This window comes from Dendrobates tinctorius, unplaced genomic scaffold (genome assembly GCF_039654945.1).
Source record: "Dendrobates tinctorius isolate UK_male_01 unplaced genomic scaffold, ASM3965494v1 ptg000022l, whole genome shotgun sequence".
Classification (NCBI taxonomy): domain Eukaryota; kingdom Metazoa; phylum Chordata; class Amphibia; order Anura; family Dendrobatidae; genus Dendrobates; species Dendrobates tinctorius.
This window is the reverse complement of record NW_027361690.1, coordinates 47,733,925-47,867,500: the sequence shown is the minus strand read 5'-3', so window position 1 is coordinate 47,867,500 and position 133,576 is coordinate 47,733,925. Positions and strand designations below refer to the sequence as shown.

General features: G+C 41.0%; 1 long non-coding RNA gene across 1 annotated transcript; it reads right to left on the bottom strand.

Moving 5' to 3' along the window:
* Positions 1-12,940: 12,940 nt before the first annotated feature.
* On the bottom strand, positions 12,941-77,107 carry LOC141084182 (uncharacterized). The gene is made up of 6 exons (XR_012230943.1): positions 76,487-77,107; positions 71,633-71,698; positions 68,876-68,969; positions 67,020-67,301; positions 62,061-62,162; positions 12,941-13,406 (listed from the first exon to the last, which is right to left on the bottom strand). It is a non-coding gene; the product is annotated as an uncharacterized lncRNA (long non-coding RNA).
* Positions 77,108-133,576: the final 56,469 nt, after the last annotated feature.

Genomic DNA, 133,576 nt, shown 5'->3' with positions numbered 1-133,576 from the left:
GGCTCTGGCTGACGGGATGATATGGGATATTAGGGGGAGTAGTCTGGCGTCTGTGATGGGATGATGTGGGATATTAGTGGTAGTTGTCTGGTGGCCCTGGCTGATAGGATGATGTGGGATATTAGTGGTAGTAGTCCGGTGGTTTTGACAGGATGATGTGGGATATTAAGGGTAGTAGTCCGGTGGCTCTGGCTGACGGGATGATGTGGGATATTAGGGGTAGTAGTCCGGTGGCTCTGACAGGATGATGTGGGATATTAGGGGTAGTAGTCCGGTGGCTATGGCTGATGGGATGATGTGGGATATTAGGGGTAGTAGTCCGGTGGCTCTGGCTGACGGGATGATGTGGGATATTATAGTGAATATGGCCATGCGGAGTGGGCCGGGCTCTACACTCAGCATTATATATATAGATATAATCATTAAAATTTGCTATAACTAACCGTAGTTAGTTACTATGCCCGGGCAGCGCCGGGCTCTTCAGCTAGTTTTATCATAAACCCCAAAATGGTAACAGAAAAGCAGCCTTTTTGGCTCAAAAGAAATAAAAAGTTCATAAGCAGTCCTTTCCAGCACTTCTGGGCCAACACATATGGCAGCTCTCACAGGAGCCTCAGCCTAAGGCTAGGACATTTATTTCCCCAGCCACACCCTTGAGGTGGAGTTAAGGTGAGTAAGCGTCCCACCTATCACTTACCCACTGACCTAGAAACCCACCTATAACAAGGCCGCTTAACTCCTTCAGCACATATCATGTTGAAAAGAAACTTATGGGTCTCTAGATCACGGAGGAAAGCAGTCTCTGTACGACATATCTCCCCTCACACACCATGCCAGTGACCCTGTCACATATCCCCCCCCACTCCTCCCCAAAGCTGGGGGCTTTGGCACCTTCAAACACCAGACAGGGCATTCAGGAGAGGGCATCTGTGTTCCCGTGTGACTTCCCGGGCCTGTGTTCTACATGGGATTTGAAATCCTGGAGGCCTAAGAACGACCTAGTCACCCAGGCATTCTTACCATTTTTCTCCCTTAACCATCTCAGAGGGGCATGATCGGACACAAGTTTGAACTTCTGGCCTAGTAGAGGAGTACCTCAATATATCCACGGCCCATTTTATGGCTAGACACTCCTTCTCGACGATGGAGTAGTTCTTCTCACATGACGAGAGCTACCGGCTCAAATACAGGATGGGATGTTCTACTCCATTTATTATTTGTGACAGCATGGCTCACAAGCCAACCTCTGAAGCATCCATCTGGACCACGAACTCTTTGCTTAAGTCTGGTGCGACCAGAACCGGATGATTGCACAAAGCTCTCTTCAGTCCTTAGAACGCCATCTCCTTGTCATCAGTCCATTTAAACATCATCGATTTGGTGCCTTTAAGAAGATCTGTCAATGGTGCGGCGATCGTAGCAAAATTCGGAATGAATCACCGATAGTACCCCACATTTCCAAGAAATGCCCTCACTTGCTTCTTGGAAAGTGGTTGCGGCCACTCTTGAATTCATTTTCATTTTGCCCCTTCAGATGACATAGTCTAGGTACTTGGCCTCTTCCTTCCCTATGGCACATTTTTTTCGGATTTATTGTGAGCCCCGCATTTCTTAAAGCATCCAGAACTGCCTGTATCTTTGGCAGATGAATAGCCTAGCCAGGGCTAAAGACCACTATGTCATCAAGGTAAGCTGTGGCATACTTCTTGTACAGAGCCATGACCCGATCCATCGCCCTCTGGAAGGTGGCCGGGGCCCCCTGCAGACCGAAGGGCATCCTGGTGTATTGAAAACACCCATAAGGTGTCTTGAAGGCTGTCTTCTCCTTGGCACTCTGGGACATGTGGATCTGCCAATAGCCCTTTGTCAGGTCCAGGGTTGTAATATACCTTGTGGGTCCAAGTCTCTCAATGAGTTTGTCCACACAAGGCATTGGGTAAGCATTAAAACTAGAGACTTCATTCAGCTTGCGGTAGTCATTGCAGAACCACCACTGGTACGAGGACGATGGGAGTCGACCATCCACTTTTTGACTCCTCTATCACCCCGAGGTCCAGCATCCTCTTCACCTCATTGGATATCACCTCTCTCCATGCTCTCGTAATTACATAGGGCTTGAGGTTCACCCTTACGTGCGGTTCTGTCAACACGTCATGCTTGACCACCTGCGTATGCCCCAGCAACTCTGAAAATATATCCCAGTTCCGCTGCAACAGCTCCCGACACTGGTGCCTCAGGGCCGGCGTCAGAGTCTCTGCAATGGTGACATCGTCCACGGTGACTTTGGGACTGGCTCCCAGTCAAGGGGTGTCCAGCAATTCTCAGTCTCTCCAGAGTTTTAGCAAGTTCACATTATAGACCTGGTGCGGGTTCCTTCGCCCCAGCTGGTGTACCGTGTAATTAACTTCGCCCAGTTTTTGCACCACCTCATATGGGTCTTGCCACTTGGCAAGGAACTTGCTCTCCACCGTGGGGATAAGCACTAGCATGTGGTCCCCTGGCTGGAACTGCCTGAGCCTCGCTGATAGATTATACACCCTTGCCTGTGCCTGGAAAAGATGCTCCTTCACAATAGGCATCACTTTCACCATTCTCTCCTGCAGCTGGGTGACATGCTCTATGATGCTTCGGGGTGGCATGACCTCAGCTTCCCAAATTTCCTTGGCAATGTCCAGGAGCCCTCGTGAATGTCGACCATACAGGAGCTGTGAAGAGCCAGTAGAGGCCTGGCGAACTTCCCTAACGGAGAAGAGCAGAAACGGAAGCAAGAAGTCCTGGTCTCGACCATCCTTCTCAATTACATTTTTGAGCATGGCTTTCAGGGTTTTATTTGAAGTGCTCTACTAGGCAATCGGTCTGTGGATGATACACTGTGGTTCACAGCTGTGCAATCTGGAGGATCCTACAAAGTTCTTTCATAACTTTGCTCATGAAGGGGGGTTCCCTGGTCTGTCAGAATCTCCTTTGGCAGGCCCGTCCTAGCAAAAATATGGGCAAGTTCCCGGACGATACTCTTAGCTGAAGAGTTCCTTATTGGTACTGCTTCAGGGTACTGAGTTGCATAGTCCAAAACAACTTAGATATATTGGTGCCTTCATGCCGACTTAACTAACAGATCTGCTAGGCATGGCAGTTCGCTCAAACAGGATCTCAATTATAGATGAGACTAGAGGACTTCAGAAGTGCGCAGAGCGAGCAGTTATCTGACAGGTGGGGCAATAATTCAGGATCTCCCAAAGAAATCCCGGCCAATAGAACCTCTGCAGTATTCTCTCCCGTGTTTTCTCCACCCCCAGATGTACTCCCAAAACATGCAAAAATGCCATGTCTAGAACCCTCCACTGGTATGGCCCTGGAACCAACAACAGCTCCACTATTTCACCTCCCCTCAGTGTAGTCACTCTATACAGCAATTCGCTATTGACTGCAAAGTGTGGGTACCTGGTGTCAGCCTCCAGCTCTTGAGCAACCCCATCAATCACAGACAAATTTTTGAAGGCCCCTTTTAGGGTAAGAACCCGCATTTGAGCAGTCCCCAAATTTTCCCCAGAAACTCCCAGCTCAGGAACCTCAGCCTCCCTTGTCACCGATTCGTCCTCATCACCACCTAGGATACACAAGGGGAATTCCTCCACCTCTTAAAGCCCTGTCACACTAAGCGAGATTGCTAGCGAGATCGCTGCTGAGTCACTAGTATTGTGACGTTATAGCGATCTCACCAGCGAGATCGCTGTATTTGACAGTGACCAGCGACCGGCCCCCCTGCAGGGTATCGCTGATCGTGCCCGAAATGTCAGGACTTTTTTTGGTCGCTCATGTCCCGCAGCGTCGCTTGTATCGTCACGTTTGACACCTAGCCCAACGACCTCGTTAGCGACTCACAAGCAAGACAAAGGTGGGGATTTGCGTTCCCGTTTCCATGCCTCCCTCTGCTCCGATTGATGGTCACTACAGCGTCCTGATTGGCGAGCTTTCTTTTAAAAGAAGCTAACATAGCAGCGCTTCAGTTCTTTGTTCCTGACCCGGTGTGTCCTAGTTCAGATCCTGATTGCGTCCAACGGCTGCAACTCCACATTGTCTCATCTGCTTTACCATCAGCATTGCTTCTATAGCCAGTTTATAGTAGGTATATTTTGGGGTCTCAACAGCGTTTCCACATATATATAATTTTTTTTTTTTGTTTTATTTTTTTTAAACTCTTTTTAAATTTGTGCTCCAGTTGATGGGAGGGTGTTTTTTTTTTTCTTTTCTTTGTGAGAACAAAGGGTCATGCATGGGCAGCCATTTTAGGCTGTATGAAGTGAACACACCCAACACTCTGTATTTTTCTGTAATTATTTTTTTTTGTGTGGTATACTTTAAACAAAGTTCCATTCATGTTTGTAGTTTGTTAACTTTTTTTTTCTTTACAGATGTCTTACAATAGTGAGGAGTTCGTTCGGGAGTTGATTGAGCTGTATCGGTCTCTTCCATGTCTTTGGAAAATAAAGTCCACCGAGTACAGTAATAGGATCAAAAAAAAGGGAGGCGTATGAGAAGATGATTTGCCTCTTTAAGCGTCATAACCCTAGCGAGAAGGTGGACGAAACTCTTGTTAGGAAAAAAATCCAGTCTCTCCGCACCGTTTATAAAAAGGAGCTGAACAAGGTGGAGAAGTCGAGGAAGTCGGGTGCCAGCACAGACGAGGTTTATGTGCCCTCGCTGTGGCACTACGACCTACTCGGCTTCACCCGCAACCAGCAACTTCCGAGGAAGACAGTGTCTTCCATGCGGCCAAATGTGCAACCTGACACAGAGATCGAGAAAGTTCCAGACTCCCCTGTTTGAGATGTAAGTACCTTCTTTTTTCCAAAAAAAAGTGAATTATTATTTTGCATGTACATGCCGTATTTATTGTGAAAAATATTTAATCTAAAACATTAGCATATGGACCAGCAGTCATTGAAATTTGCGACATATTTGCCATTCTTTGCTTAACGTATTTTTTGTGGTTTCTTTGTTCCCACATCAGCAGCGTCAACAAGAACAGGCCACGCAAGGGAGTGACAGCATCACCGAGTGTGAACGGAGTATGGAGGACGCATTAGAGGGGTCGAGTCAAGAACCTGCTCCCCTTACTGTATGGCGACGACAAAATAATGCTTGCAAAAGAAAGGGAACTTTGCCCCCGTCCCCTGACCTGATGTGTTTGTCCAACCAAATAATGGCAAGCGTCCACATGCGACGTTTTTTTTCGGAACGCCTCTTCAGGGTCTGGACTTCATCACGACGGCGAGCTTCCTCAGTCAATGAGGCAGCCACCACAACTGAACACTGTGCCTTGTTCATGATGGAGCAAACTGCAAAAAATAAAGTTGAAATATTATAAAAAGTTAGAAAATAAAAAAATCACAACAAGGTACGTGTGATGCTAAATTGCATACCATACTATTAACCGGGCATGGCTGTAATGTTCTTTCTCAAACTAAAATGGCTGACCATACAATTGCATACCATTGTATTACCAGGCATGGCAGTAACGTGCTTTGACCAAGATGACTGACCATACAATTGCATATGGGCGTGCCAGTTATGTGTCCACCAACTAAAATGGCTGACCATACCAAATTCGAATAAACCAAAGCCCTCCCTCAAGTAGACCAAAATAGACCCCAAAGATACATACCGTCAACAATGAGTAGGCGTCTGGGTAAATCAATCTGGAATCACAGCCCGTGAACGCTATTTGGACAGCCGGTGAACGCTACTAAGGCAGCCGTTGAACGCAAATAGGACACCGGTAATCGCTACTAGATTCTGCTAGCCAAAAGACTCAGGAACAATGAAATGAAGAGCTAGTATGTCACCTTCTTTTAAATGCAAGGCCAAACCAGGCGCAGTAGTGACCACCAATCAGAGCTGAGAGGGCGTGAAAAAGGGAACGCAATCCCCGCCTATGTAAATGCAGCATCACACAGTACATCCCTCATCGAGGTGTAAATCGTCAAGGGAACATGCTATGTGACAGGGTCCCAACGACCACCGACATCGCTACAAAGGTTGATATGGCACGCCAGATCATTGCGCCGTCGTTGGGTAGATTGGACTGTTTGACATCCCAATAGTGACCACATAGCGATGCGGTAACGATCCCTGTCATGTCGTATCGTTGTCGGGATCGTTGTAGCGTCGCTATGTGTGACAGGACCTTTACTGCAATGGGGATTCATCAGAGTTGTGCTGGCTCCTGCCTCAGACAATGGGCACCATTGCTTTTCCCCACAAGTCCCAGAACAGGTTGAAGTCTCACCCCACTATCACATGTTGCAGCAAATCTCTGACTACCCTGCCCATCTCTTACCTACTCACCTAAAAACCCACACATAACATGACCACTTAACTCCTTCAGCACATATCATGCTGAAAACAAACTTATGGGTTCTTGAGCAGTCTCCGTGACACATATCTCCCCTCACACACAATGCCAGTGACCTTCTCACAATAGATAGATAGATAAATAGATAGATAGATAGATAGATAGATAGATAGATAGATAGATAGATAGATAGAAGAAAAGCCAGCAATTCATCTGCCGTGTTCTGTAAAATCACTGCAGGAGCCGACAGGATAGAAGAGATGGATTACATACAGTAAATACAAATCGAATAGGTAGATATTCAGATGTCTGTAACAAATACAATTAGTACAGTGTGTGCAGCTTACCGTACATGTATTTATTTAAAAAAAGATTTTTTGAAAAAAAACTGGCGTGGGCTCCCTTTCAATTTTAGCAACCAGCAGAGGAAAGCCGATGGCTGGGGAAGATGATTATTGCCTGGGAAGGGGGTAATGCCCATGGAGCTTCCCAGCCTATTAATATCAGCTCACAAATATATACTTAGCCTTAACTGGCTATTAAAATGGGGGACCCTAAAAAACTGATGTGGGGTCACTCTATAATTAATAACCAGCAAGCGCTATGCAGACAGCTGTGGGGTGATATTAACAGCCTAGGAAGGGGCCATGGATGCTGGACCCCCCCGGTTAAAAACATCAGCTCTCAGCCGCCCCAGAAAAGGTGCATCTGTAATAACTCTGTGATTATACTGTACACGGCTGATGAATTGCCAGCTTTTAATCTATCTATCTAATATATATATATATATATATATATATATATATACAGTGTGGGCCATTTATATTGATACACCTAAATAAAATGGGAATGTTTGGTGATATCAACTTCCTGTTTGTGGCACATTAGTATATGGGAGGGGGAAAACTTTTCAAGATGGGTGGTGACCATGGTGGCCATTTTGAAATTGGCCATTTTGGATCCAACTTTATTTTTTCCAATGGGAAGAGCGTCATGTGACACATCAAACTTATTGAAAATTTCACAAGAAAAATAATGGTGTGCTCGGTTTTAACGTAACTTTATTCTTTCATGAGTTATTTACAAGCTTATGACCACTTATAAAATGTGTTCAAAGTGCTGCCCATTGTGTTGGATTGTCAATGCAACCCTGTTCTTCTACTCTTGACACACTGATAGCAACACCACAGAAGAAATTCTAGTCTAATGGGGTCAGATTGCTTGTAGGAATGCTCGGACCAGACAACATTCTTATCTAACGAAGGAAAGTATAAAAAAACCTCTGAAAACTATGTGTAAATGACAGAGAATTGCTGTATGTAAAAGCTTATGTTAAAATCGCATTGTAATCAGATAGCAATCGCACTGCATTCGGATGTAAATCGGATGTTAAGTGTGAGAAAATGGATTGTACTTGTTTAACAAGGTGGCACAGGGTGTAGTCATGACCGAGTACATTAATGCAACAGTCCATAAGCACCTCAGCCCCTTGTGCATGAAAAAAGACAGGTGCGGGCCCCAGTCCTACAGCAGTCAGTTACCTTCTTTTCACACTCACTGCAGCCGCTGGGGATGAAGATCCAAGAAAACACCACAGGCACAGTTCTGATCCAACAGGGAAAACTTTACTGTACATGAAACAATGCTTCCTGCTCTCTCCATGCAACTTCTTGAGCCTGTCCAGCAACATTAGCTCCCATCCAAGTCTGGAAGCCACAAAAGTCTTCCTAGGGATGGTCCCATAACATCAGGACCCATCCACGCTGCCTTACAGTCCTTGGCAGTTTATATCCCCCTGGCTGGGGTACCCTCTGCTCCGGTCTGAGCAGAGCGCCGTCCTGCCCTGGGCAAACCTAGCCGGGATCTGCACAGAAGCAGGAAATTTCCACTTTCTATCCTTAAACTAACTTAATACAATGATATGGGATGTACAAAGCATTACACATTACATATGACATAAGACACATTAATACATGACAAGACAATATGCAACATTAATAAACAGCAGAACAGTGTAAACATGAGGGAACCATTGGGGTTCTGCATGGGCCCAGTGTATAAAAGAGAGGAGGCAAATTAGGGTCCCCGCCACCTCCTTAAACTCTCATGACACTCGCATTACACTCCAGTAACTCTCAGCAGGAAGACTCAAACCAATTTTCCATACATTAAGTGTGAAGCCAGCTTTAGATGGAAACCCTGATGCAAGTGCTCAGTGTAGAGAACAGGATAAACATGATTCAAAATAAAAGCTTCCACTTTACCCACAAAAAAATCAAGCTTCTGGTAGTACAAAGGCTCTGGACAAGTGCTATGGCTCCTCACCGCCCAAAAGAAATTCAGCTAATTTTGTGTTCCCAAATCCAAATGCCCCATTCCCTTCTGAGCTCCTGTGTGCCTAAACCACATTTAATGTCCCTCCCTATGTTTGGCATTTCTGCACCGATGAAAGCCTGCTTAATTTACCGGTGCATGTTTTCAGAATCACAAGCTGGACATAATGTACTGGGCGCTGGGCACTACAATGTACTTGGCACTACAACATACTGGGTACTGCAATGTATGAGTACCACAATGGCAGATTTGCAATTTTCAAATAGCAACATCAATTGCTGCTTGATTCTGGAAAACACTCAAGCAGTCAACATCATAACTACACCTGTAAATAAATTCCCAGATGTGTGTAATTTCCAGAATGGGGTCACTTGAGAGGGGATTCTGCTCTTCTAGCACTTAGGGGCTCTGTATATGGAGTCGTCAAACTATTCTAAGAAAATTTGTGCTCCAAGAGTCAAATAGCACCCAGATCCTTGTGATTGGTCAGTCAATCTGGCAAGCCACCATACAGCACCATCAATGGAAAAATAAGTTATAGCTCTCAGAATAAAGCAATGCAAAAATAATTATTTTTTTCTATATAAAAATTTTTGGTGTAAAAGTGTAAAAATATTTTTAAAAAATATATAAATGTGGTATTGCTGTAATCCTACTGACCCAAAGAATAAAGCCTTATCAATTTTACCACACGGTGAACGACATAAAAAAAACGATTCCTGAAATGCTGGTTTTAGTTCATTCTGCCTCCAAAATTGGAATAGAAAGTGAAACTTTTTGCAATAAAAGCATCTTTTAGTGTGTGACAGCAGCCAAACATAAAATCTCAATATAAATCTGGTATCGCTGTAATCTCACCAACCTAAAGAATAAAGTTGCCTAATCAATTATACCACACGAGGAATGGTGTAAAAAAATAAATAAAACCAATTCTTGACCTGCTGTTGATTTGTTCATTCTGCCTCCCAAAGATCGCAGTAAGGCTCAGCTTATATTTTTCCTGCGCTCTAAGCTGAGCTCTTACACCGAGATTTCAGTGTAAATCTTTGAAATACGTGATTCAGAAGGAATCCACAATGGAAGATTCCCTATAATAAGGCAAATGGAGGCACTATAGATGCCGTTTGGCATATGATCCTGTGGTGTTTGTCTTTTTAGGCATGCATAAAAGTGTGGTCTGTCCCAGTTTTGTGCACCTTTAAAAATAAGGACCCCTCTGAACAGAGGCCAGAAAGAGTCCAGAGTAACTTGGATGCCTTTTTGTAGTGAGTGACTCCCTTGGGGATTTCATCTGAATCACGTCACTCAGAGATTTAGATGGAAACCCCAAAGTAAGGGTTCAGCCTAGACCACAGGATAAATGTGATCCCAAACGTTATGTAAAATGTTCCCATTAAAAGCTTCACCCAGCTGTGAACATGGTTCCTCCTCCAAAACTGTCTTCTGGCTTCTGTTGTGTACCTGGCCACTGTTTGTACAGGAACTCACACCATGTGGACGACATGCCTGATAGCAGTGAGAATGATCCCTGTACCTCCTGCTTCTCTTGCTCCTCTGCCACTTCCTCTTCCATCATCACCAGAAGTGTTTCTTTCAGCAAGCATAGATGTGGTATAGTACAGGTCATGTTCTCATCATCAGCGCTGGCCATGTTGGTGGAGTATTCAAAACAGCACAACACAGCACACTCATTGGTGATGAAGTGGTGTTGTTCCACAGAACGACTTACCCTTAACCGTGCGTACCAAAACTGAAACTCCACAATTGCCTGCTGGTGATCACACAGTCTTTCCAGCAAATGCAAGTTGGAGTTCCACCTTGTTGGTACATTGTATATGAGGTAGTGAGCGGGAAGTAAGAAGGGATGCTGCAGCGCAGAGAGGCGAGCAGCAGCAGGGTGAGAAAGCTGACAGTGTGCACACACTGCCGGCACTTTCTGCAGCAGCTCTGACGTCTCAGGGTAATTTTTTAGGACGCTATGCACCACCAAATTTAGCACATGCACCACACAAGGGATGTTCATCAAACTGGCTAGCCCCAGAGCTGTTACGAGATTTTGCCCATTATTGCACCCCACCAGGCCAGGCTTGAGGTTCACCGACACTCAATTGTATGCTGTTTGATCCCCGTCCACATTTGCTGTGCAGTGTCTGATTTGTCCTTCAAACAGATGAGTTTCAGAACAGTTTGCTGTCATTTCCCCCTGGCTGTGCTGAAGTTGGTGGTGCAGGTCTTAAGGGCCTGTCACACTAAGCGATATCGCTAGCAATATCGCTATAACGTCACTGGTTTTTGAGACGTTATAGTGATATTGCTAGCGATATCGCTATGTCTGATACTTAACACCGACGGCTCCCCCTCTGATTATCGCTGATCGCGCGAGAACGTCCTGGACCATTTCTCGTCATCAGCTTCCTGCTGGGCTTCCTGCTGTGGAGATGAGCGACGCGTGAACACGGGCGGGAGGACGTCAGGATCGCCTCGTCTGACAGGTAAGTAGCGACCCCCGACCCCTGCTATGTCGCTGGTGAGATCTGCCTGTGTGGCAGCTCACTAGCAACCACTTAGCAATGCACCAGCGATCCTGACCGCGTCATATCGCTGGTCGGGATCGCTGGTGCATTGCTAAGTGTGACAGTACCTTTACTGTCACCGGATGAAGAGGCAGTGGAGGAAATAAAGTAGGAGGAGGAGGCAACCTGGACAGAAAAGCGTCCAGTAATCCTTGGTTGTGGTAGGACATGTGCTAGAACGCCTTCCGCCTCTGTCCCAGCCACCACTATATTTACCCAGTGGGCAGTCAGGGAGATGTAACATCCCTGACCATGCTTACCGGTCCACATTTCGGTTGTTATGTGGATCTTTCCACTGATGGCATTGCGCAGTGCAGACCTGATTTGGTCCACATCATGTGTGTACAGGGCAAGAAAGGCCCGCCTGGAAAAGTAGTGGCATCTGAGAACAACGTACTGCGGGACAGACATCACTATTATTTTTTAAAACTGTCTCCACCAGCTGGAATGGCAGCATTTCAAAGGCCAGGAATTTGGAAATGCTGTCATTCAGAACCATGGCTCGTGGGTGGGTAGAGCCACAATTAATAAAAGGTTTTGGGCAGAATTCTGGTATAAAAAGCTTTGAAAAGTCAAAAAAAAATTTGCACAAAAATGTTGCAGCTTTTGTCATTGTTGCTCAATTCCGACAAAGTGGCAAGAGCTATAACAGTGCAGGGGTTGTGACAGGGTATGAAAACCCCCACTCAACAAATTCATGATGATCAGTGGCGTTCACTACACATCAAATCTTACTCCAGTCCCAAACTGAAGTAAGAGCGTGGTTTGGCACACATGAAGGCATGCGCACCTTCGCCTGATATATTCTTAATGGATCAGGAGCCTCACATTTGTGAAAAATGCCAGTCTTGATGAATCAGGGGCATAGTGTTTAATATCAGACCAAAATTTAAAGGGGATACCCAAGATTAGAAAAAAAGTCTCCTCTGTTTCTGTTCGCAGTATACAACCATATGATAGGTTAGACATGTAAATATACGACTGAGGTTACATGACTGCTATCTGCGCAGCAAGAGACAGTCGGAGAGATAATCTTTACATATCTGCAATATGTTCTTTTTGCTTATTTTTTCTCAGAATGAAAGTTCAATTCAATTCAATACAGAAGTTCAGTACAATTTAACTTTCTTGAGGCAACCCAGACAATGATTAATGAGAACCTCTTGGGTGAACAGTTTATTAAAATGGCTATGTCAACCTTTTCCTTTCTGGGTCATTGATTGTAGATGTTACTTAGAAATAGACTGAATGAATGTCTTGATTTGACATCTTGTATGTTATTTTTATCCATTTTATTTTCATACAAAATGTTAACAATCCACAAATATTTTTTTCTTTTGTGACACTGATCTTAACTTCTTGACAATGTTACATGTGATATTTTTTTATTTGGGTGGGGAGAGGGGATTTTATTTGGAAGGAAAAAAAACAATCCACATGCAAACGTTTACATATTTAACACATATATTTATTTTTTTAAGTAAGAAAACATAAAAAAATAAGTTTAGTGTCAATGTAGCCTTAATGTAACATCTTTTTTTCAGAAACAAAAATAATAAAATTGTATGTTTCTTATCCTGTAACGCCATAGGAACATACTGTAATAATCTATACTTTAGGAATGAAATAATAATTTAAAAATGCTTTATTTTATGTTACAAAAAAAAAACTAATAATGTTCTCAGAAAAATTATTTATTAAGTTTTGCATTGTTGCATACATTAACCAGAATTCCTTTCATCCTCTATCATTACCAAATAGATAAATAAATGCAATTAAATAAAAAAGTTGAATCTTCTTTGAGAAGACCACCCTTCTTCTGCACAAGACCCATTTTCAATGCTATTTTGGTTGGTTATTTGCCCAATTTTTAGTCACTGTAAAATAATAATAGTCACTGATTGCAAAATGTTAATAATAATAATAATAATAATAATAATAATAATAATAATAATAATAATTCAAGTAATATAATTAAGTATTTAAAAAATATATTTGTATATAGTATAAGTGACATTTTTAAAAAAGTAGACATATGGAGAAACTGATAATTTTCTTCTAGAATATTTCATGCTTGATCCATTGATGAAACTGACTTGGAGGTTATTAATATTTGCATATACTTCATGGTTCTTCTTGGATACCTGGAAGACAAGATAAAGATTCAGTCACTTTAGTGCCAAGAGATCCACATAGAAGCAATAAAGACCCCAGCCTCATAGCCCGGCCCCACGATTTATTCAATTACACAAATGTTGTCTGTAGCCTGCTATTATCTAGGGTGGGGGATTTCATGGACATCACTTCCTCATATCCATTATTCCCTGATAAATCCTCTCCCCCTGAGAATTTTATCATGTCTCCAAAGTCCAAGATTGTCTTGTGGACAGAGAGTGTGTATGTGGGAAGTGGAGACCCCAGGACACCAGGATTACCCTGCATGTCAAACTGCCTATACAAACCACTCTGTGATGTTTTAATCTTCATGTTAACTTTGCCTGGATTTATCCATCAGCGCTGGCCCCCTACAGCCAATATTGACCAGACATCACTAGACCTTTCTGTTTTATTACTACTCACTTACTGCCTGTGGGAAGTTGATGTCCTCCCAACCATTAATGTGATTTTATTCCTCGTAATATAATTATCTACTGCAAAAACCTGATAAAGAACCTAAAAATGTACCAAGTACATCTCATACCTCAAATACACACATTCTTCAGATCACTGCAGATCGTGTCCTCATACAAATGTCACTGTTTCCAAATTTAGTTAGGTCTAGAGTTGTCTCAGGTAAAAAATAATAAAATACTAGACATAAGTGGTCATGAATATACCTGGAAATGTTTGAGTCTAAGGGGAATAGGGGCACGAGCCAGAAGTGTCATTTGCAAGTTGAATTAGAGAGGAGGTTGAAAGTCAAGTCTAGCCAAAGGGCATAGCTAGAAGGTCCTGGGGCCTGAGAGGGCTGACAGAATGCTTTACCACAAGGATGACACCAGTATTCTCAACCTCACAAAGTAGTTAGAAGGTCCTGAATCTGCATGGGACCACAAGACATTTAGGAGAAACCTTATTGTTGAGGTTGACATCACTACTGTAGGATCATGAATTGGCAGTGCATTAATTCACTTCTGAGGTAATTTCTAACCTATTTCTGCAATTTTAATCCTTCTGCCATGATTTCCCAATCCCCACATACTAGTGTAAGTATTCATATGCAAAAGTACATAATAAGACATTATTCTTATAAAAAAAGGAGATACATAAAGGCGAACATTAACTCTTATATGTGTGTATGCAGTGGTGTTTTGATGTGTTTTGTTGGGATACATGGTTAATAATCTTGTCTTTGAAAGGGTTATCTTGTTTTGAAAAGTCTTTGACATATACCCTATTATACTGTAGAATTAGGACATAATATAGAGGGGTCCCCTGTTCCTCATACTCATCTATTGGCCTGAGTAGAGAGTAGTTTTAAGGGCATCTATCACTATGGAGGACCTGTGTCCTGTCATACACTTTATAATGCTTAAAGGAGTATTCCCATCTCCAAGATCCTATCCCGATATATAGTTGGTATAATAATAATTATATTAGCAAACACCTCCAATTAAATAGCATAGTTGTTCTGATTTGCTATGTTGCTTACCCCATATGCAGGGCATTGAAGTAGTATATGTATCCATAGATATGACCATGGATACCTAAGCTACTGCAAAGCCCTGCACATGCGGTAAACAACATAGTGAATCAGAAAAACTATACTAATTTCTAATAGGAAATAAATGCTAATATTATTATTATTATTACACCTACTACAGTGGGGCAAAAAAGTATTTAGTCAGTCAGCAATAGTGCAAGTTCCACCACTTAAAAAGATGAGAGGCGTCTGTAATTTACATCATAGGTAGACCTCAACTATGGGAGACAAACTGAGAAAAAAAAATCCAGAAAATCACATTGTCTGTTTTTTTTTCATTTTATTTGCATATTATGGTGGAAAATAAGTATTTGGTCAGAAACAAAATTTCATCTCAATACTTTGTGATATATCCTTTGTTGGCAATGACAGAGGTCAAACGTTTTCTGTAAGTCTTCACAAGGTTGCCACACACTGTTGTTGGTATGTTGGCCCATTCCTCCATGCAGATCTCCTCTAGAGCAGTGATGTTTTTGGCTTTTCGCTTGGCAACACGGACTTTCAACTCCCTCCAAAGGTTTTCTATAGGGTTGAGATCTGGAGACTGGCTAGGCCACTCCAGGACCTTGAAATGCTTCTTACGAAGCCACTCCTTCATTGCCCTGGCGGTGTGCTTTGGATCATTGTCATGTTGAAAGACCCAGCCACGTTTCATCTTCAATGCCCTTGCTGATGGAAGGAGGTTTGCACTCAAAATCTCACGATACATGGCCCCATTCATTCTTTCATGTACCCGGATCAGTCGTCCTGGCCCCTTTGCAGAGAAACAGCCCCAAAGCATGATGTTTCCACCACCATGCTTTACAGTAGGTATGGTGTTTGATGGATGCAACTCAGTATTCTTTTTCCTCCAAACACGACAAGTTGTGTTTCTACCAAACAGTTCCAGTTTGGTTTCATCAGACCATAGGACATTCTCCCAAAACTCCTCTGGATCATCCAAATGCTCTCTAGCAAACTTCAGACGGGCCCGGACATGTACAGGCTTAAGCAGTGGGACACGTCTGGCACTGCAGGATCTGAGTCCATGGTGGCGTAGTGTGTTACTTATGGTAGGCCTTGTTACATTGGTCCCAGCTCCCTGCAGTTCATTCACTAGGTCCCCCCGCGTGGTTCTGGGATTTTTGCTCACCGTTCTTGTGATCATTCTGACCCCACGGGGTGGGATTTTGCGTGGAGCACCAGATCGAGGGAGATTATCAGTGGTCTTGTATGTCTTCCATTTTCTAATTATTGCTCCCACAGTTGATTTCTTCACTCCAAGCTGGTTGGCTATTGAAGATTCAGTCTTCCCAGCCTGGTGCAGGGCTACAATTTTGTTTCTGGTGTCCTTTGACAGCTCTTTGGTCTTCACCATAGTGGAGTTTGGAGTCAGACTGTTTGAGGGTGTGCACAGGTGTCTTTTTATACTGATAACAAGTTTAAACAGGTGCCATTACTACAGGTAATGAGTGGAGGAAAGAGGAGACTCTTAAAGAAGAAGTTACAGGTCTGTGAGAGCCAGAAATCTTGATTGCTTGTTTCTGACCAAATACTTATTTTCCACCATAATATGCAAATAAAATGAAAAAAAAACAGACAATGTGATTTTCTGGATTTTTTTTTCTCAGTTTGTCTCCCATAGTTGAGGTCTACCTATGATGTAAATTACAGACGCCTCTCATCTTTTTAAGTGGTGGAACTTGCACTATTGCTGACTGACTAAATACTTTTTTTCCCCACTGTATATATTGGGATATGATCTTGGAGATGGGAATACTCCTTTAACTGATCCTGCACTGCAGGTAAATTGAATACTTCCTGCCAGGGGTACATGTTCTTATCATTTTTAGTTAAAATGTCTTTCAGACAAGCAGGTATTGTCAAAGAAGAGAAACCCTTTTATTATTTAAAATGGTTGACCACTAATTTGTCATTGATGACCTATCTCTTGGAAAGGTCATCAATGTAAGATCGGTCGGGGTCCGACACCTGGCACCTCCGCCAATCAGCTGTTATCGGTGTCGGTAGAGGTGGAGCTTGCCTCTTCTGCAGGTAGCTGAGGCTTGGTACTACACATCGCCTCCTATTCAAACCAATAGAAGATGGATGTGTAGTAACCTTCAGCTGCCACTATCAGAAAATGGAGCAGCTCTGCATGCAAATGTGGCGCCCCCTTTGAGTATGGTCATCACAGTGGCTTTGCCTTCCTCCAGGGAGGGTAATGCCAGGCTTGGAGGCAATGACGGGTCTCTCTCGCAGTCAATCTATGCATGCAACACAGTTCCACTCCAGGCCAGCAGGGGGAAATCTCAACCGGAATTAAGGGGAGGAGTGCTCTCTGAGGGCCAAGAGGAAGGAGTGGGTAGTTAGTCTGCGGAGGGAGAAGTGTGCAGACGTGTGGAAGGAGTGCTGAGAAAGAGCTGAGAGGAAGAGCTCATCTCCCATAAGAGCGCATGAACTGGAGCCTGGTCTCCACGGCTGTATGGACACTGATGGTCCTACAGCAGACACCAGAGGAGTAGAAGGCTGTAAATGCAATACTCCCATCTAAGACTTGAGAGCACAACAGCAACACGGATAGTGAGCCGGGACTTAGGAGTGAGGAGTCCCTGGAACAGGCTACAGTTGTCTGCCGTACAAGTAGAGTTCTTGGGAACATCTGACAGGAGGAACTTCAGTGTAACTCAGCACTGGCGATCCCTTAAGTAAGCGCTAGGGAAGGAGACTGCACAGCCCATCTGCTGAGAGAGAATTCCTGAGTTGCTTCCAGGCTAGCCTGCTACGGTACCATCTGTAACCAGGACCCTGGACTGCATTTATCAAGTAAAGGTACAGAAATTGCACCCCGCTGTGTCTTGTCTGCTTCCTACCTTTCCGGTACCGCTACATCCCCGTGCCAACCACATCTACACTGCCCTGGGACTACAGCTTCACCTGTTGGGAGCTTTTACATCTTTGCTGCACCATACCATCAGTCCCAGCGGATCTGCATGCAGCGTCGGCTTAACACCTCCCTTGCCGAGCACCACAGGTGGCGTCACGAACTATTCATCTAACTACATTCCACCATTCACATTTTCCTATTACTTGGGCGCCCAGGGCCATGGTCCTGGTCACTGCTGCTGTGACACATTCCACTGATACCGGCCGGTACCGAGTATCCCACAGCCCTGGGAGGGCGAGCCACAAGTAATTTTGGCCAGCAGCTGCCATCACTGATAACAGCTGATCAGTGGGGATGTCGGGTGTCGGACACAGACCGATCAGACATTGATGACCTATCCTAAGGATTGGCCATCAATGAAAAAGTAGTGGACAGCCTATTTAAATCTATTTCTCTTTTGGCAAGTGCATGATAAGTAAGGCAAAGAAATTATCGCTATATGCAACAACACATTAAAAAAAGACCTACATAACAACTAAGCAACTGAAAAAGTCTATCCTTGTTATCTATAAACTATACTGATAGATACTGACCCCCATTTTAATTTTACTTTTTCATTTTGCAAAATGCATCTACTATTTTCCCCACCGCTACGTCCATCGCCAAGTAATCTGATACAAGCATGTATGGTACAGGCTGGCACCAGTATCTTGGAGAGTGTTGCCAGTTAGACCTGTTCTTGCTGCAGTTGGGGGACATGTATCTGTAACGCGCGGGTTATTCAGCACTTGCTCTACATTCGCACTGCGCCAAGACACAGGTATCACATTTTCTTCCCGCTGGCATAATACAGTCACAACCTGCTTTATTCCTCCTCTTACTTTAAATCATTTGCATTGTTATGTAAAATTTCCAGCCTTTAATTCTGACATTACCTTCGCCCTCAGGCATTGCCATACAAAATATTGTGAACATGATTTTAATTTCCTAAGCACTGGAACATTTTCCTCTTTCTAACTAATAAAGATCTCTTTCTTTGCCTATTTCCCATTCATGCACTTAGGGAGGTGTTGCCACCCCACCCCCTCTGTACACCCCATTGCCCATTTCGCAAAATCATGGGGAGAAACTTTCTGGACAATTTAATCTCTCCAGGGTGTTACTTAGCTAAAACCCTTTCACTATTAGGTTTTCTTCACCCCTCCTCTCCCTCTGTCCCTTATTTTCCTTCAAGTCTAGATTAAATTTTGCAGCCCCTGATATCTTTCTTTCTCTTGCAGACACATGCTGCTTATGTAAATGAAGTTCTTTATACTCCCTCCCCATCTAAGGACCTCAGACTTAAATGTGTGCAAAAGCTGCTCTCCCCTGCTAACTCTTTAGCACAATTACACCTCTATTCTGTTACGGAGGCCTGGTGAGGGGAAAAATCATTTTAAACTAATAACACGTGCTGGCTGGCTTGGATAATTACTGGGAAGTCGGCTTATAAGAACGGTTAAATATTCGGTACAAGTGAATAAAGGACAAACTGGACATTCTAAGGTTATGTTTCACACTACATTATCTCCCTGCTGCATGCTGCCTTTGGGGTTTTTATACATACAGTGTGGCCATGGGAAAAAATGCAAAAAAAAATGTAAAGCCTGAAATGTTTTCATTAATAATGGTCTACAGGTGCATAATAATCATAATTATTCCTCAATATGAATAGATAGATCAATAATACGTAGATAGATAGATAGATAGATAGATAGATTAAAGATAGAAAGATAGATAGATAGATAGATAGATATTAGATAGATAGATGATAGATAGAGAGATAGATAGATAGATAGATAGAAAAAAATGGAACAGCGCCAATACCTTGTAAATAAAATGGGATGCAGAGCCCCTCAAGTAAATATCCAATGACAAACCACATAAAAAAATGGAAAAAAAGACAACCTTCCAAAATAAGCAAAAAGAAAAAAGGATCTTTAATAGCCCAATGTGGTGTGGTGCTGTTTCGGTTACACAGAACCTTGAGAACTGAAATTATTTTTGGAATGCTGACACTTTTACCATTTTTAGATAGATACAGATCTGGCAAAAATTAAGAGACCACCTCATCAAAACCCTGTCATGGGCAGCCCATTCTCCAGACCAGAACCCCATTGAAAACCTCTGGAATGTAATCAAGAGGATGATGGATAGTCACAAGCCATCAAACAAAGAAGAACTGCTTACATTTTTGCACCAGAAGCAGTATGAAAGACTGGTGGAAAGCATGCCAAGATGCATGAAAGCTGGGATTAAAAATCAGGGTTATTCCGCAAAATATTGATTTCCGAACTCTTCCTGAGTTAAAGCATTAGCATTGTTGTTTCTAAATGATTATGAACTTGTTTTCTTTGCATTATTTGAGGTCTGAAAGCACTGGGGGGGGGTTCATTTTGACCATTTCTCCTTTTCAGAAAAAGAAACAAAATTTAGTGCTTGGAAATTCAGAGACATGTTGTCAGAAGTTTGTAGACTAAAAGAGCAATTTACATTTTACTCAAAAGCATACCTGTAAAGAGAAAAATCAGACAAACTGAATATTTGGAAATGGTCTCTTAATTTTTGCCAGAGCTGTAGATAATAGATAGAACGCCAGATAGATAACTACAGATAGATATAGATATAGATAATAGATACTTTTTTGTTCCTTTTGTTGCTTTATTTGCTTTTATCTTAGATAGTCAATAGATAAATATATGGATATAGACAGATCAATAAATAGAAGGAAAGAAAGATCTTTAGACATGGGTCAGTTAGAATTTGTACTTTTTTTGCTCTTATTTTAGATAGATCGTTAATGGAGAGATAGATCACTATATATCAGAGAGACACATAGAGCCATTTTGCTTCTGCATCATACAATTACCATCATACATGGCGGTGTACATACGAATTATGTATTATTACATTTATGGCTACTGTCTGACTGCTGCATAAAGATTAATCATCACAGAGCTATGGGGGTTGGGGCGTCATTTGTAGATTATGTTGCGAGTCTGCCTGTTGTATACAGATAAAATAATATACTGTGAACGAGGTGAGTATTTCACGGTTAAGGTAAAAAGGCCATTTTGTCAAAGTTTGTGTGTACGGATTGTCAGGGAGCAGATAGGCTTGCAACACCACGGCTTCTTTCTTTCAGTGTCTTTCGGCAGACATTGTCCTCCTCGCCTCCTTGTTTCATACTACAGTTTATGCATGGTCTTGTGTAAAGACAAATAGACAAAGCAGGAGGGGGGAAAGCTCTTATTCTCCCAAAGACACAGTGGAATGTGTCAAAGATGGAGAAAAAAAAGGACGGAGGAGAAGAGTGGGAACATCAAGGCCCCTGACTAATGAATATCAAGTTTGCCCTTGAACCTCACTGGGCTTTGCCATTCCCAGGCCCCAGACAAGGGCTGAGGCATGTCTGAGACCAGCTGCAGGGGGACTGGGCTATGGCTCATCTCAGACACTTTGACAGGCCAGGCCTTGGCGGTGCATATTTCGGGCCTGCCTAGCATCTCCCCTGGCAACCAGGCAGAGCAGGAGACCGGACAGAATCCCGTCTGTGGTCTGCAGAACAGGCAGCAAGGGGAGAGACTGTCTGCCAGCCTTAGAGAACGCCGCTTTCCATGCTGGTTTCATCTGTCACAATGACAAGAACTTCTCATACATTTCATGTGGGCGAATGCTTCAAATAAAAAAAACCTACAGTTTTCTGCACACTCCCTTTTCATATGCATTGAACAAACCATTCACATAAACTCGGCTTTGAATGTCTCTAATGCTTTTTGCTGCAGTAACGTGAAGCTTTTAGGCGCATAATTTGGCCAAACCATGTCAAAACTCTTTACTAGTCATTAAACAGAGATCCAACTTACGCCGGTGCTTAACTGGCTTTTAGAGAGGTGGGAATGTAAATGTAGTAAATTCGTAAAGGCTCCTTTTATTATATGGAAACAGGAAGAGAACGCACACAAATATGTATATTGTAGGTAACATATATAACATGTAGTTTCTCCATACGGGATTGCGGAATAGGAGAAAGTTATAATCACATAGGGATATGGTTACATTTTCCTGACTGTTATGACCCATAGGTGAGATATCATTACAGTCATGGGACTAATTCAAATGAATCAGACATATATAGTTGTGTCCGTCTGCCATAGACAAATATTTCTCTTAAAACCAAAGAAACGAGTCGGAGCATAAGTTGCTATATGTGCAAGGTGTAGGAGCACATTCACACTGTGGCTATTTCATAGACAAAATCCAAGGAAAAAGAGCATATACTCACCAGTAATCAAAGTAAATAGTAATAATATGTGTAAATAACATAGGATACTTGGTTAACACTACTTTGATCAAAAAACTTAAAAGCCATCCCACCACGACAAGGTGTACCCAACCAGGACGGTCCTATCCTGTCTCTGGTACTAAAACCACACCTTGTGTCAGTCAACCTCAATGTGAATAGGGGCGAGACATATTTTTCTCAGTGTGCAGTAGTATTTTTTATGGTTGTGCTGAAAAATACATTTATGACATATTTGAATACGGTTTAATATTCTTTTGCAAATTGTTATTAGTCTATGAGCACATCAGGGCGGCACGGTGGCTCAGTGGTTAGCGCTGCAGCCTTGCAGCGCTGGGGTCCTGGGTTCAAATCCCACCAAGGACATCATCTGCAAGGAGTTTGTATGTTCTCCCCGTGTTTGCGTGGGTTTCCTCCGGGTACTCCGGTTTCCTCCCACATTCCAAAGACATACTGATAGGGAATTTAGATTGTGAGCCCCATTGGGGACAGTGATGATAATGTGTGAAAACTGTAAAGCGCTGCGGAATTTGTTAGCGCTATATAAAAATAAAGATTATTATTATTATTATCAACTTCTATGTTACACCACATTGAGCCTAGAAACCACACAAAACACCCTGGATTAAAATTGGCCCAACCCATCATCTGTACGGAGGACTACTGACCAACAGGGGAGATAAGGATAGAGCAGCTTGAATTGAAACACCAGATCCTTTTAGTCTCCAGATAAATAAGTCACTGCCAAAGGTGCCTGGCAGCAGCTTGCTACATTCTCACCATAGAGAACATTCGGCCAAACTCACGGAACTCATAAGATATTGAGAGTCGTCTGACAGCTCTCTAAGAACTATGGGCACCTTTTCCATGTTTTTCAGTGTCTTTTATAACAGATCTTTGTGTCTCCAAGTAAATAAATGCTATACAACATATCTTTATGCCGACAAAATGTACTGTAAACCAGTCTGCCTTAATATGATAATCAACATGTCATAATATTTTGAAGGCATGCGCACTCTTTGACGAGTTGGAGAGGAGCCTAAGTCTAGGGTCACACAATGGTATTTTCTCTCATCTGAAACAATCGGTCCAATTATGCTGATCACACTGATCAGAGTTTGATCAGAGTTTGATAAGAGTTTGATCAAAGTGTGATCCAATTTTCTCAGGTCTGGAGAAGATGGAAAAAAATCATTTCTCCACCTTCTCCATTCTGTCAAACTGTGAAAATCGGACCACACTTGAATGTCACCTGAGTGCGATCCGACTTTCTGACGGCTCCATTGACTTGCATGGCCAAGTGCGATCCAAATAATGGATGCAAATTATCCATGCTGCAATTTTTTCACTTGGCAAAGGAAAACATAGAACATGTGCACGGCCTCATAGAATAACATTAGTGTGCATACGATCTGATGATTTTTCTGATTGCACTTGGACCAAAAATACTGCCGTCTGCATGAACCCTAAAGTTGAGTTCCTACAGCAGCATGAAAAAAATCATCCATTTTTCCTTCAGAAAAAAAAAACAGTGTCACCTGGGTGGCATTCACGTCTGTGTTTGACATTCATATGACATCCCTTCTTATATATCAATAGTGAAAAAATGTGTACAAGGCCAAAAAAAAAATGTTATGCTAATAATTGCAATTAGTCTGTAAAAAACTCCATGCCATGTGGATGATTCTCTTTTAATGCACCCATTGAGTTTAATGAGCAAATCTGACCGAAAAAATGGATCAGAGTAATTTGTGCTGTAATTTTTTTTATGGTATATTTACACAACGCTTTTTTGAAGCTTTTTTGGCAGGAAAAACACTGCAAGCATTACGCGCGTTTCCCATGCGGTTTTCATGCATTCAATTAAATCAACCAAAAAAGGCTGAAAGAATTGATTCACATTCCGCACATGAAGCTCACAACATGCAAGCTGAAAAAAGTGCACCGTGTGAACGAGATTTTAGAAATCTCATTTATTTTGTTGCTGCTGCGGTAAAAAGACAAAAAATGCTGAACAAGCTTGTAGACATGGAGCCCCCATGCAAAAAATGTCCCTCAGAACTATCCTGCATTGGTCCCTTGCTGTCTGAACAAGCCCTTACCATAAAAAAAGGGAAAAGTGATGATTTCAGAATTTTTAAATGTGAATTTTATTCTTATTTTGATTAATTGAATTTTTTTTTTAGAAAAGATTAATTAAAATGGACTGCGCCGATCGTCCACCCTTGCCTTGAACTTTATCTTCAAATAATGACTCTTTGACCATTTATGCAGAGCAGGAATTATGTGATATCATTATTGCCATTTTGTTTGCAATAAAGACAAGGCGAGAAGAATCTTTTGCTGACTGACTTCACATTCAGGCAACACTCCCCCTTTTATCTGTTCACAGTGGTCTGATCCACAGCACACAGGGTGTCTCTCCTCAACTGACTGCACCATCGAGGAACAAACCACTGCACCCACATAATAGAGGGTGCAGACCCCCCGTAAGAAATAATAATTAGCCAAGTGAATTACCGAACGATTTTTACTTAATTTATTTACCATGATATGCAAAGTGGGGCAACAACAAAAAATAATACCGCACCTTATAATATATTATGCAAGAATGCTTTAGACTAGTGAAAACATTTCTGCTCAATGCTACGGGACATACGGACGTTATAGAAATTAATGACGATAGTATATATTTTTTGCTTGTGTGAGGCATGTGCTCTGTTCTAGCTCTTTCTTGTCCCTTTCAGGATAAAATCCTAATAAAATCCATAAGCACACGAGTCAATTCCACGCACTGTGCTCACACCGGCAAGAAATGCAAAGCCACGCATCGGTCTCATCCCCGGCTTTACACGCCACTCTGCCTCGAATACTCTGCTGTTACTGGCACAAAGCCCCAAACAGCCCATCCGTGGATTATCACCCTTTTCTGCAGATTAGGACGGACAGGGCCACAGCTGAGCTTGGAGGCATGCACAGGAACGCCCCCTCTTTTCTTCTGCACAGGCCCATTTAACATACTGAAGTGTTTCTTGCGGAAGCCTTGGGAAAAGCTTAGCCATCATATCTTCCTTCCTCCCTGATCCCGACCTACAGTATAGAATATACCGGCAAAAACTCACGTTCATCAATTAGAATTGTACAATCTCCGATCACAGAAACGGCTCTCCATAAGCGAGAACACTTTGGATCTAAGATGTTGATCTTCCCTGTGGATCCTCTTGTAATCCTTCTGGCTTCTGGTTGTGCCATTGGGCACAATGATTAAATATCGCTAAGGCTTCGTTTAGAGAGAAAACGGAAATATAAACTAATTCCAACCAAATGAAGCGGTGTAAGTCTATGTCTACATGTTCAGGTATAGGAGCGAAAAGCCATAGTGCCAGGCCTCATCATTACTGTCATCACATTATGGAAATGCACAGTTAGCCCTATAATGACATAATTAATGAAGCGCCAGAGATATTATCGGCCTATGTCTCGCTACAGCAAAACAACCCTGATAGAGGACAAAAATGGCAAGTACCAGAATGAGTTGTTTCATGTTACTCAATGTCTCCATGCTGTGGAAGGGTTAATCTTCCCCTTCTGACATAGGTAAGGCACAGACTGATTTCGTGACTTTAACTGGGCCAACCAGGCTTTCCGGAGAAAACGCATTATCCCCATATTCATTAAGAAGCTTTCCTCATATGGAAATTTTTTTTTATCCCTGCAGGCATATCTTTCTCAGATCAACATGCTAAAGACGTTACAAAGCAATTTGCTCCACGTAATGAAGACTATGTAAGTAAAGAAACTGCTTACTTATACCAAAAGGTAAATATACAAAAAGGTAAATAAAAGGTATATATACCAAATGGATACATAGAAGGTAAATAAAGTGTATATACTGTATACCAAAAGGTAAAAAGGTATTTATTCAAGAAGATAAACAAAAAGGTATATATACCAAAAAGTACATAAAAGGCGTATACTGTATATGTACCAAAAGGTAAATAAAAGGTATATGAACAAAAAGTGTATATACAAATAGTTAAATAAAAGGTATATATATATATATATATATATATACACACACATACTGTATATATATATATATCAACAAATACATAAAATGTAAAATATATATACCAAAAGGTAAATGAAAGGAATATATAAAAAATGGTACATAAAATGGATACATAGAAAAGGTAAATAAAATGTGTATGTATACCAAAAGGTAAAAAAAGGTGTATGTATATGTACCAAAAGGTAAGTAAAATGTATATTAACAAATAGATATACAAAAGGTATATATACAAAAAGGTAAATAAAAGCTATATATACATATATATCAAAAAAGTACATAAAAGGTATATGTATACCAAAAGGTACACAAAAGGTAAATGGTAAACTAAAGGTATATACACCAAAAGGTACATGAAATGCATACATATAAGAAGATGTATAAAATGTATATATTAAAAAAAGGTAAATAAAAGTTATATAAACAAGAAGGTAAATAAAAGGTATATATACACAATGATAAATAAAAGGTATAAAGAAAAGGTATATATACAAAAATATTAATAAAATTAAATGTTTTCAGTGACTGATAAATCATGCACATGGATGCGTGTGTAGCATATGAAGAAATGCATGGGAATCAGTCATATTAACCAGTCGGACTGCTATGATTATTTTCCCACTTGAGAGCTGCAATCTGATTGGATGCTTTGTATAATTTTCACAAATTATCATTATTTTATATTGTTTGACCCTATCATCCAATAAAAGACCAGCCTGCCACTGACCTTGTACCTTCCTTGCTGTTAGACAACCACAAATGCCTAAACAGGGGTAGGCTGTCCCACCAGATCATATGTTCTTCTGGTAAAAAGCAAAAAAAGACCCTGGGAGGACCAACAGAATAGAACATCCTTCCTATCTGAATCCAACAAATGACTTTGGTTTTACAGGCATCCTCCTGTTAGTGGTTATTGGTATGGTCTGTGCACACAGTGGTAACATGATTTACATCACAAGCATAAAAATTCACTTTTTTTCTGCCTAATATGGCCACACAAGTTCAATACCTGCTGGATGAATATTAATTTAACTGAAACCCCCAAACATGCATTATTGGTTTTTCCAAAATTTCATGTGTTCTAAATGTTGAGATGGCGTAAACTTATGCCAAATTCCACTGGAAATGGGTTATTTCCTGTAAGAACAAGCTCAACATTGGCCAAATAAATATGGGTCAAACATCGACTACACATAGGAGGCTCAGGTTAATTTACTGTATTGAGAGTAGCTACCTCTGATTGAAAGTTGGACTTTCTGAGTATGGTAATTTATTACGATAGGCTGAAATTATCCCATTTTGACAATGTGTTCAAATAACTAAAAGAACACAAGTAAAATAATTCCTGTAAAAGAAGAATACCTCATATTTAAAAAATGTCATGCAAATTATAAGTCAATTGTGTCCCAAGGTCCCCCCAAAATAATGAAAATAATAAACTCCATCTTAGTTTAGGAAGAAAAAAAATGTTTTTTAGGACAAATTCCAGAAAAGGGGTCAAGTGCACAATCCCCTAGCAACTTTTTGGTAAGGATAGTACACAACACAGATAACATTGTTAGCTTTAAAAAGGTTTCCTCATCATTTTCTCATCTAAAGGGCATGTCACACTAAGAGATATCGCTAGCAATATCGCTATAACTAGTGACGTTATAGCGATATTGCTAGCGATATCGCTGTGTGTGATACTTACCTACGACCGGCTCCCCCGCTGGTTATCGCTGATCGCGCGAGAACGTTCAGGACTGTTTCTCGTCGTCAGCTTCCTGCGGCGCTTCCTGCTGTGATGACGAGCAACGCGTGGAGCCGGGCGGGAGGAAGCAGGATCGCCTGGTGTGACAGGTAAGTAGCGATCCCCGTCCCCAGCGATGTCGCTAGTGAGATCTGCCTGTGTGGCAGCTCACTAGCGACTACTTAGCGATGTACCAGCGATCCTGACCGCGTCATATCGCTGGTCGGGATCGCTGGTACATCGCTAAGTGTGACAGTACCTTTATATATAAAGCTCAAGTGTGTGTATGTATGTACTGTATGTATGTATGTGTGTGTGTATGTCCGGGATTGGCATCTGCACCGTCGCAGCTACAGCCACAAAATTTGGCACAGTCACACGTCTGGACCCCGAGAGTGTCCTAAGCTATGTTATGAGGTGAAATTTTAACCCCGCGCGTTCCAATTCACCAAACAATTTTGCCCCTATCTACATAATGGGGAAAAAGTGTGTGTGCATCAAGCCCCGCCCCTCATTATGATGTCATAATGGTTGCCATGGCGACGCTGACATCATCATAGGTTGCAAGACCCGCCGCTCATTATGATGTCATAATGGTTGACTATGGGATGGAGGATGTGTGATGGGTATATGGGCACTGGACTATGGGATGGAGGATATGTATGACGGGTATATGGGCACAGGATTATGGGATGGAGGATGTGTGATGGGTATATGGGCATGGGACAATGGGATGGAGGATGTGTGATGGGTATATGAGCACTCGACTATGGGATGGAGGATATGTATGAAGGGTATATGGGCACGGGCCTATGTGATCGTAGATATGTATGATGGGTATATGGGCACGGGACTATGGGATGGAGGATAATTATAATTTGCTATAACTAACCACAGTTAGTTACTAGGCCCAGGCAGCGCCGGGCTCTTCAGCTAGTAAATAAATAAAATTTCAAAGTGTTTGTAAAAACAAGGAGCGCTTTACAATTTACCTCTTAATCCTCTCTGTTCTCAAGATCAGAGTGATTTTTAGTTCCATTTTTTACTGCTCAGTGACTAGGTTATTGGCCACTTCTGCAGTCTCAGAGGAGGCTGGTTTCCTCGTCAAAGTGCGCACACTTGTAAGCCTTGCACTGAAGCTGTTGGCTGGAGCGTTTGCTGCGGAATAAAAGCCGCCTCTGTAGAAGCATTGGAGAACGTGCAGTTTGGACCAGCTCAATTAATGCCACTGGTCCAAATTGTCAATCTTCAGGAGCATGCCACACCTGGAAAGCAGGAAGGCAGTAGGCAGGGCAGCGGTGTGCTCGTGTAGAAAGAAGATGAGAATAACCCTTAAACCATCTGTTCTACATTTTTCTAATTTCTCCATTCATTGAGTTGTCCTTACCGCTTCATAGACGTGTCCTCACAGGCAGCCACTGAGATTAAAGATCAAAATGGGACCCATATTATAATCCTGTATCTCCCTGCTGAGGCAGAAGTGACAGGCACTTGTTTCCCTACCCATGCTCTTTCTATGACCAAGGAGCTAATTCCCCCACCTTTGTTTGCTAATCAAATACTTCTGCTGTAAATGGCCTTAGCTTTTGCTACCCAGTAACAAAAGGGATAGGATCAGGCAGAGCTGACCCCTTTTTCTAAGCACCCTGTTACGGCCGTATAACCTGCTTTGTTTAACTTAGTAGCATCTTTGGCCTGTTTCACACTTCAGTTGTTTGACGTCAGTTGCAAACCGCCAAAGTGTGAAAAAACGGAACCGTTTGTTGGAAGGATCCACTGCAGCCGCTAAGTGTATGAAATTTAAAGGAACCAATGTCTGGAAAAGGAGAGAGAGAAAGAGAGAGAGACTTTTTTCCAGAATGCCGTTTAGCGCTAAACTGCATGACAGGGAAAATCTTCTGGCCATGCGCAATTTACAATAGCGGTCCGTCGCAGGAAATAACATTACATTGTCTGTCTACTCCAGCTGGCGGATGTAAAATTCTAACGGATCCATCAAAAAACGGATGCAACGGCAACCATCAGTCAAAATCCTCCGCTAATGCAAGTCTATGGGGAAAAAAACGGATCCGTCAGAAAAATAGCGGATCCGTTTTTTCCTAAAAAAACGGCAGATTTTGACTGACGTCAAATAGCGGAAGTGTGAAACAGGCCTAAGTTAGAATATAGCCAGAATGAGAGTAACCATCATTTTATTTTTTCAAAGAAACTGTACAAAATACATCTAAGAAAGTTGCACCCCATCCCAAAACACTGCCACTGCTATAACAACACACTCAATGCGCCGCACGTTCATTTACCAAATGACAAGAGCTGTAAAAGATTTGATTGCTCATTTGAATGAGAAATCTGGAAAGGGCTTGTGTTTAATGGTAACATAAAGATTTCCAACAATTTCTAGGTCACACAAATAAATATATGGAGAGAAAAAACAAGTAATCGGGGAAGCAAGTCTAGTAGAAGTTGAATTGGAGAGTCAATGGAGGAAGGTGCCCACTGCTGATGGTGGACGATGCCTCGTTAATTAGGGTACGTGTTTTCTGGCAGCTAGTTACAGAAGAATGAGAAGGAAAGCTGAGAATCTGATTATCACGTATGCCATGCAAGACTGATTTTCTCTTTATTATTCTGCGTTATTGATATTAAACTTGACAATATTTTCATTTTTTGCTACAATTTTCCAAAATCATACATACAGCAAGAAATATTGAACCGAATGTTACAAACAAACCTATAAAACGTGAAGTGCGGTATAAAATGCTCTGTGGTGTAAATAGTGGTGAGAGAAGAGAATAGAAATGCAAATAATGTAAGGGATATGTTCGCAACTGAATTAAAGGGATACTCAACCCTGCAGCATTTATTACCTATCCACTGAATAAATACTACATCTATGGGGGGCCACTAATGCCCCCCCCATTGACAAAATGGGGAGTCCAGTCCACTAATCTCTCCAGTCACAGGACCACATCTTGGGTGATTTTGACTGGAGAGGCACTAATGTATACAAAGATTGGTATTAATTATGTCAACCACAGCTGAAGTTGGTAAACAGGGAAACCTCCCCCCACCCAGCACCATTTTGGTATTTAACATTTGTGTGCTTCAGGCTGAAATACCTCTGAAAATTTCAGAATCACCCCAAAAGCATGGGCCCTGATTCATCAATGCCTTTGTGCGTATATTGTTTTCTTGCACCCAATTCATGATTCTATTTGGGCCTTTTTTGAAGTCTGTTTTCTATGTCCTCGCTGACTGCTGTTTTTCCCTTTTGCTATCCACTCTCCGAGTGCAGTTTAGGGGTTCCAAATGTTTTAGATTCATCAATTGTGACTTGTTTTAAAGTTTCAAAATTTGGCACAATTTCACTCCAGTTTCTAACCCCCACCCCTCCACAGTGTATTTTTGAGTACGTCAGTATTTTTGTTGTAATTTTTGCACTATTTTGCAAAATGTGTGTGTTTTTGCGCCAAAAAGTCGCAACAACAGTTCAAGATAGAAAAAGACCATTTTTTACTTTGCGCCAAATACTTTAATAACGTGTGCCATTTTAAAGAATTTGACACCAAAAACATCACTTAATACTACAAGACAATAAAGGAAGTGATATAAAAAAATTGCAAGTGATGGTCCTTTTTCGTCTTATTAACTGTCCTGTCAAGCACATACTGAAGGCCACGCACACAGATATGGTGTAGTTGGAGGGTAACAGAACATAAGACTACATTTTGATGTGCTATTAGGGTAGATTGTATGTTGTAAAAGCTGAGGGCACTTTTATGTTATGGAAGAAATCGGAGTAATGCAATTCGACAAAGATGTGCAGTATAAGAGATATTATGGAAGTGGAAGTGAGAGGTCATTACAATGCAGGATGAGAGGCTTAGTTCTCTTGACAGATAGGAGATCTCTGAAGGTATAAAGAAACTATCTTGAAGGCCGGTTTCACACAAGTGTAATGCAGGTGCAGTTTTGCACTTGTATTATGGTCACGAATCCCAATCTGACTACATGCTAAATGATATCATAAGGATCTAGGCAGTTTCGGACTAGGATGCCAAGGGCCAACCAGTAACCAACTCCAGGGCCCCACTTTTCAGGCACGTGCATATCTGACATTATCCTCAATCACAAATATACATTACACTGAACTGGATAGATTGTTAAATGAATAAGATGCTGTCTTTGTCTGTACATAGTGATCCAAGTATATTCAGCCAAGTACTGCACATATAAGAGGGTGGCGGTCCACTCTTGCACAGGGGACCACCGGAGGATTCTCCTGTTTTCCTGTGAGCCAGTCCAAGCCTGACTCGAGGTATATATGGTTTATAGGGAAATAGGGTATGACAATATGCTAGTGTCTTCATATCACAAATTTGGGTTGGAGAAAATAAGAGACTGGTGGAAAGAGTTTCTTTGTACTTTTAATACGAGTTGTATTATATGTCGCGTTTCGCTTTCCTCCTTGAGAACTGCTAGCCAAACAATTTGAAGTAGATTGAAATCATGTGTCAAAGCGAGCCAGCAAGCCCCGCTTGTCATTTGATATGCTTTTAAAACATTGCTAGCATGAAAAATTGTTATGTACTAATAACAGGTATGTCACAAAGCCGCAATCATTGTTGCATCCTGCAAACTCTTGATGTGTAAATAAAGGCACAACAGCCCTCATCATTGGGCCAGAGTATTATTCATCATTAAGTTTCATTATTACTTGGTATACCTTTCATTTACATGTCAGGACTAGGTACAAGGCTATACTTTACGTCTAATGGCAGGTCCACTCATTCATTGCCTACCTTTCTTTTCAATCATCAGATTCTCGATGTATATGCAGTGAAATTTTAGATGACTTGCATGCATTTATTTCACAATTTAGATTGGTGGATGTCAATTTATTTTTCATCATTTACCGTAGTTGCTTATTCAACAAGACAAAATGATACAATATCCAGCATTTATAAATGCCACATTGACCTACCCTGTGTTCTGCAATCTCATTGTAAATGACTAATATGAGTTAGCATGAAATTACACAAAATCTACATATAGACTAATGGTTAGTATAATAGTCCGGAGATTGGCTTTGTTGTTGTTTTTAATATGTTTTTATTGATCCCATTTTTTTTTTGTTTTTTTACCATTTTTTAGACGTTCCTTAATTTTGCCGAAAAAATTGCTGGCTTGTTTGATAGGTGCACCCTTTAACCATCCATACGCTACCATACGCCAGGATTGTAGGTTGGCTTTTAACTTCAGATTCCAGTGATCCACACAACTCTATCATTGTACTGATTTCAAATAGTTTTAAACTTCAAATGAGGGGCACATTTAATATATTTTAGTGCACTGTGAAGCGGGGTCTACTCTATGTGCTCCCCTTTTGTATTTTAGTTATGTAGTTGCTTTTTTTAGCAGAATTAGTAGCAATGTCGGTAAAGCACTATGGGCCCGATTTAACAAGTCTGGCATTGTTCACGCCGGTCTTGATGAGTAGAGTTGAGCGAATTTGTTCGGATTCAGTTGCCGAATCCAAATTTGCGATATTCGTGCCATAATGGTACCCTATTTATGCCAAATTTTTGTTTCATGATCGGTTCCGAACATATTCTGTAATTTCTCCTCCCATTGACTCTAATGATGTTCGGCTGTGTTCGACAAATATTTCAATAACAATATTCGCTGACGATAGTGTTCGGAACCGACTCCGAACAAATTCACTCAACTCTATTGATGAGGGTTTCGTGCTCAAGTCAGATGCTCCTGGTTCATGAAGAGGTTCAAGCCTCTCTGGAACGTCTGATGAGTCACGTACATCCGATCAATCAGGTACTGGAGTGAGATTTCTGGTGTAGGGAACGCCACAAGTCATCATGAGTTAGCTAGGCTATGTCTTCACACCCCCGTCACACCCCTGTTCTGCCCCAGCTGTGCCCATTTTGGCAGAACTGAGAGAAGCTAGTGTCACAATGCCAAAATTCGCAATATATTTAGTTGCACCTAAATTTTACTACTTTTCAAAGGATTTACGCCAGAATTCTGGTGTGAAAGCCATGATGATTTGGGCCCTATGTGTATGTATCCCTAGTATTCATTTATATATTGGCTTATTAATAGCACTGACACCTGATGGTAAGTACTTCAGAGGACCATTAGATACACACAGCAATCAATGGTATGCAGTTCCCTGCTGTCATTTTTTACATTATCATAAATATGGCATTTAAAGGGAACCTGTCACCTTACTCATGATGTCCAAACCACATGCAGCATAAGTCGCAACCTGGCTGCATGATTGCAGCCAGGCATACCACTCTCTGACAGGCACCAGCATTTCAGAAGAAAGTTATTTTAAAGATCTGGCCCAGCGCTACTAGAAGTGACTGACAGGTCTCTCTCTATGGGCAGCAAAGACTGTTTATTAGACAGTTTTGACAAATGAGGCCAATTATCTTTTACATGATCTTTTTTTTGTTATATATGATGACAATTTTAACAGATGGTCTGTTTGGTGACTGTTCATTGTCCTCATTTTTATTTTATTACAATAAAAAAATTAAAAAAGTAGAATACATTCACAAACAATGGGTTTTGACATAGATTAAATTTTTAACACTGTGTTAGATGCAAATTGTCCCAAATTTATAAAAATCGCACATGGGTTTGATGAACTTGGCACGATGAATGTAAGACACATATGTGTTCCTAAGAATATTTCTACATGATGTCTTTAAGACGTCGGCAGAGCCGCCAAGGTTTTCCTGAGCAAAGTCACTTTAAGAAAAAGTTGATTTCACTGGTGGTCTTCATTACACTTTTCACACAGTTCCACCTCCAGAATCTTTTTTCACACTGCATTATGTTTATTTTTTGCACTGTTTTTTTATGTTGTGTGCACATACCCTTACACTGGTGTCAGACAAGCTTTATATCAATATTTTGCGAATTCGGATGATGCAAATTACTAAATAAATTTGGTGAATTTTAGGACTCTTAATTTTCATTTGATGGCACGTTACATGCTCAGGCTTTTGGAATTGTGAATATACACGATTTCCCCCTGAACAATTCTAACCATTTACAATATTCAGCACTATAGTCAGGCGACTATTCTAGTATTTGAACTTGGCAGCCACATAATCATTAATACCTGGCATGCAACTACTTAAGCCACTATGTTTGCGTAATACCATCTTCTGGCTATAGAAGCCTACAAAGACATTTGGCTAGGCAACAGAATGGCAGGATTAGTTTCATGCAGCATGTCAGCAGCTAAAAACAATGTGGCTCTACAATTTCCAGCTCTGACATGTACTGCTAGTCCTTAAGTCAATGAATCAGTTAACTCTAGTCTTATATGTTAGCAGTTCAAAATGTCTGACTTAATCCAATGAGGTGAGAGGGGTGTGAGTATGGCAATGAGACCAGGCTTCCAGCAAGTCCTTTTGCGCTGGCCTACTGAATCCACACACGGCATGAATACAATGAGGATCTAGCCGCGGTAAGGAGAGAATCTGTTCTTTCCTCCACAACCCCCATTGGTATACATGCTTCAGTCACCTCCACCAAGACACCCCCCACTTTCCCATCGCTCGCCAGAATAAATTAAAGCTGGGCATCTGTACAATAGCAGCAGACATAAATTAAGAAGTGCTCTGCCAATCTCCCCACAATGTGATGGTTACAGTAGCTCTTCAAATATAGTGACAGCTTGGAGTCCTTTAATCTTCCTGTTCATGTCATATTCCCTCCCCGCCTGCGCCTTTCCTTCCTTTATTTTATCATTTCATATTTCTGCGGCATAGAACCAAGATATTTTGCTTTCGTTCACCTAAATCTGATTCTGGTTCATGACGTTTGCAGTTATAATAACCCAGCTTTACCACGGAGTAGTACATTTTCCATTTATAAATGTGTAAAACGAGTCTCTAGTAAAAACAACACTAATTTACAATATGAAATAAGGGATTTTTATTTTTCCTAAAGTCGCATATTGGTAAACTCAATATTTGCATTGTTCCAGGCACGTTTACCAATCCTTTTCATTGCGCCGTGCTTTTCATATATTTTTGAATAATAGCCCCATAATATAACCAATGCACAAGCTAAGCTATGACAAAAAATCTTTCTACAGGTCAGTTATTCTGCGCTCATGAGGGTCATTGCTATAAAGTATGCAGGACTCTGGGAACACTATGTGGATGAAAACATGGCCCAGGAATTCCTTAGACATTGCATTCACCAATTATATATGGATGATGAAGCTCTGAAGCCCCCATTTAATGAGCTATAGCTGGCTTTTCAAGACGAACAAGTGGATCTAACTGGTGAAGATACAGGGTCAACATCTGTTAATGAATGAAGGCCAGTGTATGGATGAAAGTGGGGCATGCTCAGGCATTCTGCTGCCTGAGAGGGCGTTAGAAATAGGGGCTTTCTTAGATTTAACTTAAGGTGACATAGATGTGCATTCAGTAATGTGAGTCTACAAACCAATTATAAATTCCAATACATGCAATATAAATGAAAAAAATGACTAATAAAATTAATTACTTCTCTTTCAATGTCTATTTGATGTCTTTGTGGCCTGCACATATACACATAACATTTTGACCTTCAGTAAAAAAAAAAAAAAAAAAGGAAATCAATGATATAAGCAAATAAAAGGAAAGATGTGTATCTTTGTACTGTGTTAGCCAGTAGATAGGAGCATACTTAGAATTGAGAGTCCTCAGTGGTTGATACCTTTTAATGGCTAACTGAAAAGATGGTAACACATTGCAAGCTTTCGAGACTACTCAGGTCTCTTCATCAGGCATTGACTAATACAATTCTTCAGATGTTGTATTAGTCCAGCCTGATGAAGAGACCTGAGTAGTCTCGAAAGCTTGCAATGTGTTACCATCTTTTCAGTTAGCCATTAAAATGTATCAACCACTGAGGACTCTCAATTCTGAATATTTTTTTATGAGCAAATAAAAGAATGAATTTTATTTAGAGAAATTGCCACCTTCGCCACTCTAAAGGCTCCGTTACACATAACGATGTCCCAGCGATCCCACCAACGATCCAACATGGATGGGATCGCTGGGACATCGTTAGACAGCCCCTCCAGCGATCAGGACCAGCGAGCAAGATGGTTTCCAATGTAAACAGCGGGTATCTAAGAGCCACGCGGCTCCTAGATACCCGCCATTTACATTGGAAACAAGCGTGCTGTGTCGCTGATCGTTGCTCTCCCGCTGCCACACGCAGCGATGCGTGCTGGCCAGCAGAAGACCAACGATCAAAAACGGCCCAGGATGATCCTGCACGATCAGCGATACCCGGCAGGGGGGCCGGTCACTGATCCATGTCACACACAGCGAGATCGCTGTGGCGTCACAAAATCAGCAATCTCGCTGGCGAGATCGCTGTGTGTGACAGGGCCTTAAGGATCCATGTACACACCGACTGCCTGCATGATCGGCGGTTGTTTGAATTCCTGTTTACCCAGGCATACCAAAGTCAACAATGCCCACTGAGTGATCTAGTGTAGATTGTATAGGCTGCCATGGTTCTCGGCAGTGCAAGCCCTGATTACTCGGGACAATGCTCCATTGTGAACGCTGATCTTGATTCAACATAAGAAATCATTTCACCCGATGAACAAGCATCTTGCTCGTTCATTGGGTGATCAGTAGCCTGTACACACAACAAGATAATCAAGAAACCTCATGTATACACATGACAACTTGTTCAAAAAAATCACTCGAAGCAACAAGTATACTTTAAGCTATAATGGCCTCAAGTTACAATATTTTCAATAGGTAATGGCCTTTCCTGGGCCACTTAGTCAATACTGCGGACAATGGTAATTTACAACCCATGCGATTGACTCCAAGATAAAGCCAATTAACACGAGCAGTTCATTGATAAAACACCCGTCTTATGGAAGTGCGAGTACTGTTCTTTCCATGGTGAGGGCAGCGCCATTGTCTTTTTCTGGTACACCATACTGTACAAGATCCTGGAGAAGGACTGACCGTTTATATAGAAATTGGTAAACAGTTTTTAGCAGCTTTTTTTTTACTTTTGTATGGAAAGCCGTGCAAAAAAAATTAGTCTAAATTTCATCAAAACACCCAGTTTTAACAAAAACTATTCATTGGGTAAATTTAATGAGGAAAGATCATTTTTATCCAAATGATTACACATTCTAATCTTCTAAAAAATCTATATCATCTGAAAAAATTTCTACCACTTGTTGAAAGTCCACAAAAGATCTTCTCTGCAAAAACATTCTCAGAACAATCCTAGAAAAATCAATTGTCCACCTACATCACTGAACACATATGTGTTATCAAGTGTATTGTCTGTGTCGGTTTAAGATTATTGGCCAGGTTTATAACTTAATTATACAGTTGTTCAATCTACTTCTGTCTGTGTATGGTCATCCTTAAGATTTGATTCCTTTGTATTAATTATCTGATACTTTTTCAATCCAGAGTTTTTTCTTATGTTGAGTTAATATTGTGGTGGCTGTTGAACCAATTAATAGGTTTTATAGAGTTATGGTCCCAACTTACAATATTTGTAACTGTATAACGTTTGTTGGTTTCTTCTAATTTGCTACATATGGCACCAAAAACAGATTATAAAACATACAATGAAGTCCAATATATAACATTGGGTTTTTTTAGCTACTTACTTATTTGGACACCCTATTCTTGGGTGATTGTGATGCTGCCCTTATGGGCTATCTCAGAGCGATACATTTTGTTAGCACGACAAAAGAGCCAAAGCTAACCTGTGCCATAGCTATAAGGGTCTTTAAGCTCTGTATGTCATAAGACTGTCCTAGCATACAGTTACATTCACATTTCTTAAGAAATAAAAAAATAATAATAATATACGGCAACTGGATGCCGCAAATGTAGTGAGAACAGTATAGTTAGGTTTCTTCTACACGGCAACATTTTCAATCACAACACGTTGACACGCAAGCCACGCGCCACGTTTGGTTCGGATTTCATGAGCCTTGAGTGTTGCACTTGTCGTAACGTTAACGTTACAATATGATCACATTCACTTTAATTGTATTGCGATGTAGCATTGGAATACTGTAATCCATGCCCATGTGGCGCATTTGAACGACCACACGTAGTCCCAGCGTAAAGTAATTGACACCAAACTAAATTAATTCCTTGATTAATCCTATCTTCAGTTACTGTAAGCACATGTGGCAGATTGTTGCAGAAATGCCTGTAAAATCAGGAGAGCAGGAAGCAAACAAAATTTACATAGGGTCCTACAAAAATTAAATAGCAAGTAAAAAAAATTGCAAAAATAATAAATATGAATGACACAACGCCAAAAGTTATTTAATACATTCTAAAATGCGTGTCTTCAGTATTCAGCGCCATCGACTATCCCCTTCCCCCACTCAAACACATAAGCTTTTCTTAGTGCAGGGACAAAATATTCATTGGCACCCTATCAGACATGCATGCAAGAAACTAATTAACATGGGCAGACATGCAACCAGCGATAAAGCTTGCCCTGCACTCTCACACATACATAGACACACATACGTACACACAAACAAGCTAGCCTTGTCTGGGGGGCACATTGAAAAAGGCTTTGTTGCTAATTTAGGCATCTGTCTGAGTCTGGTCTGGTTCTCCTGGCTGGACCATTTTCCCACCCCCATTGACAATGCTGGGAACTTGCCCAGAGACCCTCATTCAAATCCTCCGATAACAATGCTGTCATTGTGCTATGATAGAGAAAAGGGGAAGGGGAGGAGGAGATCTGAATAAAATTGTTAACCCACGAAAGTGTTTACTAACAGACTCTGCAGCTGTCTGACAACCCAACAGTCATGGGGACCCAAGAGCTAAAGAGGTGGGGGGCTTGTAAAAAAAAACATTTACTCAGATCTGGTCTTGTGGTTTCTCTATAAAACACACCACACAAGCAGCTTTTGTGCGCATTAGGAAAACCAACAACAGCGGCACAGAGTAGCCATTATTGTGTGTTTAGACTAATTATGTGGTTACACAACATGGTGTCTACTGGGACAATTCTATTTATTTGTATATTTACAGCAACAATAAATTAGCAAGACTTGTCTGCAGGAAAGGGAACACAGGGCACATTCAGTCACATATATGTACATAAAATATCATATATATATAGCATGTATTTTTGCAGGTTATTAGATAAGTTAAAAATTGATAGGTGTCATTTATTTAATATTTCTTTTCTTGCATTGTACTATAGCACAGTGTCTAACATACCAGTTAAAGGGTTATTCCCACAATAATATTATTTTTCACAAAGCAGAGTAAATGCATACTCATTATTAATACACAGAATTAGCTGAACATAACATTTCTTTCTTGTACCCTTGTGAATTTTTTCATCTCTATTTGCCCTTATGTGTATCCAGCTCCATTTCACTGAATGGGTGGTCCTGTATTCTTAAATTGGTAAAACTACATTTCCCAGCAGCACTTGCTCTCCTGTGCGCTCCTGACTAGGCCCACCTCTTTGAGTTATCATCAAGCTAATATAAGCGTAAAATTCACCTTATGCTTCTGTGCACTCTCTGCTCCTGTACAGTATGGTTGTCCTACCAATTTTATCTTCTTCCATATCTACCAGTATAGCAGACAATGTGTTTTTACAACACCTTTAGCTAGTTTCTAGTGGAGCTCATCTCTCCTGCACGCCTCCACAATGCAGCTTGTAATCACTAGGCAGTGCAGAGTTGAGATGTGTTTGGTGCCTGTTGTTGATATATTAGTGATTTGAAACTGTATTGATGCATACAGCAAAGGATTAACTTCTATATGCATCAACAGAGCAGCATTTACAGTTTCACATCGCTGAAATGTTAGCAGCTGCAAGCAACAAACAGTTCAACTAGTGTTATTACAAGCTCTGCTGTTGAGGACAGCAGGAGAGTTGAGCACTACTATCAACCATCTAACAATGATATAAAAACACACAGGCAGTTATACTGATGAAGATGGCAGAAGATAAAATTGAGCAGTCTTCAGAAGCATACAAAGTACAGGAGTGCAGTTTTTTTTTCTAAAAGTACAAAGCACTCTACATCAGAGATGGAGGTAAATCAAAACTATGCTGCCAGGAAGTCATCTAGGAGAAACAGCACTTCTCATTTCTATAGGCTGAACTGGATGTATAGGCTGAACTGAATGGACAAATGTCTTTTTTCGGTCTTGCTAACTATGTAATTATCAATGAAGAGCACAGGAACTACTGATGGTTGGATCCAATGGCATCAGGGGGGTAAATAGAACCCAGAAGAACATTTTTTCTGGAGTTGGGGTGGAGGGAATGTGCAAATGGGGCAGATTTTAAAGTGAGCTATATTGGCACATATTAACAAATGCATTATTATAAGACCACATTGTAATTTGGAGAACAGTTTTTGAAGTATTTAAGTCATAAGTTGTCCACTGTAAGTAGAGTTATATACATGTCTGCAGACAAAACCTCTTCCATGCCTTTTCACAACTCTGTTTCCTACGCATAATACTGTTATGTAAGTAATAGTAAACCTCAAATATATACTGTACATCTCATATACATTTTCCCTGTTTCAAAATAGATATAGGTTGAAGGGTAGGCAAGAAAGGCAGCTGCTTAAGGAGTTCCCACACTTGACTACATAACACTATGGTCTGGGATAACAAACCAGTAATCACAATTGACTGACTGTGGCACCATGCCAATGGAAATTAGGAATGGATTGAGGCATCCAACAATTGCACGTGAAGCACTGTCTGGGCAATAAATTAAAGCACAACACAAACTGTCTGGAGCACTAAATCTTTTGACACCAGAGAATAGTTGGGTGCACAAGGGTCTAGGCACAAAAGGGAAATGGTATGAAGTCATTGTCCATGCATGCCGCTGTCTAATACAAAAATGTGTTTGCAATGGTTAGGTTGGTGCTTAGGGTAAGGCATGGCATTGTAAAGGAGTTGCCTGGCAACTCTAATGAGTATTCCTCATAGAAAAAGTTGTAGATTTCTTTCTTGGACCATGTTGCTACTTTATATCTGAGGCAAGACTTACGCTGGCCTTACTGTATATATTTCATTAATATCAGGAAAACCTGCTGTGTTTGGTAGAACTGTGAAGCCACTGAATATATAGTTGAAACCAGAAGTTGAAATCAGAAGTCCCAAATGTTTGACCCAAGTCTTTCAGTTTAAGGGCAATGGTACCAAATACTAATGAAATGTATGTAAACTTTTGACTTTTGCAGAAAGTAATAAAAATGCCTTAAAGCATTCTCTCTCTCATTATTATGGCATTTGACAAATATTAATAATTATGGTAATCCTAATTGACCTAAAACAGGAAAGGTTTATTATGATTTCATGTCAAATACTGAGAAAAACATGTAGATGTGACTGGTTTCAACTGTATGTGGTGGCCTTTCATATGTCCCTAATGGAAAATATCAATGGGCGGAAAGATGATGCAGTTGTATATAAATCATCAAGCCAACTTTTTGAATTAAGAGGTAAGAGAGATATTGTAGTGAAATATACAAAGTATTTTATTATTTTTTTCCCACAACTACACTCCTTCTGCAGGCAAAACCTCTTCCATGCCTGTTTCACATGCTGTTTCCTGTGCCTCCATTTGAACAACTGAATTATGTCTGATGAGAGACCCTTTTTGGCCCCACAAATAGGAAGCCTCCAAGGAGTGCTTGCATATCTGGAGACTTCAAGGAGCCCAGTTATTCTCCACTTTTACCACTCAGCCTCTCTGATGAGCCAGAACGAGTTTTCAAGTAAAATTTTACCATAACCCATCCTTTTATTTTCACTCGGCTAAGAATGCTTTTGCATGCTGAGGTATGAAGTAATAGCTTTAAACTAAACAAGCATTTAGTCAATAGATATCTAAATATATATATATTGTTAGCAGACCTTATAAGACTACAAATCTGGGCATGTCCCACTATCTACTACACCTATGGTATATCCCTCTTCTTCCACCAATGGGTTGCCTGAAGCCAACGCTGGTGGATAGAAATATCAACAAGCATGTAACCGCATAATCGCAAGGGCCTGCAATCTTTCTCTAATTAAAGGTACTGTCACACTAAGCGATATCGCTAGCAATATCGCTATAACTTGTGACGTTATAGCGATATTGCTAGCGACATCGCTGTGTCTGATACTTACCTACGACCCGCTCCCCCGCTGGTTATTGCTGATCGCACAAGAACGTCCAGGACTGTTTCTTGTCGTCAGCTTCCTGCGGCGCTTCCTGGGGAGTGACGAGTGACGAGCGTTGAGCTGGGAGGGAGGACGTCAGGATCACCTAGTGTGACAGATAAGTAATGACCCCCGTCCCCTACGATGTCGCTGGTGAGATCTGCCTGTGTGGCAGCTCACTAGCGACCACTTAGCGATGTACCAGCGATCCTGACCGCGTCATATCACTGGTCGGGATCGCTGGTACATCGCTAAGTGTGACAGTACCTTAAAGGGCATGTCACACTAAGAGATATCGCTAGCAATATCGCTATAACTAGTGACGTTATAGCGATATTGCTAGCGATATCTCTGTGTCTGATACTTACCTACGACCGGCTCCCCCGCTGGTTATCGCTGATCGCGCGAGAACGTTCAGGACTGTTTCTCGTCGGTCACTTCCTGCGGCGCTTCCTGCTGTGAGGACGAGCGACGCGTGGAGCCGGGCGGGAGGACGCAGGATCGTCTGGTGTGACAGGTAAGTAGCGACCCCCGTCCCCAGCGATGTCGCTAGTGAGATCTGCCTGTGTGGCAGCACACTAGCGACCACTTAGCGATGTACCAGCGATCCTGACCGCGTCATATCGCTGGTCGGGATCGCTGGTACATCGCTAAGTGTGACAGTACCTTAAGACCCTTCCACTAATGTAATTAGTGAGAACCTGACATGAACAGAGTCATGGAGTGTTGGGTTGATATGTCACAATCCTGAAAGAAACCTTAGAATTTCCAGTGCCATATAAAAAGAAGAGGGGGATTGGTGCATCTTTGACACCAGGAATTTATTATTATTATTATTATTATTATTATTATTATTATTATTATTATTATTTATATAGCACCATTGATTCCATGGTGCTGTACATTATTAAGTGGCTAAATTTCCAGTAATAAAATCCATTGTAAATATTTTTTTGCTTTAAGTGCTCAAAACTCTAGGCATGTATTGCAAACTTATGGAAATTTAGAAACTGCAAATGGTGATCCATTGATGCATATGGTAAAGAATTATCTTTTACCATATGCATCAACAAAGAAGTATTTTCAGTTTCACATGACTGAACTGTCATCAGCAGGAGCATTAAAGACAAATGTAATGAAAACAATTACATCGATTTACTTTTACATAAATATGTGATTTTTTTACTTCTAATATTCTCAGATTACAATATGTACAGTCATGAAACTGAAATTTTCAATAGAAAAAAATTGAAATCCATTTTATAAAAAATGTGCAATCAACAAGTTGAGTATTTGTCCATAGCAACTGGACAGATCATAGCTCTTATTTTCCAACATACACTGAAAAATAGAGAAATGATTGTCTGCTACAGGATTGCTTCATTGTTGCAACTTTATACACTCTAGGCCCAGATGTAAATGCAAGCTTTATACTGTATCATTAGTATAGGCCCTGAATCATAGCACTTTACACACTTTATACAAACATTTAAATAGGTTTTTTTTTCTATTTATTTTTCTTGTCCTGAGGTATAAATTGAAGAGTCCAACTAAATATATTTATATTTTAAATGTGCTGCCTAATGCCATCCTATATTTTTGAAGCCATAAAATAGATGTCAGTAGACAATGTAAAATGACTTGATAATGCATTTGTGGAGGTCATATTGTTGATGTTGCCAAGCAACATTTCTGCTCTTCCATTGTCCCCAGGCTGTTCAACTGTCTAGAAGTTTCTTCACATTTTCCCATACAAAAGACAAAATGAACTATAGGTTTGGATTCCAAACTTGAAATATATTGAGCAATTAATTACCGTGTTGTATATCTAAAAAGTCTAAAAAGCTTCTTGCAAAGTAACCTTCGCTTTGAATATTATATTAAATAATGGACATTTCAGTATATTATTTCCTTAAGAAACATCCGTAAACATAAAGGACATGTATTTGTGTATGTACCCCTGCAGCCTGCCATCAAGTCCCTGTACACAATAGATAGCGGTAGGCCGAACGCTGGTTAGGCTGAAAACTCCCACACACACAGGAATGAGAGAGCAGCTACCAGCGGCATCTCATAAGAGTACAAAAGGAAATTCAACAGGCTGGATCCCTCTCTCCCCACGACATCATCTGTCGGAAGAGAGACAGGAGACCCACATACAAATTAGACTGTCATCAGATCCCGTTGATAAAGGCAGGTTTGGCCAACTTTAGGCTTCAAGAATAAAAAATAAGGGAAGAACTCATGTTCTAAACATTGGAAATTGGCTGTAGGGCAATGCCGTCTTTCTCCTGAAATTGTGGAAGTGGTAGGCAAAGAAGCCCTCTTGTGCCAGGATATAAGAAGAGATGGGAAGATATAAGTACATATGCTTTGGGCACATTCCCCTTTATAATGCTTCTGATGTATGATATTGTAATATTGTAAGAGTAACCACATTTATATGACCAAAATGCAACATTGGTTAGTAAATATATATAGATATTCCATATATAGAGGAGATAGAGAGAGGGTATAAAAATACACGTCTCAAAATGTTGAAAATCATGCAATTATACGCCTTAGCTTGACTGAGATGTGCTCAATGCGAGACAAGTCCGGAGATGCTGCAAGCCGTGGTACAGTAGCACGAGCAACATTAAGCCTGCTGGTGTGATCACATCATTAAAAAATGGCATATCTCATCACGCACATCTGGGATGTCATTGGTTGGCAATTGCAAAGAGAGCTGCCAGCAGTGGATCTTGATGGTTTGCGTGTATAATTGTATTCAGAGTGGCAGAACATTGCTCAGACAACCATTATTAATCTCACTAAGAGCATATCAAAGCATGTGTGTGTATTTTTGCACATGGCGCTTGTACTTGATATTGAATAAATTTAGACGTTTTGAAGCCATGTGATTTCCATAATTCCATGACTTTTCCTACTTGGTGTTGTAATTTCAATGTTGAGAAGTGATATATTGCACATCTAGAAGTAGTGCAAAGGCTTAGGCAAGTCCACAAGGTAATATAGACATCAATTTATAAGACAATTAATCTCAATTTTAAGGGACAAGCTTTGTACTGAGCCAAAAATACACAGTTTGGCGATTCAATACAGATTTGCAAAATAGGTAGGTTCCTTCAAGCACTCTTATCAAAGTATTTATCCTCTTAATATATTGCAATCATCTTACCATATAGCACTGTGCACTTACAATTGCTCATTTTGCCTTTCTAAATCTTCTCTTTTTGTCTGCTCTATGTAGAAACAGGAAGTCTCTTCTCCCTGTAATTATCATTCCCCTCTTCAACTCCTGACACACCAGCTCCCTTCTCCCCCCTGCCATTGACTTTTTCAGAGACTCATGACTCGTACAGAGAAAAATGACCTCCTGTTTCTATATAGAGGTTAGCAGGATTCAGCTAGCCAGTTTTTAATCATGTGATGTCATAGACCTAATGGAAACAGAAGAATTAGCTGAGTAGAAAGGAAAAAGGAGCAACTGTAAGTACACAATGCCATATAATATGATGACTGCAATATATTAAGAGGATAAAAACTTTGATGGGAGGAGTGCGTCTTCAAAAAAAATATTAAAATAAATCCTTCCTTTACTATTGCTACATCCCTATTGAGAAATGCTATTCTGCAGCGTCACAATAACAATACACAGAACTAGTTATGGAACGACATACTGTATATTATTTATATGTTGTTATGTCCAATAGATTTGGCTATTTTGCACCTTTAAAAGTATAGATGGCACACAGTAATTTAGCATGATTTTATTTTACTGCCTATAGTTTCACTTTGCACCATAAGTATTCTCAATTATTAAAAGGGTTTTACCATGATAATAAATTAATTCTTGGAAAAAGAATTGAGGATAAAAAACAAACTTTTCAAATGCAGTTGATTTAAAAAAAATGCATTATTTTCCATTCCAGGCCTATCTATGTAGCCTGTTCATTTGTTTTTATTGCTGCTAATGATATAGTTTGTCCGGTAGCAGGCTTCTACTGCTCTGGTCAAACGTGCCAATGTTTTCTGTAGCAAATAAGTCGTGCGCCTTCTCGGCCATAGTGCAGACAGACAGCTGCATATAACAATGGTCTCAGAATGGGTTATGTGTCTCCCCACATGCTGGACTGCTACTAGACGAACAATAACACTAGCAGCAATAAGAAGACAAGGGATCGGGCTACATACGGTAGGTCAGCCTGCAGTAGCAAAATGATACATTTTTTTAAAATCAAGTGCACTTGAAAACTTTATTATTTTTTCAAAATCTTTTACACAGAATGAATTTATTATCATGCTAAAATCCCTTTAAGTCTTCCAAGCCAATTTGCCTTAACAAATAAACGTATTCAAGGTTCCAAATGCACATGGTCTTGATACACCTCAAGGACACTTGTTATCACTATGTTTTATGTTAAGCCATAAGTGGAAACATCCATTAGAAATTAAAAGCAGGGCCACAAATATCCACATAGTAGCCAGCTCTAAATGCAAGGACATGATATATTTTATACCGTTAGAGCAAAGGAAGAAATCCAACTGACAAATTCTGGCTAAGCCATGGAAAATAGGTGCAGTGAGACAGACTGACAGTACCTCGCCTAGTGCACCTCAATGTGATGTGCGGAGGTAGCGCACAAGCCCATCACTACTCTCCCACTGGACATGCAAGATTGAGGAGAAGAGGTTCACACACTTTATCCTGGTGCTGAGGCTGTCATCTTGTGTGACTTCATCAAATAGAAGATTCTTAAGGGAATGTTTATAGGGGGATTGGTCATCAAATGTAACATATCTGGAGAACTGCAAGGTTTATTTATGTGAAGATGTGTGTTCATAAAAGTAACGTATTGTTTACAATACATCTCATATATTGTAAAAAAATAGAAACTTTGCATCAAGAATAAATCATTTTAAATGTTCCTAACATCATATAGTAAATAGTAAATTCTAGCAACTGAAGCATGGCCTTACCAGTTACAGTTCAGTATATCAAGTTCTTAGAAGGCCTCATTCAGTAGCATATGTCTGATCAGTGAGGGTTTGACCACTGTGACTTGCGCCAATCCCTAAATCTACATGTCGTAACATTGGGAAAGAAATGTACCACTATATCTACATTTATCTCCTATCATCTTTTTCTAGAAACAAAATGGTAGGCACAACAAGCGGGGCCAACAGAAGCTAAAGTGGAATAATACTATTCTAATATAGCAATATAGCTGCCACTTTGTTTTAGCATTTGGTGAGGATTATTGTGGCGGACACCCTACAATATTCTATTGAAGGGAATCTGTCACCTATTTTTTGCCCTATGAGCTGCGGCCACCACCATCAGGGGCTTATCTACAGCATTCTGTAATGCTGTAGATAAGCCCCTGATGTAACCTGAAAGATTAAAAAAACGAGCTAGATTTTACTCACTCGGAGGTCCGGTCCGATGTGTGTCGAGGTCCGGTCCGGAGCCTTCCATCTTCTAGCGATGACATCCTCCTCCTTACTTCTGCTGAGGCTCCTGCGCAGGCATACTATATCTGCCCTATTGAGGGCAGAGTAAAGTACTGCAGTGCACAGGCGCCAGACCTCTCTGACCTTTCCTGGCACCTGCGCACTGCAGTACTCTGCTATGCCCTCAATAGAGCAGATATAGTACTCCTGTGCAGGAGCCGCATCAGAAGTAAGGAGGAGGACGTCATCGCTAGAAGATGGGAGGCATCGGACCGCAACACCCATCAGACCGGACCCCCGGGTGAGTATGTCATCGCTAGAAGATGGAAGGCGCTGGACCGGACCTCGACACCCATCGCCCATCGGACCGGACCTCCGAGTGAGTATAATCTAGCTCGTTTTTCTTATCTTTCAGGTTACATCGGGGGCTTATCTACAGCATTACAGAATGCTGTTGATAAGCCTCTGATGGCGGTGGCCACAGCTCATAGGGCAAAAAATAGGTGACAGATTCCCTTTAATGCATTTCCAAATGATATGCCATTACCAATGCTGAAAGAAGCAAAAACTGCAACCCCCAACTGAATGTCTATCATAGGCTGCAATTCTTTTATTCATGTTGTACTTACTTTACTTTAGTTCAGTCCTCTTTGCTATTCATCAAACTCTATCTTACTCCTGAGATTTTACACTGCATTTAATTCCTCTATATTCTATTAAAAATCCCACGATACATCAGGGCAGCATCACATAAGAGGTGTCATGGTATAGGACATGGTTAATGTTCTGCTCTCTCAGGGTTAACTTTTGCTGGCCTCCCTTTGGATCTGGGTGGGGTATTAATACTCACTCCAGACTAGGATTCCCTGCCAGTTATACTGTTGTTCTGACTGTGTCTGACCCCCTGGTGTGCATGTATACTGCATTGCTTGATTGCCTACTGTGTATGACCTGGTCTGTCCGCTCACTCTGTTCTCTGTCTCACGTTTTGGTACTATTGTCTTCTCCGGTTCTGACCTCCTGGCTTGGCTATTGTTACTCCGTTACAGTTTGTCCCTATTGTACGGCACTGCTCATTCTGTCTTTTGACCTCTGGCTTCCCTTCTGATAATCCCCTGGCTCATCCCATTGGTACCTCGTGTTCTCCTGGTTCTGATCTTAGCTTGTTTTGATTATTCTCCTGTGTTTATCGTATCCTCTGCATCCCAGCATCTGGTTCCGCCCCTGACCACCTCCTACTCTGTCACATGGTTCAGGTCCTATTCTTTAGCTGGTTAGTTACCCGGCACTTTGCTCAACTCCCTTACTGCTCTCCACACAGCAGTAATACCTGGGTGTCGTGACAGGAGGCTAGAGCACTACTATTTTTTATCCTTAATTCTATATTTCCATAAATAAGCTAATATATTAAATTGGAAAGGCTAGACTGCCATTGTCTACATTATAGCTGTGTGACAAGAGCTGTCTAGTCATCATAAGTAACTATGATTTTAGTTTTTGTCACCAAACCAGTGAAAAACTTCAGTGGTGCAGTCCGTGCAATTTCCTCATGAAGGCAGTTCTGTTGACTGAGATGATGACCCATTTCAGAGAAAATAAAGCTGTGTATTTCTCTGGGATCATCATGAGATCACATGATGTAACTGAAGAGAAGGAAGCCATGAGATGCAAAAGAACAACATCATTAGTAATACTAGCAGAGTTATATGTATTGGCCTGATGAATTAAAAAAAATCACTGGAGTTCTACTGTTTCTGTATATATATTTTGTTGCCAATAAAGTAACTACAACTTATTGGTTATGATAATGAGAAATCTACTGAAAACACAAGAAGTGCTAGCTTATTGTGTTGAAAGTAAGGCTGGTTTCACACTTGCATTTTTTTTTGTGCTGCGTTTTTGCGCATAAATGCGCATGCATTTTTTTTCCTATACTTAACATGGGTGCACATTGTCATGCGTTTGTACTCGTTTGTATGAGCATGCATTTTTTTGTAGTGTGCGCCCGGGCGCAAAAAATGCATCCTGTTGCATTTTTTGTTCATCCGACCGGTCTCAAAAAAACGCATGCGCACGCAATGCGCACAAAATTCACCCAAAAACACATTAAAGTCTATGGGAGCGCTGACGTGCGCATGGTCATGCGTACGTCAGCGCAAAAAAAGCATGCTTTTTTTTTCAAAAAACAAGAAAAAACATGCAGCGCAGCGCAAAAAAACGCAAGTGTGAAAGTAGCCTAAGACCTGCAGGATTTCAGAAACTTTCTTAAAATAGATAGTATTATGTAAAATTTTGAAAACATAACATATTTGACATAAAAATAATTTTCCTTAAACATGTTTAACAAATACATTAATTAATTCTAATGACAAAGGTGGAATGAAATTGTGCTCTCCTCATGATTGACGCCTTTGCTGCGACAATCTTTTTCTCTCTATTGAAACATGTACCTGTGTTAAGGTCACCTAGACCATACACAAATGCTGTGTTCAGTGTGATAAAAGTGTAATGTCACTGAGAGAATTTAAGCAAAGCAAAAGGAATATGGGCCATACATAGGTCAAACCTGCCAATCGTGACCACAAATCACTAGACCAAATACACCGTCAGAGACAGGATGTGCACATTAGGCCGGTTTTACATTAGCGCTTTTTAAGCGCACGCACGGCCGGGGGTAGCTCCGCCCCCGAGCCGGCTCTCTGCCCGGCGTGCCCGCCCCTTGCTTGTAGCGCCGCCTACTAGCGGACAGCGGCGCCTGCGATCGGCGCACCCTATCTTTAGCATAGGGTGCGCAGATCGTGCGCAGGCCGTGCGCTAGTTGCGCTTTGACCTGCGCTGCGCACTTTTGACGGTGCGCCGTGCGCGCCAAAATCAAACTTTTCGGATTTTGGCGCGCACGGCGCACCGTCAAAAGTGCGCAGCGCAGGTCAAAGCGCAACTAGCGCACGGCCTGCGCACGATCTGCGCACCCTATGCTAAAGATAGGGTGCGCCGATCGCAGGCGCCGCTGTCCGCTAGTAGGCGGCGCTACAAGCAAGGGGCGGGCACGCCAGGCAGAGAGCCGGCTCGGGGGCGGAGCTACCCCCGGCCGTGCGTGCGCTTAAAAAGCGCTAATGTGAATCCGGCCTTACACATACATATAACAATTCCACACATAATCCTCATTTTAAGAGTGCTTTATTAGAAATGAAGGGTTATTTGAGCCCTCACATGATACAAGGTTGGAAATCTGTTATGTATACACCCGTCAACATTAAAATTGCAACACCAAGAAAGATAAGGAGTTATCAAAATCACTAGATAACAAAATGGATAGAAATTTTCAAAACATCTCGATTTACTTACTATCAGGTGTAAGGACTGCATACAGAAATACACATACTTAAATGTCTTTGTGTGATATCAATGAGGTTATTAATGGTTATCTGAGGAATGTTCTGCCATGATGAAAGCACTTGAGCACTCAAATTATCAAGATCCGCTGCTGGCAGCTCCTTTTGCAGTCGCTGACTAATGATGTCTCAAACATGCTTAATGGGAGAGAAGTGCAGAGATGCTGTAAGCCATAGTGGCAGGTTTAGTTTGCACAGGCTGCCCACAGAAGCACCAGCAACATGCTGCTTGGAATTGTTGTGTTGATAAAACAGTTCCTGGGCCACTTTGGTAAAATGGCTATACTACTGGTTTTAGCACCAAATCAATGTAAAACTGAGCAGTTAATGTACCTGGAAAGAAGACTAGAGAGGTTTGGCTACTGTAGAACCAACGCAATGATCCTAGGAATACCTCTAAATGAACGATAAAGTACATTGCTCTCCTAATCATATAAAAAAACCTACGAAGAATAGGAGTACTCCAAACATAAAATAATTAATCTTTATTGATACATAAATCATTACACAATAAAATAATTAAAAAAAACAGAGAACTTCGGACAAAAAAAGAGGAACCACGAAGAGACCCCTAGAGCATATAGCAATTTTTAATCTCTAGGACACGAGTATTAGATAAATATATACCCTAATGTATCCAATTCATATATAGTAGTAGGATATGTATAGCCTAGACAGATTACCGTATATACTCGGATATAAGTCAAGATTTTCTGCCCAAAAAATTGGGCTGAAAGTCCCCCTCTCGTCTTATATTCGAGTCATATACAAAGGGGGTCAGAGGGGGAGGCGGGGCGGGGGGTGTCAGGTCATACTTACCCGTCCTGACGCTGTGTCTTGAGCCCCCAGCTTCTCCCCGTGCTCTCTCTTCCTGCCTTCAGCGGTCACGTGGTGCCGCTCATTAAAACTCATGAATATGCGCATATTCATAAGTTTTAATGAGCGGTACCACGTGACCGCTGAAGGCAGGAAGAGAGAGCGCGGAGAAGCTGGGGGCTCAAGACACAGTGTCAGGATGGGTAAGTATAGCGATACTCACCTGTCCTGCGTCCATGGCTGCTTGCTGCTGTCTGTGTCTGTCATCGGTCAGTGACTTCAAACAGCAGAGGGCGCAGTGACGTGGTTAGTGCGCGCCGCGCCCCCTGCAGTCGAACGTCACTGACTGATGACGTGGCAGATAGCGGTGAGCAGCCATGGACGCAGGACAGGTGAGAATCTGACACCCAGCGACGGAGAGGTGAGTATGTCATTTTTTTATTTTTACATGCAGCAGCAGCGGCAGCACATGGGGGAATAATCTTAAGGAGCTTCTAATGGGGGCAGCATATGGGGGAATAATCTATGGAGCTGCTTATGGGGGCATTATATGGGGGAACAATATGGAGCTTCTAATGGGGGCAGTATATGGGGGAACAATCTATGGAGCTGCTTATGGGGGCAGTATATGGGGGAACAATATGGAGCTTCTAATGGGGGCAGCATATGGGGGAATAATCTATGGAGCTTCTTCTGGGGACACCATATGGGGGAATAATCTATGGAGCATTTCCCACCCTAGACTTATACTCGAGTCAATAAGTTCTCCCAGGTTTTTGTGGCAAAATTGGGGGGGTCGACTTATACTCGGATCGACTTATACTCGAGTATATACGGTATGTAAATCTGTGAATATATATAAGCGTTTTCACTTTTACCCAGAATACATGACAATATTCAGAATTGTAGAGATTGACAATAATTAATACCAAGCCCAGAACATATAACCATATAATGGTGGACAAACAAGTCCTTCCAGATAGTATTTACCTATTAATGGGTGCTAGTATTGGAGCATATGGCTAATAGTGCTGATTCAGTCAATAGTGCTACATAGCACATGTATAATGGTGGACATAGTCCTACGTAGAATGCCTTTGCAGAATCTCTAGAGCACACTATTGCTAAAGTCATAGACATCTGGGCAACATTAATCATATGATTAATCAGTTAAACAGTGAAACAGTGCAAAAGGGAACAAAAGCATACATTACAAGACAGGATGTCAGGACCTACATGGACCCACAAGGAAGCAGCCCTAACACACGTTATGCCTCTTACGGTCTCTGCGTGGTCCCTCCTTTTTTGTCTAATGTTCTCTGTTTTTTAAATAATTTTATAGTGTAATTATTTATGTATGAATAAAGATTAAATATTTTATTGGCGTAGTACTCCTATTTTTTGTAGGTTATACTATAATCCTAGGAGTAGTACCAGTATGATGTTTCCTCATGAAGACCTCTTCATGGTGTTGTCTATTTGATTTTCAGAGCAATCTTCAGCTATCATTGCATCCAAGACAAAAGTGTGTCTCATCATGGAGAGGCCTTTGCAAGGCAATGTCACACTAGTCCTACTCCCAGGATTATGGTATGGGTTGGCCCAATGTATGTTAGCCGGACTCCTCTAGTCTCCATTCCAAGCACACTAATAGCTTGGCGATATGGTACAGCCATTTCTCCATAGAGTCCCAGGAACCATTTTTCAACATGACAATGCCAGGGCACATCTTGCTCTTGTTACTAAGAGAAGCCTGCATGACCTAAACATGCTACCATGGCCTGTAGAGTCTCCGGACTTGTCTCCCAATGAGCACATCTGGGACATCATTAGGTGGCAATTGCAACAAGAGCTGCCAGTAGCAAATCTTGATGCTTTGTATGTCCAAGTGAATTCATCATGGCAGACCATTCCTCAGACAGCCCATATTAACCTCATCGATATCATGCCAAGGTGTGCAAATGTGTGTATTTCTGCACATGCCACTCAGACTTGATACTGAATAAATCGAGATGGTTTGAAAATTTTGCTTCCAGTTTCCCGCCATTTGAATAACATTAATATGTGATGTCTATAATTCCACAACTCTTACTCCTTGGTGTGGCAATCCCAATGCTTAGTATATGTATATATATTTATATTGTAGATAGATAGACAGACAGATAGATAGATAGATAGATAGATAGATAGATAGATAGATAGATAGATAGATAGATAGATAATAGATGGATACAGCCCTGGCAAAAATTAAGAAACCACTGCAGTTTTATAGAAATCAGCTTCTCTACATGTCTGACAGCCAATCCATTCCACTGGAGTTGAATTCCAACCAGAGCACACCTCATTCTACTTAATGTGCTTCTGACTAGGTGATCACCTGAACCTAAGCCAAATCTTATTTAGCGAAGGAGAGTATAAAAAACCCTTCTGTAGTGTTCACAATGCTCTTGCAATAGGACAAGCTGGATGACAAAACAAGTGCTAGAAAAATCCCAAAAGTAATAGGAATGAAAAAATAACTTTTAACCATGCCAAAGGAGTTGAAAAGAAAAGTCTTGAGTGAGGAAAATAAAGGCTCAATTCTGGCTTTACTAGCAGAGGGATACAGTGAGCGTCATGTTGCCTCCATCCTTAAAATTTCTAAGACGGCAGTCCATTACAACAAGGTTACAGACCGGCAGAGGGCAAAAACAACCCTCCACTGACCGGGTTGACAATCATCTTATTCGAGAGTCACAAAGCAACTGTAGGATGACATCAAGTGACCTTCAAAAGGAATGGCAAATGGCAGCTGGGGTGAAGTGCACAGCAAGAACAGTTTGTAAGAGGCTCCTAGAGGCAGGGCTCAAGTCATGTAAAGCTAGAAAAAAGCCTTTCATCAATGAGAAGCAAAGGAGAGCCAGGCTGAAGTTTGCCAAAGGCCATAAGTATTGGACCACAGAGAACTGGAGTAAGGAAATCTTCTCTGATGAGTCTAATTTTCAGCTTTGCCCAACACCTGGTCGTCTAATATTTAGACGGAGACCTGGAGAGGCGTACAAGCCACAGTGTCTTGCACCCACTGTGAAATTTGGTGAAGGATCGGTGATGATCTGGGGATGCTTCAGCAAGGCTGGAATTGGGCAGATTAATCTTTGCGAAGGACGTAGGAATCAAGCTGCATACAAGGTTATCTTGGAAAAACAGTTGATTTCTTCTGCTCAGGCAATGTTCTCCAACTCTTAGGACTGTTTTTTCCGGCAGGACAATGTGCCATGTCACAAAGCTAGGTCAATCAATGTGTGGATGAAGGACCACCACATCAAATCCCTGTCATGGCCAGCCCAATCTCCAGACCTGAACCCCACTGAAAACCTCTGGAATGTAATCAAGAGGAAGATGGATAGTCACAAGCCATCATACAAACAACTGCTTAAATTTTTGTACCAGTAGTGTCATAAGGTCACCCAAAAGCAGTGTGAAAGACTGGTGGAAAGCATGCCAAGACACATGAAAGCTGTGATTAAAAATCATGGTTATTCCACAAAACATTGATTTCTGAACTCTTCCTGAGTTAAAACATTAGTATTATTGTTTGTAAATGATTATGAACTTGTTTTCTTAGCATTATTTGAGGTCTGCAAGCACTGCATTTTTTTATATTTTGAACATTTCTCATTTTCTGAAAATAATTACAAAATTTAGTGCTTGGAAATTCGAAGACATGTTGTCACTAGTTTATAGAATAAAAGAGCAATTTACATTTTACTCCAAAATATACCTATAAAGAGAAAAATCAGACAAATTGAAAATTTTGCAGTGGTCTCTTAATTTTTGCCAGAGCTGTATATAGATAGACAGATAGATAATAGATAGATAGATAGATAGATAGATAGATAGATAGATAGATAGATAGATAGACAGATAGCTAATGGATAGATAGATAATAGATAGATAGACAGATAGATCATACATTTGTGATTTTTGAACTGTGTCCAAAAACGCGAGTTAATAAATTAGTGCGTTTTCTATATTTGATATTTATTTATCTTTACCAAATTATAACCCAGTTAAGTTTAAGATCACAGAAGAGAAGACCCTAACTGGTGTCACTCACACAGCACCTATGAATAGTTTGGGGTAAAATACATCTCACTATAGGTTTTATTTTTAAAGAGCAAGAAGCAGAGTGAGAGACCTAGAATAAAAGGAGGATGGTCTGTCTGATAACCAAGAGAAGCATGAATGAAGAATCTGGGTGGGGGTTATTCTATGGAGTGCAGATACAAAATGAATCCAGTCTAATCATTATGGCAGCGGCTCAATCACAAATCTACTTTGCAGAAAAGCTTAAACAATATGTGTGCCACAAAATCAGATAGCATCTGAATGGGGTCTAGGCATCTCTGTCAGCAAAGCAGACTCTATTCAGGGTTTATTTGCTGAAATCTCCAATCCGTCTGCCTGTATACAGAAATGCTGACATATTCCACACGCAAACATTCTGCCTTCTGGTACAAAAGTAAGGGAATTCTATGTAATCTACATTGTGAATAAACCTTCTATATGCATCTCTTTTTAAAATATACTGTATAGAACATTTCTTTTAATGCAATTTTGTAAATATATGGTCAATATATGGTCATTGTCATATTTCTTTAGGCAAAGTATAATATTATACTGACCATGGGAAAGCAATCAAAGTTAGTATATCATTACCATGTAGGGAAATTATTACACCCAGTGCAACTTGTTAAATCCTGTTGAATGACATATGTAACACTTGCTCTTAGTTTAGCTAGTTTATCATTTGGGGTTCATTGTATAACTTAATGAGAAGACAACCATTTTGCAATAACAGGTTACTGTAGAGGAGCACACTGCTCCCCTGCCTCCTATCTTAGGGGTAAAGGGGTAGCAATGCACTCATTGTGATTGACAGTCTGGACCAGTAGACCAGCAGCATGGCTGGGCCTGTGGCCCAAACTGTGAGCTATCCCACGCTTTGTCTCTTCAGCATATGAAGATTACCAGGACATTGAATCTGGCTGGAACAAGTTATTTGACCAGTATTAGAGCAGCTCTTACAAGTCTATAGCAAAGAGCTTGCACGCACTGTCCTCCGTGCCTAGGAAACTGACCCTCCTCTGATAGTCTGCAGGGGTGTACAGTAATCTAGTTCACAACTGGTGAAGAATACGCTTAAAAATCTCTCCATTCTTACGGGTGGAGAAGATTTTATTAAGAGGTCATTTGCAAAGTTGCTTGTTCTACCAAACACTTTGGCCTCATTTCATCATTTGCCTTATTTTTAAGTCATTTTTCTTTTTCATCTTGTGGTCTGTGTTTTTTTGTGTGAAAAATTCTTCAAAATGATCCTTACTTTTGTCTTTCTGTCATACAATGAAATCACTCCAGGTGGAAACTAGAGAACATTTGCTCCAAAAATAAAAGTGACTTTTTAAAAAGTCGCACTTGATGAATCAGTTTAAAACATCTGGAAAAGCCATATTGACTTAAAAATTTGAAAATTAACAAAAAAAGACAACTTTAAAAAGGATGAATTTGTCAAAAATCAACAAGTCACTCACTAAGGGTCCCGTCACATTTAGCGATGCACCAGCGATCCCGACCACGATACGACCCGGTCAGGATCACTGGTGCATCGCTAAATGGTCGCAAGTGAGCTGCCAAACAGGCAGATCTCACCAGCGATGCAGCAGCGGTTGGCAGTCGTTATTTACCTGTCAGACGCGGCAATGAAGACGTCCTCTCACCCGCGTCCACGCGTCGCTCGTCGGCGCAGCAGGAAGCCCAGCAGGAAGCGGCCGACAAGAAACGGCCCAGGACGTTCTTGTGCAATCAGCGATAGACAGCGGGGGAGCCGGTCGGGGTAAGTGTCACATATAGCGATATCGCTAGCAATATCGTTGCTGCATCACAAAATCAGTGACACTTAAGCGAGATCGCTAACAATCTCGCTTAGTGTGACTGGGCCTTTACTGAGAGCTATTCATGCCGAAAAAACTTCAAAAATGCAATGATGAACCAGGTCCTCTGTAATTTTACTCATGTAACTCATGTACTTATGATTATTAGAAAACGCTTTAAAGATGATTGCAATAGCTGATGGCTGGGCCGTAGGATTGGCTTAAAAATAACCCAACTACCTGCCATTGCTGCAGGAAGCAGTAACCAGCCAGGTATTGGCAACTGCTAAAAATGTGGTATTATAGGGCAGCTGCTCTTTGTAAATGCCTTAGGGTACCGTTACACTTAGCGATGCACCAGTGATCCCGACAACGATATGGATCGCTGGTGCATCGCTAAGTGGTCGCTAGTGAGCTGCCACACGGGCAGATCTCACCAGCAACATAGCAGCGGTCGGCGGTCGCTACTTACCTGTCAGACGCGGCGATCCTGACGTCCTCCCGTCCGCCTCCACGTCTCGCTCATCGGCGCCACAGGAAGCGCAGCAGGAAGTGGCCGACGATGAATGGACCAGGGAGTTCTCGCGTGACCAACAATGAGCAGCAGGGGAGCCGGTCGGAGGTAAGTATCACATGCAGTGATATCGCTAGCAATATCGCTGCTACGTCACAAAATCGGTGACTTTACAGCAATATTGCTAGCGATATCGCAGTGTGTAACGGGGGCTTTACTGTGACTCTATAATGTTTTAGGACATAATCTCTTTAATTCACAAGTTACCTATTAATCAGATCTAGTATGTGCAAATAGCATTACCAGGCTTTGCAAGTTAAACCTATCTGAGTTTGCTTCACAATGTCTTCCCTAATTCATCCCAGTATATAGATTTCACAAAACTTACAGTTTGCTCAGTATTTGCTTTTTCTTCTCGTAGTGCCGGTTTCGCATGCCCACATGGAGTTCTGATATTATTTTTTTTCTACATTTGGGGGGATTTCCACTACTACTCTCAGTAAATCTGTACTGCCCAACTAATATATTTAGTGGTTTTGCATGCCTATGAAACACAATGTGTGTCCAAATTGGAAAACCCGAGCGCCAAGTTTCGTGACCTGCTGTAATTGTTCCATAGCACATTTGTGGGAGTTAGCTCAGATGAAGCAGTTGGCCTGGCTACTCCGCTCCGAGTATGGACCTTGTTTCACGGACGAGTGAAACTGTCCTAAAGCTACAAGGTTTTGTTTGCATATTTTATCATGTCCTTGCTGCTTTATACAGGGGGTCCAAAGGAAAACCTGCATATCATACATAGGTAGGACCTGGGTAAGCAGGTAAGACTTCATGTGATCCCATCAATACATGTACAGTGGGTACGGAAAGTATTCAGACCCATTTAAATTTTTCACTCTTTGTTTCATTGCAGCCATTTGGTAAATTCAAAAAAGTTAATTTTTTTCCTCCATTAATGTACACTCTGCACCCTATCTTGACTGAAAAAAACAGAAATGTAGGAATTTTTGCAAAGTTATTAAAAAAGAAAAACTAAAATATCACATGGTCATAAGTATTTAGACCCTTTGCTCAGACACTCATATTTAAGTAACATGCTGTCCATTTCCTTGTGATACTCCTTGAGATGGTTCTACTCCTTCATTGGAGTCCTTCTGAGTTTAATTAAACTGATTGGACTTGATTTATAAAGGCACATATCTGTCTATATAAGATCTCACAGCTCACAGTACATGTCAGACCAACTAAGAATCATGAGGTCAAAGGAACTGGCCAAGGAGCTTAGAGACAAAATTGTGGCAAGGCACAGATCTGGTCATGATTACAAAAGAATCTCTGCAGTACTAAAGGTTCCCAAGAGCACAGTGGCCTCCATAATCCTTAAATGGAAGAAGTTTAGGACCACCAGAAGTCTTCCTAGACCTGGCCATCCAGCCAAACTGAGCAATCATGGGAAAAAAGCCTTGGTGAGAGAGGTAAAGAAGAACGCCAAGATCACTGTGGCTGAGCTCCACAGATGCAGTAGGGAGATGGGAGAAAGTTCCACAAAGTCAACTATCACTGCAGCCCTCCACCAGTCGGGCCTTTACGGCAGAGTGGCCCGACAGAAGCCTCTCCTCAATGCCAGACATATGAAAGCCTGCATAGAGTTTGCTAAAAAACACATGAAGGACTCACAGACTATGAAAAATAATATTCTCTGGTCTGATAAGACAAAGATAGAACTTTTTGGTGATAATTCTAAGCGGTATGTGTGGAGAAAACCAGGCACTGCTCATTACCTGCCCAATACAATCCCAACAGTGAAACATGGTAGTGGCAGCATCATGCTATGGGGTGTTTTTCAGCTGCAGGGATAGGATGACTGGTTGCAATTGAAGGAAACATGAATGCGGCCAAGTACAGAGATATCTTGGATGAAAACCTCTTCCAGAGTGCTCTGGACCTCAGACTTGGCCGAAGGTTCACCTTCCAACAAGGCAATGACCCTAAGCACACAGCTAAAATAACAAAGGAGTGGCTTCAGAACAACTCTGTGACCATTCTTGACTGGCCCAGCCAGAGCCCTGACCTAAATCCAATTGAGCATTTCTGCAGAGACCTGATGAAAATGGCTGTCCACCAACGTTCTCCATCCAACCTGACAGAACTAGAGAGGATCTGCAAGGAAGAATGGCACAGGATCCCCAAATCCAGAGGTGAAAAACTTGTTGCATCATTCCCAAGAAGACTCATGGCCGTACTAGCTCAAAAGGGTGTTTATACTCAATACTGAGCAAAATGTCTGAATACTTATGACCATGTGATATTTCAGTTTTTCTTTTTTAATAAATTTGCAAAAATTCTGCATTTCTGTTTTTTTTCAGTCAAGATGGGGTGCAGAGTGTACATTAATGAGAAAAAAAGAAAATTTTTGAATTTACCAAATGGTTTTAATGAAACAAAAAGTAAAAAATTTAAAGTGGTCTGAGTACTTGCCATGCCCACTGTAAGTACAGAAATTATCAAGTTTTGTAGTTACATTCCTGCTACATAATCCATACTATTCTTGTCTGCAGATTCTATTAAGGTTGGAAAAACAGATTCCCTACAGATGTGTAACTAATTCCATTACGTGCATCCAGTTGAGTTGGATGGTAACTTTTATGATTTCTATCTGTCTTGATACCACGAGTGAACACAAGCTACATAGTATTTGCTGTATTATTTATTTAAAAAAAAGCAATAAACATAAAGGAGGTACATACCTTGTGTTGTCACCTCCAAAAGCAGAAGATATTCACTTTATATCTGGATATGCCATATTATGGCTATTAGGTAGTTCTCTCCATGGATTTCTGTTCACCTGCCTAAAGAAAATTCACAGTCAGACATGTAGACTACTGTTTTCCCTAAATGTCCATTATAAAATGTATACGATATATGTTCTGGTTAGTGAAGTTCACTAGAAGGAATCTAAACTGCTTTTGGCGCACTGGAACATCCAGTATTTTGTTCCTCACTCTTTCCATATGTGCTATGCATTCTTCCTTGTGGATCAATGTGCACACAATGGATAGTGAATCTCAACTATGTACAACGATTAGCCAAAATCAAGATCATCACCCAGTTTTCATTTAGAAATGATTAAAGGGGTTTTCCAGTGAAAACAAGTTATAACCTATTCAAAGGCAAGGTAATAACTCGCTGATTGATGGGTGTCCAACCACTGGGACCCAACTGGCATAATTTTTAGACCTGATGATACCTTTTAATGGCTAACTGAAAAGATGGTAACACACTGCAAGCTTTCAAGACTACTATACACAACACAGCACAGAAAAAGTGCAATAGATAAGACAAGTGACGCAAAGTTGCTTTTCAATACCAGTAACTTCATATCCATGGTGTTATGATCAGGCATACAAAAATGTTTTGCCACAGGTAGATGTGGCAAAACAAAGAAAGGATCTACCTGTGGCAAATCATTTTTGTATGCCTGATCATAACACCATGGATATGAAGTTACTGGTATTGAAAAGTAACTTCACATCCCAGAGAGAGAGAAGAGTCTGGGAGTTCAAGCTCATGATGACCTTTGACACTTTCAATGCTGGAATGAATGTATCGCATGGATTTATATCTTTTTACATCAATTAAGGAATTTGCTCCTAAGACCTTGTGGGGGCATCACAACACATTAGGAGACCCCAATCAGAGGACAATAAAACATCCAGACTCCTTATCTATGAACTGCTTTGCGTACCTTGTCTTATCTATTGCATTTTTTACTGTACTGTGTTGTGTATAAATATGTGATTCTTCAGATTTTGTATTAGTCAATGCCTGATGAAGAGACCTGAGTAGTCTCGAAAGCTTACAATGTGTTACCATCTTTTCAGTTAGCCATTAAAAGGTATCAACCACTGAGGACTCTCAATTCCGAATATTTTTCTATCTACTGGCTAACACGGTACAAAGATATACATCTTTCCTAGACCTGATGAGACACTTTTATCCCTGTTACAAAATGGAGTGGCTAGTCGGCCGCCTAACTGCCACTAAAGTAATTCTTTATGATGCTGCCAAAAGCCACAAACAGCACTCAGCAGGACCATAGAGAATGAATGGAGCAACAGTAGAGTTTGTGCACTGCAACTTTATTCTAAGGCTGGGCTCACACAATATAAAAAAATCGGTACGATTTTCGTCCAGAAAAGGGCGACAATTTTTTTCTCACGTCATCTCTGTGCAGTCTGTATGCAATCATTTTTTTTACAGCAGCAGCTATTAATCATTTACAGCTTCCTATGTTACAGAATAGCAATGTATCTGTAAAAATCATACTGTGTGTTACGGAGTGTTACGGGTGGCAGAAAACAAGGAGAGTAACACGGAGTGGACCCTCTGGGTCACGGCCCCAGAGCCCCTGCAGGCGAGCTAGACCAGGTAGAGCCACCCCCTATACAGGGAGTGTTAGGGGCAGGCCCACAAGGGATGGAACCGTGACAGCCGGAGCCAAAGGGGCGACTGGGTGAGCACCAGAGGAACTAGGGTGGAGAGTCAGCGGAGCAGCGGCACGGGAGGTCAGTGGTAGGAGACAGAAGGACGCAGACACTTGGAGGGTTCGAAGCAGGTAGTGGCTGGAGGCTGCAAGAGAGAGAGAGCGGGTGAGAGAGGGCACGGACAAGGAGTCCACAGGGCGCTAGCACACCGGGAAGGAGACAGGGAAACGGAACCGCCAGAGGAGCGAACCGAGAGAGAACAGTCAAGGAAACCTAACAGAGCGGGGGTAGGAGGAGAAGTGTAGCAGGACCTGAGAGCGTGCAGGGCGCTGGCCAAAAGGACAGCAGTCCGAGAACGATTCACAGGCGTCTTACCTGGGGAGACGCCTGACAGAAATAGCTGATGGGCGCCGCCATGTTGGGGGCGGAGCCACCGCGTCACATGACGCGGCGCTGCCATGTTGGGGGCGGAGCCACCGCGTCACATGACGCCGTCAGAGCTCCGGCCAGAGGAGCGTGGGAGCGACGTCGGGGAGGCCGGAGGTCAGCAGCGGGGACGCGCCGAGGAGCGGGTGCGCGCCGGGAGGTGCGCACAGGACACGGCAGGTGAGTATCAGCGGCGGCCGTGACAGTGTGGCATCTGATTTTTTTCTCACTCCCATAGACTTGAATGGGTGAGCCTCATCCCAGACAAATTCTGTCAGTAAAAAAAACTGGTTATCTGCATGGCCTCATTGAATAACGTACACGAACCCATACAGGTATAAAAGTTACTTCTGCCGATCAGTCGGACCCACAATTGCTTTTCCCCAGACAACGCCTTTATGCTGCTTTCCATATGGCAGCTATCAAGAGAGCGAAAATGTAGCGTAACATGTCCCAAAGCTATAATGTAAAATGGTGCTAAATATATAATGGACCTTAACCACCTGAAAATGCTTCATTTTTGCGCTTTCATTTTTTCCTACTTTTGTTCAAAGAGCCATAACTTTTTATTTTTCCACTGACACAGTAAAAAATTCCAAGTGCGACAAAATTGCAAAAAATAGCAAAAAAAATTGCAATTTACGACACTGTTTTGGGTATTATTTTTATGGTGTTCCTTTTGAGATAAAAAAAAGAGCTGCAACATTACTCCCCAGGTCAGTAATATTATGGTGATACCAAACCTGTCCAGTTTTGTGTTATTTTAGTGGTGATAAAAAATCCTGAAATTTGAAAACAAGTATTTTGTCACAAAATTTCTGACCCGTGATGCCATTTGTGACCTGTAACTTTAATTAATCTGTTATGCTAAAAACTGCAATGCCACAGTATAGCAGAATATTGAGAATTTACTGTTTTCCTAGGGAGATTGACAGGAGGACCAAAATAGCAGTTATGGGGGGCCTTCAGCAGGCTTTTTACAGGGGCATTCCAATGGCTAAACTGTAGTGATCTGAGCAAACTCTGGTCCCTGCAGTTACAGGCAGTAACACAGCCCGCATCTGCCTGGTATGAAGTTTACTCAGCTCCTGAATTGGCTTTATTCATTCCTTATCGATCTTTGTCAAAAATGTACATCATAGGCCATTGAACAGGCTGTCCCTTTCCGGAAATCTTGATTCTCTGCTCACAGTTTTTGGCATTGGCTGCACTGATATCATCTCATAGTACAGCAGACAATCAGTGAACTCAGCGACTCTACCATTGTAGATGGAAAACCTCGCTCACAGCCATTGAGCGCACTGATTGGCTGCCGCTACATTATACCAGCGCCTCTCAGCCAATGCCAGATACCAGGAGACTCTGGGGAGACCAGGGGATGGTGAGTAAAGTCCAGTTTGTTTTTTTATAGCAACCTGCACCCGGGGACCAAGATTTCCTGAAAACAGACAGTTCCTTTAAGGATTTAAAAAGTCTGTTTGGTTAATAACTTTGGATTGTAGTTCTAGACTTTACATTTTAGTTCATGTTCAACCACATTTTCCAGATACACCTGTGTGTTATAATCTGGAGACAGACTGATGTTCAAATCATGGACCTTCCATAACCTTTTGGCCTCCTTCATACACACTTTTTTACTGCATTTTTAAAACAATTAAAAAAGGCCAACATTTTAGTGGAATTTTAGCTTTTCACATGTACATGACTTTTCCTCCGCTTCTGAAATTCGAAGAGAAACCTATAGCCAAAAATGATACTATACTTAGTGCATGCTGTGTTTTGAAAAAAAAATAGCAATAGTCCCCAAAATAGCTGTAAAACAATGCCAATAAACAAAATACTACTGGGGGTGGGGGAGTTATGGGAACAATCAGAGTGTAGCTTTCATTTTTCAAAAGCACTATAAAAAATGAAAGCTTCACTGTGATTGGTTGCTATGGGCAACAAAGACAGATTTTCTTTTAGACGCTGTTCCTGAATCTCTCCCACTCTGTGTGGAGACTATTCAATATTTCTTTCATTTGTGAGGCAGAACACTTATAATTTTGAAAAAAATATCACCATTAAAGATGAGAAAATAATTAAAATGATCCTTTCTATTAATTCTATAAACCTCAAGCCAGACATTAAGACAACAAGAGCGGAAAGGCCAGTTTTTTGGCTGCGTAAACAATATCTGTATCATTGTGTGCCATAGGGGGCTGTGAAATTAATTACAGATATGTACTAGCCATAACAATACGTATGGTTTAAATATATATATATATATAGAGTATACATATATATATACACACGTATTAATAAAATATTATTTTGATTTTTTCATTACATAATTACTGCATATATTATACACACACATATATATGTATATATAGGACAAATATACTGTATATATATAGATATATATTCATACATTATATTACTTTCAGATATAAGGCTGTTGCAATAAAAGATGTAGGTCACATTTCTCACAAAATAATACAAATAATAAAAAAAATTAAAATATTTTAATGAATACATGTATAATGGCATTACTAAGCCAGCGAAACACATCAAGATTGTATTTTACAGCAACGGCCATTCTAAGAAGGCCGCTTGCACACATAAGAACGGCAAATTAGAAAGTATGTTAATTCAATTAATATCAAGGGAAGATTTTCCGCTTGAGGAGGATGGTGGCAGACGAAAGTGGGTCATGCCAGCTTCATTTATTGTCCCGCTTTCGCTGCTAATTAGCACGATGAGAAAATGATCAACGGGCAGGGAAGGGAGGAGGGCAGAGGACAGATGACATACCTTGCACCAACGCGGCCATCTTATACTCTTCCTCAATTCTATCAAAATGGCCTCCATCGGTAAATATGTGGAGGGAAATCATAAGCAAGATGATGCTGCTGTCCATGTGAAAAAATTTGCTTTCCTCTTGACCTTTTGTCTTAGAAATGGAGACTCCTTGGAAGATAGAAGCTTTTTAGATGCATATTCAAATGAAGAGGCTTTGATTGTCATAACTCCTATGCTTGGCAGTCGGAGATGTTGGTAATACTCCACAGACGGCAGCAGATGTTGATTATCTCACTGTGCAGGAGAAATAGAAACAATATATATATATATATATTTTTAGATCCGTTTGCATGTAAATAGTCAATCATCTTACATGTTCTGTGCTTGGATACATAAATAACTGATGGCCAATAATGGTAAATGGCAGAAGAAGGAGTTTGTGATGAGGATATTCTACATACATACTGGATATGATTCACTAAATGCATCTGATGAGAGATAATTTTAGAAGAAATCCAATGTACTGCATTATCTTTACCAAGCTGCAGTATGTATATATATCGGGCTGAATGTTTTTTGTTACTAGTCAGAAAAATGATTAATGAAATTTAGAAAATCCTCCCCAAACTAACAGCAGGAAGATGGCTCATCTTTATGCATGTCATTTATATCACAATTGTCAGATGCTCGGAAATAAATGAAGGACATTTGTCAAAATGCTGTGGACATATATTAACCGGGTTGATAATAAAGGCCAATTTGCACCACCTGAAAAATATTATAAATTACTAAACCATAGTTTTCGCATAGAGGTGAAAAATATTTTATAGGGATAGGGGGTTTATAGCTAAGTGAATATCTCAGCAATATATTTTAAAAAATATGAAAGGAGAAACACAATAGATATTTGGGTAAGTGTATCAGCTTATGGCTTGGCTCTTTATCTTACAGGAATGATAAAAATTGAATATTCAGGCAATTCTACATTTACTGGCGGAGGGGTCTGCAATATATTTCAATATGATATGGCAAGGTAGAGGTTAAAACCTCAAACACAGATATAAAGCAGTCAAAAAATATAACAAAGAAATTCTGATTACTGCCACGACCGAGCGTGGACTGATTGTGGGAACGCCCCACATGCAAATTGATGCAATTGTTATTAAGATGAGTCTAAACACATGCAGATTTGTGCCATGCATATTCATTTGCCAGCTTCTGAAGACTTGGCCAATTGCTGCTTCTCATTAGCCAGACGACGAAGCTCCTTATAAATCACTATCATGCTCGGCAAGCCGTGTGGGAAAAAGGGTTTGTTCCATTGTGGGTAGTGTATGGCATAATGCACCGACTATATAGCTGTGAATTTAATTTAGAACGGATGGCCTTCCCATTACAACACAAAGCTATTTCCCTTGGTGGCTCGGTAAAAAAAAAAAAAATTGGCACATGCTCTACTTCAATCAAATGGCTCACGACTATTTTTGCATTAAAAATATATATTAATTAGGATAAAATGTAATAACAAGATTTTTAATATTACCCGAAAGTATTTCAGCATTTTTTAAATAAAATTATTACAAAAGCAAAATTTATATATTTATTTCTGTGGGCGCATTGGTTGTGTACATGAGTAAATTAATAAATTTATTTTCATTTATTTTATTTTACACATTAATTTCCACAGACAACCTAAATAAAGCTTTAGCGAGTTATGTTGGCGCCATTCAATTCCAAAAATAAAGCACACCAACGAAAAAATATCAACACAAAGCTGAACCTTTGGAAAAGTCTAAGAATTCGACCTTTACTTCCTTTGTGCTATCACTGAATCGTAAAGAGAAGATTGAAACCACAACGAGTCTTACCTACATACTGGAAGCCATTTTGAATTTTAGGCCAGCTTCTTCATTGGCTGCGTGCGGTGAAATTTTAATTTTTTTTTCTGTGTCCTTGTGGAGCCTGCAAAGGTTAAAGAGAAAATGTTGTTTATGATGCATTCAGGTTCCATTTTGATATAACATGAATTCGTACAGCGGAAAGATAATACATCTGTCTTGGGATTTGCATAGCATTACATTTTTTATAGACTGAATGGGGCAAAACAAACGTGAATTTAACGGTTATTCTAACAATTTCAACAGTTAAATGGGAAAATAAAAAGGGTTATGGGGAAACAAAGCCCAGAGATCCAAATTATATATGCTCAAAAATTATTTGAAAGAAATGACTTGAAAAAGAAAATCCCAGTGGATGTCTGTGGATCTTAATGTAAGAAACATGAGGGAATTAGATTTTTCTATTCCATTCAAATGATGCTGGCAAGATGTGACCCCCTCATGACTGATAAAAGTGGTTATTTCAGGTTAATCACACATCAACTGGAAAGCAAGACTGCTTAAATCTTTATATAAGCAGCAATATGCACTCTCACAGTCATCCATAAAGCCAGAAGTATATATCATTTCCACCATACACATTTACTTTAGGTTTCATAAGTGATCTATGTATCTAAAACATTATTCTCTGATATGATTGAAGCCCATATTGCATAGATGTATGTGAACATGGTTCTAATTCAACTTTGCATTATTGTGTTTCTCCAACTCCAAAATAAAAAAGTCAATTATAGATACTTTCTATCACGTGTAAGAATAACATTTGTGAAACTTCCTATTGCCTTCTGCCTTGAAATGACAAGTCAAGAGCAATTTTATCAACCTTTCTATATCAGTTTATTAACTTCACTTGGCAAACTAGAAACACAATTGTCAGGAAATGGGGAAACAATCCTACAAATGGATCAATTATAAAATATTTGGGAATTCTTCTTACCAACCATCTTTGCACAAATGTGTGATTTGTGGTGCCAATAGACTAGTGTGGTATCTTCACTCATGATTAGTGATGAGTGAGTATACTCGTTGCTTGGGTTTTCCCGAGCATGCTCGGGTGCCCTCCAAGTATTTTGGCGTACTCGGAGATTTAGTTTTCGTCGCATCAGTTGCATGATTTGTGGCTGCTAGCCAGCCTGAATACATGTGGAGATTCCCTAACAAACAGGCAATCCCCACATGTATTCAGGCTGTCTAGCAGCCGCAAATCACGCAGCTGCGTCGACAGAAACTAAATCTCCGAGCACACCAAAATATTCAGAGGTCACCCGAGTATGCTCGGAAAAACCCGAGCAACGAGTATACTCACTCATCACTACTCATGATGATGCTTAGGCTGGGTACATATATATCAGTTGAGTCAGATAGTTTTTTGAGTCTGGTGTGACTCAATGGATCACAATTGATGATAAAATTGATCTCATCAAACCTGGTGAGTCAGTGCACCCCTGATAAGCTGGGCAAGTGGGAATGATCCCTTTGCAAATAATATGACCATTTCGTGTTTCACTTAAATACCGCATTGAAACAATTTAGCACAGCAAATATACGAATCGACCCGGCAAATTAAAAATGAAATCCCTTTCGCTGTGTTCAAAATCAGACATGTAGATTTTTGACTGCAGAGGCAGCACGTACTCACAAGCCCCGATGTTTAAAGGGGGACCCAAGGGTTTCTCGGCCACATTAGAAGACACCAGTATCATCAATGGCACATGGCAGACGGAGGAAACATTAAAGATTTTGCTTTAGGGCCCCAAAGCTTTAAATGATGCCTCTACTTAAAAAAAGAAAATATATGGATCCTGAAAAGGCAATTAGTACAGCTCTTAGGCCTAATTCCTTGTTATATGGATGCTACCCTTCCCAGAAGGCCTCTTTCACACTTCCGTTTTTGACCATCAGTCAAAATCTGCCAGGTTTTGAAAAACACGGATCCACCATTTTTTTTTGCGGATCCATTTTTTTCCCCATTGAGTTGCATTACTGGCGGATCTTGACAGATGGCCCACCCGTTGGATCCGTTTTTTTGCGGATCCGCCAAATTTTTTACGTCCGCCGGCATGCCTGGACGGACCCTGCAACGCTTTTTTTGTTGTTGGATCCGCATTCTCCAGTGTGCATGCCCAGAGAAAGGAAGTCAGGGGGAAAATTAACCCTGAAATCCTTTCTGGCGGACGAAAAAAATTTTCTCTCTCTCTCTCTCTCCTGGCCAGCGGTTCCTTTAAAATTCTTCATTCTGCGGATCCGTCAAAAAACTGATCCTGTAGCATCCGTTCACATCAGTTAGGAACGGATCCGCTTTTCCACCTTTTTGGCGGATTTTAACTGACACAAAAGACTGAAGTGTGAAAGAGGCCTAACATGTCAGAGAACATGATTGTGTAAATTAAAAAAATGCAGAATCTCGTATGAGTAGTGGTAAGGCCTAATTCACACATCTGTTTTTATGTCAAATCTGTTTCTACAACGGACAGCACGCGGACATACTATAGTCCATGTTATTTATATATGCTTCCAAAAGCAAATAATCGGAGGCATGTCCTACTTTGTTCTGATTTGTGGATCAAAAGTCACCCATTCCAAAAATAGGGCCACGTTTCTAACAGACCACACATTGATGTCATCCATGTTGCATCAATGCTCTAAAAGATGCGGACATAGAAGTGTGATTAAGGCCTTTCAAACAAAATAATCTTACATATAATAGTTATATGATTTTTTACATACCTGCACTTCTTCAAAATGAAGTAGAATCAGATTAATGTTACTAATGAAGGTCCTGATAATAATGACCTAAAAGAGTAAATATAAATGATTAGACCATTAATTAATACATGCGCACCAACAAATTGGTGAAACACTTGTAAAACTCAAATTTTACACCACTTCCAACCCAAATTTTCTCTGTCTGTTTTAATACTTGGAAAAATCAACATCCTTCATTTTAAGGATTTTTAAAAGCCTTTTCTGGTGGCATTTTTTATTTTGTTACATGTCTAAATATTTTTCAAGTTCTATGTGAAGGAAAAAAAAACATCCAAACCATTAAATTGATAAAAACCCTCAAAAATCACAAACCAAAACCCTATGTACATAGTTGATTCATTTTTTACTGTGCGCTTTACTAGAAACTTGACAAAGCAAAAGGCCAACAAACAAACATAAAAATGCCTAAAAAAAGCATGAAATTGTTTAGCCAAATGCAATAGTAAAAATGGATATATGGATAAATCTGCTGCTCCGCTGGTCAAGAAGATATCCAATGGTGATGATGGTGTTGATCAAAGAGCAATTTTATTAATCTACACGTTTTAGAGTTTAAAAAACTCCTTCATCAGGAAAAAAAAAAATTGTTTAACCAAATACATAAATATAGATATCTTCTTATTTTAACCTTGACAAAAAAGCTAAATGATTGTCAGTTGGTAATAGATGTGTTATTTGGATAAACATCTGTAAGTGTTGTAATAAAAAAGAAACTTTACATTAAATATAATAAACAAAAAATGGAAGGATAGAAAGACAGATATTACATAGATAGATAATAGACAGATGATAGATAAATAACAGATAGATAGATAGATGATAGATAGATAGATAGATAATAGATAGATAGATAGATAGATAGATGATAGATAGATAGATAGATAGATAGATAGATAGATAGACAATGGATAGACAGATAGATAGATAGATAGATAGATAGATAGATAGATAGACAATGGATATATAGATAGATAGATATTAGATTGATAGATAAATAGATGATAGATAAATAGATAGATAGCTAGATAGATAGATAGATAGATAGATAGATAGATAGATAGATAGATACAAGGGACATTTTAATTCAGGCCCTAATTAACACATCTGACTTCACTCTTCATTAATGGACTGTCATGGACTGAGTGACTTTGTCAGATCAGTAAAAGAAGGTGTCAACAGAATCCCTCACAGTCTCTTAACACGGAGAAGGTGAGAAGGGATCTTAAATACCTTTCTGCAGTTTTGTCATCCACAGATCTGGCAAAATGTATTTCCATCCTTCTTTTTCATACTGCACTTATTTTCAGGCTTCTAAATTTGAAATCTTTTAACATGTATATATTAAGGTATCTCTATATCTAAAGGTATATATATATATATATATATACTGTATATGTATATATCTTTGTGAACTGTGTGCATAAACAATTTGTGAATGTTTGAGATGGTGTAAACCATACATTGTGAATAAAAGGTGCAACTAAATATACACACATACCAAACTCAGTAGTAATATACTGGCATTCCCAAATCTATAAGGTCCAGTGAGACTTTTTTTTCAGTGCTGGTGCATATATGTACTTAATTAGCTAAGACCCTTAAATCTTTGAATGTTTACCTTGTGCCTTTTCTTAGGAGCAGAGTGGTGGATATGGCGTGGGAAAGACCTATTTGGGATTTTCACAAATCAGTCCTCTCCTTCTACCAAAACCAATTAGCCTGGGCCAAGGTCCCAGCATTTAAGAAATTGCCTTCTTTTCAAGTCCACAGTTTCAATTGCTAAGAGCAGCTTGGACGTGAATGAGTCTATCCCACTTAAAGCCCTCCTTCAGAAGAGCTGAGGTACACAGGACATCCCTATTGAGCTCCACATGCCCTGAATGATGTAGTCCACTGACCCGAGATCAGAGTCCTATATCTGGTAAGACCAGTGCAAATCTGGCAAACAAAGTCCCCAACATCAAGCACTGAGCTGCCACAGGCTTCTCACAAGCTGCACAACAAGCACTACAATTACACATTGCAGATACTAAACCCAGGAGTGTAATGATAGTGTTTGCAGCGGTTGCAATCACACCCTGGCCCTGAGACTTAGGTGGCCAGAAAAGGTCCTCTTGGCCCATATGAAATGACCAATGATATTAAAGGCTTATTCTAGTTGGGGTCCCCATTGGAGATTTTGCATTAGGGCCCACCAGCTTTAAATTACACCACTGACTAAACCTATTAGGGAAAGGATTCTCATCTCCTACATCATGGTGTGCCCCGGCCTTATCTTAGGCCTTGTTCACTGTTGAGCACCAGAACAAAATCATAAAAATCTTGTTGCACCTTTAATTCACTCACTGGATAGAGGTCCCAGTAAATCTCAGGATTACTACACTAAAGTTGGATTAGTAATGCTTTTCAATGTGGTTTAATTCTGGTCACTCATATTCTAAAGCCCCCTCCCCCAACCTTTACCTGAGATCTTGCACATAGCCCATGTGCCCCCAGTTCTTGTCAACCCTCACTGCACAATTAAATCAAAGCTGTGTCTATAAAGCAACTTCATTATAAAGTCATTCGTAGTACAAATATGGAAGAAATGCTGAGACCTGTAATTCCACAACTACCTGTGAGCACCCCGTGCACAAGAATTCTTATTTGCACTCTTGTATACAGAAATGGCAACAAATGCAAAGTCATGTAAGGACTTCTTAGATGGATATAATTAGATTTACAAGAGAAAGTAATGACCCGAACCGGAATGAGATAAGGAAGCTCAACAGTCACTCAAAACGAATGGATAGATAGATAGATAGATAGATAATAGATAGATAGATAGATAGATATGGGATAGATAGATAGATAGATAGATAGATAGATAGATAGATAGATAGATAGATAGATGAAAGACGGATAGGTAGACAGATAGATAGACAGATAGATAGATAGATAGATAGATAGATAGATATGGGATAGGCAGATAGATAGATATGGTATAGGGTGATAGATAGATAGATAGATAGATAGATAGATAATAGATTGATATGGGATAGATAGATAGATAGATATGAGATAGATAGATAGATAATAGATGGATAGATAGATAGATAGATAGATAGATAGATAGATAGATAGATAGATATGGGATAGATAGATAGATAGATGATAAAAAACGGATAGGTAGACAGATAGATAGATAGATATGGGATAGGCAGATAGATAGATAGATTGATAGATAGATAGATAGATAGATATGGTATAGGGTGATTGATAGATAGATAGATAATAGATTGATATGGGATAGATAGATAGATAGATAGATAGATAGATAGATAGATAGATAGATAGATAATAGATTGATATGGGATGAACAGATAGATAGATAGATAGATAGATAGATAATACATAGATAGATAGATAGATAATAGATTGATATGGGATAGATAGATAGATAGATAGATAGATATGAGATAGATAGATAGATAGATAGATAATAGATGGATAGATAGATAGATAGATAGATAGATAGATAGATAGATGATAAAAGACGGATAGGTAGACAGATAGATAGATAGATATGGGATAGGCAGATAGATAGATAGATATGGTATAGGGTGATTGATAGATAGATAGATAATAGATTGATATGGGATAGATAGATAGATAATAGATTGATATGGGATGAACAGATAGATAGAAATACATAGATAGATAGATAGATAGATAATAGATTGATATGGGATAGATAGATAGATAGATAGATAGATAGATAGATAGATATGAGATAGATAGATAGATAATAGATGGATAGATAGATAGATATGGGATAGATAGATAGATGATAAAAGACGGATAGGTAGACAGATAGATAGATAGATATGGGATAGGCAGATAGATAGATAGATAGATAGATAGATAGATAGATAGATAGATAGATATGGTATAGGGTGATTGATAGATAGATAATAGATTGATATGGGATAGATAGATAGATAGATAAATAATACATAGATAGATAGATAGATAGACATGGGATAATAGATAGATAGACAATGGATATCTTTGAATAATAGTAGAATATACAGATCCAGAATTATGCAATAATGTCCGCACTGACTATTTTCAAAAATAAAAACAGCCAAATACATTTTTATAGCAATCATCTGCTCATATGTTTGATAGATAAAGTTCGACATCTTCTTATCTTTTCCATGAGTAAATTAAAGAATTAAGGGAAATTTTGTAAGAAATAATATATATATTATCTGTATATATATAGGAAAGCCATCCCGATGTTATAAATGAATTCTTCGCCCAGTATATTTCCTCTGATGATCACACAAAGCGCATTTTGACTACAAATGACAGCTAAATGTGGGTGCAGTATTTTGTGTTGCCATGGAAACTGCATGTTGATTTCACCATTTTCTTAAATATTTCCGTGCTCATGTCTTATGCTGTTTTTCAATGATAGGTCTAATGAAGGAAGACAAGTGTATCCAGTGGTACATTTCTGTAAATGTATAGAGATGTAAGGTCCAGCTGGAGAAGACTACCCTGGAAGGTGGATGTGGGCTCCCTCCACCTCCTCTGTTCCTCTTTGCTTCACTTCACTCCTAAACCCCCCCCCCCCTCCAAAACAGCACAAAGAAAGCTGCCACTGCCCATGGAAATGATACAATTATCAAGAACTTGCCCTGTGGAAGAAGTTCGGGCTGTGAGAGGCATTGCTATACCTGTCTTACTTGCCGAGTATGGACATTCACTCCAAATGATACATGAACACATAACCCAGGCATTCACCCTAGTGACCCCTCTGGACCTTACCTTGGTGGAGCAGCGCCTGGACTCCAGCAGCACCTTCATCAGACAGATCAGACATCATCATGTTGGTCTATGACGTCATGGAAGTGATTCCTACTTTCGGTTATCTAGCTTTATGACGGCTGATTTAAACTCATACAGCTAGATAACCAAAGATAGAAACAAACTCCCCACCCTGCTTCCATAGTGGCTGGCAGGATCTTTCCCAATAAAACATCTAGCAGGAACAAGAAAGGAAAAAGAGAAGAGGTGTAAGAAACAGGCTGGCCATGGAGATCCATCACTGCCTCCTCCTGGGAACCTTGGTGGCTCCTCACTAGTGGGGAGGCAGGCCATACCCTGAGGTCCTGAGAGGCTGAGCCCCCAACTATGACGTCTGCCTGCTAATAATAGGCTGGGGAGAACACTGACATCACCCTAGGTGGGACCCATTCAAAGGCAGAGATTTGAATCCCACCAGCTTCCCGCTCTTTTGATATGAAATGGGCCATTATGTTAGAGACTTGAACTCCTTAAGGACAATCCACTAGAGCACACCACACAAAATATGGGACTAACATGGAAAACAGCAGCACAGCAAATAAATATACAAATATACAGAAAAGTACGAAAAAACGCATAGCAGAAAGAAGTACAACTAATACAAAATTGAATATATGTATATAGATATATACCTACATATATATATATTATTATATATATATATATATATATATATATTATATATATATATGCACACACATATATATTTTTCACTTTCAGTACTTGTGCACCAAAGAATAAAATTGCTGCTACTATATGTTTCTGCATTACAAGACACCTAGCTTTGCTTCAGTATTATCCAGGATTGTGTATTTTTACAAACATGGAAACATCCAGTAAAACCCCCTATTTCTATCCATTAGGATTACCTACATTTTTTCTTTCATCAAATATTTTAAAGAAAACGGCATTGCAATTAGAGAAAAGCGAGGTGTGGATAAGTGTGATGATGATGATGATGATGGTAATTATTTGAATATAAGATGCTAAATAAAACACAATACATTGGCGACCTTGCAGAAGGATTAGGGCCTCCAAAGGTTCTCCTTTGATTCTCATAAGCTTCCACATGTTTAAAGGGTTAATTGACTTTCCATTGCGAGAAATATAACAAATATTACTATTAAAATGGTAGCTTGACTTTGACAGATGCATGACAGATGGAAATATATATAAGTATGTACACATGTTTTATATATATATATATATATATATATATATATATGTGTGTGTGTGTGTGTGTGTGTGTGTGTGTGTGTGTGTGTGTGTGTGTGTGTTACATGCTGAAGTGTATTTTTAAAAGTTAAATTTCTATCAATTTCTGTGTTGTTACTCCAAAAAAAACGTTGGAAAAACCGTTTAAAATAGGAGGTGAGTAAAGTGAAAAATGGGGCAAATATCCTGCATATATTACAATCTGGTGACAGGCACTGCTTTCCATTATGCACTATAGCCAGGCTTGCAGAATAAATGCTTCGATTCCTATTTTTTTTAATATATTATGTTTTTTCATATAAAATATCCTATTATTTGTATCTATTAAATCACATTATTGTTATTGTGCATGAAGATCGTGTTTTTTACTACCTTTTTTTAAATAAAATTTATTTCCCCCATCATCATCAAAGGTGTGAACAGATTTTTTTTTCTTTTGATTCCAGACAATGCTTAAAACGTGAGTAAATATAAATAAATATATATTAAATATTTTATGGTGTGAATAAAAAAATTTCAGACGATTATTTCTTGCTAAGGGCACACTAACTACTAATAAAAAAAGCAAAATAACACTAGCGTTTAGGTCACTCAGTTGATAAATTGATCAAATAAAATTGATACATTTTGGTAAAATACTACAGTTGAATTTATTTTTCCCATGTTTGTACTATTATTTGTCTTTTTCTCCTTTTTAATTTTTAATTCTTGCTTCTTTGGCTTTCAATATGGGTATATAGGGAGTGTAAAGCTCAGTTGTTAAATATGCCTTATGGCAAAAAGATGAAGCGCAGAGCTTAGACTCATCGTGTAGGTTTATTTTCAGTAAAATAATACAAGATTTGCCAGGTAATAGTTGACCAGGTGCCTTCCCATGCTTTCTCCGGGTTGCTGGAGGTGGCGGCTACTATGAGGCGTCGCTGACCAAGGTGCTGAAAATTCACCTTCTCTCTACTAACAAGGAAGGATCTATTTTTGTCTGCAAATTAAAAGCTTAAATTAAATGTATCATTACCCTGCAAAATAAAATAATTCTGGTGTGGGAAGCTACATATCTTTATATGTGTAGCAAGGAGAGCTAATAAAAGACACTATAAATAGTGTAATTCTTCAACTATTCCTTTTAAATTCAAGCACATTAAATAATGATTATAATAATAAGAAGGAGATAATAGACAGACAGACAGACAGACAGACAGATAGATAGATAGATAGATAGATAGATAGATAGATAGATAATAAGATAGATATGGGATAGATAGATAGATAGATAGATAGATAATAAGATAGATAGATAGATAATAAGATAGATAGATATGGGATAGATAGATAGATAGATAGATAGATACCTTTATGAATGTGACTGTGCCCTTATTATATTACCTCCATTAATCCTGAAATCACCAATATTATATATGCATCTTCATACTAATACCCTACAACAATGATACCAGTGATTTAAGGTTTGAAGAGCAGTAGGAAGCTAAAGGCCATCTCTCTCTCTCTCTTTCTCTCTCTTTCTTTTTCTCTCTCTCTTTCTATCTCTCCTCCCTCTCTTCCATCTCTTTCTTTCTCTTTCTCTATCTCTCCTCCCTCTCTTCTCTCTCTCTCTCTTTCTCTCTCTCTTTCTTTCTCTCTCTAGCTCTCCTCTCTTCTCTCTCTCTTTCTTTCTCTCTCTCTTTCTCTCCCTCTCTCTATCTCTCCTCCCTCTCTTCTCTTTCTTTTTCTCTCTATCTCTCCTCCGTCTCTTCTCTCTCCTCTCCCTCTCTCTTTCTCTCTCTTTCTTTCTCTCTCTCTATCTCTCCTCCCTCTCTTCTCTCTCTCTTTCTCTCTCTCTCTCTTTCTTTCCATCTCTCCTCCCTCTCTTCTCTCTATCTCTCCTCCGTCTCTTCTCTCTCCTCTCTCTCTCTTTCTCTCTCTCTCTCTATCGCTCCTCCCTCTCTTCTCTCTCTCTTTCTCTCTCTCTTTCTTTCCATCTCTCCTCCCTCTCTTCTCTCTATCTCTCCTCCGTCTCTTCTCTCTCCTCTCCCTCTCTCTCTTTCTTTTTCTCTCTCTATCTCTCCTCCCTGTCTTCTCTCTTTCTTTCTCTCTCTCTATCTCGCCTCCGTCTCTTCTCTCTCCTCTCCCTCTCACTCCCTCTCTCTCTTTCTCGCTCTCTGGCTTGTGCATAGAATTTCCTGGTCTCCAGTAAAGACAGCTAAATAACCACAATGCCACTTATCAGGACTGCCATCATTAACTGTATCCGGGCCACCAGTCATAGCAAGCCACCACCTAAAATGCCAATGTAGGATGGGATTTTTACAAAGGTGGCACTGTCACGTCATTTGCCTTTAAATAGGTCATGCTATTTTTTAGGCTACCTGTAATAACCCTATTCATATTAAACGTCAATTGCCGGTTGCACTAATTACTACTTAAAATAACCTTCCTCCAAAACTCTGCATGTACCACACACTGTAATGGCCCATTTATATGGAGGTATGTGGACACAGTGCACAGAGGCCAATGAAGTTATTCTAGAAATACATGTACCGAGAGAGGTATAATGCCGAAGGCAGGCAGCAGAGTATACCTTATCCTCACTCTCTCAATATGATATATAGCGAGAGAGGGTGAGGATAAGGTATATATATATATATATATATATATATATATATGCACAATATTGCAATGATGAATTGAGGCCTGGACATATATGATACCATAATCTGCAAATCTCCAGCTTTCAGCGCAGAGATCCCAGTGCAGAGAGCCTGACTAGACCTCACATCATCTAGTTCTCATTTCTATAGTTCCATCCTCATACACACACTCTACATATCTGTGGGGGTCACAGTTTTTTACATCTGACTTTCATATCCCCAAAACTATATCTTCCTAAAATTCACCTAAACTCTGAGCCGTTATACAAAATGAAGTTGTTCGCATGGCTATCACCAATAATCTGCATAATTACAGCAGAAGCGATGTAACAGAATGCACAGGGTCCAGCAGAGCTGCACTCATCGATACCTACACATGGACACATCCTGTCTGGCTGATGGAAGAAGCAATATAGAGCCAGAAAATGGAGAGTTTGTGCTGTCGCCGGTGAGAGGCCTTTACCCCACAGTCCTTTCTCTTCTTCTGTGCACAGAGACACTTTGCTGGAGAAAGATAAAGCATGGCTGGCCTCTCAGGATGACCTGGTCAAAGGGTTCAAGTGCAGGCTCGGCATTCCACCATGAATGAGATCCACAGCTATGCAGTGACACACCGCCATAATCCTCACGTGAGTGGCCAGCGTGGCTCTTCCTGGGCAAGCTGCCCCCCACTAGCCCTGTGGCCTAGAACTAACAGCCAGTGCCATTGTGTCTATGTGATCCTGAGCGTGTGTGTGGAAGGACAATGCTCCTCCAAGGTGTCACAGCCGTGCAGGCGGCAGCAGTGCTGGGTCCCCACACTTACAGGCAGCCCAGCAGTGGGTGAATGGGAGGCAGAAACCGGCGGGCGAGCGGCGGGGATCTTTCCCGCAAGCGTGGCTCCTGCCCCATCACCGCCACCAAGGTGCCTGCTCCTCCTCTGGCAGCTCCCAAGGCATGGCACCTGGCCGGGCTCCGGGCATCCTCAAGGCTCTGCTCCTATTCCAGCAGCTGTGTGTGGTAGCAGGCTGAGTCCGCAGTGATGTCACCGCAGCAGCATCCCACACACTCCAACCACTGCACAGCAGAGGAGGAGGAAGATGCAGGGGGAGGACAGAGCAAGTGAGGAGGGGGAGGACGAGGGGAGATGGGAGGGAGAGAGAGAGGAGAGAGAATGGGAGAAAGGGAAAGGGTGGGGGTGGCGGGAGCTGCACCATCAGCAAGCAGCAATCCTGTCACATATATATGTATATATACTGTATGTATATATATATACATATGTATGTGTGTATATAAGCATTTGCTGATTTTCCCTGTGCGCCCATACCTCCAGGTGTGCTCTTTACAAAGCTGCTCTGTAGGCATTGCCCCTAACCTGTCACCTAGAATTACAAGTTCTCATAAAGCCCTAATTGCTGGCATCACGTGACCAACTTCCTCCCTAAATTACCGTGGAGATTCTATTGTGTAATGATTGTTAGGTTGTGGACTGTCTTCTAGCATACACCTACACCTTGGTTGGGGATCATCTATATAAGTGTGAATATCTGTATATATATATATATATATATATATATATATATATATATATATATATATACTGCTCAAAAAATAAAGGGAACGCTAAAGAGTACATTGTATTGTGTAGTGTTCCCTTTATTTTTTGAGCTGAATATATATGTGTGTATATCTCACTGATGCATTGTACCATGTAGAAGAAGACATCAGCAGAGCATTAATAGCAGCCATAAGGCACAATGCTGTGGGAGCTGTTGCGGTGGTAGATAGGAAGCCCCCAGCCTGCAGTGGGAGAGGGGGTCTTCCCCAAGTTCTCTGGCTGTAAATCCTGCCTTTCTGTCGCACACTCCATTGTAAGGTGCGTTTTGTAGACACCAGGACCCCATTGTGTCACCAGTATTCCTTCCCTTGTAGCCCCAGAAATGCCTTGATCTCTTTCAGTTTACAAGGCGCTGTCCAAATGCTGAAAATTAACTTAGATTAACAAAGCACAAAGCCCTAATGCTATCCTGTTAGCCGGCCAATGGCCCTATACATAGCACCTTTGAATTATCCCATTATATCAGGGTCTATAGAGAGAAAAGGGCTGATCTGCGGGGGATCAGGGCCGCAGGATTCACAGCAATTTACAAGTTTCTTTGATGAATTAGAACAAGAAAGAAAAAAGCAGAAATCCTTCTATTGCAACGCGGGATGGGTTGCAGGCAGGCCGGGCAGGGGCTTGGGCAGGGGGCTTCTCAGGCTCAGGACCCCGGCTGCTGAACTTACCAGCGGGATGTGCGATCCATCAAACTGCAGACGGATGGACAGTCAGCCAAGTTCAGGAGCAATCCCATTAACCCATGCAAAGCCGCAACCCCACCCAGGCCATAGGAACAAATTATTATCAGTAAGGGGGAGGGGGATGCAGAATACAGCACACAGACAATACTCACCAATCCTTACTACAGTCTCACTCCATATCATATACCTTCATATTACTCAAACATTAATAGGCCTGGAAGACAATGCAGTGATCTGCAGAGCTGCACACCTGCTAAGGAACAGGCAAAACAACCAATGGAGGGATTTTATCTATATATGTGTGTATATATATATCATTATGCAGAAAAGAGACAATGAACAAACTGAGCTCTGCTCGATGATATACTAGCTCCCAATGCTATGTATGAAGGGAGAGGAGGATGCACAGCAGCTCCACACTGCACACAACAATCCCTCTGTCTCCTATGTGCTATGATTGCACATTTCTACAATAGAAGCCCCAATATTTAGCTTGCTTGTTACTCAAGCACAGGTAAGAATAAGCAAGGAATATCAGAATACAAACTAGAAATTACCTATGAAATGTGCGTACTCCAGATGTTTGCAGTAATGTGTGTAACATCAAGATCTTATTAATTATATTTAATAGCAATTTTTTTTAAGTTGAATTTAATATACATGTGTCATTTTTTTTTATAATTAATAGCAACAATAATAAAGATGATAATAATAACAATAATAACAAAGATACTACTACTACTACTACTACTAATAATAATAATAATAATAATAATAATAATAATAATATATAAGGTATTAGCTCATCCTGTGCAGCCCCCAGTTGAAAGTTGAGTTGTTGTGGTAATAATGAATGAATGGAGCATTTCCTTAACTTTGCAGCCAGACTGACGAGCTTTTCTCCCAGTTTCCTATTGAATTATATCTGCTCCATTGGCACTGAAATAAAGACGCCAAGCAGACTTTTACCCTAAGTATTTTCTCACCAGCCTAAAGAAAAGTGCTTTCTTTCTTTCTCGTGCCTTTCTATTGGGCTGAAGCACCCGGGCAGGAGACGTGTCCTGCACTTTAACTAGTTCCTACTTCTTTGTTCAGGTCACACTGGGGCCCTATTGTATTCCCATAGAGAGCTGATTGCCAGCCCGGGCAGGGATGGTCGGGCACAGCGGCGAGGCTGCGAGCTGAGAGGGGGGATTCACTGCTTATAGAGTTCAAAGGGAAATATAATACACACACAATCCCCGGGGGTTTGCAGGGAGCCGAGGAGCCCACCTCAGGCCCGGGCCCCCACCTCAGGACCGGGCCCCACCTCAGGACCGGGCCCTACCTCAGGACCCAGGCTGGAGCTCATTTACCATTCACCTGAAAGGGGACTGGCACACCCAAACCTGTGCCAACAGCTAGCCACTAATGCCAGTGTGCACAATTAGAAATGTGCGCATATATGTGTGTATATGTGTATATATATATATACATACAGTATATATATATGTGTGTGTGTATATACTATATATACATATATATGTGTGTGTGTGTGTGTATATGTGTGTACATGTGCATATAAGTGTACATATATTTACGTGCATATATAGATATGTGTGTGTGTGTGTGTGTATATATATATGTGTGTATATATATAGATATGTGCGTATTTGTGTGTGTACATAGATATGTGTGTATTTGTGTGTATATATGTGTGTGTGTGTATATATATATGTATGTGCGTGTATATACTGTATGTGCATGTGTGTACATGTGTATTTGTATGTTTATATGTGCATGCATCTGTGTGTACATATACAGTATATATACATATATATGAAATCTCTGTATGATACACTTGTTTATGCACTCTCTCTCACATATATATGGTGGTGTGTGTTTGTTATAGAAATATAAATTATAAAAATAATATAATCCATAGTGTAGAGATATGATTTCATACATAGAAACGTAGACAAAGCTAATAGTAAATTCTACATGTAAGAAGCAGCAGAGCCGGCTATGTTCTGTCGTTGCTGTCTTACCAGGACGGAGTAGTGTGACCACAATATGCGGGCAGCTCTGTAGCTGAGCTCTGCTACATCAGCCACCTCATACTGCACATCATTTAGTCCTAATATGAGATATTAGTGATATTAGAAGTGGACTTTCCTTACCTTAGGAATGTCCGGGTACCTGCTCCCATTCTCAGGTCAGTACCCCAGGTCCCGAAAGGGTGGGTTTTGCCAAATGATGTGGTATTGCCGGGGTCTCCCCCACCCCTCTCCCCCTTCCCCCACATCTTTGCCTCTATTGCTATGATGGGTAGCAGGTCTGTGGAGCTATGGGGCCGTCTCCTGACCAGGGAAGACTGAGGGGGGAATGAAATCCGCAAGCAGATGTCACTTCAGGAGGAAAAGCCTATAAGATGTGGCATCTGGGTGCAGGCTGCCCACGTAGGATCATACGTCACCTATAAAATCACTTTACACTGCCTGCTGCTGCTGCTCCTAAAATCTCAGCCAACTCTCTCCGTGTACTGTGGATCCAAGCAATGGAGCCTAATGCTGAGATGGGAACCGGAGACCCTGCACCAAGTGTATGGCCAGCTGCGACCACCCTGTGCGACCACCCTGTGCCATAGCAGGAGCTCCAGGGCTGAAGATCAGGAGTTCCACAACTGGTATTTGAGGGAGAGCAAACTTCAAAAGCAGAAGTATAGCCTATATATTATCACTACATATATATATATATATATATATATATACATACAGCCCATTTATTATCACTACATAAATATATATTATCACTATATATATATATACAGCCCATATATTATCACTATATATAAATATATATATATATACAGCCCATATATTATCACTATATATAAATATATATATATACACCGCCCATATATTATCACTACATATATATACAGCCCATATATTATCACTACATATATATATATACACACACATATATATATATATATATATTATTTCTACAGTACTATGGCTACATTGTGATCGGACTCAAAGATATTCCAGTTCACGGGCACTAGAAGTCCATGTTACTTACAGGGGAGCAGGCAGCATGTGGGCACTGTGCCCTGCACCCCTTCTCAATCAATCATTCTTCCAGCTCAGTGGCTATAAGAAGACTAGAAAAATATTCAGGATTGAGAGTCCTCAGTGGTTGATACCTTTTAATGGCTAACTGAAAAGATGGTAACACATTGCAAGCTTTCGAGACTACTCAGGTCTCTTCATCAGGCTAGACTAATGAAGAGACCTGAGATGAAGAGACCTGAGTAGTCTCGAAAGCTTGCAATGTGTTACCATCTTTTCAGTTAGCCATTAAAAGGTATCAACCACTGAGGACTCTCAATCCTGAATATTTTTCTATCCACTGGCTAACACGGTACAAAGATATAGATCTTTCCTGTATAAGAAGACTAGGAGCTTAAGACGTTATTTTAATATAAATGTACCAGATTTGATGCTATACTCATTAAAGTAAAAACAAATATTATCATTACTACTATTAATTTTATTGCTATTATTACCAATCATTGTAACAATAATAGTCGGAGTTATTTGAAGATTAATTTTCCTAGCATGTGCACTCACTGGATAGTAGAGTCAGGGCTGATTGTGTGTGTGTGTATATATGTATATATATATATATATATATATATATATATATATACACCGTCTACATATGTAGCAGTTCTGAGTTTGTAATTTAACCCTTTGGGGCACACAGTTTACCTGCAATTCCTATGGGAAGCACATTGTGACTTCCACCCTACAGTGAGTGGTTGTGCCCGATGACACCCTTCTATCCCCTTCTATCCCCCACCGAATACTATTATCCGATGCGTTAATAACAATTTTAAATCTGGTTCTATAACAAAACGTCTCGGATATTTTAACCTTTCCTATCCCCCCTCTATAACGTTCACTTATTTGTTCCCTCACTTCCTTATGAAAAAAACAAACCTTATAACTTCGGAATATTCCTATTTTTTCCCACGTTGTGCACACAGGACAGGTCTGCGGTCCTCCAGCCTTCTGATCGCCGGGTTGTAGCGATGTCACCAGACAGGCGATCGGCTTCCACATTGCCCTATCTGCCCGTGTAGAATGTGTCACCCAGATGAGTGTGATCGGATGATTGCTTCTGCACACACACACATTTCATCAGATTTTACTTGGGTGTTTAGTATTTCCGCTCCTAAAAAATAATCATGTGGCCGCGGTTCTTCCCATGTTATATATATTTCTGTATTATAAATGTTAATGACGATCGAGGCTCCTGTAGGAATCGGTCGCACACTCAGCAGCCCAGTTACAGCTGCACCGGGCACATATTAGTCTCTGCAGGTCAGGCACAATAAGCACGAGCTCTTGCTGCAGTTCCTGGCGATCAGTTGATCAATACCTGTGATGTGCTGCTTACAAATAAGTGTTGTTGCACTGAGCAGCGCTGAGATACACGATGCGATACACTCTGGACCCACACAGAGCAATGTGACATCCTTATTAAACGTATAGGAATCCAGCAGCCGGGCTCAGGGGTGACCTGTTTATGATCCCTGGAGAGCAGGGGTCAGCCCCATAATAGAGCACTGCTTGACCTATGATCCTGAGCTTTGTGATTTTACTATCAAGTGTCTACATCATACTGATGGTCCACTCTCCCCTTACAATGGAGCCTGGAGACCCCTATTATCTGTTCATGCCATTCCTACATGCAGATTTACTGGAGACTACATGTACAATGCAAGAGCACTTGTCTGACACAGCTAAACATTTATAGGGCTATATTGTAGACAAGGCTTAGGTGCTAAAACCAGAGAATAGAGGGCTAGCCTTCAGGGTCACTAATGCCATAGGATAGATTACATAAGATAGGTAAGTGTGGTCACTAGATAGATAGATAGTCAGATAGATAGATAGATAGATAGATAGATAGATAGATAGATACATTTTTAGTTTTGGTACATGAGAATGCAATAAAAAATCAGCACAGGTTCCCCCCCCCATTTCTGTGTCTTATTTCTGTATATCACTTAGTGCATTTGTTCCTTCAGTTCTCCTGATTAATATTAATTATTACTCCTCAGGATCTGAGGCTCGATCTTTTACAATGTATAGGAAAACATATATAATATAAATATTAAAAAAAAAATGATGATTTTATTGGTAAAGGTGTCAGGCAACACCGCCCTCTAGTGGCACAGTTAGGAAACAAGCAACTGCGCGACGAAAAAAAAAAAAAAAAAAAACTCCAAACGCAGAAGGTTTGCGAATTCGTCTAAGCTGATAAAAGCGAAATCATTCTGTAAATTAAGGGTCACTTTACAACTCTGGAAGATGAGATTAAGAAAAGGGTTTAAACTTGGATCTGCAGCTTTATATTTGCTGAATTCTAATTATTAAACAAAAGCAAAAACTGATAACCGCCTAGTTTCATTGGAATTTGTTTTATGATCTGATAATGCGAAATAGAAAACTACGAGCAGTTGTCTTCATGGAAAACAAAAATGATATCTATATGTCTGCGTTTATACTACGGGGCCTATGACCTGGATTCTAGGGTGACATGCATTCTAGGGTGACCTGGATTCTAGGGTGACCTGGATTCTAGGGTGACATGGATTCTAGGGTGACATGCATTCTAGGGTGACCTGGATTCTAGGGTGACCTGGATTCTAGGGTGACATGGATTCTAGGGTGACATGCCTTCTAGGGTGACCTGGATTCTAGGGTGACATGGATTCTAGGGTGACATGCATTCTAGGGTGACCTGGATTCTAGGGTGACCTGGATTCTAGGGTGACATGGATTCTAGGGTGACATGCCTTCTAGGGTGACCTGGATTCTAGGGTGACATGGATTCTAGGGTGACATGCATTCTAGGGTGACCTGGATTCTAGGGTGACATGGATTCTAGGGTGACATGCATTCTAGGGTGACCTGGATTCTAGGGTGACATGCATTCTAGGGTGACCTGGATTCTAGGGTGACATGGATTCTAGGGTGACATGCATTCTAGGGTGACCTGGATTCTAGGGTGACATGGATTCTAGGGTGACATGCATTCTAGGGTGACCTGGATTCTAGGGTGACATGGATTCTAGGGTGACATGGATTCTAGGGTGACCTGGATTCTAGGGTGACATGCATTCTAGGGTGACCTGGATTCTAGGGTGACATGGATTCTAGGGTGACATGGATTCTAGGGTGACATGGATTCTAGGGTGACATGCATTCTAGGGTGACCTGGATTCTAGGGTGACATGCATTTTGGACCCATATTGCTGATCCCCTTACTGTAGGATTGTGCTTTCATAGCTAGGTGATCTATCAGATGCCAATTCATTTCAAACCAAAATGAACAAATACACAGTATCCGGAATAAATAACACAGTTTTTCTTTTAATTTGAAGCTTGAAATATTTTGGGGGTAATAAAATGTACATGATGATTATTGTGCTTTGTTGTTTTTTTTTTTTACAAAGCTGTAAGTCTAGTTGATGAAATAAATAATATTGAAAAAAACCTTGTAGTTTCTGAAATAATAACCAATTATATGAGATTACAATTGCTATGTATTTGTGTACAGCAAATAATAGTAAAATATAAAATGTAAATCTAAGATTGCACTAATGTATCAACATTTATATGTATATACACACGTATAGTTACTGTAGCGTACATATATTTAAAGTAGAACATGCATGCATATATATATATATATATATATATATATATATATATATATATATATATACTCCAAGTGTTGTGACTTTAAATAATGCTACTAATGTATAATAAAATGTACCTCTGTGCCTTCTTAGGCATATACATATATATATATTCCTAATAGAGGATACAGAGGTACATTTTATGACACATGCATTGCTGAGAGTCCCCAGCCTATGGGGGTGCTGCAGAGTATGTGCCTACTATGTGAGACATGCTATTCATACATAGGTGCGTGGGTTTGTGTTATAGATACAGAATACAAAAAGATAATTGTATAGAATATATTTGCTTACAAATCTCTAAGAGATGGCGGCACACAGTGTGCTAGTGGTGAGTGGCAGCTCTGGAGGTGAATGTGCCCGATCCATGAAACTTTGTCCTCTGCACAGTGCCAGGTGCAGCGAGGCTCCGGCCACACTGTCATCTCCAACCAGAAGGTAGTGAGGTGGAAAGTGAGGAGGGAGCTGGCATTTTAGGGTTATTAGGAGATAGGCAGCAATTCTTACCTTCTGCTGGTGAATATCTGGGAGTCAGACCATTCCAGGATAATGGCACCGATGGAGATCTGCTGGGAATGAACCTTTTTAGAGGCGGCACTGTGATCCATCAGACACTGGTGCTGGACATGTCCTTCACATCTACTCTTCCCAACTGAGGCATGGCAGCCTGGCACACAGAGGCCATATGAGGTTGGCATACACTACTCCCTTTCTATTCAAATGAATGAATGTTGCTAAAAAAAAAAAGCAGGATACCCACATAATGTTGATGATGGAGCTGAGCCCTCCCCCACTAATATCACCATTAATCGCCTCTAGTACATATGAATTAGTGGCACTGGATGCACATTATGTATTTCTCATCATGGCTTCTGCCTCTTCTGCATCTCCATACTGCAGCAATTTATGTCACTGACAGAACAGTGAGTCAAGGTCAGCAATACCTCATTTATGGAATGCTGGTATTTGTAGTTCCCCAGTATCTACAGGGAAGGGTGCAGGTGCCTTTCTTGCTGCACAGAAGACCATAGAAGAAGCAATCATACCACCGTCCAGGATTTATCATGGCCACTTTCTATCAAATGTCTATGGATCTTAAAATGTCAAGTCTTTACATTTCTGTAGTCATGATTAAGGGCTGGATAAAAAATGATGTGTGGCTACAGCTTTCCACTGCCTGCTCCAGCAGTAAATAATATATGCCCTGGATGGCAGAAATGTGGGCAGACAGAGCAAGCAATTGTTGCCATAAGATATAAACAAGCCACATGAGTAAACCAAGAGCATGGCACCAATATGGCAGGAAATAAAGCTGCATCCACAGGTCTGAGGGGATTTACTACCCTGACCCTGGGGCATCTGCTGTAACAGTAAGGTGTAGATATCATCAGAGCACACCAGGCAACATTTAGGCCACAGTCACACGTTCAGTATTTGGTGAGTTTTTTACCTCAGTATTTGTAAGCCAAAACCAGGAGTGGGTGATGAATACAGAAGTGGTGACGTGTTTGTATTAGCCCACATTCACGCCTTTAGTATTTGGTGACTTTTTTACCTCAGTATTGGTAAACCAACAGCAGGAATGGGTGATAAATACAGAAATACAGAAGTGGTGATATGTTTGTATTAGCCCACATTCACGCCTTCAGTATTTGGTCAGTATTTTACCTCAGTATGTGTAAGCCAAAACCAGGAATGGGTGATAAATACAGAAGTGGTGATGTGTTTGTATTAGCCCTCATTCACGCCTTCAGTATTTGGTGAGTTTTTTACCTCAGTATGTGTAAGCCAAAACCAGGAATGGGTGATAAATACAGAAGTGGTGATGTGTTTGTATTAGCCCTCATTCACGCCTTCAGTATTTGGTGAGTTTTTTACCTCAGTATGTGTAAGCCAAAAGCAGGAGTGGAACAATCAGAGGGAAAGTATAATAGAAACACTTCACCACTTCTGTATTTATCACCCATTCCTGGTTTTGGCTTACAGATACTGAGGTAAAAAACTGACCAAATACTGAGCTTGTGAACGTGGCCTTAGGAATACGAGCCATATTTATGCGCTACTATCAGTTTTGCATACCCTGCAACATTACATAAAAAATATGAAGCGTCATAATAGTAAATTGAAGATTTTCTGCTATAAAAGAATTTAAAAAATATATAAAGCTTGTTTCCAATTCTAAATATAAAGCTCATATCTCACTTTTTCCAATATGTTAAAAAGTGTTAGGGATTACAAAAAAAAAATTCTGAGGAGGAATAGTACAGTTGTGGCCTAAAATTGTTTTTAACCAGTTCCATGTATTGACAAGGCATACCTCCTATTGATGAATGTGGCAGACTTTATTCAGAAAAAAGACTGGAGAAGAGCTCATACAGTGCGCCATGTGGCGTGGAGAAGCAGTTACCCTATACTGATCAGCCATAACATTAAAAGTACAATAAAATACATAATATTGGCACCAGTAAAGGAATCAAAAATTGTCAAAGGCCAGATTAAGATGGCAAAATTAGTGGGTCAGAAGGTCTACAATATAGCAGGCCCTCTTATAGGTAATCCTGGTATACAGTGCTTAGTCCTCGTCAGGTTACAAGAAACAGGGCTGTGGCCATCCAATACTCAGTGATGCCGGTTGGGTAGCTAAGGCTAGCCTTTCTGACCCAATCCTCCCGCACCAGCTATTATAGCGTAAAGTGCTGGCAGTTATTGCTGGCTATGATACTAAGGAATGGGGAAACAGTGCTTTGAAGTTTGCTGGGTACTGGGCTGCAAAACCAGAGACCAGTCACAGTGTTCATGCCGATTCCTGTCCACTGCTGACTGTGCTGTGCCTACAATTGCTATCTGACCATTATAACGGAACAGTGGAGCAATGGAAGAAGGTAGCCTGGCCTTCTAAATCACATGTATAGCCAGGTGCAGAGATGTAGATTTTTCAGCACCCAGGACAATAATTCAATTTGGCGCCCCTCACCCCCATCTCAAGCGAATAGTCGATTTGCACACTTACAGTCATGTGCCAACTACCTGCTCTTCATATTTCTGTCAATAAAAAACGTGAGCAGAGCTCCAGAAACAAGCGATAAAAGGTCCACACTTAATATCATAAAATGTAATTTTATTAGTGTTGATAATTACATATATCAAAAGACAGTGGACCGGTAGGGGTACAGGGACAATACACTGTCATAACCAAAACAAATGGGCATAGCAGCAAAGGGGGCTGGAACTGGAGAGCAGGAAGAAAAGCTCGTTGTCACGTGACCTCATAAGTATGAAAATCCCATATGAGTTAAGTGGCCACCTGATGACAGCTGGAACCTGCAAGCAGAGCTGAATCCTAACAGCGAGTATATTACATGCTGTTAGGATTGGCTATAGGACTTCTTACTATATCTAATGGAATTGTCTAGGTTTTAGATGAAAGTCTGCAGTCACTCATGGTGACTGAAGGCTTCTGAATTCTCACAGTGCATGCAGTGAAAACTTTTAGCATTCTAACTTGCCGGTGGCAAACGTGGACGGTCATGTGAGAGTGATTATGCGATTTGTATACTTCTGGTCACATTCCGATTAGACATGCCTGGCCTCGTTCAATTAATTTTCATTGAGTGAGGTCATGCATGTCTAGTCAGCACATGACTGCATGCATGCAAATCGCTGACACCAGAGAATGCTGACAGCATGCAGTGCGCGCTGTGAGAATTCAGAAGTCTGCAGTCACATAGAATTACTACAGACTCATCACAAACTTGAACAAACTCTTTAATGTTCCCAACATAAATAACAATATGAGAATTAGTCAGTATCACAAAAAAACATTTACATCCGTACTTTATAGATGACGCTGTCTCTGATGTCGTTCTGTTTCTTTTCTTCATCTTGTCCAGACCCCATGATGACTTTTCATATCCACAGCTTGTCTCTGCAGACTTCCATCTTCTCCAGTATTCTGCAGCACATCCCCACACAATGCCCTTAAAGATGGCAGTATTATTATAATGCTCCTGAATAAAAAAAGTCTGTCCTACACTGAGCCCCTGAATAAATAATTGCCCCTCTCTATATTCTCTCCACAAAATATGACCCGTATACTCTCCCTCTTTTGGTACATGCTCTACACACTGCCCCTTCCTTTTCACACTGACGTATAAGGCCCATTATCTATACTGAGCCCCCTCATCAGACTACCCTTCCTTGGCATTCTGTCCCCTCCTGACTGTGCCCTCACACTGTCCAACCATGCTACCCTGTACACAACTCAGTCTCTATTCTGTGCCCACTCTTACTTTTCTCCCCATACAGTCTCCTCACACTATTCCCCTCAACATTCTTCTTTTAGATTTCCCTTTCCTTCCTCATACTGTTTCTCCTCACATCCCCCCTGCTAACCATACTGTCTCCTCATATATTTAACCCCTTAATTTCCATACTGCCTGCTCACACATCCCCCAAACTACCCATACTGTGTCCGCACCCATCCCATAACCCACGCTCCATATACTGTGTCTGCGCTCACCTTACTGTGCCTGCATCCATCCCGCCTCACATTTCTCCTGCTTCCCCTTCTCCTTCCCATATTATGGTCACACCCATCCCTTCCTCCTTCCTCAAACTACGTTGTCAAATCTTATTTCATCTGGTATCACTTCCAAACTGTGTTCTTAAATCCTATTTCTTCTGCCTCCATCCCCAAACTGTCCTTAAATCCAATTACTTCTGCCCCACAAACTGTGCTCTCAAATCCTATTTCATGTGCCCCCCACCCTCCAAACTGTGTCCTTAAATCCTGTATATTCTGTCCCACCAAGAAACTGTGTCCTTAAATGAATTCTGAGAATGACCGACTCCCAGTCCGTGAGGGTGACAAAATTCAGCCACTGGGGAGACACCTCGGACCGCCATGTCAATTGGCCCAACGATGACCCCCTGCCTGCTGCGCCCGGAGCAGATGCTCGCCTTCCCTCTCCTGGATGCGCCTCTGCCCAGGTAAGAATTTTGGTGCTATGTGACATGGCATGATAATGCACTAAGGAATGCAGGCAAGCTCAAGACAATGCAGTGTTTTGCTGGAAAACCTTGGGTTCTAGGATTCATGTAGTTGTTACTTTTACACTTAGGGCACGCTCATACGTTCAATATTTAGTCATTATTTTACATCAGATTTTTGTAAGCCAAAACCAGAAGTGGGTGAAAAATTGAGAAGTGATGACGTGTTTCTATTATACTTCTTCTCTCATTGCTCCACACCTAGTTTTGGCTTACAAATACTGATGTAAAATACTGACCAAATACTGAATGTGTGAAAGTGGCCTAACAATCTACCAAATTGTGAACACAACAAACTGTTTATCCATGGGTATTGCAGTGATGCTATCATGGGGTGTCAGTGTTTGTCATTGTAACCAGTGGTCCAATAAAGTACCCAAGGCTTGCCATGGCTATGTACTTAATATGCACTGCCTTTGGAGTTTTAGAGTGACAGGGTCAAAAACCCTTAGACTGTGTGCCCACGTAGCGTTTTTCTAAGCGTTTCAGCAGCGTTTGTGCCGGCTCAAACACTGCAGAAACGCTTAAAAGAAGCTTCAAATTAATTTGCATGCATTTTTGGCTTTTTGTGCCAATGCATGCGTTTTTAAACGCTCAGGAATCGTTTAGCGGCTAAAAACACAGCATACTCATTAATTTACGCATTGCTGAGCATTTTTAGCCTTCCCCAATGTTCCCAGAAAACACGCGTCAAAAAACACATAAAAAACGCACGTCTTTTGTGCAAAAAACGCACGGAAAAAAGACGCACGTTTTATGGGTTGGGGATCAGTTTCCTGAGCGTTTAAAAATGCTAACGTGGGCACATAGCCTTAAGGCCACTTTCACACGGGGAAATAAATATTTGATATATTTGCACATTTTACCACCTATAAACAATGGATAGGTCTGTAATTTTTATTGTAGGTACACTTTAAATGTGAGATACAGAATCTAAAAATAAAAAAAAAATAGAAAATCACATTGTATGATTTTTAAATAATTAAATTTTATTTTATTGCATGAAATAAGTATTTGATCACCTACCAACCAGCAAGAATTCTGGCTCTCACAGACCTGTTAGTTTTTCTTTAAGAAGCCTTTCTACTCTACACTCATTACCTGTATAAAATGCTCCTGTTTGAACTCGCTATCTGTACAAAAGACACCTGTCCACACACTCAATCAATCATACTTCAACCTCTCCAACATGGCCAGGACCAAAGAGCTGTCTAAGGACATCAGGGACAAAATTGTAGACCTGCACATGGCTGGGATAGGCTACAGGACAATAGGCAAGCAGCTTGGTGAGAAGGCAACAACTATTGAAAAATAGAAAATGGAAGAAACACAAGATGACAATCTTCGTAGCTTTGGGACTCCAAGCAAGATCTTGCCTCATGAGGAAAGGGTGATTTTGAGAAAGGTCAGGAATCAGCGCAGAACTACATGGGATGATCTGGCCAATGACCTGAAGAGAGCTGGGACTACAGTCTCAAACATTAGTAACACATTACAGCGTCATGAATTAAAATTCTGAAGGCCATGCAAGGTCCCCCTGCTCACATCAGCACATGTCTGAACCTATTTGAAGTTCTCCAAATACCATCTGGACGATCCAGAGAAGGCATGGGAGAAGGTCATTTGGTCAGATGAAACCGAAATAGAACTTTTTGGTATAAACTACACTTGCCGTGCTTGGATGAAGAAAAAGGATGAGTACAACCCTCAAGAACACTGGGGTTGTCTGTTCTAACTGGCACCTACAGTTGTGGCCAAAAGTATTGACACCCCTGCCATTTTGTCAGATAATACTCAGTTTCTTCATTTAAGACAAATTAAATGAAGATAATAATACCAAAGAATTTGTGTTTGCAATCATTTTCAGGAAGAAACTGAGTATTATCTGAGAAAATTGCAGGGGTGTCAATAGTTTTGGCCACAACTGTATAAACTATCTATTAATCCAGAATACCCATGGCACCCCAGAATCCCATGTACTCCTCTTCCTCTGTTCTAACTGGTACGCTGCTGGTTTTTTTCTGACTTTAATTCCATGTATCATACTTCAAATTTACTGAATGCATATTGATGTATCCGTGCTCCTCAGATCTAGCCCTATCCTTCCATCTTATTCTGCCTCTTTCTTCAGCTTTGATGCTAACACATTTGTTCAGAGCGGCCTATCATGTTCACTAATCAAAATCATTCTATGTGTAAATGTGCATGAGTAGCCCATTCACTATCTCCATCCATCCATCACTTCCACAATATGGCTGGACCATTATTGTAAATACACCATTGTAAATACACACCTGTAATTTGTATCTCCCCCTCCTCATTGTAGATTGTAAGCTCTCACGAGCAGGGTCATCTTATTTTGCTTTAATTATTGTATTGTTAAAGTTGTTACTTATCACTTGTGTTTTGAAACTGTTAAACTGTAAAGCGCTGCGGAATATGTTGGCGCTATATAAATAAAGATTATTATTATTATTAGTCAAATGTTCTGTTAACTGCAATCTGTTAATTGCTCCCTGCTGTGAACTGTCCTCCTGCTCCCTCCTCCTCCCCTCTCTCTCACCTGGCTTCATTTCATGGACACTTGAATGGTATAAGTTGAATGGAGCAGGTCAGATATGACATCATTTGAAGTGGGACATCTTTAAAGTGCAACATCAGAAATATACCAGAAATAGTCCAGAAATTGGTCAGGAGGTAAGAATAATCACTGTCTTCTAATTTTACTTGCCTTTCTTTCTGTTAGGGGTCGGGTTCCTGCAGCGGTTCAACAGGAATCCAGAGCCTCACATTCTGCAGTCTCCCATTGTCTTTCGACCGCAGAGGAGATTGCTCAGCAATCCCGGCTTCCCAGATGCTCTGCCCAGACCTGCTCTATGGGGCTGGCTTTTGCCGCCACCTTTGGGTCAGCAATGGCAATGCAGGCTGCTCAGCAGCAAATCGCTCCAGAGGCTAAGTCCTTCTGTCGCTCCACTGAGCATGCTCATGAGACGATCTCCCATTGGAGATCGGGAGCCACATGTCCAGGTCCTTCTCCAGATCTGATTGGTCCATCTCAGGGATCTGGAAGCTTCCGGAAGGTCCTGACTATAAAAGGTTCGCATGGCTGCTCGGCCATGCGCTAGTATAGTCTCAAGTTGCTACTGTGTGAATGGTGATGGATGCATGAACCTGCGAATGACTCATTAAGATCCCCTCCCTCTGATATTACGAGTGTGTACAGGGACTTAGCTATAGAGTCAGCACTAGCCAGTGGCAAGCTACAAGCCACTACAGCATCCTCCACAGTGCTAGCGTCCGACAGTGCACCTGCTTCCGTACATTGTCGACTAGCGGCAGTGTCTGTCACCGCGCTGCAGTCTGCAGCTTCTCTTGGCATCCGCAGTTGCGACACCGCATGCACGGTAGGTCTAGATAGACGCAGACTCTCTGCCTAGGGTCCAGCTCCTGTGACCATATACCATGCTTGCACTTCTCTGAGATCTGTGGCGCTAACAGGCTCAGCTTTTTTGTGTTTTTCACTTAAGGCATCTCTGTGAGTAAACAGAGATCACTCAGTGCACCTTGGTGACGTTCAACCCGCGTGCGTAATACCACCATATTGTATGTCCGCCATTAGCTAGCAGCAGTGTTAACACCTTCTGCACGGTGGACCCCGGACGGCGAACACACTTTACGTTATTTTATATTTAGTACGCTCCACCGTCCCTAACACTTTCCTTACCCTGCTCTTTAACCCTTTTCTGCCATGTGTCGTACTATTCCATCCATGTGCCCTGGGACTTAATTCCCATGGACGGAATAGTACGTCATACGCGATCAGCCGCGCTCACGGGGGGGGCACGGCTGATCGCGGCCGGGTGTCAGCTCATTGTCACAGCTGACACCCGGCACTATGTGCCAAGAGCGGTCACGGACCACTCTTGGCACTTTAACTCCTGGCACACTGCTATCAAGCATGATCCCAGTGTTCTGATGGCATAGGGAAGCATCACGCAGGGAGAGGGCTCCCTGCATGCCTGCCTAAGACTGTCAGAACAATGTGATGTGATCGCATTGTTCCAAGGGCCTCCTCCCTGCAGGCCCTGGATCCAAGATGGCTGCGGGGTCCTTCCAGGTCCTGCAGGGAGGTGGCTTGTCAGTGCCTGCTGGGTGGAGGCACCGGGAAGCCTCTGCAAAGTGTCATGTCAGCAATCTGACTCAATATAGTGAGGTCCCACCCTGGGACAAAGTAAAAAAGTTAAAAAAAAATTAACATGTGTAAAAATATTTTTTTAAAATTCCTGAATAAGGAAAAAATAAATATTGTTCCAAAAAATACATTTCTTTATGTAAATATAAGAAACAAACAATAAAAGTACACATATTTAGTATTGCCGCATCAGTAACGACCCGCCCTATAAAACTGTCCCACTAGTTAACCCCTTTAGTGAACCCTTTAAAAAAAACAAGGCAAGAAAACAATGTTTTATCATCATACCGCAGAACAAAAAGTGGAATAACATACGATAAAAAAGACGGATATAAATAAACATGGTACCGCTGAAAACATCATATTGTCCCGTAAAAAACGAGCCACCATACAGCATCATCAACGAAAAGATAAAAAACTTATAGCTTGCAGAATAAAGCAATGCAAAAATAATTATTTTTTATATTAAATTGTTTTTATTGTATAAAAGCGCCAAAACATAAAAAAATATAAATGAGGTATCGCTGTAATTATACTGACCCGAAGAATAAAACTGCTTTATCAATTTTACCACATGCGGAACGGTATAAACGCCCACCCTCCAAAAGAAATTCATGAATTGCTGGTTTTTGTTCATTCTGCCTCCCAAAAATCGTAAAACATGATAAAAAAATGTCATGTGCCCAAAAATGGTACTAATAAAAATGTCCAGCAAAAAATAAGACCTCATATAACTCTGTAGGCCAAAATATCAAAAAATTATAGCTCTAAAAATTTGGTGATGCAAAAGCTATTTTTTGCAATAAAAAGCATCTTTTAGCGTGTGACAGCTGCCAAACATAAAAACATACTATAAATAGTAAATCATACCCCCCTTTATCACCCCCTTAGTTAGGGAAAAAATAATAAAATAAAAAAATATTTATTTCCATTTTCCCATTAGGGTTAGGGTTAGGGCTAAAGTTAGGGTTGGCGCTAAAGTTAGGGTTAGGTTTGGGGCTAAAGTTAGGGTTAGGGTTGGGGCTATGGTTAGGGTTGGGGCTAAAGTTAGGATTAGAGATAGGGTTGGGATTAGGGTTAGGGGTGTGTTAGGGTTAGGTTTGTGGTTAGGGTTATGTTTAGGGTTGGGATTAGGGTTAGGGGTGTGTTAGGGTTAAATTTGGAGTTAGAATTGGGAGTTTCTACTGTTTAGGCACATCAGGGGCTCTCCAAACGCAACATGGCGTCTGACTTCAATTCCTGCCAATTCTGAGTTGAAAAAGTCAAAAGATGCTCCTTCCCTTCCGATCTTTGCCATGCACCAAAACAGTGGTTTACCCCCACATATGGGGTATCAGCATACTCAGGACAAATTGCACAATAACTTTTTGGGTCCAATTTCTTCTAATACCCTTGGGAAAATGAAAAATTGTGGGTGAAAATATCATTTTTGTGGAAAGAAATAAGATTTTTTTTATTTTTATGACTCTACGTTATAAACTTCTGTGAAGCACTTGGGGGGTTCAAAGTGCTCACCACACATCTAGATAAGTTTCTTGGGAGGTCTAGTTTCCAAAATGGGGTCACTGGTGGGGGTTTTCACTGTTTAGGCACATCAGGGGCTCTCCAAGAGCGACATGACGCCCGCAGACCATTCCATCAAAGTCTGCAATCCAAAACATCACTACTTCCCTTCCGAGCCCAGACGTATGCCCATACAGTAGTTTTCTCCCACATATACGTTATCAGCGTACTCAGGACAAATTGGACAACTTTTGGGGTCCAATTTCTCCTGTTACCCTTGGGAAAATAAAAAATTGGGGACTAAAAGATCATGTTTGTGGAAAAAATATGATTTTTTTTATTTTCACGCTCGGCGTTATAAACTTTAGTGAAACACCTGGGGGTTCTCACCACACATGTAGACAAGTTCTTTGGGGGGGTCTAGTTTCCAAAATGGGGTCACTTGTGGGGGGTTTCCACTGTTCAAGCACATTAGGGGATCTCCAAATGCAACATGGCGCCTGATCTCAATTCCAGCCAATTTTGTGTTGAAAAAGTCAAACAGCGCTCCTTCCCTTCCGAGCTCTGCCATGCGCCCAAACAATGGTTTACCCCAACATATAGTATCAGCGTACTAAGGACAAATTGCACAATAACTTTTGGTGTCCAATTTCTCCTGATACCTTTGGGAAAATAAAAAAAAATTGGACCTGAAGTAATTTTTGTGTGAAAAAAAGTTAAACATTCATTTTTTTAAACATTCATAAAATTCCTGTGAAGCACCTGAAGAGTTAATAAACTTCTTGAATGTGGTTTTGAGCACCTTGAGGGGTGCAGTTTTTAGAATGTTGCCAGTTTTGGGTATTTTCTAACATATAGACCCCTCAAAGTGACTTCAAATGTGATGTGGTCCCTAAAACAATGGTGTTGTATAAATGAATCGCTGGTTAACTTTTAACCCTTATAACTTCCTAACAAAAAAAAATTTGGTTCCAAAATTGTGCTGATGTAATGTAAACATGTTACTTATTAAGTATTTTGGGTGACATATCTGTGTGATTTAAAAAATTCAAAGCGGGAAAATTGCTAAATTTTCAAAATTTTCATCAAATTTCCATTTTTTCCCAAATAAACGCAAGTCATATCAAAGAAATTTTACCAATATCATGAAGTACAATATGTCACAAGAAAACAATGTCAGAATCACCAGGATCCATGGAAGCTTTCCAGAGTTATTATTTCAGAAAGGGACAGTGGTCAGAATTGTAAAAATTGGCCCAGTCATTAACGTGCAAACCACCCTTGGGGATTAAGGGGTTAACCATGCTCACCATTTTTGCTCCATTAATCCTCGCTCTCCTTCGCTATCCAGAAACCCCTGTACCCTGAAACCAAATAACTATCTCCCCTCTCTCTTACCGCCCTCTCTTCATCTGCAGACCTGCTCCTTAACCTCAGACCTTGCCTACTTAAATGTACTGCTCAAAAAAATAAAGGGATCACTAGACACTCTTACTGAGCAGACACATGGATGTTATTGACCTTTCTATCATTTCTACCTGTTGTTTGTTCCATTGGCACAACAGCGGGAGAAATTGAATCACAATCAGTGTTGATTTCACAGAAGTGTAACTGACTTGGAGTTACACTTTGCTGTTTAAGTGTTCCCTTTATTTTTTGACCAGTACAAGCCGATCACTCTCCTTCACCCACCTGCTTTCCCTTTCTCTGCTTCTTCTCACTGCTGGCGACATATCCCCTAATCCTGGCCCCCGCTGCCTCATACATCCCACTAATACTCACCCCTATACTTCTCACACTAACAGAAACTACCACAATCCCTCACACTTAAAATCTGTGCCTCCGACCCCCACCCCCCTGTTTCCTCTCTCTGGAGCTCTTTGGAATGCCCGCGCCATCTGCAACAAGCTCCACATTATCCACGATCTGATCTCTTTACTTCCCGCAACCTTTCCTTCCTGGCCTTCACTGAGACCTGGCTGACGCCAACTGACACGGCCTCTCCTACTGCACTGAGTTATGGTGGCCTCCAATTTACCCACACTCCTCACTCTGGCAACAGATTTGGCGAGGCGTGGGTTTCCTTCTTTCTAAAAATTGCTCCTTCAACCCTATCCAACCCCCATCCTCGCTTATCCTCCCTTCTTTCGAAGTTCACTCTGTCTGTATCTACTCTCCCTCTAATCTCCAAATGGCTGTCAAATACCGACCACCAGGCTCAGCCACTCTCTTCATTGACCAATTCTCCACCTGGCTTCTTCACTTTATCTCTGCTGACACCCCCACCATCCCCACCATCATCATGGGCGACTTTAATATTCCTCCTGACACCTGCCAGCCAGCAGCCTCCAAACTTCTGTCCCTTACCTCATCCTTTGGACTTCCTCAGTGGTCCTCCACAGCCACCCACACAGACGGACATGGACTAGACCTCATCTTCACCTGCCTCTATTCCCTATCTAATCTCACAACCTTTCCCTTCCCCCTATCTGACCACCATCTACTCACCTTCTCATCCTTGTCCTCCTCACCCGCCCCCCATGTCCAGCCACTAGCACATCCTTGCAGAAACCTCACACACCTAGACATTCACAGACTCTCAAACTCTCTTCTACCTCTGTCCTCCATAACTGCATTCCACGACACGGACAGCACCACCGCTTTCTATAATGCCACCCTCACATCAGCCATAGACTCAGTCACCCCTCTCATGCACGGCAAAGTTGCGACAAATCAATAGGCAACCCTGGCAAAACAATCCCACCAAAAAACTTTGACAAGCATCCAGGGTCGCGGAGCGGCGTTAGAAGAAAACACGCCTGCCAGACGACTTCACTGCTTTCAAACAAGCTACACTTGCCTTCAAATTAGCCCTCATCTCTGTTAAACAGACCTATTTCACAAACCTTGTATCTTCATTATCCTACAACCCAAAACAACTGTTAAGCACATTCAGCTCTCTCCTCCACCCACCACTGCCACCTCAAACTCCCCTCATCTCTGCCGAAGACTTTGCCACCTACTTAAAAAATAAGATGGACCAAACAAGGCAAACCTTTACTGTTCCACCACCCCAACCACTCCATATAACATACGTCTGCCTTTCCCTAATAGCCTCCCTCTCCAACATCATTGAAGGAGAGCTTACTCTCTGGTAACATGTGGTCTGGACATGGTGTGGTGGTATTTCTTCCTTGTATGTGGTAATATAGGTCACTATGTGGTGGTAATATGGTGTCTGGTCATGGTGCTGTGGTATTTGTCTCTTGTAAGTGATATTATTGATCATTTTGAAAATTAAAAAATAAATAACAATATACCTATATTGTATTGTTTATTTTAACAAATGTTTAATAGGTTAGAAAAGAGTAGAGCCTGGCCAAAAGAGTCAACCTTGTCTTGGTGGCAGATTAAAAAAATCTTTGGCAAAAGAAAAGCTGCTGGCTATATGTGTGCTCTGGTGATGGGAACTGTTAGGCCGGGGTGACACTTGTGAGTTCAATGCGAGAAACTTGCGTGAGTCTCTCGCCACAATATCCGGCACTGCTGCTGGCGGTTCTGACCGGAGCATTCAGCTGCATAAAAAGACATGCAGTCGCACACTCCGGTTGCGAGTGCCGGTGGCAATGACGGGTGTTGAGGCAAGAGACTCGCACAAGTTTCTCGCATTGCACTCGCAAGTATGACCCCGGCCCTAATGTGTGATTGGTGAGAAGTGGAGTCTTTCCAAGAGAGAGCAGTGGCTAGTTCGAGCGGTGGAGCCTGGGTGGAGTCTCAAGGGGGCCTCAAAAATTTTGCCCGTATGGGGCTTCGAAATTCCTAGTGGCAGCCCTGTAGACAGGACAACTGGACTGCACCGGTGGATGGTTGAGATCATGTATCGCTAGATTTCGGCCAACAACCTCCTTCTCTCAGTAAGAGCATTTAAGATGAGTCATGGCTGGGTCTTCCAGTACAAAAACTGAAAGATCTGGAGAAGATCTGTGTGGAGGAGTGGGTCAAAATCCCTGCTGCAGTGTGTGCAAACTTAGGGTACCGTCACTGTTGTGAGTTCATTTTCCCCTTCACTACTGAGGCCCGAGGAACGCCCTCTTCTGGTGAAGAAAGGTAGTGAGCATGATTGTCAAACACCTGGGGCTGATGATGATGACTGGCTGAGTGGAGTTAATGACTGGATATAAGGCTGCCGACGCCCTTCTGGCCTGCGGGTGATTTCTCTGTGGACTTCTAGGAAACCAGTCTGATTCCTGCTCATCTAAAGCTAAGATTTCTGCTTTGCCTTTTTGCATTAGTGTTTTGTTTTCCTTGCTTTTCTGGATTCTGCCATTCCCTGCTGGGGTGAGCTGAATCTCCTTTTGCCTGTTGCTCTGTCTTCAGAATATTCCTGAGTACTGACATAGCTTTTTTGAAGCCTAGCGTCTTCAGGGCCATTTTTACTGTCAGTTTGTTGGCTCTTATTTTCATAGGGTTTTTCACGGATTGCAGACAGCAGCCTTCCTGTCCTTTCCTATCTAAGCTAGCGTGGGCCCCATCTTTTCTCAGTCTATCTTTCTGTCTGTGTTTTATTCTTTCTTCTTGCTTCACCGTCATTATATGTGGGGGGCTGCCTTTTGCTTTGGGGTCTGCTCTGGGGCAGTTTAGATTTCCCTTTCTGTCTTTAGGCTATGTAGTCCTCCGGCTGTGATCGAGGGGCCTAGGGCATCGTAGGAGCCCCCCACGGCTACTGCTAGTTGTGTTGATAGGTTCAGGGGTCTGCAATCTGATAGCTGCCAACTTCTCTGGTTTTCTGGACTTAGCTAGCATTTCTATTTTTGCCTCCTACGGTGACTCAATCATAACACGTCACATTTAGCTATGCACCAGCGATCCCGACAACGATGCGACCAGGTCAGGATCAATGGTGCATCGCTAAATGGTTGCTAGTGACCTGCCAAACAGGCAGATCTCACCAGCGATGCAGCAGCGGTTGGCAGTCGTTACTTACCTGTCAGACGCGGCAATGAAGATGTCCTCTCGCCCGCGTCCACGCGTCGCTCGTCGGCGCCAGCAGGAAGCCCAGCAGGAAGCGGCCAACGAGAATCGGCCCAGGACGTTCTCGCGCGATCAGCGATAGACAGCGGGGGAGCCGGTCGGAGGTAAGTATCACACATAGCGATATCGCTAGCAATATCGCTGCTGCGTCACAAAATCGGTGACGCTTAAGCGATATCGCTAGCGATCTCGCTTAGTGTGACGGGGCCTTTAGTCAAGAACTACAGGAAACATCTGACCTCTGTAATTGCAAACAAAGTTTTCTGTACCTGTCAGCAGGATTGTGCTGAGTAACATACAGGGCACAAATAAGTTGTAATCTTAAATAAATGGCACTTTGGTAAAAACATTAGTAAATCCAAATTGGGGATGCCAAATCTAATTATGGACATTCTAGTCGGTACATTACAATATCATCCGATAGGAAAAAGTACACAGAAACCAGTTTTACAAAAGAGAGCATGTAAACTTTATTTAACAATATACATAAAAAAGGTTAAAAAGACAAAGTCTTAAAAGGTTGGAACCACAAAAAATGGCACCATTACATAAATAAATACAAGACGGGTGCAAATATTACCTCCTGTGGGTGATGGTGTCAGCCCCAATGCACGTTTCGGCTAAAACTCCTTCTTCCGGGGGTGACATCACACCAGACAGGGTAGGGTTTTATAGTTTACATGAACCAATCAGATGATGGATAACAAACAAACCTACACTAATCATAATTGTGATAGGCTAGGCGGAAGAGGATCCATCCGGAACTATATATGGGAGGAAGATAAAATTCCCTTAACCAATGGGGTAGAGAAGGGGCGTAATCTAAATGTGTAACACTAACACATCTCCACCTATAAGAGGGCAGGAAGTCGATTTTGAGGCATGACTAAGCCTCCTTCAATAACGCCCCTCTTTAAAAAAAAGTGCCCCACACATAAATAGTTTATATAGCTTGCATCTGGATCCTGATCCCGCTCTATCGGGTTACAGCGGCACACACCGCACTGACAAGCGACGGGGAGAGCATTGCGGTAGCGCGGCAGGCCGTCACATGACCGTCGTGTCAAGCTGTAAGCCACACCCCGATATGAATCTCCGCACACAAGTCAGGCGCGTGCGCACAACCCGAAGGGGGGATAAGGAGCTAAAGTTCTGAAGCAAATGTTCAGCACTATCTATAAGGAGCACAACTGCCCCTGTCACACACCATAAACCTTAGATGTTTTTAGAACTATACATAAGGAGCGCAAAGACCTCTGTCACATACCATAAGCCTTGGAAATCAGCAAATACCCTTCTAAAGGGCATGTCACACTAAGAGATATCGCTAGCAATATCGCTATAACTTGTGACGTTATAGCGATATTGCTAGCGATATCGCTGTGTCTGATACTTACCTACGACCGGCTCCCCGGCTGGTTATCGCTGATCGCGCGAGAACGTTCAGGACTGTTTCTCGTCGTCAGCTTCCTGCGGCGCTTCCTGCTGTGAGGACGAGCGACGCGTGGAGCCGGGCGGACGCAGGATCGCCTGGTGTGACAGGTAAGTAGCGACCCCCGTCCCCAGCGATGTCGCTTGTGAGATCTGCCTATGTGGCAGCTCACTAGCGACCACTTAGCGATGTACCAGCGATCCTGACCGCGTCATATCGCTGGTCGGGATCGCTGGTACATCGCTAAGTGTGACAGTACCTTTACATTCCAAAAGGGAAATAGTAAAGAGCATTATATAATGTAATTGATGAATATAATTCAAATGCCACCCTATATTATAGAATATAAAACTATCAAGTATAATTAAACAAATGAATAAATAGACAATAAATGTTATACATAGGGTAACCATTACACTCCACATAAGGTATGAACAACATACAGATATTAATATAATACTCATTTAAATATTCAACACAGAGGAGATATAAATCTTGCTTTGTAATTCATCTGGAATGGCACATGGTGGAAAGCTCCAATATTCCCCTTCATCCCATCAACGATTAGAGATGTTCTAAAAGAAACTCCAACAATCAATCATGGTCAATATAGATATCTTTAGAACCGTACTCTGAAGTAAAAGTGAAAAGATAAATTAAAATCAAAGGAAACAATAAAAAAAATGTGAATTAAAAATTGAGACAGACGATCCTAAAGAAATGAAACAAAGCTAACGGACTCGTTGAGTCCACGTGGATGCATGGTTCCCAGGGTCCAGATCCACCTGGTCTCTAAACATGCCAGAGGGCGGCTCACTTCTCCCCCTCTAATACCCAAAACCAAACAGTCAATCCCCCGTACCCTCAACAGACAAGGGTCACACTGATGATGTAGCTTGAAGTGTCTGGGCAATGTACGTAAATGATTAATGTCTGCATCTTCCTTGGCTGCAGAGATATCACGATATCCCTAATCCGCACTTTCAGTGCTCTTGTAGTCATACCTGTTATGATTGGGTCACCGAGGAGGAAAGCAAGACCAAGCTAAGCCACAGAAAACCAGAGAGGTTGGTAACTAAGCGGATTGCAGACCCCTGATCCTATCCACGCAACTAGCAGTAGCCATGGAGTGTACCTACTATGATTCTAGATGCTTCGACACAGCCGGAGAACTAAATAAGCCTAAAGCAAGAAAGGGGAAATGTAAACTGCCCCAGAGCAGACCCCAAAGGAATAGATAGCCCCCAAACATATATTGTCGGTGAGACAAGATGAAAACACAAACGCAGGTAGGAAAATAGGCTGAGCAAACGATGGGGCCCAAACTAACTAGACAGGACAGGAAAGGAAAGACACTGTCTGCAATCACGCAAAAAAAACTGCAAAAAATGCCCAACACGTCTGATAGAAAAAATACTGAAGTCACTAGACTTCACCCACTATATCAGCACTCTGGTATATTCTGAAAGCAGAGCAAAGAGAGGCCAATCTAATAAGGGACAAAAACAAACTGACACAAACAGTAACATAAGGATGGAAATTCAGCTCAGCCCCAGCCGGGGCTGGCTGACCACACAAAACTGAAATAGACAAAACCAAATCAAATGTGAACAATAGCAAAAGAACACTTAGCTTGAGCATGCAGGGACTGAGCTGGAAACTAAGACCTCAGGAGGCAGGAAAAAATCACCAGCAGGGATAGAGGGAGTCGGTTGTCTTAAGTCCAGTCAGAAACTCCCAATGTCCAATCATCCTCCTCATTATCAGGTGGCAGGCCTCTGTTAATTAGATCAGCTCCATTACCTCCTGTAACCACCAGAGGGAGCCCAGAAAGAGAACTCGCGACCCCTCTGTCAATATAACCATCTCCGCTACCTTCACCAGTAACCAGAGGTAGGCCAGAAAGTGAATTCACAACACACACCTATATAGATTTTATCGCATGGACAACGGGCATAATAAATCACTGCCTTTGTTGAACATGTGATTGTTTGCGTGATCTTAAACTCCCTGCGGCCATCGGAGGAAGAAAATGTTGTGGCTCTTTCAATGTTGGGACACGCCACACATTTGCCGCATGGGGAACAACCCCATCTAGGCTTTTGGGATTGGGAAAAGGGAAGAATTCTTTGGTCATTTTTATTGTAATGGCTTTGAACTAACATATCCCTAAAATTTTCACTACGCCTTGCTGTGATGCTCGGCGTGGGGGGTAAGTACACTTGAAGTTCCCGGTCAGCCAAGAGAATAGGCCAGTACTTTGAAATGGCCTTATACATCAAATCCCATTGGGAATGATAGGTAGTTATGATTCTCACCTTCTCGATTTCCTGTCTTTTGCTACTATCATTTTTACCTGATGCATAAATCAAATCATGTCTATTAGATTTACGAGCTCTATTATAGGCTCGTTTAATTTGCCTGTTACTACAGCCTCTTACTTTGAATCTCCCCTTGAGTTACTCAGATCTCCTCTCAAAATCTGCATCTGATGAACATATTCTCCGGATTCTCAAAAATTGTCCGGATGGTATTGATTTAATCACCTGAGGTGGGTGGGCCGATTCCGCATGCAACACTGAATTTATTGCTGTCTCTTTACGGAATAGGTCGGTTTGTAAAAAAACAAGCCCATCTCTTCTCACGGTGACATCTAGAAATTCTATCATATTTTGATGAAACTTATATGTCAGATGCAGATTTAGATTGTTGACATTGAGGTCCTCAAAAAAGGAGTCGAGTTCAGTTGAGCTACCCTGTCAGATCAGGAATACATCATCGATGCACCGTGCCAGAACACGACACGGTCCATCGATGGATGCCGATCTGACAGAAAGAGGTCCCTCTCCCACAGCCCCAGGAACAGATTGGCGTAAGCAGGCGCAAAGGCCGCCCCATTGCTGTCCCCTGGAGCTGTAGGTAGAGGGACCCCCCAAAAAAGAAAAAATTATGTTTCAAAGCAAAACTAAGTAATTCTAAGATAAACTCCACCTCTTTCACCTGGAAAGTAGACACAGATAAATAGCAGGCAACCGCTCCAAGGCCATCTTTGTGTCGAATGCTCATATACAGAGCTTCAACGTCACAAGTGACGAGCAATGCCTCTTCATCCACATTGAGAGAGTCAATTTTACGCAAAAAATTCCCTGTATCCTGGATATATGACGGCAGGGTTTCCACCAGAGGTTTAAGCTGGGCATCGATATATTTACATACTTTTTCAAGAAAACTACCTACGCCCGAAACAATAGGCCTACCAGGGGGGGTCCTACAATCCTTATGAATTTTTTCGCAATAAATATAATGTGGGTACCTTGGCTTCTGTTACAATCAAAGCATCATGCAGTTGTTTTGAAATAACTTGTTTCTCAGGTGCTTGATCTAAAATACCCATCAATAATTTTGAAAATGAAATTGTCTTTATATATATATGTGATGGAATACGTTCCAACTCTTTAGACACTAAATGAACAAATAATTCCATGTTGGGACATACGGACAAGGGTGGAAACTTACGTGACCTTTGTTGCAAACAAGGTGGTATCTTGCCCGTTTGGACTCCTTCATGTTCCCTAGAGAGATCCTCTAAAATTTGTAGGGCCAATTGTTCTTGATTTGTAGGGATCATCCAATCATATAATCCTTTTAAAAATATGAAACTTTCATAAATTGAGGTAAAAAACACCCTCCTAGTGCAATAACACAATTAACAAACTCTATACAATAATAACCTACGATAGCCCTACACTAGCCTGCTATCCCTTCCTGACAGTGGAGGTTGGCACCCTAAAAGATACGATTTGGGGCCCCCACTCCGCGGCGGCTGTCAAAGACTCGCCCTAAATGACCCTTATAAACTACAGGTGGGAAAACAATAAGCAAATAAAAGAGATGAAAGATAGTGCTTAAGTCTTTTTGGGTATTAATAGACCACAGAAAATATACTGTAGATTCTGTCATGATCTGACAGTTTTAAATTGCACTGGGTGAACTTTTTTTACTTTGGAAAGTTCAAAGGTGTTTTGACTGTCCCCGGTGGTGGTTGTGGTATTGCACCTTAGGTTAGGTTTGTGCACTTAATTATGAATCAGGTGTGACACCCTATAAAGGTGTGCTAGGGGGTGCAATCACTGCTTGTGATATTGTGAGTTTGTATTCACTCTGAGTTGGAGAGCCTGGAGGAAGGATGGAGCTGGTGAGGAGTCCTGCGCAGCTTAGCCAGGGGGGATGTGTTTCAGCTATGGTGTCTGGACGAAGGGCTGGCATGGCGTGGTGGGGTCACAGTGATGGAGTCAGCGGGAAGTGTCTGCATGGGCTGGTGGAGTGGAGACTATGGAGAGTGACACTCACCATGTGGGACTTGGCTGCTGAACTGGACTCAAGCATGCTCGACTTCGGGTCAGAAGCTGAACTCATCCTTGGGACTCTGGTTCTAAGCAGCTGCAACTGGTGGTGGACTCTGCTCCAAGGCTGCACTAAGGTGAAGGATCCTGTTATGGTGATGGATCCGGGTGGAGGAGAAGACGCACGCAGGTGGTGGGCTCTGTTGCTGGGAGCGCATGCAGCAGAGCAAAGCTAAGTGGTGTTTCCCCTGTATTGTCTCTTTCCTCGTGTGTTATTAGTGCAGTGGTGGGATTAGTCTCCGCACCGACCCATTCCCTAGTGAGGGTTTAGGGTCAGGGTGAGCAAGGGCGTTAAGGTACGCGTGCGGCGACAGGTGCGGAGCCTGTTTAGGGAATGTAAGGAGTGCAGGGACACTGGCTCAGGGGAGCTTAGGAGGTCTCCATGTCCCCATTCCCTATCGCAGGGCCCACCATTGTTAAAGTTTCCCAGGTTCCCCCTTTATTATTTAAATTCGCCATACTGGAGGCGGGGTTTCCAGATTTTATGTATATAACGTGTAATTCCCAAATTCGCCAGGTGGAGGCGGTGTATCCACCTGCACGTTTTATTATTTAAATGCGCCCCACTGGAGGCGGTGTTTCCAGGGTCACGTGTGTCACATAGGTTCGCCTTGCGGAAACATCTGCGTCCAGACACACGTGACCATGACAGATTCCATAAGCTACCAGTAGATAGTGGCAGTCTTGTCTTTTTGGGTATTAATAGAATACAGAAAACATAGATTCCATATGCATTATCAAATAAAGCCCAAAAAAACCTCTCTGCAGTAAAATCAGACAAGCACAGACAAGAGGTAAAAAATAGCGTGGTTCAATAAAGGAGCATCAGAATTATATCCATATTGGTTCCCATAGAAGGCAATGGATGATACCTATTGCCAAAAAATTTTTTTTTATAGAAACAGCTGGGGGTATATCTCCTCTGTGTTGAATATTTAAATGAGTATTATATTAATATCTGTATGTTGTTCATACCTTATGTGGAGTGTAATGGTTACCCTATGTATAACATTTATTGTCTATTTATTCATTTGTTTAATTATAATTGATAGTTTTATATTCTATAATATAGGGTGACATTTGAATTATATTCATTAATTACATTATATAATGCTCTTTACTATTTCCCTTTTGGAATGTTAGAAGCGTATTTGCTGATTTCCAAGGTTTATGGTATGTGACAGAGGTCTTTGCGCTCCTTATGTATAGTTCTAAAAACATCTAAGGTTTATGGTGTGTGACAGGGCCCGTTGCACTCCTTATAGATAGTGCTGAACATTTGCTTCAGCACTTTAGCTCCTTATCTCCCCTTCGGGTTGTGCACACGCACCTGACTTGTGTGCGGAGAGTCATATAGAGGTGTGGCTTACGGCTTGACGCGACGGTCATGTGACTCGTCCTCGCCCACGTCATTGTGGGCGTGGTTTGACTCACGGCCAGAGCGCCGGGCCTGCCGCGCTACCGCGATGTTCTCCCCGTCGCTTGTCAGTGCGGTGTGTGCCGCTGTAACCCGATAGAGCGGGATCAGGATCCAGATGCAAGCTATATAAACTATTTATGTGTGGGGCACTTTTTTCTATAGAGGGGCGTTATTGAAGGAGGCTTAGTCACGCCTCAAAATCGACTTCCTTCCCTCTTATAGGTGGAGATGTGTTAGTGTTACACATTTAGATTACGCCCCTTCTCTACCCCATTGGTTAAGGGAATTTTATCTTCCTCCCATATATAGTTCCGGATGGATCCTCTTCCGCCTAGCCTATCACAATTATGATTAGTGTAGGTTTGCTTGTTATTCATCGTCTGATTGGTTCATGTACACTATAAAATCCTACCGTGTCTGGTGTGATGTCACCCCCGGAAGAAGGCGTTTTAGCCGAAACGTGCATTGGGGCTGACACCATCACCCACAGGAGGTAATATTCTTTGCACCCGTTTTGTATTGATTTATGTACTATTGGTATGCTGTTTCTTGTGTAGATACCGTTTCTTATGGGGTATTAGATACTAGTATAGACACAGCTTTTGCTGGACAGTTATGTATGTTGTTAAATAAAGTTTACATTCTCTCTTTTGTAAAACTGTTTTCTGTGTACTTTTTGAGTAACATACAGACAGTGTCAGGTTGGCGCCATTATACCGATTAAAATGATACCTGGGTTGATGTAATCCGTCTTGTGGTTGTTGTTTATTTGTAGTTTTTAGGTAATGAGATGCTCGTGATCTGGGGCGGGCCTGTGGACCCTCGGGGCTTTATGTGGTGCCCTGCTTACATGTTCATCTGTATGACTTATGACAGGTCACTGATCCTTCTGTGACCAGCCCCCTCTTTTACATACTGTACATGTTATTGTTTGGGAAAAAAATTGCATTAATCATGCAGGCAGTGGCAACTGCGCTGTATCATCTTTAGAAAAAAAATTCTTCCTCAAAATGGCGCCGGCCGCGCCTGAGCAGTAGCATAATTCAGTAGATGCTGCGGCGCAGGAACCACTGCCGGCACCATTTTGGTAGAGGACAAAAATATTGTTTCCACCAAGATAGCGCTGGTTGCGCCTTCGCAGTAGCATCCATTGGGGAAACAATATATGCTACTGCGCAGGCACCTGCATGATGAATGTATTACATTCTACCTAATGCATTCTCCCTTCATTTAGGAATTTTGTAGGGTCTACTGATTTATGACATACAGTGGGGAAAAAAAGTATTTAGTCAGTCAGCAATAGTGCAAGTTCCACCACTTAAAAAGATGAGAGGCGTCTGTAATTTACATCATAGGTAGACCTCAACTATGGGAGACAAACTGAGAAAAAAAAATCCAGAAAATCACATTGTCTGTTTTTTTTCATTTTATTTGCATATTATGGTGGAAAATAAGTATTTGGTCAGAAACAAAATTTCATCTCAATACTTTGTGATATATCCTTTGTTGGCAATGACAGAGGTCAAACGTTTTCTGTAAGTCTTCACAAGGTTGCCACACACTGTTGTTGGTATGTTGGCCCATTCCTCCATGCAGATCTCCTCTAGAGCAGTGATGTTTTTGGCTTTTCGCTTGGCAACATGGACTTTCAACTCCCTCCAAAGGTTTTCTATAGGGTTGAGATCTGGAGACTGGCTAGGCCACTCCAGGACCTTGAAATGCTTCTTACGAAGCCACTCCTTCGTTGCCCTGGCGGTGTGCTTTGGATCATTGTCATGTTGAAAGACCCAGCCACGTTTCATCTTCAATGCCCTTGCTGATGGAAGGAGGTTTGCACTCAAAATCTCACGATACATGGCCCCATTCATTCTTTCATGTACCCGGATCAGTCGTCCTGGCCCCTTTGCAGAGAAACAGCCCCAAAGCATGATGTTTCCACCACCATGCTTTACAGTAGGTATGGTGTTTGATGGATGCAACTCAGTATTCTTTTTCCTCCAAACACGACAAGTTGTGTTTCTACCAAACAGTTCCAGTTTGGTTTCATCAGACCATAGGACATTCTCCCAAAACTCCTCTGGATCATCCAAATGCTCTCTAGCAAACTTCAGATGGGCCCGGACATGTACAGGCTTAAGCAGTGGGACACGTCTGGCACTGCAGGATCTGAGTCCATGGTGGCGTAATGTGTTACTTATGGTAGGCCTTGTTACATTGGTCCCAGCTCTCTGCAGTTCATTCACTAGGTCCCCCCGCGTGGTTCTGGGATTTTTGCTCACCGTTCTTGTGATCATTCTGACCCCACGGGGTGGGATTTTGCGTGGAGCACCAGATCGAGGGAGATTATCAGTGGTCTTGTATGTCTTCCATTTTCTAATTATTGCTCCCACAGTTGATTTCTTCACTCCAAGCTGGTTGGCTATTGCAGATTCAGTCTTCCCAGCCTGGTGCAGGGCTACAATTTTGTTTCTGGTGTCCTTTGACAGCTCTTTGGTCTTCACCATAGTGGAGTTTGGAGTCAGACTGTTTGAGGGTGTGCACAGGTGTCTTTTTATACTGATAACAAGTTTAAACAGGTGCCATTACTACAGGTAATGAGTGGAGGAAAGAGGAGACTCTTAAAGAAGAAGTTACAGGTCTGTGAGAGCCAGAAATCTTGATTGCTTGTTTCTGACCAAATACTTATTTTCCACCATAATATGCAAATAAAATGAAAAAAAAACAGACAATGTGATTTTCTGGATTTTTTTTTCTCAGTTTGTCTCCCATAGTTGAGGTCTACCTATGATGTAAATTACAGATGCCTCTCATCTTTTTAAGTGGTGGAACTTGCACTATTGCTGACTGACTAAATACTTTTTTTCCCCACTGTATCTGAACCAAATGAGAGGAAAAAAGTGCTTCAAAGAACTCAGTTCATCCATTCATTTATACAGTGTAAGGGTACGGCCACATGTGTAAGAATTACTGTCTCTGTGCCTTCAGCTTAGCCCCTCCCACTATGGGCTAGGCCCACCCATTAACTCTTACCTTCCCTAATGTCAAACAACACACACCATCAACACATTTAACATTACACGTCAAAATACTTTACAACATTACACAGATTCTTCAAGGGGGAAACACGGGCAATATGTAAATTTCCTTTCATAGAGGCATAACAAATTGAGTGAGGCAAAGTTCAGAAGGAGTAAACAAAAACCCTATGAGCTACGAGTCACTGCAGATCTTTCAACTGATTAGTAAACACTATAGTTTTCAGAACAGCAATGTTATCAATAAGACAAATTGTAATTGTTTTGTATTTTTGAAGGTGAAACAGTGCCTCTCCAGCAAAATTAAGTGTCCGATTAACAGTCAATTATATAGCTAAGTTTGTGGTTGCTCTAGAACCACAACAAGGTAGCTTTATCTGTTATAAAGAGGTATTTGTTAGGGGATGCAACTCCGCTGCCTTCAATCATGAGGACAATTACACAAATGAATGACGATTGATGTACGAGTCCGCGACTGTTTCCCCTGCTAGGCCAGTTATTGGGGAACTCACAGTGAGCATATGGCATATACATCTCCAATTCCAATGCATAGAATATATTCTCTGGGATGGACTTTAAAAGCAGGGAGTTATCCTGGCAGGGCCAGGGGAATAGCGTATTTGGGAACATAGGCACAACAACCACTACCATTATGGATGGTTTCACATTAGACTCTCTATCTAGATTAATTAAGAAATTACTTTTCAAACGTACCCGAATTTGGTGGACCAAAGCCTTTCTGGAAAATTACATACAGAAACAGTTAATACCAAGAGGTCTGAGGGTACGGGTGACCCCGTCTTTTATAGTGGAAGATGATGAGTTTGTGATTTCATGGGAGAAAATTTGTAATGAAACTTCTTGGAATTTAATGGAGCTCTTGATTGGGTTTAATACCAGATCCATTATAAATGTGGACAAAGAACTGGATGATTTTTTTAGCAAAGCCAAGTCCAACTTGTCTCCTGAACAATTCAATACACTCAACGATTCCCTTGATAAAGATCTGGAACTATTGATGAAAGACATTCAATGGAAACATACTAATAAATTGACCAGGGATCGAAATGATTTGTCCATGGGTAAGATTTATTATTGGAAAAGGCATGCCAACCACAATCAGAGCAGAGAACGTTCTGTGTCCATTGCTTCAAATCCATTTGTCAGTGATGCTTCAATTGCCTCCTCTTCCACTTCTGTCTCCTCTATGGTCACTCCAAAGAGGAAAAGAAATTTGCGTTTTCTTCCTAATAAAAGAAATTATTCTCCAGAGATAAATTCCAACCAATTAAAGGTAATTAATTTGAGCACTCATACTTTTTCCTCTGTGGAAATTAATGTTTTATGTAGAGGCTTAATGTTTTGCCCAACAGCAAACTTTGACTGTTTTACGGCAGTTAAAGATTTACATCTGTTCGCCAGGAGATTATTATTTAAATGCATGTTTCATGATTCCAATACTTTTGAATCTTTTTCAACAGAGGTGGTACAGGAGGCATTAGCTGACCTTGAACAATTGGCAAGAGAACACAATGTGAATGAAGGTGAGGTTCCTGAGGTGATCAAAAAAGCATCTATCAAATTTCCTCCACTGTCCTCATGCTCGAACATTGATATTTTTGTCAAAACTGTAAGTAGAGAATTTGGCAAAATTCCTTCGTACAGTCATGTAGATAATTTGAGCAGTGAGGAAAGGGTAGGTCTACGGAGCTTATCGGATCTCTTGGATATTGTGTTCAAGCCAGCAGATAAGGGTGGGAATGTAGTGGTATGGCCAAAAGACATGTATGAAACAGAGGCATTCCACCAATTAAATAATCCTAATTGTTATAAGAGGTTGACATTCAATCCTCTGTCCAAATTTCAGGCGGAATTAAAATCTTTATTAAATGATGCCAAGGATGATCGTATTATTACGAATGTCCTCTTTTTGGCCTTACAAGTTCAGGAACCCACCATTGCCACCCTTTATCTGTTGCCTACCCAAAAATAAGGAGGTACCACCTAACAGACCAATTATATCAGGGAAGGGCAATTTTTTGGAAAATGTGAATAGATACATTGATTATATTCTACAACCGTTTGTGACATCCCTCCCCTCCTACACCAAGGATACCAATGACTTTCTTAAAAAAATTGATGGCATGCACATTGATGAGGACTCCACTTTAGTTACATGTGACATGGAGTCCTTATACACCAATATTAGACACACTGATGGGATAACAGCAGTATCTTATTTTTTACAGCATTCATCATTTTCACGAGGCTTTATTATATTTTTATTAATTTATTGGAATTTGCGTTATCTCATAATTTTTTTATTTTTAAGGGGTCCTGGTCCTTTTTCCTTCAGACCCAGGGAACAGCGATGGGTGCTTCTTTTGCCCCATCTTATGCCAACCTGTTCCTGGGTCTGTGGGAGAGGGACCTTTTTTTGTCCGGCAATTTCGAACAGATGGAGCGTGTTCTCTTTTGGACACGCTACATCGATGATGTTTCTTTATTTGGCAGGGGTCCACGGTGTGTTATCAGATTTTATTGGTGTATTAAACTCTAATTGCATCAATGTGCATTTGACATATCAAAGTGATTCTAGAGTCATTGAGTTTCTTGATGTTCGAGTGGTGATGGATTCCAACAATTGCCTTCAGACTGATCTGTTTAGGAAACATACTTCTGTGAACTCACTTCTTCACGCATCATCTTCTCATCCTCGTATACTAATTAATTTGATTCCAATCGGGCAATTCTTACGTCTTAGACGTATTTGTTCTACAGAAACAGATTTCCTGAAACAAGCTGATTCATTGAAGGAGAGATTCCTTGAACGTGGCTACAGTAGGCCTTCTATAAAGAGAGCCTTTAATAGAGCAAGGCACACATCACGTCATAGTGCCCTCTATACTAATATGAATACATCAAGATCAAAGGGGATAGTTCAGTTTATTACAACATTTAATGGTCAAAATGAACAAATGAGATTTTATTTAAATAAATTTTGGCCCATTTTAAAGGCCGATCCTATTCTTTCTAAATATATTAGTGATCATCCTAACATCGCTTTTCTTAGGTCACCGAATCTTGGTGACAGATTAGTTAAAAGTCACAATACTCAGAAGCCAATTAGTAGTTGTTTTATACAATATACACGAACTGCAGGGTGTAAACCCTGTGGTTCCTGTATAGCTTGTCCTAATATTATCAGAACACGTACCTTTACCAGTTCTGATAAATCTCTTGTTTTTGATATTAGGAAATCTATAACTTGTTCATCCACAGCTGTCATTTATTATGCCACATGCCCATGTTCCCTTATCTATGTTGGTCACACCACTCGCCAACTTAAGGTGAGGGTTCGTGAGCATGTTTTAGGCATTAAGGCAGCTAGAGAGGTTGAAGACGTCTTCTCCCTCAAAACACTGCCAAGACATTTCAAAATACATCACAATTGTGATTCTACATTGTTGAAAGTGTCTGGCATTGATATGGTATACAGTGGGATGAGAGGCGGAAGCATCAGTAAACATCTTGCCCAATGGATATGGACACTAGGCACTGTGTCTCCATTGGGTTTAAATGAGAGTCTATCCTTTATACCATTTTTATACGTTTTTATGTTTTTAGTGCATTTTTTAATTTTATTTTTATCTTTTCAGCTGTGCGGTCGCTATATTATACATTGAGGACTGGTTTGCGTCATACTATGAAAGAAAAAATATGGGCATAATACTTCGTAAAAGCATAATATGGATATATTTGTTTTGACATGGTAACTATAGATATATATATATGTATTTAATTTCAATAAATTTATTTATTAATATTGTTTTCTTCCCCTTTTTATTTTATTTGTTTCCCTAATTCTTATATTATTTTCATATTTATTTAATTATTTATTGTAATAATAATAATTAATTTATTTATATTTTTTGGTTATTATTGGGTGTGTCATATACATCACTGTGCACGTTTATTATGTTGTTCAAAATGCACTACTTGCATATTATTGTAACTTTTATTCATATTTGTATCTTATATTGCGGCGTTATTAATATGAATGGTCAGGCTTGCACATATATGCCTCTATATGTAGATTATTCCAAATTGTTTCCTTCATATTTTAATGTTGCTTATATGTGCTCTATATCATTTCTTCTTTGATACTTTAATGACGCTTATATGTGCCTCTTTTTAGTAAAACAAATCTATTTGTGGCATTGTGCAGAGCGCATACGCAGCCTCACGAGCCGGTGGTTCACATGACGACGGCGTCTCGCTGTGTTCTGACACGTCGGGCTCACCCGGCGGTGTTTGGTCACATGACACCCCCGTGCATTGTGTCTTCCGGGTCGCGTCGGCGGCGCATGCGCCGTGGTGTTCTGTGCCCGTAATTAACTTCACTATAAATAAATACACCAGCTTAGCGGCTTACTATACTCCTGACGAAGGAGAGTAACTCCGAAACGCGTGTCGGGGGGCGTTATATCGGCACTCTGCGTCATACCACTGGCTCAGCAGGTAAATTTGCCCCTTATATATTTTTCAACAGCGTTTCACTGAGCCACTGTTTTTTGCTTAATTTGCACAGTTATCTATAGTGGATTATTATCCTCATGTATTAGCACTTTGGCACTTTATTGCACTTCTTTTTAGTTATTTTTTTATATATTAATTCTTTCACTACCTTGTGGCAATATATTTACCTGCTATTAATCTAGCCAGCATATTATGTGTATCAAAAATGCAGTAATATTAAGCTGACTATTTACTATATGATCCCATATATTTTGTTAGTGTGCCATTTTTAATTAATTTTTGTACTTGTATGTTGTGCCATATTTTAATAAAGGCCATCATTTACCAATATTGTATCTCTTTTATTTTGGTATACTCACCTTTTTACCCTGCTTGTTTCCACTTCCACCATCCTTTGATGAGTTTTTGTTGGTTCAACACCGGGTGGTCTGCCATCCATTTACAGTACTCCTGAGGAGTTTTAGGTTATTATATGCACATTTGTGTTGCACTTACCTTTGACATAGTGATAACTGATTCCTTACCCCTTTGGTTAACCTATAAAGAGGTATTTGTTAGGGGATGCAACTCCGCTGCCTTCAATCATCAGGACAGTCAAATTTAGAATCATAGAATCGTAGAGTTGGAAGGGACCTCCTGGGCCATCTGGTCCAACCCCCTGCTCAAAGCAGGATTCGCTAAATCATCCCAGTCAGATGTCTGTCCAGCCTCTGTTTGAAGACTTCCATTGAAGGAGAACTCACCACTTCCCGTGGCAGCCTGTTCCACTCATTGATCACTCTAACTGTCAAAAAGTTTTTTCTAATATCTAATCTGTGTCTCCTCCCATTCAGTTTCATCCCATTGCTTCTAGTCTTTCCTTGTGCAAATGAGAATAAAGTTGATCCTTCTACAATGTGACAGCCCTTTAGATATTTGTAGACAGCTATTAAGTCTCCTCTCAGTCTTCTCTTTTGCAAACTAAACATTCCCAAATCCTGCAACCTTTCCTCATAAGACAGGGTTTGCAGACCGGTCACCATTCTGGTCGCTCTTTTCTAAACTTGCTCCAGTTTGTTGATGTCTTTTTTAAAATGTGGTGCCCAAAACTGGACACAATATTCCAGATGAGGTCTGACCAAAGAGGAGTAGAGGGAAATAATGACTTCACGTGATCTAGACTGTATGCTTCTGTTAATACATCCTAGAATTGCATTTCCCTTTTTTGCTGCTGCATCACACTGTTGACTCATATTCAGTCTGTGATCTATTAGTATACCCAAGTCTTTTTCACATGTGCTGTCACTTAGCCCTATTCCTCCCATTCTATATATGCTTTTTTCATTTTTTTTGCCCAGATGTAGTACTTTGCATTTCTCCCTGTTAAAAACCATTCTGTTAGTTGCTGCCCACTTCTCCAGTTTATTTAAATCTTTTTGAATCCTCTCTCTCTCTTCTCTAGTATTAGCTATCCCTCCTAGCTTTGTGTCATCAGCAAATTTAATCAGTTTACCCTCAATTCCTTCATCTAAATCGTTGATAAAGATGTTGAACAATACAGGGCCCAGGACAGAGCCCTGTGGTACCCCACTTGAGACATTCTTCCAACTGGATGTGCAGCCATTTACGACCACTCTTTGGGTCCGATCACTAAGCCAGTTATGAATCCACCTAACAGTTGCCTTGTCCATTCCATACTTAGTCATTTTTTCAATAAGGATTGTATGAGAGACTTTGTCAAATGCTTTGCTGAAGTCAAGATATACTATATCTACAGCATTTCCTTGATCCACCAAATCAGTGATACCGTCATAGAAGGAAATTAAGTTAGTCTGACAAGACTTATTAGTTACAAACCCATGCTGACTCTGTTTAATCACTTCATTCTTATCCAGGTATTGACATACATGTTGTTTAATAATTTGTTCAAAGATCTTTCCTGGTATAGAAGTCAGACTCACCGGCCTATAGTTGCCTGGGTCCACCTTCTTCCCCTTTTTGAAGATAGGAACAACATTTGCTCTTCTCCAGTCTTCTGGCACTTCTCCTGTTCTCCAAGAGTTTTCAAAGATTATGGAGAGGGTTTCAAAAATTTCTTCTGCTATCTCCTTCTGTACTCTGGGGTGTAATTCATCTGGACCTGGAGACTTGAATTCATTTAGGTTAGCTAAGTGTTTCCTCACTATCTTTCTATTTATAGATATCCTGGATTCTTCTATTCCCTTAATAGGACAGTGAAGAACAGTTGATGTTACATTTCCTTTCTGAGAGAAAACAGATGCAAAATAGGAATTTAAAAGTTCGGCCTTCTCAACATCCTGTCTTACCATTTCATCATTTTCATCCTGTAAAAATCCTATAGCATCTTTGACTTTTCTTTTACTCTTGACATATCCCCAAAATCCTTTATTATTGCTTTTGACATCTCTTGCAAGCCTCAATTCATTTTCAGCTTTAGATAATCTGATTTGTGCCCTGCAGGTTCTGCAGACAGCATTATATTCTTCTTTAGATATGCCTCCCTCTTTCCATTTTATAAGCATTTTTTTCTTCCTTTTTAGCATGTGCTTAAGTTCTGCGTTCATCCATCCTGGTTTCCTTAAATGCTTCCTATTCTTCCCTCTTTTCGGAATTGTTAACAACTGTGCTTTGAGAATTTCATTTTTCAAGATTTCCCATCCTTCCTGGACATTTTTGTCTTTAAGGATATCCAGCCATTGGATCCCTCCAATTCTCTTTCTGAATCCCTTAAAATCTGCCTTTCTGAAATCTAACCTTGACGTCTGAGTCTTCACAGGTCTTCCGCCTCTAGTTATCCAAAATTCTAAAATAGCATGGTCGCTACCTCCTAAGGTCCCAGCCACTTTTACCTCCTCAACCATTTCCTCCCTGTTTATAAGGATTAGATCCAAGATAGCAGTTCCCCTTGTTTTCTCCCCTACCTTTTGGAAGATAAAGTTGTCAGCAAGAGAGGATAAGAATTTCCTTGACCTGTTAGTTTTGCCTGAGAGAGATTCCCAACAAATGTCTGGATAGTTGAAATCTCCCATGACAACTATGTCATATTTTTTGGAGAACTTGGCCATTTGATGAATAAAGAGTTCATCCATATCTTCAGCTTGCACAGGCGGCCTGTAGTAAATGCCTACAATGGTGCCCTTTCCATTGTTCTGTCCTTGTATTCTTACCCAAACAGTTTCCACAGAACTCCCAGTCTCTGAAGCTTCAATCTCTGTGCAGATATATGCGTTTCTAATATACAATGCGACACCCCCTCCTCGTTTATCAAGTCTGTTTCTTGCAAATAAGTTGTATCCTTCTAGTCTTGTATTCCAATAATGTGTATTGTCCCACCAAGTTTCAGTGATTCCAATGACATCATATTTCTTTTCCTGTGTTAGTAGTTCCAATTCTCCTTGTTTGTTGCCCATGCTTTGTGCATTAGTATAGAAACATTTTAGTTTGTGATTGGTTTCTCTTTCTCCATTATTTTTATTAATTAGATTATTTTGTCTTTGTTCTTCCTTTCCACTTCTAATAGCAGAGTTCTCAATACCATTTGTCAGGTGTAAGGCTTTTTCTGGTCTTTTGCTTCCCTTCCCATGTTGTTCTAGTTTACAATTACACAAATGACTGACGAGTGATGTACGAGTCCGCGACTGTTTCCTCTGCTAGGCCAGTTATTGGGGAACTCACAGTGAGCATACGGCATATACATCTCCAATTCCAACGCATGGAATATACCTCACATATATACCCCGGTATGGTCACTGCCAACTCCACAATAACAAAAAGATCTACTAGCTGCAACCATCAATCGTTTATTTATTTAGGCGGATTGGACACTCATTAGAGGTAGCATATGGCTTCAGGGGTGTGGCTAACAGAGGAAAGGAGCTAATAAATTTTATATATTTAATCCTGAAAAGTATGCAATGTTTGCAAAATATATACAAAGATGTTACAAAATGGCAATAAAACAATATGATATATACAATCACATATAATAACAAAATAAAAAGTACTAAACCTGTATCACGGAAATGGCTCAAAGCTTAGCGGAAGAAGGTACTCTTTTAGGAAACAGACAGAACCTCAGCAAGCTGTAACTTCCAGGACTGACCAATGACAGAAACCCAAACTCTGATTTTTATTAGATCAAAGTTATGCCCACATACCTCATCTTGGGGAGCTCATATGAGGGGCTGGCCGTGAGATGTACTAGGTCTTTTAAAAGTTTATGTGATCCTAACTTTCAGGATATCTTTGCTCTTGGAGGTCCCATGCGAGAGATATTTTGGTCATGTTTCCTATCACGATTTTACCTTTCTATAGAGGTGAAACATTGCATGGAAAAGATCTGCTCGAGTTCTTTGTCTTAAGGTGATGTGAGTGAATGCGTTATGTTTGTCCCTTCATTATGATGCCTATTCAAACCCCAATATTCATAACTGACCAATGGCTCCAGAAAGACTGAGATAATTCCTTTGAAAAGATGAAGCCCCTGTGCTATTTCAGCTCTGTCTATACGAATCTAAGGCTTTTTGGCTGGTTCTCATCAGATCCCCTTTGTTAATATTACCTGTTCATGGTAGGAGGTCATATTTCAATGGAAGTTGAAGTGTCAGCTCTTTCTCACTTCCCCAATTATAATTAATCCCATATGTTCAATCTGAGGGTGATATGTCCCTTCTCTGGAGATGTCTTTATGGATTTTACCATTTTTTTCTATATGACAGTATTCTCACACTATTAAATTGTTTTTATAATGTAGCATGAATATTGGCAAGTTTGCAATTGACTTGCTTTGTCTATCTGCTTTGTCTGCTTTACTTTGTCTTTCTGTCATGTCATTTTTCTGCAATTAGAGATTTAGCTTACAAAGTATACAGCTTGTTTCCAAGGAGCTCAGTCACCAGGACTTGGCCAAGTATGTACAGTAGTTAAATTCCAACTCCTAACATCCCGGTCAGCTCTCTCAAGTCCATTGATTTATATGCAGCGTGCAGCAGGTAGCGGCTTATTTCCCCCTCTACCATCTCAGCTCCTGACAGGGATCTTATCGGCCCTGTAGTATCCCTATCTTCCAGCCCCATCGGCAGATTTTTGAGCAGTTTTCCTAATCATGGCTCTTACTTTCCTGATCTGTGTCCTAGTCCAAACGCACTGACAGAGTATTAATGAGTAGTAGCAGAATAAAGCTACTCACCAAAACTGTCAAACAAGGAGGAGTATTCAGCCCCCAAGCAAACAGGATGTAAGGAAACTGCAAAGCTTTGAGCTGCTCAAGAGACAACTTGAGAATATCCCTTTAGACCTTAAGCTTAAGAGGGGCGCTGTAGGGGGGTAAAATGAATTTTCACCCGGGTGCAGAAAAGCCTTTGATAATAGGGTACTCATTGTGAATTGTGAATAAACTTTAAAAAAAATGCTGAGTCAGCTAAGTACTGACAACTATTCTACACTTCTTTGGTTCCACTTTTAAATTAGGCCAATAATAGTTGATTGTAGAATATTTAGGAGGGAAAACATTTTATGAACTGACTTGGTACAATAATGATGTCCTATTACAGGACCATGCTTGAATTCAGAGACTTGAACTTTTTATGAGTGGATGTAGTGATCCTAGCCCTTTAGGTAACTTTTTTATATACATTGAGAACTTAATGTGTCTTTGCCTGTTTTTTATACTTATAAATTTCAGGAAAAGCATTATTTATATGTGTTGGTTGACTTTGACTCCATGTTTTCTGTAGGAAATATGTGTTAGGGAGTATCCATATGTATAATACATTTGGGCCTTTATTTTGGGAATTTGGCCATGATATATGATTAACTATATAATGTTTGCAGTTTGGATTATATTGATTTTAACAATTTCCCATATGTATGGCATGTGGGATAGGATAGCAAGATGAAAGACTTTTCTTAGAAAGAAAAACATGCAAGCCCTAAATCAGGTCTACCAAAAGCATGAGGGAAAACATGTTATGGGCTGATACATAAAGGTAATACTGCATATCACCAAAAGAATACTATACCCACAGTGAAGCATGGTGGTAGCAGCTTTATGCTTTGGGTCTGTTTTTCATGTTTTGCAGCAAACAGAACTGGGGGATTTAGTCAAGATGGGGGAAAATATAAACAGTTTAAAATATCAGTCAATTTTGCAACATAACTTTCAAGCCTCTGAAATGAAACTGAAGATGAAGAGGAATTTCACCTTTCAGCATGAACATGACCCAAAAGAATGGCATTGCCAGAAGAAGATATATCTTTTGGAATGGCCCACCCAAAGCACAGATTTGCCTGAATGCAGTTGAGATATCTGTGGGGGAATTGAAGATGGCGCTGCACACAGGAGATATCATTGCCCACCATTTACAAAATCCCCTCCCTAGGGCCAGTAGTCCCATTGCCCCTGTACCAGATGATACTCACTGCCTCCCAACTTTTGGTTGGCCCACAGATTTCATATCTCCAGCCATTATAGTCTAAAACCACAGTCCACTATACCAGCAGCAACAGTCCTTAAGAAAGTTTCTTAAATCCAGATAACAGATAATACAACCGAAGCCCATGTATCCAGCAGCAACAGTCATTTAGAAAGTTCCTTAAATCCAGACAACAGATCCCTCAACTGTAGCAGGGGGAACCGACACAGCCAGCAACCGATCTCTAAACTCCATAGGCCATGCATCAATGACCTCCAGGACCTCAGCCTAGATCCTCGCCCTTCGTCGTCACTCCTGCAACTCTCTGACTAGACATATGACTTCTTGTTCTCCCTCACTGGAATCAGCCCCCTGGATGGGCAGGTATTCACTCCCTCCCCCTTAAACATTCACTTTTAGCTCAAAGAATGAAGAATGTTCTAGAAGCCCATCACCCAGGACTGCATGTGAGACCCCTTGTGGTGACGGCTCAATTGGGTCTACTATCATAGAATCGTAGAATCATAGAATCGTAGAGTTGGAAGGGACCTCCAGGGCCATCTGGTCCAACCCCCTGCTCAAAGCAGGATTCGCTAAATCATCCCAGTCAGATGTCTGTCCAGCCTCTGTTTGAAGACTTCCATTGAAGGAGAACTCACTACTTCTCGTGGCAGCTTGTTCCACTCATTGATCACTCTAACTGTCAAAAAGTTTTTTCTAATATCTAATCTGTGTCTCCTCCCATTCAGTTTCATCCCATTGCTTCTAGTCTTTCCTTGTGCAAATGAGAATAAAGTTGATCCTTCTGCAATGTGACAGCCCTTTAGACATTTGTTGACAGCTATTAAGTCTCCTCTCAGTCTTCTCTTTAGCAAACTAAACATTCCCAAATCCTGCAACCTTTCCTCATAAGACAGGGTTTGCAGACCGGTCACCATTCTGGTCACTCTTTTCTGAACTTGCTCCAGTTTGTTGATGTCTTTTTTAAAATGTGGTGCCCAAAACTGGACACAATATTCCAGATGAGGTCTGACCAAAGAGGAGTAGAGGGAAATACTGACTTCACGTGATCTAGACTGTATGCTTCTGTTAATACATCCTAGAATTGCATTTCCCTTTTTTGCTGCTGCATCACACTGTTGACTCATATTCAGTCTGTGATCTATTAGTATACCCAAGTCTTTTTCACATGTGCTGTTGCTTAGCCTTATTCCTCCCATTCTGTATATGCTTTTTTCATTTTTATTGCCCAGATGTAGTACTTTGCATTTTTCCCTGTTAAAAACCATTGTTAGTTGCTGCCCACTTCTCCAGTTTATTTATATCTTTTTGAATCCTCTCTCTCTCTTCTCTAGTATTAGCTATCCCTCCTAGCTTTGTGTCATCAGCAAATTTAATCAGTTTACCCTCAATTCCTTCATCTAAATCGTTGATAAAGATGTTGAACAATACAGGGCCCAGGACAGAGCCCTGTGGTACCCCACTTGAGACATTCTTCCAACTGGATGTGCAGCCATTTACGACCACTCTTTGGGTCCGATCACTAAGCCAGTTGTGAATCCACCTAACAGTTGCCTTGTCCATTCCATACTTAGTCATTTTTTCAATAAGGATTGTATGGATTGTATGAGATACTTTGTCAAATGCTTTGCTGAAGTCAAGATATACTATATCTACAGCATTTCCTTGATCCACCAAATCAGTGATTCCGTCATAGAAGGAAATTAAGTTAGTCTCACATGACTTATTAGTTACAAACCCATGCTGACTCTGTTTAATCACTTCATTCTTATCCAGGTACTGACGTACATGTTGTTTAATCATTTGTTCAAAGATCTTTCCTGGTATAGAAGTCAGAATCACTGGCCTATAGCTGCCTGGGTCCACCTTCTTCCCCTTTTTGAAGATAGGAACAACATTTGCTCTTCTCCAGTCTTCTGGGACTTCTCCTGTTCTCCAAGAATTTTCAAAGATTATGGAGAGGGGTTCAAAATTTCTTCTGCTATCTCCTTCAGTACTCTGGGGTGTAATTCATCTGGACCGGGAGACTTGAATTCATTTAGGTTAGCTAAGTGTTTCCTCACTATCTTTCTGTTTATAGATATCCTGGATTCTTCTATTCCCTTAATAGGACAGTGAAGAACAGTTGATGTTACATTTCCTTTCTGAGAGAAAACAGATGCAAAATAGGAATTTAAAAGTTCGGCCTTCTCAACATCCTGTCTTACCATTTCATCATTTTCATCCTGTAAAAATCCTATAGCATCTTTGACTTTTCTTTTACTTTTGACATACTGTATCCCCAAAATCCTTTATTATTGCTTTTGACATTTCTTGCAAGCCTCAATGCATTGTCAGCTTTAGCTAATCCGATTTGTGCCCTGCAGGTTCTGCAGACAGCATTATATTCTTCTTTAGATATGCCTCCCTCTTTCCATTTTATAAACATTTTTTTCTTCCTTTTTAGCATGTGCTTAAGTTCTGTGTTCATCCATCCTGGCGTCCTTAAATGCTTCCTATTCTTCCCTCTTTTCGGAATTGTTAACAATTGTGCTTAGAGAATTTTATTTTTCAAGATTTCCCATCCTTCCTGGACATTTTTGTCCTTAAGGATATCCAGCCATTGGATCCCTCCAATTCTCTTTCTGAGTCCCTTAAAATCTGCCTTTCTGAAATCTAACCTTGACGTCTGAGTCTTCACAGGTCTTCCTCCTCTAGTTATCCAAAATTCTAAAATAGCATGGTCACTACCTCCTAGGGTCCCAGCCACTTTTACCTCCTCAACCATTTCCTCCCTGTTTATGAGGATTAGATCCAAGGTAGCAGTTCCCCTTGTTTTCTCCCCTACCTTTTGGAAGATAAAGTTGTCAGCAAGAGAGGATAAGAATTTCCTTGACCTGTTAGTTTTGCCTGAGAGAGATTCCCAACAAATGTCTGATAGTTGAAATCTCCCATGACAACTATGTCATATTTTTTTGAGAATTTGGCCATTTGATGCATAAAGAGTTCATCCATATCTTCAGCTTGCACAGGCGGCCTGTAGTAAATGCCTACAATGGTGTCCTTTCCATTGTTCTGTCCTTGTATTCTTACCCAAACAATTTCCACATAACTCCCAGTCTCTGAAGCTTCAATCTCTGTGCAGATATACGCGTTTCTAACATACAATGCGACACCTCCTCCTCGTTTATCAAGTCTGTTTCTTGCAAATAAGTTGTATCCTTCTAGTCTTGTATTCCAATAATGTGTATTGTCCCACCAAGTTTCAGTGATTCCAATGACATCATATTTCTTTTCCTGTGTTAGTAGTTCCAATTCTCCTTGTTTGTTGCCCATGCTTTGTGCATTAGTATAGAAACATTTTAGTTTGTGATTGGTTTCTCTTTCTCCAATATTTTTATTAATTAGATTCTTTTGTCTTTGTTCTTCCTTTCCACTTCTAATAGCAGAGTTCGCAATAGCATTTGTCAGGTGTGTGACTTTTTCTGGTCTTTTGCTTCCCTTCCCACGTTGTTCTAGTTTAAAGCTCTCTTTAGAAGTGTAGCAAGGCGACTTCCATATACATGTTTTCCAGTCTTCGTAAGGTGCACCCCATCTCTAGCAAGTAGTCCATCGTAAAGGTAATTCACTCCGTGATCCATAAATCCAAATCGTTGCTGACGGCACCATCAACGTAGCCAGTTGTTCACCTGCAGAATCTTATTCCACCTCCTTGTTCCATGGCCATCCACTGGGAGGATGGAAGAGAAGACCACCTGCGCTCCCAGTTCTTTCACTTTCTTGCCTAAGTCTTCAAAGTCTCTGCAGATGGTTTCCAGGTCGTTTCTTGCGGTGTCATTTGTCCCCACATGTAGTAGCAGGAATGTTAATTTCTATGGATTCTGCCACACTAGGGTGTGGCCCGTCTTAATTGTCTGTGACCGAATTGGATCTCTGGCAGAGATTTTACGTGCACGGAGAAAAGAATACACAAGACAAGGTGTATCATGTCAGTATGATTCTTCTCTATCTTTAATCCAAGGTGTACAGTTTTTATAACAAAAATCACGCTGTCTCATTGTGTTACATCATGGGTGCATTTCCAAATTATTGTTTACCCCAAATAGTAAGTTAGTATTGATCTCGTGGGATCTCATATGTTCTCATATCACTACATAATCATTATGTACAGAATTATTGTCTTCTAGCCCGATCCACCCTAGTCCACCCAGTCCACCCAGTATTGCATGAAGCCTAGGTGGGTTATACAATACAGAAACAATTCTCAGAAAATCAGAAGTATCTTAAAGTTACATGATCCCAATATTCAGCAAAGCGTCTATATAGTGGCACAGTTTTGATTCTTGTATATATTCATATGCCATATATTCTCCCCTTAACAGTCCCTCCTTTGGAAATATGCAAAATCAAAATCTTAATCTCGTCGAACCTATCGATCTGTCCTCCCGGCCTACCTATCTCAACAATGCTGGAACCTAGCTAACTAATCTTCACCGTATACACGAGACGACCCATCTCTAGTAGATGGACCCCCTCCTAACGGACTTTGCACAGGAGGAAGTCAGATCCTGGACTATCCCTCGTTGGTTTGCTTCAGGCAGGCATATTCCGGAGGTGATGCATGCATGTTTTCATTGGGACATCTTTCATACAGGGGATCTTCAAAATCGGCATGCATGGTCATCACTGTGGTTTCCATAGTTTTCATCATCATTTTCTTAAGGCATGGAGCTATGCAGCATAGAATTTAAGGAAAATATGATCAAAGGACATAAAATAACTATTGTAAACTTAATGGGTCAATAATTGCCTTTATGACATCCCCAGTATATTTTATAAACCGTTGTTGATTATTGTATAAATAGTTTATCCGCTTTGCATTCTTATTTACGGGGATGGTGGGTTTAAACACAACTATTGTCTCGTTCTCGACTTTGAATTTGTCAGGTGCTCCCTGTGTGCCCCCACTGGTATCTATGCTTCTTAGCCAAAATTTACCTTTTTTGTCACCATTTTCCCTCCCAAGCTTAGTACTTGAGCCTAGTACATATAACCCTTGCTCATTCTCTGAAGGGTTGTCAATAGTAAGGTACAGAACTATGCATCCCTCCTTGGGGCAGTGAGCGGCAGTGACAGGGAGAATTGAATCTGGAAGGCCACTCTGACCCTTAAGGAGTGGCTTTGGACAGGGTCATGCGACTTAATAGGCTTATTCCCCATTTGTCCCTTCGCTGTAGGGCCTGGACTGGTTGATGTCTCCAGTCACTTTCACCAGTGTGCCACCCAACAAGTGACCAGTCCTCACAGTTTGAACCTTCCCGTTTCAACAGTAGTGACACAGATGAATTGTGTACTTAACCAGATGTCAAACTGTACCATGGGGCCTGGACATTCTTATTTTGAGACAGTAGTCAAATTGATATGTTACTCTTGGGGTGGAGACATTATACCAGAAAGTCAGTATGCCCTTCGCATGAGTGACTACCCCTTGGTGACTGACTACCCCTTGAGCTAGGAAAAGGATAAGTGCCAGATGGATGAAGAGTGGCAGCCGCTACTGGACTCTGGATCCGGCATCTCCTTGCAGTGGGAAGCGTGGACCCATGGACTGCTGCGATAGTTGACAGGACTTGGAATAGGCTGTCATCTCTAGGTTCAAGGGTACGTCTGTTGAACCTCTTGGTGATGAGGACTCAGTCACCGGGCAGGATCTGGTGGGATCCTATGTCCTCAGGATCTGGGATGATGAAAAGACTCGAAAATGCATTTTAGTCACATGTTTTTAAACTTAGTCTACATATAGGCAATTATAAAGAACAAAATATAATCCTAAACTGTGAATATTTGCAAGTAGGATCTTATAGGGCTGAGTTTTGTTGGACCTGCTATTATGTGTGTGTATTTGAGCGTGTGTGTGACCCAAGGGAAAGACTAAACTCTTATGCTATGACTCCCCTGTTTCCTGTATAGCATCAAGTATGTAGAGTTTTGTTCGAGGCCTTAAATTTTCCTTGTTCATCCTTAGGCATATTTCATCCTGTATAACTTCATCTTAGGTCCATTTCTTCTTTTCTTCCTTGGATACTTGTTTCTGGAATGTCAGAACATCTTTTTCCAGGGTTATCCCTTTTCCTCTGTTTCCGTGTCAACCGGTATTACTGCTGCTTCTTTTGCTGTTACTTCAGCTAGTCTGTTGCCCACTGCTTCCCTTGAAGTGTGTCCAGTGTGTGTGATTTTACTTTTACCACCGCAACTCTTCCTGGCATCAACAAGGACTCCATTAATTCTTGTATGGCTTTGTGGTGTCTGACCGGCGTTCTGTTAGCCGCGATGAAGTCTCTTTCCCTCCAGATTGATCTTGACAGCTTCATGTTGAGTGGACCTCTCTTATGCTTCTGTCAAGGCCTGCGGTCCTGCCTTTGGATGTAGGCAGTGGTTTTGCTGGCAGCATGTATCTTCTGTAGCTACTGCTATACCAGTGTGCAAACTGCCTTCTTGGTCTGCATACCTTGGTCTATCCACAAAGAGCATCAGGTCAGGATCTTCCAGGTGTTCTTTTGCCTCATGACAGCAAGACAATCACGTTCAGCCATTTCAGAGTCGACTACCTCTTCCACTAATGTGTCAGAGATGTGGTTTTCATCCTCCATCTTCCTCCCCCCTTTGGCAGAGGTAGAAGAGTAGCTGGACAGCACATCTGGAGATGGTGACATTGTCCGGGAGCAGAGTAGGGCATTGTAGACAGGTGCTTTGGGCCAGGATCTTCAACTGGTGACCCATAAAAATGTCAGAAGCTTTGTCCAGCACAGGTGGGTTGCAAACATGGTTCTCATGCAGGTTTGGACTTCACAAGCCTCTGGGTCAAGTCTTGGAGAGTAGAAGCCAGGAGGGCATTGTCTTCCTCCGTGAAGCTGTGTCAGGACTCCAGTTGCATGGTTAGGCTTCTTCATGACATACAGACAAAACAGTTCAGTATAGCGTGGCAGTCCTAGAGCTGTGAAAATGTGATTGCAATTTAGCATATAAAACCCATTGATGCCTTCTTTGGTTAACCTTAAAATAGTTATAAAAAGGTTGCATGTGTAGAAGAGCAGTATTGTCTTGGCTGTCTTCAGTCAGGGTCGGAGGTCATCCATA